The following is a 144,179-nucleotide window of genomic DNA, read 5'->3' as shown; positions in this document are numbered from 1 at the left end:
TACTGTGGAGCAGCACACTTTCCCCACTGCTGGTGTGATGGTCTGGGGGACATTGCATACAACATTTGGTTGCCTCTAGTAGTGGTACGAGGGACAATGACAGCTCAGCGATATGTTCAGGATGCCCCCAGCCATATGAATTGCCTCTCATAGCAAGGCTTCCAAGAGGCATCTTTGACCAGGATAATGCTCAGCCACACCCATCAAGGGTGTCACAGGAATGCCTCCACAACATTGCCACCCTTCCGTGGCCTGCCCTTTGGGACACCAACTTCGACTGCTGCGAATTTGCACGATCTAGAAGCTCAGTTACAGCAAATGAGGAGTGATATGCCGCAGGAGACCATATGGAACCTGTATGCCTAACTTGCCTGCGTGTATCACATCTTACATCCTAGAGGCGGCCCAACAGGGTAGTAGAGCCTTTCTTCATGTGTTCCAATTTTCAAATACATTTTCATGTCACTATTACACACAAAATGTGAAACCACTGGGCAAAACTGACAAGGAAAAAAACTTGGGGATTTTATTTAGGTGTATACTTAACTGGAGCAACTAGTGTCAGGCAGCTGCTGCCAAGGCAAATAGGATCATGGGGTGCATCAAAAGAGGTCTAAAGGCACATGATGATAACATTGTTCTTCATCTTTACAAGTCACTGGTCAGACCACACATGGGATATTGTGTATCGTTTTGGAAACTGGTACTCAAGAAGGACATATCAGAGCTTGAGCAGGTTTAAACACAGCAACTAAGTTAATAAATGGAATGGGTGGACTACAATACCCAGAGAGGTTATCAAAATTGGGGTTGTTTAGTTTAGAAAAAAAGGCAGTTGAGAGGCGACCTAAAAACTATGTATAAATATATCAGAAGACAATACAAGAATCTCTCCCATGATCTGTTTTTACCCAGGACTGTGACTGTAACAAGAGGGCATCCTCTACATCTAGAGGAAAGAAGGTTTATACATCAACATAGAAGGGGATTCTTTACTGTAAGAGTAGTCAGACTATGGAACTCTCTGCCTGAGGATGTGTTGATGGCGAATTGGCTAACAGAGTTCAAGAGGGGCCTGGAAGCCCCAGTGTTATAGTCACTGATTACTTCAGAACGGTTGTTAATCTAGGGAGTTATGCTAATTGTCAGATTTGGAGTTGAGAAGGATTTTTCCCCCAAAATGAGGAAAATTGGCTTCTACTTCATGAGGTTTTTTCTTTTCTCTGAATCAACATTACAAGATAATAGGCTGAACTGGATGGACATATGTCTTTATATGTCAATATTGGTCCATTGGGGACTTTTATTACATCTTGATCTGCACAACGGTGATAGTTACCTTCTAGTTGACCAAAATGGCACACATGAGCAGACTGAGGGTCCATTAACACACAAAGAGAATCGCTCAAAATTTGTCAGAACCTGACACCTTTGAGTGATCATTTTGCATAGGTACTATTGGTGTTAATTAGCTGCTAATGTCATTAGCAGCTAATTAACATCATTTGCATGTTAATCAGTTGCCAGGATATGTATTTACAGAACAGTAGGGGATCTGTTCTTTAAATACCTGTCCATTGTTCTGCCAAAGGGGATAACTCTCTCTTATCAGGGACGATGGCTTTTATGCTGAGCTGAACTCAGTGATGGACGAAGAATGCACGGTAAGTGCACGATGGGCACACATTTACACACAACGGCTATCGCTCAAAAGCCGTTGTTTGGACGAATTTTGAGCGATAATCGTTGTGTGTAAATCAGCCTTGAGCCTTTACTAGTGATTGTAGATTACAGACAATTATGCTTCCAGCATTAACTGGAAAAAGACTGCTAGTCAGTCGAAACGTTGTCTGCTTGCACACTTTCAATAAGGATGGAGCACTCAATTATGTGAGTACTACGCTGTTGGAATCCCTGATGCAGCTCAAATACAGAAAGGACTATGTTAGACAATTATGCTACCAATACATTTTTTTATCGTCACAATATAAATGTGGACAAACATGGCAAAATGGTTTTATCAATTGTTAGCTGATAACTAACAGAAAATCTGTTTCATTGTTGTTCTGCCATTTTGAATTATTTTAGCCGCTTCTGAGTCGCAACCTGAATTTTATGGTACAGTCGGCTAATTTACTTTTCTCCTTCTTTTTCACCCTGCTGGATCCGGTGATTTCCAAGGGTGCGTGGTTGTAAACGTATATAATGCTATTAGCTAAAGGAACAGCTGGACGACAATTCAGCTGTGTTTCTGATGGCTGGTTTGATTCTCGTGTGTACAGCCAGCTAAAGAAATAATAGTCTATTTGAAATATCAGTAAAAAAAAATGTTTTTTTTATAGGGTCGGATCCCTTGTATTCTCCTGGACATTTTCATTGTTGTGCTTTGAATAAGAATCTAGTTCTTTTCATTTTTTTTTTGTCCTATTTCAATCAATTCATCCATCTTTAGATAACAAAGGTCTCTTCATTTCAATGCTTTTTAGATGAAAAAATGCATTAGCATAATAGTCAAACCATACAAAAACCAGCAGCTTGGCATTCTATTCTATTTCCAGCTTTCGCTCCCCTACTCTATGCTATAACCCTTGCCATGTTCTAAGGGCAGATTTGGGAAGATGCTGTCCAAAGAAATATGACCACTCTGAAGAGAATGTATCAACTATATTTTTTTACTAATTAAAACCAGATAGTGAAACATGCTTTTCTAATTTTTCTCTTAACCCGTTCCTGGCCACATAGTGTAAATATATGTCATTCAGTCACGAAGGGTATATCCAGTAGGCTAGGGAGCCGAGTCGGATCCATACCCAGTAAGTGTCAGTTGTTTTAAACCAGCTGAAAGCTGCCAGCAATAGCCACGATCAGATTAGTTCTAATCAAGGTCGTTAACTACTTAGATGTAGCAGTTATTACTGACTGATGCATCTAAGGAGTAGATGGGGGGCCCTTCTTTGCCCTATCGGTCCCTCCATGACCCTATTGGAAGGTTCCACTGGGTTGGCCTCGCAGCCCAGTGTTACCATGTGGCAGTTGCGGGTCCTCCCGGGGCGGCAGGGCGCTGGGTCCCGCGGTTGGTTGTCTGGCTGCCGGGGGTGCGGTTGACTGGTCGGCGCGGTGCACGCGCTCGTGGCTCCGGGAGGCAATGTGCAAGTGCCCGCACCTGTGAGTGCAGCTCCATGCACGAGCCTCTGTTTATGGGATTCTGCTGGGAGGTAGTCGCCTCCCTCTCTCCGCGGGCGGAGGCTTCTGTTTATAAGGCTGGCAGTGAGGTCCATTCACTGCCAGTTATTGGTTTCTGTTCAGTGTGCTAGCATCCTGCCTCTGTCAGTCTCCTGTGTTCAGCTTGTTTGCTATATCTGACAGGTTATCCCATCTGCCTCAGTCTGCTGCTATTTTCTGTTGGTTTATTCACCTACCCCTCCTGTCGGTATTTTACCCTGTTCCATCTTAGTACGCCAGCGTCCCTCCTCGGTCCCTAGCGAGAGTAGGGACCGCCGCCCAGTTGCCCGCCTGGGGTTAGCCAGGAGTGAGGCAAGTAGGCAGGGACAGGGGTTGTGGGTACGTTCTAGGGCAATCCGGGCTGGCGTATCATCGGGTAGATTACCGTAACACCCAATGCCTAGTAAAGGCTCCTTGGGCTGCTATGCATATATGGCTGTGACAGGGCTTAATAGCCAAAATAAGAAGTACTATATACTGCTACGTTAAAGGAATTACGGTACATGATACAAGCAATGGTGAGTGCAAGTTCCCTCTGGGGACAAAATTTAAAAAAAGGTTTAAAAAATTTGTTTAAAATATTTTTCAAAATTAAGTTGAAAAAACACATTTTCCAATTTCAATAAACATTTATGTTTGTAAAGTAGTACAGCATACCAAAATAATATTTTGCATCGTCGTAATTGCACTGACTTACAGAATAAAGTGAATGTCATTTTTACCACATCGTGAATATCGTAAAAACGAACTCCAAAAAATGGCACAATTGCAGTTTTCTTTTCATTTCCCCTACTTAATTTTTTTTAAAACTTTTTAAATACATTTTTTTGGTATATTCAATAGTGGCAATAAAAAACACAACTTATCCCACAAAAAATAAGAACTCGTACAGCTATGTCAATGGAAGAATAAAAAAGTTATGGCTCTTAGAGGGCGGGGATGAAAAAAACAAAAATGGAAAACTAAAAAGTCTATGGTCTTGTAAGGATTACATGACTATAGGGGCTGCTATCTTGCCTGAGCAGCAGCTGACAGCATTTAGGGATACGCTTTAGAGCAGCGTCATATGCCATAGACACAACGGGCAGGAAAGGTCCATTTGACTTGTATTGAAGACTGTTGTGGGCGTGCTCTGTGATTTGTGCAGAGGTCATTGTGCAGGAAGGGGGAGGAGGTGAGCTGTGATCATTACCTATTGTGATGATAGATAGATATTATATATAAATAGGTGTCACCTTTTCATTGTAATCCTGCCTGTGATGATATTGAGATGACTACTGAAAAGTACTCTGTAGTGTCAGACTATTATTAGGTTTAGTGGTCAATGTGAACATTTCAGGATTTTAGGATTTAATATAAAACATGAATCATAATATTGAGAATGAAAAAAAATCACCGAAAATTTAAAATTCTTTTAACATATGTTTAACCTAAAAAAATTGATTTATATAATAGGCATTTCCTGATGACAATGTTTCCTTAAATTGACCACATTTTATAACACTAGCCCTATGATTTTTGTAATATTTAAAGGCAATAAATTTTTACGTTTTCTATAGATTTTCTTGCTAGAACGACATCACACTGCTCCTCCCAACTCAAACATTGAGCTGGTATATATGTTTATATAGGAATGTAGACAAATAAATAAGAAACCGTATGGTAGATGTGCTGTAATTTAATTAGAGTCATTTGATTTATAAAAGTTTGGGCATAAATATGTGGGAGTGTGACAAGGTGGGTGCAGACATTCATCTACCCCTCAGCAGCTGCTGCTGCAAATGTTATTACAATTTATTTCTTGACATTAACTTTACTCCATCTTCGCTGCCGGTGGAGGGCGTTTACTACCCAATATGTATTAGACATATCTCAGAAAATGAAAACCATGCACAGATACTGCAGATCTATGGATACATGGGAGGACAAACATAGCTGGCACAGGATTTGTTTGGTAACATACTGTATAACTGGCTTTATTACATCAAATGTCACAAAAATATTGGGGCATGATTACGTAGAGTAACGTAAAGTGTGCGCCCAGCTAACAGCGACCAGCCTCCTAATACATTTGTCTCATTTAGCGGCACCTCCATGCGCCAGATGAGAACCTACACCAAGTAGAAGCTGGAGTAGGTTTATGCTATAATCGATGCCGGTTTCTGGTGTACATTATAGTAAATATGATGGTTGCAGACAGCCACACCCCTTAAAGTTAGACCTTCCCATTTTATGAAAGTGATGTGAAAGTCTAAGACACACAACTTCAGATTCAGGTAAATAATCTACAAGGTAAGCTGCATCATAGAATTATAGAATGCTAGAATGGTAGAGTTGGAAGGGACCTCCAGGGTCATCGGGTCCAACCCCCTGCTCAGTGCAGGATTCACTAAATCATCCCAGATATTTTTCCAGCTTTTGTTTGAACACTTCCATTGAAGGAGAACTCACCACCTCCTGTGGTAACCTGTTCCACTCATTGATCACCCTCACTGTTAGACAATGTTTTCTAATATCTAATCTGTCTCCTCCCTTTCAGTTTCATCCCATTGCTTCTAGTCTTTCCTTGTGCAGATGAGAATAGGGCTGATCCCTCTGCACTGTGACAGCCCTTCAGATATTTGTAAACAGTTATTAAGTCTCCTCTCAGCCTTCTTTCTTACAAGCTAAACGTTCCCAAATTCTTTAACCGCTTCTCATAGGTCATTGTTTGAAACCACTCACCATCCTGGTAAGGCTTCATGATACGCTGTTCATACGCAATACATTGTGTATGGGCACCATTTTCATACGCACCCCTGCTCTGAAACAAAGAGGGGAATTAGGAAAAAAAATGTCACACTGAGCATGTCCATGTGATACATGGGCATGCAGAGTACAATACAAAGCTATATAGGTCTCCGCCGGCAGAATGGTTGAACAATGAGTAAAATGCTGCGAGGAGACACGTAGCGTTTTACGTATACGCCCATGGGAATGAGCCCTTACTCTTCTCTGAACTTGCTCGAGTTTGTCAATGGCTTACTGGACACAGTATTCCACAAGAGGTCTGACCAAGGAAGAATAGAGGGGAATAGTTACCTCACGTGATCTGGAGTTTGTGCTTCTCTTAATACATCCTAGAATTGTGTTTACCTGCTTTGTTGCTGCATCACACTGTTGTCTCATGTTCAGTTTGTGATCTATTAGTATACCCAAGTCTTTTTCACATGTGCTGCTAAGCTCAATTCCTCCCATTCTGTGTGTGCTTTTTTCATTTTCTTGCCAAGATGTAGGACTTTTCATTTATCCCTGTTGAATACCATTCTGTTAGTTGCTGCCTAATGTTCAAGCTTGTCTAGATCTTTTTTAATCCTCTCTCTTTCTTCTCTAGCGTTAGCTATCCCTCCTAGCTTTGTGTTGTTGGCAAATTTGATCAGTCTCCCATCAATTCCCTTCTCCAGATCATTTATAAAAAATTTAAATAACACTACCCAACTTACAGTTCGATGTGCAGCCTTTTCCGACCACTCTTTGAGTACAATCACTTAAGGTCCATTCACACGGGTCAACTGTCGGGCAAGCACTGCCCTGCCCCCCTGCTGGCCACTCTGTAAACCAGCCAACTCTGCCAGCTCCCGTATGACAGCATGGGAGCGTAGATAAAAAGGGACGAGTGTCGGGCATCGCTTGCCCGACAGTCGTCCCGTGTAAATGGATCTTTAGATAGTTGTGAACACACCTAACAGTTGCCTTGTTGATCCCATACTTGGTCATTTTTTCAATAAGAATAGTATGAGATACTTTGTCAAATGCTTTACTAAAGTCAAGATATACTATATCCACTGCATTTCCCTGATCAACCCAGTTTGTGATTCTGTCATAGAAGGAAATTAGATTCGTCTGGCATGACTTGTTTGTTACAAACCCATGCTGGCTCTGGTTAATTGCTCCATTCTCATCCAAGTACTTGCATACATGCTGTTTAATAATTTGTTCAAAGATCTTTCCCGGTATAGAAGTCAGGCTCACAGGCCTGTATTTTCCTGGGTCCAACTTCTTCCCTTTTTTGAAGATAGGGACAGCATTTGCCCTTTTCCAATCCTCTGGGACTTCTCCTGTTCTCCAGAAATTTTCAAAGAATACAGCGAGTGGTTCAGCAATTCCTAGGAAGTAATTCATCTGGACCTGGAGACTTGAATTCATGTAGGTTACCTAAGTGATTCCCTCCCCTGCTATTAGGATTCAATGGCATCAGCTGACCAAAAATAAAACATAATCAGTATACTGATGCATTTTGTTGATTGTGTTTTTCTCTTTCCTCATCTTGCATCAGCGGTTGTCTCTCTCTTTCAATTGCCACAGCAGCAATTGTCTCTTTGTCTGTTGCTTATCTTCCCCATGATTGCCAAATCAGGGATTGTTTCTTTCTCTTTCTTGCTCCTCTTCCCTGCAATTGCCACATCAGCAATTGTCTCTATCATTATTTAAAATATAAATAGACATTACACTTATTTGCATTTCAAAAACATTCAGTGGTTGCCTTTTTACATGGAAATTCTTGTTACAGCTGCTTATATTTTAGATAATGTTTATATTTTAAGAAATGCAAATTCATGTTAAAAGTTGCTGTAATACAACGTGTATACCTAAACTTTGAGCACAAGCCTATGGAGCAAATGCTTCTAGCTTAATCTAAAACATACCATATATACTAGTTTTTCAGCACATTTTTTATGCTGAAAAAGCCCCCCTCGGCTTATACTTGAGAGAGGTAAAAAAAACAACAAAAAACCCGCAATACTCACCTCCCAGCCAACGTCTGTGTTCCCGGCCTGATGGTCTCCCCAGCAGTGCTGCAATCTGTTTGAGATGTCTCCCCGCTGTCCTCTCCCTGCTCAGCTTTGAATTCCCCTGCCATCAGCGCTGTGTAGATAAGCGCTGTGATTGGATCAAGCACAGCCAATCACAGCCGATGCTTGATCATTCACAGCCATTCGGTGGATGACATCACTGAATGGCTGTGATTGGTTTATAGAGCGCCAGCTGTGATTAGCTGGTGCTCAATCCAATCACAGCGCTTACTTACACGGCTCTGATGGTGGGGGAATTCAAAGCCGAGCAGGGAGATGACAGCGGGGAGAATTCTCAAGCAGCTTGCCGCACCGCCGGGGACACAGACGGAGGATGGGAGGTGAGTATTGCATTTTTTCTTTACCTAGTATATACTCGAGTATAGCTCGGCTTATACTCGAGTCAATATGTTTTACCAGTTTTTTGTGGTAAAATTAATTGACTCGACTTATACTCGGGTCAGCTAATACTCGAGTATATACGGTAAATGGCTGTATTTTAGATACTGCAATAGGCTACTACTCGACTGACAACCACTCAACTTTTTGGGAAATCTTCATGTATGTTTTGGAAATGCAAATTCATGTTACTTCTGCTTTTATTTCAGATAATGCTATTGGCAATTGTAAATTGGCAATCGCTTTACTCTTTGCACAGCACCTTTGCTGTGCCAGGGATAGAAATCTACCACAGGGTACCTCATTATGTATTTCCAGTGGGGGCGTTTCATTTTCATAGTCATGGCATTTGGATTGGATGGAAGATATTTAGTCTCAACAATGGTTACACTGATCTATATCAGGGCAGCATGTGCCACGTATAGCTTATTAATGATGTCGCATAACACCCCAGATGGCTTCCTCTGATTTCACACTGGCAATTTGTCATCTCAGTATATAAAAGTACTGCTAACTGGACTGCAGCTATCATCACTATCATATACTACAGTGGAATCAGAGTAAGCTAATCATGTGTGTAGTGTGAAAAGCTAGAAAACAATGCCTTGCTGACCCCTATCCACTGCCTACAATGGGCATGTGAGCCTCAGAACTGGACCATGGAGTAATGGAAGAGGTGGTCTGGTCTGACGAATCACATATTCTTGTACATCATGTGGACAAATCAGTACATGTGCATCGCTTTGTTGGGTAAGAGTTGCCACCAGGATGCACATTGCGGAGGCAATGTGATGCTCTGGACAATCTTCTGCTGGGAAACTTGGGTGCTGGCATTCATATGACTATTACTTTGACATGTACCACCTAGTTAAACAATATTACAGACCAAGCACACCTCTTCATGACATTGGTATTCCCTAATGGCAGAGGCCTCTTTCAGTCAGATAATGTGCCCTGCTGTTGTTGTTGTTGTTTATTCATTCAGTCGCTTCCAACACTTCGTGACCTCGTGGACTAGCCCACACCAGAGCTTCCTGTCGGCTGTCGTCACCCCCAACTCCAAGGTCCAGTCTGTCACCTGAGGGATATCATCCATCCATCTTGCCCTTGGTCAGCCCCTCTTCTTTTTGCCTTCCACTTTCCCCAACATCAGCATCTTCTCCAAGGTGTCCTGTCTTCTCATTATGTAGCCAAAGTACTTCAGTTTTGCCTTTACTATCCTTCCCTCCAGTGAGCAGTCTGGCTTTATTTCCTGGAGTATGGACTGGTTTGATCTTCTTGCGGTCCAAGGCACTCTCAGCATTTTCCTTCAACACCACAGTTCAACAATTGCCCATGAATGAACTAAGAACCATGACTAACAGCTCAATATTCCCAGCCCTAGTTCTTCAGCCAATTGAGCTTATGTGGGATGAGTCGGAAAAAAAAGTCAGATCCATAGACACCCCACCGTACAACTTAAATGGATAAGCCATGTGGAGCCAAGATGACTATGCTGAATGCATTTACAAATGCACACCAAGAAATCATGATGGACCCCATTGACGAATACAGCGGTCCGTCAGGCTTCCATCTGGGTCCCAGTATTTCCGACAGTGTTTTAGACTGTACTATTCTTTTTGTAAAAAGTATTGGAAGTTCCCTTCTGAGCAGATTATTATACAGGTCTCACTTCTCTGCTTGTTCAATGGTATTCTACTAAGTGGAAGCATCTAATGATATGTGTATATACTGTGTTTAATTTACCATGAAACATCTGCCAATGCCTTAAATCTTGTTGACACCCAAATCCTAACTCTGAACATTTGCATTTTTTATTGTTTGGAAATGTTAATTTACAGAGGTGAGCATAATTAAGACGCATTTCTACCTCACATGTAGGATTTATTGCCTGCACAGATCCAACATTACTGCTGCCTGTTTTCTGAAACAAATCATTTATGTTTTGAGAAGATAGATTGAAATGTCGCATATGTAATTATCTTTATGTGCATTTATTTGTGGAAATGGAGTTTTCAGATGAAAGAACAATTTTTCATAAAGTAGTCATAAAGTAGTCATCACTCTGATACAAAAGAGCATCTTCCCTTTCCTATGATGTTTGCCCCTACTACACCCCAATGGTCATTTTAATACCACTGCTGGGTCGTAGTAGATCAGGGATGGAGCCAGACTGGACTTGTATTTATCCTTCTCCCATCCTCATTATGTATCAGTGTTATTGCAACTATGAATACATCTCGCATCCTCGGTGATTTCACATGGATGGCGAGGGCGAGATTGGGCCGTGATTCATGGCCCGATATCGCCCTCGCCCGTGTAAAGTTAGCCTTAGTCCAATGTCACACTTGAATGTGAGCATGGTTGCAAGTTTTTTGTGTGTGCCAATGCGGACTATTTGAGGATGCAAATAAAGAATTATTCCATAGTCACAGTTGAATCTAACATCAATTTGATTACATTACAGTTGAATCTGACACAAATTTTGATTACATTACTGAATTTTTATGTTTGCACCACAGTTGGGGGTATCTCCCAATCCCGGATGTGTAACCCTTTAGATTGACGGTCAGTAGCTGCTGCTATGACCTATGAGTATCCTCCTATCAGCATCTCATCAACTAAACTGCAGGGCGTCAAAGGGTTTCCATGGCAGTAAATGTGTGTTGCCAGAGTCAAACAAAAGCCCCCGGGCTGCCATCACTAAGATTCTATTAGGTTGTTTTGCAGGTGATTTGCCAGCACAGTAGGACAGGTCCTCAATATGAATGGGAATGCTTAAGATGCAATATGCTATTAAGACACACTACAGGAAATTTAGAAAAGACGGGTGTTCTTAAGTCCGTCTTTAGTAGCACTGCACTGGAGTGATGCACCCAATTTAGTAGGAGGTGCATGCCTTTGGACACTCCATGCCCCAAAAAGAAAAATCTATACCAGTTATGGCCTAGTGGAGATTTGTACTACAATTTATGCCAGTTTGGCCACACTGTTACCCGCTAAGCTCTTCCCATGTCTCACAAAAGTGCGCTTGCACTGAAATTTGCAACTTTTTTCAGCCAGAATTGTGACACAAATGTGTAGATAAATCGGAGGGTGTTGATTTTTCTATACATTTGTGTCAGAATTCTGCATTCGCTCTGCATTAGAGATGAGCGAGCGTACGGGCTAAGGCAAACTACTCGAGCGAGTAGTGCCTTATGCAAGTACCTGCCCGCTTGTCTCAAAAGATTCGGGTGCCGGCGGGGGAGAGCGGTGAGTTGCGGGAGTGAGCAGAGGGGAGCGGGGGGGGGGGGGGGGGGGCGGGGATAGAGAGATCTTCCCCCCCGTTGCTCCCCGCCCCCTGCCGTCACCCGAATCTTTTGAGACAAGCGGGCAGGTACTCACATAAGGCACTACTCTCTCGAGTAGTTTGCCTTAGCGAGTATGCTTGCTCATCTCTACTCTGCATCATAACTTGAACTTTATCGGGCCTTCATACTTAAAGGGCTTATCTGTTTTTTAAAAAATCTTGCACTTTTACCTGCAAAAGATATCATTTTGCTAAACAGCTAATCCTCACCCTCTAACTGCATGCTGCACCAGCGCTGCTGGTCTATGGGCTCTCAAAAGGAAATGAGAACAAACCCATTAAAATTAATACGTTCTATTCTCTGCGTATTGCATGCGCAAATTTTGTGCACACAAATACACCCGTGTGAAGGAGCCCTTTAAAAATGTACTGAATTTCAGAAGTCACTAAGCATTTAGATTTATTCGTCATTCTCCAGCTCTTAGGGGAAACGTCCTTGAGAGCTTATATTTCACGATGTATAGCAGTGTGGCTCCTCTCAGTGGTATACCAGTCAATGTGCATCTACAGTGCTGACGTCAAGTATGGCAATGAGATATATTGTGCAGAACTCTTTTACTGCTACACAAATCCACAGATTGTCAAAACCAATCCCTCCCCTAGAAGAAGTTGTTGGAATCGAATGAGACTTTCTCTGTGTGATTGTAACGTTGATGTAAGTAAGTGGTTACAATATCAGAGCAAACGCATCATCCCTATTGGTAGAAAACTGACCCCTTGAAGGGAGGCTCTAGTACCCTGTTTTACCGCCTCTAGTTTGGATACAAGATGTGATACAGGCGGGCATGGAGGCTCTAGTACCCTGTTGTACCCCCGCTAGCTTGGATACAAGATGTGATACAGGCAGGCATGGAGGCTCTAGTACCCTGTTTTACCGCCTCTAGTTTGGAAACAAGATGTGATACAGGCGGGCATGAAGGCTCTAGTACCCTGTTGTACCCCCGCTAGCTTGAATACAAGATGATACAAGAGCATGGAGGCTCTAGTACACTGTTGTACCGCCTCTAGCTTGGATACAAGAAGTGTTACAAGTAGGCATGGAGGCTCTAGTACCCTGTTATACCACCTCTAGCTTGGATATAAGATGTAATACAGGTGGGCATGGAGGCTCTGGTATCCTGTTGGGCCGCCTCTAGCCTGGATGCAAGATGTGATACAGGTGGACATAGAGACGTACAGGTTCTGTATAGTATCCTGCAGCATATCAGTCCACATTTGCTGTAACTGAGCCTCTAAATCATGCAAACTTGTAGGTTGTTGAAGTTGGTGTCCCAGATGGTCCCATACATGTTTCATTGGCGATAAATCTGGTGACCTGGCAGCCACAGAAGTGTGACAATATTGTGGGGGCTCCTGTGACCCCCTTTGTGTGTGTGGCTGAGGATTATCCTGCTGGACAATGCCTCTTAGAAGCTGCCATGAGAGGAACACATGTGGCTGCAGGATGTCCTGAACATATGGCTGAGCTGTCATTGTCCCTCGTACCACTACTAGGGGTGACAGACTGTCGTATCCAATGGCCACCCAGACCATCACACCAGCAGTAAGGGCAGTGTGTCGCTCCTCAGCAAGGGCAGGATTGAGGCGCCGATTGTAACTGTAAGGGTATATTCACACGTGTATAATTACACTGTGTATAATGCGCGTATTTTTTGCATGTATAATACTCCGTGAACAGAACCACTGATTTTAATGGGTTCGTTCACTGGAGCGTATTTTTCCATGCGATCTACGATCGAGTGAAAAATATGCAACATGTCCTATCTTGGTGTGTATTATGCACTGTAGAAGCTCACTTAAATCAACGGGCTTGCGTAAATAAGCACAAAATACACCAGAAGCCTGCATATTTGCTGCGTATTCAAGTACAAGCCTCTTGCGCATGGTGGATAGCAAGATTGCCGCTACAACATTGCAGCGATATCGCAGCTTTGTCCCTGTGATTTTGTAGCGACAGCAATGCGTTTTCCTGTGGAAATTTACGCATCGCTGCTGCCCCCGATGAAATCACGCGATGAACCAATGCGATGGCTGTGATTGGTTCATCTAGCACTGATGAACTAATCAGAGCCGTTGCTTCCTGGAGGCAGGATTTATGAATCCTGCAACCAAGAAGTAATCTTCTGTGAGCGAACGAGGACTGCAGGACACCGGCAGAGCTCCAGAGAACAGCAGGAGGACCCGAACTGAGCCTGCTAGGTAAGTATTCCCTTTTTTTTTTGGAGTGCAGCTAGGGCTTATTTTCAAGTTAGGGCTTAAGTCGCATTGCATGAAAACCGCGATTTTGTGCGATATGATGCAACAAAAATGAAGCCTCCATAGGGAAACATGGACTACAAAAAGAAAATCGCGGCAATATAGAGCATGTCGCGATTTTTTTTCCTCGCAGGATAGCATCAGAGGGAACAGCGCTAATGTAAAGTAACTCATTGGAAAGCATGGACTTCACATACATGCATTTTCTAGCACTATCGCATCACAGCAAAATCGTGCAAATTTGCCGCTCGTGTGAAGCAGCCTAAAAAGACTGCCGACAGACAGAAAAATGCAGGTCAACACTATTTCGGTCTATGAATAAGCAGCATATTCACAGCCCAAAATATACATACACCCGTGTGAATGCACCCTTGGACTGTATAGTAAGTATCCCCAGTAATAATAGTGACTCTCATAGTGGTCCTAGTAGTAAAAGTGCTGCCATAGAGGCCCCGATAGTAATAGTGGTCCCCATAGTGGCCCCAGTAGTAATTGTGGCTCCCATGGTGACCCCAGTAGTAATTGGGGCTCCCATGGTAAACCTAGTAGTAATAGTTGCCCCCATGGTGATGCCAGTAATAATAGTCACCCCCATAGTCCCCAGTAGTAATAGTGACCCCCGTAGTGCCCAGAGCGATAATATCCCTCCAGTAGCTGCAGTGGTAATAGTGTCCCTATATTGACCCTGGTAGTAATAATTGGCCTCCACCATGGGGAGAAGTGAATATATGACTTTGTTATTTTATGGCAAGGGGAGCTGGGTTTCACAGGCAAAAAAAAACATCTTGGACAAACCCTATATACTGGAACATTCTGTCTATCTTTGCACAGCAATAAGAGCAGCCCTTATTTTATCATTTAGCTTTTGCATACACCAGATGCCCTTTCCTGTGGTTGCCTACCCTGAGGAGGTGGCTTGCCTGTCTCTCCCAACACTGTTGCTCTTGATTGATCAGAGTTGCAAAAAGGGATGATTATTGACTTTCAGGCCAAGAGTGGCAGTATTTCTCAAACAAAGCAGTTTGTGAATTGTTTGCATGCTGCTACGGTGAAAGTGTATCAAGAGTGGAGAAATGGCACCATTGGGAATAACCAACGTGGAAATTGCTGAGCACCATATGCCATTGATGTGAGAGGTGAACGTTGACTACGAAGGTGCGTGAGGACCGACCAATATGCTACTGTGGTGAAGCTCACTATGAAAATGAATTAGGAGGCTACGAGATGTGTGTCTAAAACAACAGTTTAGCAAACCCTACTGCGTATGGGGCTTCAATGCAAAGGATGGTCACTAGATGTATGCTAACAAAGGTGCGTCAAAGGAAAAGGCTTTAATTTGCATGCCAGTATCAGAATTGAACCACCACTTACTGCAAAGCATTGGCTTCCCCTATGAGTCACGTTTTCTGCTTTATCAAAAGGATGGACGTTGACATGTAAGGTAAGAAACATCGTCGAACAAACACCCTGCAGCCATTGCAGGAAGAACACAAGCCGTTAACGGCAGCGTTATAGTCTGAAGAATTTTTCGTGGCATTCTCTGGGCCGCTCATCCATGTGGGAGGTACTCTGAACCGATTTGGTTATGAATCCATCATTGCAGATGACGTACACCAATACATGCTGTTTGTCTTCCCTGGGGCAGATCGGATCTTCCAGCAAGACAATATGACATGTCACAAGACTAGAAAGTCCAACAGTGGTTGGAAGGGCACGACCAAGACTTCCAAGTACTTCCCTGGCCCCCTAATTCCACAGACTTGAACCCAATTGAGCACCATTCTATGATCTGTGGTACCACCTAGATTGTCGTGTTCACTCTATGGATCCTCCCCATGCACCCTCCAGCCACTGGGGGGTGCAGTCAGCATGGCTCCAGATACCGGAGACAATCTACCAGCACCTTACCGAATCACTCCCAGTCCACCTAGCTGCTGTCCATGTACCACACGGTGATTACTCTGGATATTAGTTGGTGGTCATAATAACGTGAGTCAATTCTGTATGAATGACACATAATAGGTGGGGAGATCTGTTACAGATTTTTATTTCTTTTTATTGATTTCCGGTGTAGTAGTGCCTTCCCTCTGTCCGATCTTTAGTGCTTCTCACTTACTTATAGTCCGTTGTCAAGATATTTATTACGGCAGGATATAATGAAATGAGAAAAGTATTCTAATACCAATTTTAATATCTTGGAAGGGTCATAAACATCTTAACCCTTAACATTTAATATCTAATTGTGGACTAAAAACCCTCAACTCTCATCTAGACATGGGTAGAATCGAAATTAGAAGTAGAGATATAGGAAAAATAAAATGGTTCAAAAAGTCATTTCATGAACTGAACACCGCGTTCACTGCCTTTATTTGGTCCAATAAACGCCCACGCATTGCTTTGAAAAAGCTTGCACTTCCAAAAAATAAGGGCGGGCTAAATTTCCCAGATGTACGCGCTTACAATGTGGCTAGTCTTATGCGACACTCATTGGACTGGCTACAGAGGTCTAGCCATTATTCAAATTATGACCTAGAATCGAGCTTGCTGCACCCCTGGAATCTTAACACCCTCCTGCACACAGGATTCGCTAACCTCCCATCAGGGGCTAAATACTCCATTATGGCAAGGGATACTATTGCAGCTTGGAAAATTACCCGCAAAGCTTACAGATTACCATTTAAAGTATCAAAACATATGGATTTATGGGGGCATCCGGAGTTTAAGGAGGGGCGAGAAAATAAAATGTTTGAGTTATGGCGTAAAAAGGGTATTGAGAAGGTCCAACATCTCCTTCATGAGGAGGAACCCAGATATAGAACTTTTGAGGAAATGCGTGAGATATATAACTTACCTGCATCACAATTTTTGTCATACGCACAAATACGGAGCTTTTTGAGCACTAGACTGGTTGATGTCTCTAAGGAGGCAATACTTAATCCTACTGATTTATTAATATGTGCACATACGCAAAGGCTCTCTATATCTGATTTGTATAGTCGCTTTAGGGACGGATGGACAGTACAGGATGATGCTTCCTTGTTCAGAAAATGGGCACGAGAACTTCACGACCCCGAGATACCCCAAAAACTGATAGAGGGATGGACCTCTGTAAGAAAAGCCATAACCAATGAAAGATGGCGAGAAACCTATTTCAAAGTTATACATGGGGCGATATACGGTTTCGATATTCCCCCACACCCTGGTAATCCAGACAGATTGCTGGCATGCCCTAGATGCTGTCAATCAAAATCCGATTTCATACATGGCATTTGGAATTGCCCCAAAATCAAATCATTCTGGGCAGAGGTCCAGTCCTTGATACATGAGATTGGAGAATCGCTCGTACCTTTAACTCCACAAACCTACGTGTTTCACAATATCCCTAGCCAATCGATAAACACTAATATTATACATACTATTCTTATAATAAGCAAAAGATGTCTGCTATCAAAATGGCTACAAGCCAAGCCCCCGACATCATCCGAAATATTGCAACAGCTAAAATACAACCTAAAAATGGAACAGCTGGAGATAGAAAAATGCGCGGAATCCCAAGCATCGAAATTTTTCAATAAATGGAAGGTTTTCATGGAAAAGTTTCTAGATCCAAACGAGATTGCTGAATGTATGCGTCCATTTAGCAATACAACATGGTATTATACCCAATTGGATGCAAATCGCTTGGGGAAACTAAAGATCACGGTTTAAAAATTAAAGATAATATAAAGCAACATTTATTGGATACAATAGGAGAAATTATACAAAGACGAGAACTATAGCTGATCATAATACAAATTCTAAATGGGGGTAACACTGTACTAATACTGAGCTGGGGGGAGGAGGAGAAGAAGAAGGAAAAAAAGGAGGGGAAAGAAAAGTAAGAGTGAAAAATTTAAGAAGATACATCTTTCTTGCTTTCCACCTGTGTATATATATACTCGCTAATTTAGTGGTTTTAGTGATAATATTGTTAGGTTATAAGTTAACAGACATAATAAAGGAAAGTAGAACAGATGATATATGTTCTTGAAGAATAGCCACTATGTGTGTCATGATGCTTTCAGTTATGTGTTCAACTCTGTTACATACATACAGAAAGAGCATGTTGTATATGTGAAGACGTATAACTTGTGGAAAACAATATGTACTTGGTAAGTAAGTAAGACACCACGCAGATATAATAAGTTATGCTGTTTATATTGAGGATATTTTCATATGTATGACACATGGCAGCCATTTATGTCAAAGGTATTATGTCACACATCCGCTGTACTGTTCTGTGATTCTTTCTTTGAAATATGAAAATGCAATAAAAAAAAAGTTTAAAAAAAAGAAAAAAAAAAAAAAGAAAAGTCATTTCATGGTGGGGTGAACGTCTATTTTTAATTTCCCTATCTGACCTGCATTTTCCGAAGTGAGGTACCAAGTAGTACGACTAAAGGGAGATATGTATGCATTGGACGGTTAATCCTCCATACTTTATATATAAGGGTTCCAATCTCTGCCCAATATGGTTGGAGTTTAGGACGTGACAGTAAGCTGATCCAAAATTGAGAATATTTAGGATAGGCGTATAGGCCATCTGGGTTATTGGGATGGGCGGGGATATTAAAGCCATATATAGCTTCATGCATTCATTTAAGATGTGATTCTCTCCACTTTTCATTAGCAATGACTTTCCACACTGAAGCTCACCCCTTAAGTATTTTGTCACTAATTTCAGGGTCTTCCAATTCTCGTGTCCATCTCTAAAACAGGGAGTGGTAACTTTTATCCACATAGATTTTCCTGATGTGGAAATATACGGTGGAGATTGAGTATCTCTTAGGAGCGGAGCTTATGAAGAAGTCTACTGAGTTAGTAGCATGCTCCTTGGTTATATCAGTTAACCTATTTTTCAAAAATCGCTGAAGTTGACCATATAGGAAAAAGTGAGATGGACAGATATCATAGAGCACCTGAAGTTCTGTAAAAGACGTGTACCTAATTTCTTAGGGCTCATGTCCACGGGCAAAATGACATTTAAAATCCGCAGCGGATCTCCCGCGCGCGGATCCGCACCCCATAGGGATGCATTGACCACCCGCGGGTACATAAATACCCGCGGATCGTCAATAAAAGTGATTTTAAAAAAAATGGAGCATGAAAAAATCTGGACCATGCTCCATTTTCATGCGGGTCTCCCGCGGGGACGGCTCCCGCGGGCTTCTATTGAAGCCTATGCAAGCCGTCCGGATCCGCGGGAGACCTAAAATAGGAATTTAAAGCATTTACTCACCCGCAGCGGGCCGCGAAGCTCTGCTCTTCCTCACGGCTGCATCTCCCTTGCTTCGGCTCGGCGGATGTGCCCGGCGCATGCGCGCGGCACGTCGACGACGTGCCGGCGATGTGCCGCCGGCGTCAGGAATTCATCCGCCGGCCGAAAATGAAGATCCGGCCGTGAGGAACAGCTGATCTTCGCCGTCCGCTACGGAAAGGTAAATGCTTTTAAATAGCTATTTTCAGTGCTCATGTCCGCGGGGCAGGAGGGACCCGCTGCAGATTCTACATGTAGAATCTGCAGCGGATCTGATTTTCCCCGTGGACATGAGGCCTTAGGGATGTGGTAGTTGTGATCCCTTCTCAACTTTTTTATTCAACCAGAATGCAAAAAGTTTGTTTTCACGACCTGCAGTAAACTCAGGAGGATTCCACATGGTCATAAGTTTTGCCAATTGAAAAGATAACCAGTATGCTTTCCACAATATCTTCCATGTAGCAATGGTATCTCAAACCAGAAGTGATCTTCTGACTATTAAGGGGAGTTTAGAGAAGCCTGTATGTAATATGGCATTCAGATTCAAAGGATGTAAAAGATTGGTTTCTAAATTGTGCTAGTGGTAGAGAAGTAGTTTGTGCCTTATAGCCAGTCCTATGAATAGCGGAAAAGACTTGCTAAATTATAACTACAGATATCTGGGAAATTTATTCCACCTCTATTCTTGGGAAGCATAAGTTTGTTCAAAGAAATACATGGGCGCTTGTTCTTCCAGATAAAGGTTGAGAAGGCCGATTGAAGTGTCTCTACATCTTTCCGTTTTAGTAACAGTGGTATAGTTTGCAGTGGATGAGGAAGTCTTGGGAAACTAAGCATTTTTATTAGGGGACACCTTCCTAAAAGGGACAGGGGAAGATTCATCCATATGTGGAGCTCTGATAAAATGTTATCAGGGGGAAACAATTAACCCCTTAAAGGGGTTGTCCCGCGAAACAAAGTTGGGGTATACACTTCTGTATGGCCATATTAATGCACTTTGTAATGTACATTGTGCATTAATTATGAGCCATACAGAAGTTATTCACTTACCTGTTCCGTTGCTAGCGTCCTCGTCTCCATGGTGCCGTCTAATTTTCAGCGTCTAATCGCCCGATTAGACGCGCTTGCGCAGTCCGGTCTTCTCCCTTCTGAATGGGGCCGCTCGTGCCAGAGAGCTGCTCCTCGTAGCTCCGCCCCGTCACGTGTGCCGATTCCAGCCAATCAGGAGGCTGGAATCGGCAATGGACCGCACAGAAGACCTGCGGTCCACCGAGGGTGAAGATCCCGGCGGCCATCTTCGCAAGGTAAGTAAGAAGTCACCGGAGCGCGGGGATTCGGGTAAGTACTATCCGTTTTGTTTTTTTTTAAACCCCTGCATCGGGTTTGTCTCACGCCGAACGGGGGGGCTATTGAAAAAAACAAAAACCCGTTTCGGCGCGGGACAACCCCTTTAAGGACATGGCCTATTTTGGACTTAAGGACGCAAAGATTTTTGGCGGATTTTCATCTCCATTTTTCAAAAGTCATAACTTTTTTATTTTTCCGTCGATGCGGCCGTATAAGGGCTTGCTTTTTGCGTGGTGAACTTTAGTTTTTGATGGTGCCATTTTTGGGTACATTGACTATATTGTGAAACTTTTATTATTTTTTTTTTATAACAGTGAGAAAAAACGCATCAATTCTGGCATAGATTTTTGGGGTTTTTTTTACAGCGTTAATTATGCAGCATAAATGTGGGCTGCTACGATTACAACGATACCAAAATTCTTACTTTTTTTTAGGTTTTTCCACTTTTCTGCAAAAAAACCCCTTTTTTTAGAAAATTTTTTTTCTAAATCGCTGCATTCAAAGTCCTGTAACTTTTTTATTTTTCTATGTACGGAGCTCTCTAAGCACTTATTTTTTGCGAGACGAGCTGTAGTTTTTATCTGTACCATTTTGGGGTACATACAGCTTTTTTGATCACTTTTATTGCGTTTTTAGGGAGACAAAACGCTAAAAATTAGCATTTTGCCTCAGTTTTTTAGTGTTTTTTTGATGCTTTTTTCTGTGCAGAGTCAAAAGCATGTGCAACTTATTGTACGCGGCGTTACGGACGCGGCAATACCAAATATGTGGGACTTTAATTTTTTCTTACCTTTTTTTATGCTAATATGACAAAAAGCACAAAAAAGGTTTTTTTTTACATTTTTCTTTTTTGTACATTTTTATTTTTTTTTACACTATTTGTGTCCCTCTGGGGGACTTAAGACACAGCACTGATGATCGCTGTGATAAGGCATGGCAGGACAGAAGTCCTGCCATGCCTTATCACTTACACAGCAATTACAGGCTATAGCAATACAAGATGCCAGTATCTGACGTCCTGTTGCCATGGCAACAAGCCAGGCTCTCTGCGATTGTATCGCGAGAGCCCGGCAACTTCACAGAAGGAGCGCGCTCCCTCTGTGAACCCTTCTCATGCCGTAATCTACATAAATCGCGACAGGTGAGGAGTTAACAGCAGAGGGTGCATTTCCGATGCACCCCCGTTGTTGCAGCGGGAGGCCGGCTATGACTGACAGCCGACTCCTGCTGCGGGATAGCGCGAGATCTCTTATGATCTCGCGCTATCCCCAGGAAGCAAGTTTACGCCCTGTTGCGGGAAGTACCACGCTGCCAGGACGTAAACTTACACCCTGGAGCGGGAAGGGGCTAAAGGGGTTTTCTAGGGAAATACTATTGATGACCTATCATCAGGATAGGTCATTAATAGTTGATCGACCGGGTTCCGTGGCTTGGGATCCTAAACGATCAGCTGAGCAGGCGCATGCTGTCAGCGCCACAATAACAGAGAGGTCAGAGCGTTGGAGCTGGGAACAGTTTAGGCCACAGAATGGGAGGAGTAGTAGGGGAGAGGGTAGTAAAAAAAAAAGGTCCTTCATTGAGAAGAGGGTGACGAAGGAGAGCCTCGGGGGAAGTCGGTCCCAAGGGTGGTCTGGTGGTTCCTGGGCAGATGTCCTTGGCATTTTGGAACCGGTTCGACAGGATGGAACCCGGTCCTTGTCCATCTGTGCCTGACGGGAAAATAAGCGGAGAAGCCGGTCACACCAAGAGTCTGCTTGCGCCCTACCAGAAGGTGTCTCTGTAAGACCCGGCCCCGTGCTCTCGGAACAGCAAGACCTATGTAGCGTGAGTGGCTTGTAACCCTGTCTTCAAGAAGTCCATGTTCTTCCACCAAGCTTTGGTAGTTGTCCCTACACAAGTAAGCGTTATGAGCAAGGTTCAGATAACTTTGACTGACGAGTGTGGCTGTGTGATCAAGCCAAGGAAAAGTAGACTGCGAAAAGGGAAAGTTACAGCAATAAGGACTGTTGCTAAAAATGCTGAGAAAACAACTGCTGGATACTGCCATGTAAAGAACTGTTTCTGTGGATGTTATCCTATGCAATTTGCAAGTTACAGTAAAACTGTGTACCTCTGCTTTTGCACACACTGACTTGGTTTGGACTCTTTTATTTCCTAACAAGATTACTCTTAGAGGTACTGGCGTCACGTGACTATTGCTCTAACCCCTTTGTTGAATGATCAGTTGGCTGCGAGAGCCATTGTGGATGGTTGGGCGGCCACCACTGTGACACGTTTCCAAATTTCCCCACTCGGGGTATCCCTGCCGTCCTCAGGCCACAGCAGCACTATGGCAATGTTAAAAGGGAGTGGTGAATGAGGGCATCCCTGTCTAGTTCCCTTCTGTAATAAAATTTGGTCATAAGAAAAGCCAGATTTTGCATTTGGGCTGAGAAGCTTCAGGTTACACTTTGCATCTTGAAAGCTACATCTTAAGATACATGTGTCAAACTCAAGGCCCACGGATCGAATCTGGCCCTCATAATCTTTTTATGTGGCTCGCGATGAGGCCCAGAGACAGAAGGACCTGCTCTCCTCTTTCCCTGGAGGATGCAGTGCTTGGCAGAAGGGGTGGTGCCAGCTCAGAGAGCTGGTGGCATCTTGGATTCTGAGCCCCGGTGCACACCTCCCCACTACTCTGTTCAGCAACTCAGAGATAGCGGCACAGCTCTCACAGCCCTACCCTGGCACCCTAGCCACCCTCCAATGTAGGAGGCTCTGTGCTAAAGAGGTGGAAGGGGAGAAACACCATCATAGTGCGTAGAGATCCATAGCCACGTTAAGTTACATTTAGGGCTCATTTACACAAGCGTATGCAGTCTCAGTCTGTGAAATACGCAGCATTTTTGGACCATATTCCTTTTCTTTTGCAAACATATGCACTGCGTTTTCCCGTGTGTAAAAAAAAAATGCAAGAAGGTCTCATAGATTATATCAGCATTCATGCGTAAATATGGATGTGTCATGAGTATTCACTGGGTATTTACGCAATATCCTTAACTTTAATGGGCAGAATAGGACATGCTGCAATTTTTTTCACGCACGTAAAAAACGCATGCCTGAATAACCCAATCCAAATCAGTGGTTTTTAAGCCATCCATATAACATGCATAAAAAATATGCATGTAAAACTGTACATATACTCCCCAGATGATCTGTCTGTTTGAACAGATTCATGCCTATAGGAATGATATTAAAGGGGTTGTCCCGCGGCAGCAAGTGGGTCTATACACTTCTGTATGGCCATAATAATGCACTTTGTAATATACATTGTGCATTAATTATGAGCCATACAGAAGTTATAAAAAGTTTTATACTTACCTGCTCCGTTGCTGGCGTCCTCGTCTCCATGGTGCCGACTAATTTTCGCCCTCCGATGGCCAAATTAGCCGCGCTTGCGCAGTCCGGGTCTTCTGCAGTCTTCTATGGAGCCGCTCGTGCAGAATGCAGGCTCCGTGTAGCTCCGCCCCGTCACATGCCGATTCCAGCCAATCAGGAGGCTGGAATCGGCAATGGACCGCACAGAAGAGCTGCGGTCCACGGAGACAGAGGATCCCGGCGGCCATCTTCAGCGGTAAGTATTGAAGTCACCGGAGCGCGGGGATTAAGGTAAGCGCTCCGGTAAGCTTTCTTTACCTCCCTGCATCGGGGTTGTCTCGCGCCGACCAGGGGGGGGGTTGAAAAAAAAAAAACCCGTTTCGCGCGGGACAACCCCTTTAAGAATGGTTTTCTTGATATGTGGGATCCATGGATAAAATACAACTACCTAGTGCTATAATAAGGAGTAAAAGAGAGAAGACGAATGGGTGAGACATTAATCAGTTGGGTCAGTTAATATATGTCTAAAAAGATAATAATCTTTTGGCATTAAATTAAATAATATCTTTGGAAATTGGATCTTACTTCCTCCCCCCCATCCAAATTGTTTTCCCTTCTTTCCCTTTACAATCTCTACCCCCTCTTTCTTTTCATCCTCACCCTCTAAAGGCCCTTTTACACACAATGATTATCACTCAAAAGCCATCTTTTGAGTGCTAATTATCATTGTGTATAAATGTGCGCCCATCGTGCACTTACCTTGCATTTTTCCTCCATCGCTGACTTCAGGTCCGCATGAAATCCTCGACCCTCAGGACAATAAGATAAGATGGACCACATGCTGAGTTCTCTGCAGGCAGCGCTGAGAACAGATGATAACATTCTTTAACAGCTGTTAACAGCCTCTGTCCCGCTGGAGAACAATAGGGATGAATTTAGAGAACAGACCACCCACTGTTCTCTAAATACATGCAATAAAGTACTAAAGGACTGATTTAGCCCTTTAGTACCTATGCAAAATGATCGCTCAGAACTGTCAACTCTGAGGAATTTTGAGCGATCATCTGTGTGTGTAAATGCACCTTTATTTCTTAGTTTATGTTTACTCTAAAAGTTTTAGAGATAAGGGACCAAACAGGGCTAATTTACATCTATACAAATATGAAGTTTTCATTTGCATCATACATTAAAAAGATGTATACACCATATATACTCGAGTATAAGCCGAGTTTTTCAGCAATTTTTTTATGCTGAAAAAGCCCCCCACGGCTTATACTCGAGTGAGGTATAAAAAACAAACAAAAAAACCCCGCAATACTCACCTCTCAGCCGGCGTCTGTGTCCCCAGCCTGATGGTCTTCCCGGCGGAGCGGCAAGCTGCTTGAAAATTCTCCCCGCTGTCATGTTCCTGCTCGGCTTTGAATTCCCCCGCCGTCAGCGCTGTGTAATTAAGTGCTGTGGTTAGTTTGAGCGCCAGCCGACACTCGATCATTCACAGCCATTCAGTGAATGACATTACTAAATGGCTGTGATTGGTTTATCGAGCGCCGGCTGTGATTGGCTGGCGCTCGATCCAATCACAGCGCTTACTTGCTGACAGCGGGGAGAATTCTCAAGCAGCTTGCCCCACCGCCAGGGAGACCATTGCGCCGGGGACACAGACGCCAGCTGGGAGGTGAGTATTGCGGATTTTTTTTACCTAGTATATACTCGAGTATAGCTAGGCTTATACTCGAGTCAATAAGTCTTACCATTTTTTTGTGGTAAAACTTATTGACTTGGCTTATACTCGGGTTGGCTAATACTTGAGTATATAGGGTAAGTGATAATTGTTTTGTGAAATGCCTTTGTTTCCTCCATAAAAATCAATGAAGTTAAAAAATACGCATCTAATACAAATCGCACGTATGCCTGTGTGGACGAGCCCTGGAAAATGGCTCTTTGAAGGCAACGATAATGCTAATGTGGTCTCTGTAAAAATGAGTTTGACACCCCTGTCTTAAGAGAACCATTAACCCAAGGATGTTAATTCATGTCCTTGCTTCCATAGCTGTGAGTAAGCCGCTAAATCAGTTTTCCTCTTTTCTTATGGCTTGAATGCACCACTAAGCCAAAAATGATTCATCCTCACTTGACATCACTTGACAAATTACTTACCCCTGTTCCCTTCCCCTCTTCTTCATGGTGCTTTGCTGTAAAGCCCAGAGGAAATTGAAATAAAACTCAGTTTTGTAAAAGTTAACCCATAAATCACTTGTGTAGCTTAGGGAAACGCCTGACCCAGTTTCCCTTTCTAAAGTAGGAGTGCAGAGTAGACAGTAGGACTGCACACACTACATTGCAGGTGCTCGGGAAGCCCGGCCATGACCTCAATATGTTATGCACTGTCAGGAGACCTCTCTGAAAGCATCTCATAGTCTGATTTACAGAGCTAAAATTCCAATCAACCTAATACCACTGGTAAAGTTTAAGAAGATACAGTATGTCAGATCAGGGGAGGACCTGTGATTTATCAAGCCTTCGTAGAAACACTATATATCCCAAGCCTTTTCTGCTAATTAATGGCCTAAAGGACACCAAATGAAGTTTAGGGGATGATGTAGTCAATGCGCTGACTTGAACTTGATGAAGAATCAGTGGTAGAACCTTTCTTAACCGAATAAAGTACTCCAATATGGATGGGTTAAGGGCTCCTATCCATGGGCGATAGGTCATTGCGTTATCCACGGCGATTATCCAGCCGCAGGTAAGGCAGTGAACGCTTTCCATAGCGATATTCTATCACAGCTGTGGACAGGGGGCCTTAATGGAACTTCTCATATTGTACAAGCAGTCCAATCTGCAGGCATGATGTTATAGAGCCGGAGGAGCTGAGCAGAGTGATATATAGTTTTGTGGGAAAGATTCAGTAGAACTTGTATGTTATTCATTTAAATCTCTATTCATTCTGGGTTTAGGAGTCCAGTGGACGTTCCTAGCAGCTATTTCTGGGCTAAGGGGTCCAATTGGCAGTTCTGTCAGTGATTGTGCAGTGTCCCGTAGAGTGGCCCCAGAACAAGGAACACATTGAGGAGCTGGGAGGGTAAAGTGGTCACTTGTCACAGCAGCACTTACCAGGCTCCCTCCCGGAGGGGCACACGTAGCCTCAGCCAGAGCAGCGCTGGGCCTCTTCCGGACACCCTAAGGTTTATTATGCCTAATAAACTGGAGAACAGGGATAGCAGATATCTGGGTGACACCACCATTCTGTTACCCACTGATATGACCCTCAAATCCCTGGGAATGGTCAGGACCTGGCAAAACTTTACTAAGAAGAAGTTCCAGCTGATGGTACAATTTACACAATATAGGCAGTGCAGCTAAAGAAGCAGACTTGAGAGCACCTCCACCCAGTGATCCCAGACTTCAGGACGGCCGGGTGTGAAAAATAAATGGGTGTACCTCTGCGCGGTGATCCCCTAGACCAGGACCGCCACATAGGAAAAATAGTCAGTGAGTACCTCTGCACTAGACCGTATGCACCTTCTCTTACTCACACTCTCTCTTTCTCTCTTCTCTCAAGGGACTCACTCTGACACGGCTGCTGTCACACAGGTAGTCAGGAACCGCTCTTCTTCCTCCATTCTTCATCATGTGAGGGTTGAAGGTTCCCCCATGTGCCCGGACCTCTTTCTCAGGGAACCAGAAGAAATGAACTCTCTCAATCACACCCAAGGCACTCATACTTATAATCTCTCACATACTACACGACAGGACATAAATTGATAGACAGAATACACATGACAGAATGACAAGACACTTTTGCACAGCACACCAACACAAGACACTACATGTATGACTTTTATGGAGGGGGCCAGGATAGCATGTACTGAGCCACTACAGTTTACATTCTGAGATAACTGTTTGGTTACTGAGAGGACCGCCCACTGGACTCCTAAGACTGCAAAGAGCAGGAAATTAAATGAATAAATATAATTAAGGCTGAATATTTCCCCAGAAAACCATATATCAATCTATTGAGCCAATCCTGCTCTCTAACACGCCGCTGGTAGATTAGACAACATTTTCATGTTGACAGGTTCTCGATACTCCAATACTATACAAATCACAACCCCTCCACTGCATAAAAACAATCTTTGGTTATGCAAAAGCATTTAGTTGCAACCGCTGCTGGCATAGAAGGCACCTACTAAGTTTATGGGGTAATAATTTTTTCACATGGGTGATATTTAGACACATTTAGACACAACGATTATTGCTCAAAATTGGCTTTTGAGCGATAACCGTTGCATCTAAATGCGCTGCCATCGTGCACTTTTCGTGCACTATTCGTTCATCGCTGATTTTTAGCAAGCTAAAAGTCAGTGATGAGCCTTATTAGTGACGCACACTGGGCTCTCAGCGGGATACCAGCTGATAGCATTCATTCACTTGGTATTCCGCATGGAGCTCTGGGCGGGATACCAGCTGATTGCATTCTTTTAGCTGGTATCCCTCTTGGACCTCTCAGCAGGATACCAGCTGAGAGCTCCAAGAACAAAGCAGCTGTTTGCATATACAAAGCAGCTGCTGTTCTCGGAGCTGTCAGTGGTGTCCCACTACGCCTTCATCAAACTCTTAAGTAGCTAATTAGCTACTTAAGAGTTATGCAAAGATGATCCCTAAAAACTGTTACTCAAACTGTCGTTGAGCGATTTTGAGCGATCATCTTTCAGTGTAAATGGGGCTTTACCTATTAGGTCTGAATGCTATAGAGATTGTAGCAGCAATGAATTGGGAAACAGTAGTCATATGACCCTTTTTCTTTTGATATATAAAGGTCCTAGAGGTGGAGCCCGCACCTATCAGGCACTTATGGCATATCCTGTGGATATAACATAAATGTTTACGACAGGAATACCCCTTAATGCTCCATGATGTATACTTATATACTGCAGGAGTCATCAAACGATGGCAAGTTCAAGTGCCCAATGAGGACTAAAAAGAATGTCAAAATATTTTAAATAAAAGGTAATAAAAAAAAACCTTTCCTCATATTTTACTCTACTTAGTTTTCCAGTACATTATATGGTACATTACATAGCACCATTAAGGAATACAACTCATTCCACCTTAGATATGATGAAATTGTGGACTGCCATTGACTGCACCATGACTTCATTATTTATTATGGGAAATAACATTACAATTGACCTTGTGGCCATCGCAAGAAATCCAACCAATATTTTCTTGTGGGAAATATTGATGTTCCATTAACCCTGGGATTTTACAAACACACTAAAATGACGAATGCTCAAATACAGAAGAAGTCAGGAAGAAGGTGAATACTTTTTCATGGCACTGGATGTTAACTGAGATACGTTATTAGAATTGCATAGATTTTGGATATTACCTACTAATCACCTGGAGGTGGCACTGTTGCTGCCTACACGTATGTCTAGTCTATGACATATAGATTAATGTTATAAGGTACGTAGCTGTACAATCCATCTGTAGGCAATACTCACATCTGCTGTGTGTAAAGTTTATGCAGAGAGATTGCATGACAACTACACAAAGAAAGAGAGATAAACTGGTTATTCTGTCACATTAGTACCGGAAGTCAATGGGGGGAAATAGAATAGTATAGTAGTTATGTATTAAAAATGTCACCTAATAGTCATGAAGCTTTTACTAGAAATGTCAGGTATTATGCCGGTAGAACATTGCTTCCCCTCACAGGTACATGGGAAGAAAAGTGACACCCTTTCTAAGGCCATCTTCAGTGCCCACTTCATAGAACGTGGATCGTCCAATACTAGATTAAAGTTAGAAAAGAATGAAAAGACCATAAAAGTATTGCTTACTTTTACTGCACCTTCCTATTCAGAGGCATGCCCCAAAAATATAGATAACTATGACAGCTAATACTACGGTAATAGAATTATCCGGCTACGCATGGGTCTATTTCGTGTACAGGCTAATGCCCATGGCCAGATTTCTGACGGAAATCTGCAGCGTTGCCCCACAGCGATTAGGTTCTATTGAACCTAATAGCTCAATGCTTACGCTGCGGAATTCTAGCGCTGAATTCCGCAGTGTGAAAGAAACAGCGGCATGCTCTACTTGCCTCGGGAATACGCGCAGCCGGCTTCCATTGTAGTCAATGGAAGCTGGCCGTCACGCTATACTTCCGCTGTAGCCAGCGCGTCACGCACTGTACTGCACATGCGCACCGGCTCACCAGGCGGGACACGCAAAGCGGATCTGGAGAGGTGAGTATTGGGTCTTTGCGGGCGCCGTGACGGACTCCGCTGCGATATTCCGCTGGCGGAGTCCGTCACGGCCGTGGGCATGAGGCCTAACTGTTTGTTGTTTGCATGTGTGGTCAAAAACTTTGTTTGGTACTGATATGCAACCAAAATAATAAACATAAAAAGTACAGTACGTTTACGGCAAATAAAGAACAATTGAACTATACTTACCCCTCTGTGGCCCTCGGAATCCAGTGCTGCAGCCCTGCTGTAGTCCTGGTGATTGCTGTGACAGATGATGTCACAAGAAATCATGGGAACACTGCAGCCAATGAGAAGCTGCTGCCGACACCTGATTTCCTGTGACATCATCTGTCACAACAATCACCGGGACCACAGCGGGGCTGCTCTGCTGGATCCCGGTAGCCATCGAGGGGTAAGTACAGTTCACTTTATTATTTTAATATAGGGGGTCCTATTGAAGCGGGGTTGTCCAGTAAGCGGACAACTCTTTAATATTTGTGTTTGTATTCTGATTATTTGGCGAATATGGCAAGAACAGTAGGTCTTAGAGAGCTCAAACCTGGTTTAAAACATTCTGAAGTGTCTGATTTACCTGTAAGGCAAATTTGGTGCAGATTGGTCCAGTCGTGCATAAAGAACAGACAACAGCAATTCATTTTATATATATAAAGAAATGGCAAGCTTTTGTTTCTGACCTTTTTTCCCAATTGTTCTACATTTAAAGGGCTATCTTAAAGAGACTTTGTTGGCTGCTTTGAGCCCTATAAGCTAAGCTGGAGATGTAAGTTTTATACTTACCTTCCCCGTCGTTTCTTCCGTGTCAGCGTTGAAGGACGCCTCTCAGTTCTAAGTAGTCATCCCATTCTTGCCGCTCAGAGGTGTAACTATAAGGGATGCAGGGGATGCAGTTGCACCCAGGCCCCAAAGCCTTAGGGGGCCCATAAGGCCTCTCTTCTTCATATAAGAAGCCTAGTACTATGAATAAAGCATTATAGTTGGGGGCCCTGTTACAGACTTTGCATTCGGGCACAGGAGCTTCAAGTTACGCCTCCGGTGCCGCTCAATGCACTGCAGCAGCAGGTTTGAGCATTGGCACTGCTGGAATGGAGGGGAAGGCAAGTATAACACATGGCCGGACTCAGCGGGACACCTACTTTCAGCCAATAAGCTTAGCTTACATTGTTCAATGAGTTTCTTTAACCATTTATACTGTATCTGCAAGATATGTATCAAATGCTTAAAGGGAAGCTGTCACCTTATATAATTAAGCTCCATAAACTAAGTCTGAGTCCGGGGATGTAATTTTAATAGTTGCCGGGCTCACCGTTCCTACGCTGTCGCCCCGGGTATCAGCACTCTGTTTATCAGTATGACTCCTCTTCATTCCTTACAGACACAGGAGCTCCACTGTTCTCTATGCACCTATTGGGCATTTATGTTATATCTTGTGCATATGAGGATGCTGCTTTTTAAGTCTGTGATGTGACTCTCATCTGGGGATGGAAACCTTTGTACATTGCAAGATGCACAAATCGCACGCGAATACGAACCCCCGCTTTTTTTAATGGGGTCATATACACAAGCAGCATGTCCTGTCTCTTCACATTCCTTGGAACACATCGCCCATTGATTTCAATGGGAGCTTTAATGCATTGCAAGGTTCTCGCATGCCACGCAATGTGCATGCAAGTGCAATGTGAGATTTCCCATTGAAATCAATGGAAAATGCTTCCAATCCTCTATCGCGTGTGAAACTCGCACAAAAGGATTGGAATTTCACAGATGTGATGCAAGGCATTTTTGCCTGAAAAATGCCTCACGTCCGTGAGTAAATCACACGTTCACAAGCGCGATACTGGGCATAGGTTCACGGCCCAATATCGTTCTTACCTGTGCGTAGGAAGCCTTAGATGACAGTTGTCAATTATATTGGAAAGCTGTCCCTTTAAGAAGAAATTGACTTATCTTAAACTTTTTACTTTCTTTAAAGCCTACATCTCCTATTGTTTCTTATGTCAAAATCATTGGAAGGCCTGATCGAAAAAATGAAACAAAGTGTCATTCAGTATGGGGTGTCATTATGTCATAGTGACTCTGTGAGAGACTTTATCATGTCAAATTGATAAAAAATGTATTACATGGTTTTAGCCTAAATGGATACATTTGCATTCACGTTCCTCATTTTTTCATTTTTGCTCACATCCATTATTCATTATGTCACTGTGTCCCTATGACTGATAGCATTAATGCATTTCGCTCTGGTGACCTCATAGCTTAAGAGAGTCTATGCTGAAAGCACCAATAAAATGCCATTTAGTGACACTCTGAAACACCATAGATTCTAAACAAGTATTATAAGTAGTCCGGGCAAGGGGAGGAGGAGAACAGATAATGGCTCAGCTATACAGACCCACATAAATGTGATAAATACGATGACTATAAAGAAAGAAGAAACCGACAATAGATGCAGTGTATTGCTACAGGACTTACATTCCCCAGCAACATAAACAGTTATGGTGCTGTTAAGGGATGTGACAGGGAGACGGGTGATGTATTTTTTATTCTCACTCCAATGCTGCCGCCCTCCAAAATCGTGCGGCACTGGAAGATCTGACTCTTTTCAGAGTCCTGTGCACATGCTCTCCTATGCAAGTCTATGGGAGTCGCTCGCACATGGGACTCACAATCTTCGAATGGGGACAGCACTGGATCGTGGGAGCAAGTAAGTATAAAAATATATCACCTGGCTCCCTGTCACGTCCCCTAACAGCACCATAACGATGCCTGACACTCATCCCTGTGTGTCCTCACTCCCTTGTTGTTACACAGGAGCGAGTATTGCTGGCTCTCTGAGATTTCACTACTCGCTCTCCCCCGCCCATCTCCATTCACTTAACACAGCGGCCGTTCAGTACTGAACGGCTGCTATTTACACTGAACGATCATTGTTCAGGATCATCGCTCATCGTTTAGACTGCATAAAATTCTGTACGATGATCGTTCAGTATTAACAGCAGCCGTTCAGTACTAAATGGCCGCTATGTCAAGTGAATGGGGCAGCGATATTCGCTCCTGTGCAATAGCATGGGAGCGAGTTCACGCAGGCCCAAGTGTCGGGTATCGTTTGCCCGACATTCGTCCCGTGTAAATGAGGCTTAACCCATCTGTAGCTTTGCAGCAATGGCCATGCAAACTCTGTTGTACCTCCTCTTTTCTTTGTATATCCTTCCGTTTCCCCACACCAATCTGTTAGATTCAAAGCAACCAGAAGCCGAATCTATCAAGTGAGTGGTCTCTTCCGCTCACTGTCAATGGGTGATGTCAGGTTTCTCTGCCCATGGACATCACCCATTGACAGTAAGAGGAGGTGATGGCCCACTTAGCAAATTCAAAACACAGAGAATCACATCTAATGGAGGTCAGGTAAAAAGTGGGTTGTACAAAAAAAGAAGAAGGTGCAAATGAATACTCTTGCAAAAACAAATAAACAATTAAACGGTTACCATAGAATGACCTCTTTCTAGCTACAGCTAACTAAATCATAGTTAAATCAAGTCAAGCACTCGGGAATCTTTGGTGCTATCATTGAAATTGAAGCACAGTGCACCTGCTCAACTTATGCTTCCTGCACTGCCGGACCTGCATTTTCTTCATTCAGGGACCAACCGGGCTCCCCTTCTCATGATCAGTGGGGGTCCCAGTAATCAGAACCCCATGGATCAGCTAGTTATCCCTTACCCCGTGGATAGGGAATAATTTGTAATAATAATAGGGATTACTGAGGCTGGCCTTACTTACACATTCCTGCCAATTAACTTCACAAAGTTCTCCTAGGTCTTGATGCTTCGCTCTTCAGTCTTTCTGGTCTTATGTAGCATCTGTGCCTAGGTCCCACTGCTCACCTGGCCAGTCCAGCAAGTTCTTTAAACAACCACCTTGGAAGACTCTAGCAGTCTGCAGGCTATCACACTTTTCCAGCAGCCGGGTGCACCTTAGCATTCAGTAGTACTTCAGCTATTACAGGAGTCCCCGCACTCTGATCGCTCTAGTAAATTCTTTTATAGGGTGCCTGAGGAGCCAAAAAGATGTGGGCTCTTCCAGGTGCCGGAGTTTACTTTAGAGCTTACAAGGCTGCAAATCTTCTGGCACTTCATGCACCTAGCATTACTGCCATGCCCTTCATTTGGTGCACATTCCTCTCTTCCTCTGCTCCCCATTGCCTTGTCTAATATGTATTCGGAGCTTGGCACAGCTGAAGTGGCCAGGTATAGTAAGAAGGAAGAGCAGAGCTGTATGCACAGTTCCTCCGCTATTTATTTTGATGAACTTACACAGTGGGGAAGCCAGGCATGTGTGGTTTCCCCTGCTTCGTTGCAGAACAACCTTGTACAGAGAAGACCTCAGCACTTCATTGCTTTTGTAAAGCTGGAGTGCTGTTCCACTCTACAGTGTGGCGTGCAACCGCTCTCACTCCCCACTCCTGGCTGGGTCATCCCCTCCAGTCCATGACCCAGCCAGGAGTGGGAGTGGGGACTGAGAGGAAGGACCGGCCAAGAGCCTGTGATAAAACAGTAGCTGTGATCTGGCTAAGGAAGAGTTAATAAAAGTAAAATTGCGGATGCCATAAAATGGAGGATGGAAGTATGCCTATTTAAGGGCAAGGAAATTACTCTTCTGAATCTGTATCGGTACAAATAAAGAAGTTATTTTTACTGAAGAAACTGCCTTGGTGTCTTGGAATCTCCCTACTATGTGGGGTGCACTGAGGCGCCAGAGGTGTCAGCGCTGCAGCACTGTTTACCTGAGATCCCCTCCAATGGCCAGAATCATGACCGGGTAGGGGAGAAGAAAGCTGTGATAGGCATAGTTGGTGCCATTTTGTTGTAGCCTCTATGAAAGTGTGTGGGCCAGGGTTCCACCTCATAGTGACGCGGGTGGTGACGCAAATAACACATCACCACTCAGAAGAGACAGCCCCCTGATAGGGACATTCAATACATCCCACCTAGGCCCCTCCAACTGATAATGCAGCCAGTGGTGGCCATCTCATCTCTCTAAATAGTAGCTGTGTCACAAGTGCATAGAGTGGTAGCAGCATCACTGCGTCAGTGGGTGGCGTTTGCGCTGTCCCCATGCTAGGGAAGCAGTGCCACAGGAATAGCATTGCACCGAAAAGGCCCGATAACTTGATCCTGAAGAAGATGACGGCAGTATGGACACGCTAGCGATAAAGCAGACAGAACTATTAGACCGATGCAATGACTGTTAGTGTGCTCACACTATAGAGGCTGTGACGGACAAGTTCAGACTGGGTGAATATATTGTCGAAGCAAGAGAAATCAAGTAATCTTGTAGATATGATACCTTTTAATGGCTAACAAAAATACATGATGTTATAGCGAGCTTTCAAACCATCCCACCTCCATTGATGGCCAAATCACCAGAGCCACCAGGATACCCAGAAATCAATTACTCCGATACAGAAAGAAGGAAGGAAACGGTTGTGTACCTCTAGTAGTAACCTGCAATTCACAGCTAGAGGTACTAAGGAAAACCCCAAAGAAACTCCACCATAACCTACACAAGGATGACCGTCTGAAAACCATATTCCCGGACCCTCCGCTTCTGTGTTACAGGCAACCTACAGATTATAGGAACTTTATAATCAGGAGTGCATTGTCCTCCGACACACAAAAAGGAGCTTATCCCTGTAATGTAAGGAACTGCAAGACCTGCTCACATGTACTGACTGCGGACAGGATACAAATCCCCAACACACAGCAGGACTATAAGATCCCTGGGACATTCACATGTTCCATGTCTGATGTTGTGTACCTGATTATGTGCAGTAAATGTCCTGTTGGGGGGCTTTATGTTGGAGAAACAGGACAAAAACTTAAAGTGAGGATGAGATCTCATTGCCACACAATTAATGTGAGAAAAAGGGAATTACCTGTGGCCAAGCACTTTTCTAGTCACATAGAACATATGAAAGTTGCCATATTAAAAGGCAATTTCAAATCACAAAGCCTTAGAAGAAATTGGGAGTACAAATTTATAACAACATTTCACACTTCAATAGAGGCCTTAATTCTTCAAGATGATTCAAGCATGACCGGGAAGTATGAGAAATCTATAGCACAGGTGTGATTGTTCCCAATCACATTTTGCTCTACTGGCTAACACGGTACCAATCTTTTCTCATTATAGCACAGATAACACTCTGGCCTGGTGACCCCCTAACACTAATTCAGAGACCATAAAACCTTCACATTCCTATCAATGGACTATTTAAGTATTTATTTATTTCTCTACTCATTTGGTTCTGGTATTTTTTTAAGTGTAAATTAATCACATCATGTCTGTGCCTTGTCATAAGTATATATATATATATATATATATATATATATATATATATATATATATTATATTCACATATACACACGTGCCTCTTTGGATCTACTTCATTATGCCTGAGGAAGAAACCTAAGTAGGTTCTCTATAACATCGTGTAATTTTGTAAGGAAAGTGTACAGTTGTCAAACTCTAAAAAGCCCCAGTGCTCCAGGAGATAAGCCAATATGTAGAAATGTAAATGTGGGACTTACTTTGCAGGGGTGTCTCAGTAATCATATTAATGCCACAGTAATAATATTAACCCCTTCAGTAATATTAACCCCACAGAAATAATATTAATCCCCTCAGTAATATTAACCCCACAGTAATAATATTAACCCCTTCAGTAATATTAACCCCAGAGTAATAATGTTAGCCCCCTCAGTAATATTAACCCCACAGTAAAAATATTAACCCCCACAGCAATAATATTAACATTTTCTGTAATATTAACCCCAGAGTAATAATATTAACCCCACAGTAATAATATTAACCCCAGAGTAATAATATTAACCCCACAGTAATAATATTAACCCCACATCAGTAATATTAACCCCTTTAGTAATATTAACCTCAGAGTAATGATATTAACCCCCTTAAAGGGGTTGTCCCGCGAAAGCAAGGGGGGTTAAGCACTTCTGTATGGCCATATTAATGCACTTTGTAATATACATCGTGCATTAAATATTGGCCATACAGAAGTTATATACTTACCCCCTCCGCAGAAGCCCTGTGCGGCGCGAGCACGCCGGAGCGGCCCCATTCAATGGGACAGAAGAGCAGACTGCGCAAGCGCGTCTAATAGAGGGATAAGAAGGCTGCGGTCAGAGCAATGGAGACCGGGACGCCAACACCGGAGGGGGTAAGTGTATAACTTCTGTATGACCAATATTTAATGCACGATGTATATTACAAAGTGCATTAATATGGCCATACAGAAGTGCTTAACCCCACTTGCTTTCGCGGGACAACCCCTTTAATATTATTTACCCCACAGTAATAATATTAACCCCCTCAGTAATATTAACCCCAAAGTAGCCACAGTAATAATAGCCCCACAACCCATATACTTACCTTCTCCTTGTAGTCAGTGCTGCTCTTCCTCTGCTTAGCGCAGCTCCTGGGTGCACACTGATGTCAGTGTGTGAGCCTGGAACACTTCCTCCCTTGTCCTCTCCTGTGGAACTAAGGAGGAGAGGACTCAGAGGAGGAGGGTACACTGACGTTGGTGTGTGCATTGGGATCAGCGTCGCAGTAGGATTACCGGTGGAGAGCTGCGGCACCCCACCAGTAATCACTACAGTGGTGAGCGACCATCAGCATGTGTGCCATAGGTTTGTGGGCCACATAAAATGAGGTGGCTGGATTCAGTCCATGGGTCTTCTTGTGTTTGACATGTGTAACCTAGCCAGTCTGAGGAGGCTCATAAGGCCATGCAATGCTTCTCTGAAGCATGAGGAAGAGGAGCATGCAGGCTTTATAAGTCTCCACACCTCTACTAGGTGCTCTCCACAAGGAGAAACTATTACCCTCTAGAGCTTAATATGTAGTGGCCCAGAGTTAATGGGGTCCCTCCATAATGTTAAATGTTTGTCTTGTGCAATGGTATTGTCAGTGCCTTTTATGTTGTATGCATTTGATGTGCATTGCACCTCTGCAGCACTGAATAGGTTAAAATCTGGGTTATGTCTGGGAAATGTATCTTGTTGTATGTCATGTGACTACGTTTTTTATATATATATATATATAAGTTGGTGAGGATTTTAGAGAGAGAAGAGGGAGGGTTTTTCCCATGAGCAAGTGAGTGAGTGACACAGACACTGTTTGGTCTGTGTGGTCCAGAATGGAAGAGGCCGAGCGATGGCCTGAAGCCCGTCCTGGGCCTACACTACCAGGATGTGCCAGTGTGTGCCAGTGGAGCTACATGCACTATGAGTGAGAGAGAAGGAGAAGGACACCAGAAGAGTGAGTGAGGACTGATAGAGAGTAAGAAAGGAAGAGAGAGTTTGCCGGGAGAAGGGTCTCACAGATAACTGGGACTGTGGATTGTCTGGATTACCCTGAGAAATCCTTCCTGTCACACCACTTTCTGAGAATATGAAGTGTTTTCCGAACTGTTGCTGTTAATTGTTGGACCTTTATTTGAATTAAGTAAATGGGCATTACCAACCATTCCTGGTTTGCTCAGAAAGTTATCCCTATGTGTGGACTACTTTATTACAACCTCATGGATTCACCGCAGAGGATGGAATGGTGGCATCATGAGTGACAAAGGACTTTAAGGTAACCGCTAGTTACCCTTTTACTGTGACCTCCCCCAGTAGTAACTTGGACGGGTCCTGAGCTACCCTCAGAGGAGGAGATGATAGATCCCCTGTGACAGAAACCTTTATCTACCCCACCATCTCCTCAGCTGTGGGCCCACTCTTCGGACACTGCAAATATAATTATGCATATGGAAAACCTTATATGCACTGCTGCATGCTCATCCAAGCAGTTCCACCGAATATGGTTATACCTCATTGGAGTTTTTTGTCTTCCTCTAGTCTAGATCTACATTGGAGGGTAATAAGATGTACAAGATAGACATGTCTTTTTTCAGCCTAGCATACTGTGTTACTATAGTTCTACTGGTTAGAGTTCACTTTTCCCTTTGATACTTGGACTCTCTCAGTGGTGATTCTGTAGACTACCACTCGATGTAGAGGACCATTTGCCTATGTAATTTTTAATATATTTCCCTTTGTTTTTCTTCTGTTATTCCCTTCCTCTCTCTCTCTCTGGTATTTCTCTCCAGCCCCTCTCTTCATGTGTCTTCCCTATTTCATTTCTCACTCGCATGGGAGAATGTGGGCTATGTATTAGCAGTCCTGAAAGCTCATTGAATTACTATTCTTGACATCTTACACTCTTTGATTGAGCAAATAAAACCAGCTATTGACAATCACACGGAAAATTCATCATACATATTGCATGAATAATTCACCAAATGTTTAATATTTTTCTTTCCAATAATTTTAATATTTCATACACAAAACCATGTCACACCCCTAATGTTAAAAATTGGTTACAAACCCATATGCTACAACATGAAAGAATGTGCTCTTATAAAATAATAGATAAAAGTGCTATTGATGGTCCTCCATTGAAAAGACAGGTATAGATCGTGGGGGCCTTGCAGTATACTGATATCAAGGCAGAGTCAATATCGCAGTGCTACACCCACAACACGGAAGCAGATCCAGGCCAGCATCATGATGGCAGCCCGGCCCATCTGACAGTGGGTCTGACACATGTGCCCTGTTATTTGGTGTCGGATGCTGACCTGTATACATCCATCTAAATGGTATATGGCCTGATTGGTCGGCAGGGAGGTGTTGTTCCCAGCTACTCAATCAGCCACTGCTATAATATATTCTAGCCCCTCCTCTGAGAGGGCGCCAGTTATTTCTCTGTTGGTGGACTTCCAGTTCTGTCCATGGTCTCACCCTAAATTCAGATAAGTCACTGCTGTTCAAACTTGTAATTGAGGTGTTACATCTTCTTCCTTTACTGTTATGACTATTGCTATTTAACATCTGTCTATTGTCATTCCCTTATCTACCTAGGGTCAGTTAAGGAAGCTCTCAGGTTCTGGACATCAGCACAGACCTTACTTTACGAATGATTTTTCCTTATTAGTACATTAGGGGGAGATTTCCCTCTTCCCTTTGTTTAGTTCCTTTATTGGTTGTTTTGTTATTCGTGTTTTTACTAATGTGTACATCCCTCCTTTTGGACAATGATTACTTCTGATCCAAACAAGGTGTTTGTGGTGTCTAGCTTGGATGGAACAACTGGTTATTAAGGTACTTACAGAAAACTTGATATTGATGCTGCAGTTGTAGCAGGTTGTGAGACATTGCATGTGTCCGGAAATTGGCATGCCCGTATCAGACAATTAATATTTCATAGAGCTTCAGATTAATTAATTAATGCCTCTCTATGTTGATTAAAGTGTAATTAATACTCAGAGGATTGCCTTTGTGTATAGCGTGTTTTAATATTTACAGCAAATAAAGAGCTCGTTCTTCAATCCTTCGGTGGAGGATCCTTTCCCATTGCTACTATGAACTGGAGGGTGTAAGGTCCTTAAAGAGGTTTTCCGAGTACTTTTTTTCCCCGAGCCAACTGAAGACAAAGGCAGAAAAACACCATAGATTCTTTTTTCTAGCAATCAATGGAAGTTGCAGCACAAAACACCCTCCTCCCCCATCACAACTTCAGACATGTCTCTGTACAGGTAGTAAGGCTTAAGTTTTGCAACTACCATCTGATCCCGGTACAAATGATTCACTACCAGGTTCATAACAGGTTTACTTTTCAGAACCTCACCTACTGTATTCTTATTGCTATGGACTGTAATTGAGTACGCTGTCACCTTCACTCCCAATTATTCTAAAGCCCCGTGGCTCACTGGCAGCATGGTGACTCAGTGGTTAGTAGCAATGCAGCAGGGCCGGCCTAAGGCTAGATGTGTGCTGGTGCGCTGTATGAAAGTTTTTATTGGCGACCGCCTTCCCATCATATCAAAAAAACCTTGGATAGTATACTGGGTAGAATTTCCGAGGTCTAGTTCTAAGAATACAGGCTATTGAATGTGTTTTAGGCCAGTTTCACACAAGCATATTACAGACACAGACATGCATGTGATAAGCGCCTGACAAACTAGCCACATGGGGTTCATTTTTTCCATTTTGACCACTTGAATTTGCAGTCAGTTTATTCATTTACGCCTTCTAAGAACCATAACTTTTTATTTTTATTTTTTAGTTGTATGAGGGCTTATTTTTTTTATGGGACGAGTTACATTTTCTTAACCTCTTTCCACTGCAGCCCTTTTATGTTTTATCATTTTCACTTTTTCCTCCCCACTTTCAAAAGCATGAAACTTTTTTTTTTAATCATAATTTCTTTATTTTTCTGGTGACATAGCTACATGAGAGTTTTTTTTTGCGGGATGAATTGTATTTTTTAAAGGGACCATTTATATAACCATGAAATGCATTGGAAAACTTTTAAAAATTTCAAAGAAATGTAAAAAAAATGCAATTGTGCCATTATGGCTATATCAAATTTATATATATATATATATATATATATATATATATATATATATATATACACTACCGTTCAAAAGTTTGGGGTCACATTGAAATGTCCTTATTTTTGAAGGAAAAGCACTGTACTTTTCAATGAAGATAACTTTAAACTAGTCCTAACTTTAAACAAATGCACTCTATACATTGCTAATGTGGTAAATGACTATTCTAGCTGCAAATGTCTGTTTTTTTGTGCAAAATCTACAAAGGTGAATAGAGGCCCATTTCCAGCAACTATCACTCCAGTGTTCTAATGGTACAATGTGTTTGCTCATTGGCTCAGAAGGCTAATTGATGATTAGAAAACCCTTGTGCAATCATGTTCACACATCTGAAAACAGTCTAGCTCGTTACAGAAGCTACAAAACTGACCTTCCTGTGAGCAGATTGAGTTTCTGGAGCATCACATTTGTGGGGTCAATTAAACGCTCAAAATGGCCAGAAAAAGAGAACTTTCATCTGAAACTTGACAGTCTATTCTTGTTCTTAGAAATGAAGGCTATTCCATGTGAGAAATTGCTAAGAAATTGAAGATTTCCTACAACGGTGTGTACTACTCCCTTCAGAGGACAGCACAAACAGGCTCTAACCAGAGTAGAAAAAGAAGTGGTAGGCCGCGTTGCACAACTAAGCAAGAAGATAAGCACATTAGAGTCTCTAGTTTGAGAAACAGACGCCTCACAGGTACCCAACTGGCATCTTCATTAAATAGTACTCGCAAAACACCAGTGTCAACATCTACAGTGAAGAGGCGGCTGCGGGATTTTGGGCTTCAGGGCAGAGTGGCAAAGAAAAAGCCATATCTGAGACTGGCCAATAAAAGAAAAAGATTAAGATGGGCAAAAGAACACAGACATTGGACAGAGGAAGACTGGAAAAAAGTGTTGTGGACGGATGAATCCAAGTTTGAGGTGTTTGGATCACAAAGAAGAACGTTTGTGAGACGCAGAACAAATGAAAAGATGCTGGAAGAATGCCTGACGCCATCTGTTAAGCATGGTGGAGGTAATGTGATGGTCTGGGGTTGCTTTGGTGCTGGTAAGGTGGGAGATTTGTACAGGGTAAAAGGGATTCTGAATAAGGAAGGCTATCACTCCATTTTGCAACGCCATGCCATACCCAGTGGACAGCGCTTGATTGGAACCAATTTCATCCTACAACAGGACAATGACCCTAAACACACCTCCAAATTGTGCAAGAACTATTTACAGCAGAAGCAGGCAGCTGGTATTCTATCGGTAATGGAGTGGCCAGCGCAGTCACCAGATCTGAACCCCATTGAGCTGTTGTGGGAGCAGCTTGACCATATGGTATGCCAGAAGTGCCCATCCAACCAATCCAACTTGTGGGAGATGCTTCGAGAAGCGTGGGGTGCAATTTCACAAGCTTACCTCAACAAATTAACAGCTAGAATGTCAAAGGTGTGCAATGCTGGAATTGCTGCAAAAGGAGGATTCTTTGACGAAAGCAAAGTTTGATGTAAAAACAATGTTATTTCAAATACAAATCATTATTTCTAACCTTGTCAATGTCTTGACTCTATTTTCTATTCATTTCACAACGCATGGTGGTGAATAAGTGTGACTTTTCATGGAAAACACAAAATTGTTTGGGTGACCCCAAACTTTTGAACGGTAGTGTATATATATATATATATATATATATATATATATATATATATATATATATATATTTTATGTAGTACCTTTAAAAAAAAATTGTGTTGCATCTTTTGAGCCATATAACCTTTTTAATTTTCCTTCGATAGGGTTGTGTGAGGCTCATTTGTTGTAGGGTTAACTGTAGTTTTTATTGATATAATTTTGGAGGACAGAACTTTTCGATCCCTTTTTATTCACATTTTTCTGCATTTTTTGCTGACGATGCAGGATAAATAATGTGTTGTTTTGATAGATTAAACTTTTATGGATGTGGCAATACAAACTATGTTTTTTTCTGGTTTTGCTTTTTATTTTAAATAGAGGAAAAGGACGATAATATCCTTTCTTTTTGCAATATTAAAAGCGCCCTAACGTAACTTGAACTTGTGATCTTTCCATTTATTATACAATATACTGCAATACTTCAGTATTGCAGTATATGGCATTTCTGCAGGCAATCTATTGAGACAAGCCACAGGTACAACTCAATAGGCAGAAATAAATGGGGGCTGATAACTTAGTATGTTAGACTGAAGGGAGACAATGTCCATCTAGTTCAGCCTGTTCCCTCCCCCCTCCCCCTTCTTGATCCAGAGGAAGGCATGACATGACACTCGGATGGCACCCCACAATCTCATAGTCTTTTTATTCCACTTCTGGCTGTGGCTCAAAAAATTGTCTGAAAACCACCACAAAACCTTGAGTGTGAAACCACCCTAAGGCCTCCTTCCCACGAGCGTGACGGGCTCCACCGCGTAATATTACGCAGTGAAGCCCGTCAAGGCGCCCCCCAGAGCCCCTATACTTACCTGCGGGAGATAGCGTGAAATCGCTTCCCCGCCCACCGCCGCCGCGTCACCGCCCGTCACCGCCCACCGCCGCCGCGTCACCGGCCGTGTCACGTGCACGGCCGGCCGTGTCACGTGACGCGGCCGGCCACGTCATATGGCGTCATATGACGCGCGGCGGTGGGCGGGAAAGCGTTTTTTCACGCTATCTCCCGCTGGTTACAGCGGGAGATAGCGTGAACGGACGGCTTCCATTGACTGCAATGGAAGCCGTCAGCGCGTACAGCCCGTCCTCACCCGCAGAAAATAGAGCATGCTGCGGGTGAGGACGGGAGAAATCGCGGTGCGTAATTCCGCGGTGGAATTACGCATCGTGAGCATTGTGCTATTAGGTTCAATAGAACCTAATAGCAGGGTGCAACGCAGCGGATTTTTGCCGCGAATTTACGCGGCGTAAATCCGTTCGTGGGAAGGAGGCCTAAAGGTACATTCACATGTAGCGGATTTTGGTGTGGATCTGCATCATTTGTTGTAGATTTTGTCATGGTTTTGATATGGATTCATAGCAGATTTCACCTTTTAAACTGAAGGGATAAAGTTTACTGCATTTCTTGACATGGAAATTGATTCAAATTTTGGTGCAGATTTTCCACTGCAGAAAATCTGAACTAATTACACCACTTGTGAACATACCCTTAGGCCTTGTTCACAGGTTGCAAATTTGGTCAGTATTTTACATAAGTATTGTGAAGCCAACACCAGGACTGAATCCATAATGGAAAGATTTCTATGTCTTTGTGTCCACTTCTGATTTGGGTTTTAAAATATTGATGCAAAATACTGAGCAAATCTGCAATCTGTAAATCAGGCCTAAGGCTGAATGCAGATGGCTGGGTTGGATTTCGACAGTAATATCTCGCAGCGGAATCAGACCCTGTGCCCTGGCGGTGACTCCCGGCTAACCTGTCTGGCGTCTTCTCTCTTTGCTACAGATGTGCTGGCTGGCGCACCCTCGCGCGTGCAGAGCCGTTGCACCGGTGATAACGCGGATCCGCAGTGGCTCCCCTAGGGGCAGACAGCTTCAATTGACTGCAATAGAAGCCGTCCGTGCGAGCCTGTACGTGGCTCGCACTAGAATAGGACATGTTGCAATTTTCTTCCCTACGAGCGGAAAAGCGCTGTTGATTTCTGCTCGTGGGCAAGGAAAAGCGTTTTGCTTAGCATGTCCTATGGGCAGTATTTGCTATGGGATCTGGAGGCGAACACTCACTCTGGATCCCGCAGTGCAAATATACCCATGTGCATTGGGCCTTAATATGAAGAAAAACAAGGCGGGCACTAAATATGCTATATATATATATATATATATATATATATATATATATATATAAAGTGACCTCCCCCTAAATATCTTATTATTTACAAACCAGGAAAAAAAGCATGATTTAAAGACAATTAAAAATACAAAAAACAATCTAGGGCCAGCATATTTTGATCAGAGCACTTGTAGCAGCATAAAGATGGTAATTAGAGATGAGCGAGTATACTCGCTAAAGGCAATTGCTCGAGCGAGCATTGCCTTTAGCGAGTATCTCCCCGCTCGAGACTGAAAGTTCGGGTGCCGGCAGCGGGCAGGGCGCTGCGGGGGAGAGCAGGGCGGAACGGAGGGGAGATCTCTCTCTCCCTCTCTCCCCCCCGCTCCCTCCTGCTGACTGCCGCTACTCACCGCTCCCCCGTGCCGGCACCCGAACCTTTCATCTCGAGCGGGGAGATACTCGCTAAAGGCAATGCTCGATCGAGCAATTGCCTTTAGTGAGTATACTCGCTCATCTCTAATGGTAATACATCCTATATAATAAGTAAAGAGTAGCCAGTATACTTGAGTATGATAATTAAGTGCGTAAGTCATAGTCTATAATATAATAGTAATAATCTTTATTTATATACTGCCAACATATTCCACAGTGCTTACAAAACAGGGGAGAACAGATACAAAAAGCAAAGAATACAAAAACCACGGTTACAGGTAGTAATCAGTTGATGGAAACAGTAGGGGTGAGGGTCCTGCTCCAACGAGCTTACATACTACAAGTAATGGGGTGATACAGAAGGTAAAGGGGCTGGAGATGTGCGCAGTATGGCGAGGTGGAGAGTGAGAGATGCTATACACACAGCATTTGATATTTTAATGTCAAGTTGGACAGTTTTGGAAAGTGATGAAAGAAGAATAGAAGGCTTGACAATGTACTCAGTTTCTAAATAGCATTTGTATAATATCCATGTCATGTTCATTTCAGGCCTGTCGACAATACCACCAAACAGACACAAAGACAATGTGTAAGGACACCGTGATGTGTAAGACCCAGAAGAAAACAGGAAAGTATAACAGACAATGGAAAACAAAAACAGAAGTTCTTCCCCAATATCTTCCCTTACTGAACATGTCACAAAAACAGAGCACCTGCCCAGACAAGGGCGATCCCAAAGCTGGAACCTGGCTAGATTCCCTAACTGTCCCTTGGTGTAGTAACGTAAAAAGGCAGATATAAGGAAAGAGCAAGACAGAAGAAAGAAATAAGAGGAGACCAAGGACAGTGTGCAAAAGGAGCTAGAAAGGTACAGATGAACTTACAGTAGTAAAGCAAAATCCCAAATACTTAATGTAATGCCTATCAAATACAACTGAGCTTCAGGGCAAAGTCATGCCTATCATAGGACCAATAAACAAGGTAAAACTAAGACCATAACTGGCATCCTCTATTCAGAGGAGCCAGATTAAATGCCCACAGAGAGACACTGGTAGGCTGACTGAGTCAACTGACAGCTCAGCCAGCCAATCACTGCAGTGACAGGCGGGAGGTGTTACTCCCTTGACATCCAGTGCCAAATGACACGGCGTACTGTATGTGCCGGCAGGCGCATCATGTGTTCCGGCGCTGACACAGTTACATCAGACCAGACCCGTGCCATAGTCAGTATTATAGTCACTGATTAATTCAGAAGGGTTGTTGATTTAGGGAGTTATTCTGATTACAGTATCTCTTACCCCTCTGACAAGGGATATAAAGGGAAGACAGGCCGTCCAATGATTCCTCCTAATTCACACTGTGCACAAAGCACTGCAGAATCGCTGAATAATTTGCCCAAGGGTCGATTTACAAGAATATACGGAAATTGGTCACCGAAAATTGACTTTCTTTCTCAGTCAAAGATTGTGGAAAAGAGATTGTATGAGAACAATGCTGACAGCGGTTTAGTCTAGAAGGCTATTCAAGACGCGATTTTAGAAGGAAGTGAGGAAAAAGAAAAAATAAGTAAAAATTTTACTAAGGACATTCGAAAATGGAAGATCAAATAAATGTCCCCTTTTTTATGTCATTTACTCGGGATTCGTAAATTATAAAAATTGACATATATTAAAACAGGATCCTGTTATAGGAAAATACCTTCCCAAGAAACCATTTATTGTACATCGTAGAGGTCCTAACATTAGGTCACAGTTCGGTTGCACCAAGAGATATTCAAAAATGAACAGAAAAGGTTTTTTTGCATGTTATAGATGTAAAGTTGTCAGTCCAGTCAAGTGAGGGGAATATTTGTGATATTGATGTTTTTTATGGTGCAAGTAACAATAAACCCTTTGATATTGAGTTTATTACATGCGATGGCACGGGGGTAATATCTACCATATTTCCCCGAAAATAGGTCCTACCCCAATAGTAAGAACTATCAGGTTTAGGGAGGAGGCTTGAAATATAAGGCCTCCCTCAAAAATAGGACCTAGCTCAGGTGTCCCAAAAATAAAAAAAATCAATACTCACATGGTCTGCGGCGTCCCGATGGTCTCCAGCAGCGCTGCGGCAAGTGTCTTCCCCGTCTGCCTGCTCAGCTTCTGCTGGTGATGGGGCTTTGAATACCCGCCTCCAGCAAAGCGAGCCCTGTGATTGGCTAATCTCAGCGCCATCTGCCAATCACAGCCAGCGCTTGGTGAGCCAATCACAACCATTCAATGGATGACATCAGTGAATGGCTGTGATTGGCTCATCGAGTGACAGCTGTGATTGGCTGCTGGTGCTGTGCTTAGCCAATCACAGCGCTCGCTTTGCTGGAGGCGGGGTATTCAAAGCCCCGTCGCTAGAAAGAAGCTGAGCAGGCAGAAGGGAGGACACTTGCTGCAGCGCCACCGGAGACCTTCGGGACGCCGCGGAACCAGATGAGTATAAGGCTCCCCCTCCCCCCTCAAAATAAGATACTGTGCCCTTTTTGGGGCAAAAAATAATATAAGACAGTGTCTTATTTTCGGGGAAACATGGTTATGTTGTAGAGCCCTTGTGAGTTGGGGTATGTTAGAAGGCCATGTGAGAAATTAAAGACACGTATCGTAGAGTGCTGCAACAGTATAAGAAAAGGCAAAGTAGATCATAGCATTGCGGCGCAGTTTTCGGAAAAACATAATAAAAGTCCAGGAGGTCCAAAATTTAGCGGTATAGAAGTGGTGACAAAACATTGGCGGGAGAGGATGATGGGAATAAAATAAGTGAACGTGAAGAGTATTGGATTTTTACTCAGAATAACTAAGCCCCGCAGGGTTAAATGTGGAGTTTGAAATAAAGGGATTTCTAAAATAAAACCTGTGTTTCAGTATTAGGGCGGTTTCACATGGGTGTATGGGCAAAAACGCACAACTTTTTTGTACAGTGAAGGTCGCGCTATTGCGCTCGTATCTGCGCATTCTACTGTATTTTTTTTTTGCGTGCATGACATTTTTTCCCGCAAAATCAAATGTGAGAATGAGGCCCTTGAAAACAATGGGTTCTATTCTTTATGCATTGCGCACGCAGACAACCCCGGGTGACTCCGCCCTTATATTGGATTAAAGGGTCCCATGTGTGAGCTCTCTGTTAATGGATAGATGATTGTGGTTTTTATTGGAGGATGTGTAACATGTGACCCGTCCGTTTTTATGAATGCAGATCTGTGTGTCTGGGGTTTGTGGTTTTTTATTGGAGGGTTTATTTTATGTGACCCATTCATTTTCATGAATGTGGATTCTTTCATGTGTCGTTTTGATTGATTAAAGTTAATTATTGGGTTGGAATATTTAAAATTCAAACTTTTAACTTGCTGTTTTTTTAATGTATTTCGATTGATATGTAATAGAGAAAGGTTTTTTATGTATATTTTATATGTTTATGGTTGATGATTTTACTATGTGTTTATGCATTTTAAGTGTGGAGTATTTAATGATCGTGGGATGTTGCTGGCACCATGTCCCGGAAGAAGCCTGTTGGTGAGACACTGGGTTGGGCGGTACTGGTGGCATGAAGCCTGTTTTTCTACAGTGCCTTTTAATTCGCATGCTTGTGGGTATGATTAATTCATTTGTGCCAAGGCAAGTTTGGAATATACTGCACTATGTGTGATCCTTTCATTTAGCATTTCATGCCGGTTGGAAATCTGCATCCTGCAGAGATTGGAACCACCAGCCGGAATCTATGCTAGCAACCTCATGGACGTGAATTAGGAGGGATCGTTGGATCGTCTGTTCTCTCTTTATATCCCAGAGTGGTCAGAGATATTGTAATCTGTTGCTGAGAATTTACCTCCGTTCTGTTAATCATCTGCTCTGTTCGAATTATTCACGCTATTTTTCCCCTGAGCTATTGTTTTGCCTGCCATCATCTATTTGTACCCAGAACTGTAACAAGGGGGCGCCCTCTACGTCTAGAGGAAAAAAAGGTTCCTACACCAACATAGAAGAGGGTTCTTTACTGTAAGAGCAGTAAGACTATCGAACTCTCTGCCTGAGGACATGGTGAGGGCGGACTCGATAAAAGAGTACAAGACGGGCCTGGATGTCTTTCTTGAGTGATACAATATTACTTATTATAGTCACTGATTACTTCAGAAGGGTCGGTGAATCAGGGATTATTCTGATTGCCAGATTGGAGTCGGGAAGGAATTTTTTTTCCCTAAAGTTTGGAAAATTGGCTTCTACCTCATTGTTTTTTTTGCCTTCCTCTGGATCAACATTGGAGGGTAATAGGCTGAATCAGATAGACATATGTCTTTTTTCAGCCTTACATACTATGTAACTATGAATAATTGCCAAGACCTTCCAGAATGTTCTAAGCATGTTTTGTTATAGTGATTTTTTTTTCTGACAGTAAATACTATTTCTATTAGCCGGCTGATATAGAAATGTCCTTGCTTTGTCCCAGTCCTCCCTATTGTGTGAACAAATTGTCGTTCTTTTTTTGTTGCTTACCTTTTGGTATCTAAACAACATGGAACCATTTAATAAGAGTATCCGGAATCAATAACATTTACAAGTCTGGAGAGCAACACACGCCTTGTGGACATAGAGAAAAGATACAATAAATAGCGCGCTAGTACGCAGGGTGCCATTGATTTACTGCCCTTTCATGCCGCTGTCCTTTTTTTTTTACTGCAGGAGCGGGAATGGGTATTTTGAAAGACATTACAGATAAATGATTTATAATTTAGATATCAAATGGATAAAAATGAAAGCAATTTGTGTTTTGCGTAAATTAGCACCCAAAGCACAATAACTATAGGAGAGTTAACTCTTCCGATTCCATCTATCAACATTACTGATACCACAAGCAACATTCTAAACCTGTCATTTATGGCTACCATCAAATGCTATGTCCCTATTAAATAAAGGGAACCTGTCACCTCTCTTGTCTTCCACAATGCTACTGTATTTGCACCCTGGAAATACAAGTTGGTCCTTATAATCAATCCTATATATCAATGAACAATACCTCTGCAATTACATCATGAAGATTGCCCATACTGTAAGAAAATGATGCATCAGGGGTGTTTCAGGGCCAAGAAGAGTCTATGTATTCATAAGCTTCTCCAGCCCAGTGGTTAATGCTAGAGGAAGGAAATGACACATCAAATACATTTTTCATTAAAGGACATGCATACATTTTTTTTATTGTTCATTTGTTTCCTAAATGCAAAATTAAGCATCTTAGTTAATAAATATGCTTTATTAAAATTTTTCCACTATTTTGCTGCTGTAGAGTCTGTGTAACTACTTCACCTAGCTGGGTGTCCTGCTGCTTCAGACATAGGACAAGACAGTAGACTACTCCAAGCTGTGTTGGATGTCTCTGCTCTACCCTTCCTTTATTATACACGGCATGTCAGAGCATGGAAAGGGGGATGAAGCATCCAATTATAAAGAAGGACAGATCACACAGGATATACTGTGTAAGGGTGCTTTCACACAGGTGATTGCAAGATGCACTAAAATAGAACCCATTATTTACAGTGGGTCTATTTACATGAGTGTTTTTTCTCTCACAACTATTTTTGGGGGGCGATATTGCCCACTATTATCTATGGGGTCATAAAAAAAATTACATCACACATGCATGCAGACGTGATTTTCATGCGAGTGCAATGCAGTTAATTTTTTTTATTATTATTTCCCATTCAAATAGCAGGTGCGTAAAAATCGCATATACCGCGATGCGATGAGTTTTTCTTGCACAACGCATAGAAAATCACAGGTTTAATGTTTCTTGGACTGATATTGCATTTGCCCATATTAAGAAAAATCGGTACCAGAATGAAACTAGGTTGGAATGTGACGCTCGAAAACACAGCAGCATCATAGAGTTACAGACCTCACACCCAGCATGTATTATTGGGAGGGAAGCGTCCAAATAAAAGAAGACTGAAACTAGAGGCAGGTCGCGAACTACTTCTCAGGGGGTCTGCAAATGAATGAAGAAATTAAGGCCTTAGTCACACGGGCGTTTTTTCACGCGATTTGCGCATCGCATGACGGATGCGCATGCGCAAATCGCGTGACCGGCGCCGAAAAATCGCCCGAAAATCTGCTCCTAGCCGCGTTTCATTAGAAACGGGCCGGAGCTGTCCAGCACATTGCATTCAATGGAGCCGGCCCGCATTGCATTCAATGGAGACTTGGCGCTGAGCCAATCAGAGGCAAGTCTCAGTCACACCCATTCATGAATTCATGAATGGGTGTGACTGAGATCAGCCTCTGATTGGCTCAGGCTGAGCCAATCAGGGGCAAGCCTGAGTCACACCCCCTTCACACCCACTGCAGGACGGCGCGGGGATCACAGGCTGCCGGGAGCAGGTGAGTACATCCTTTTTTTTTATTTTTTCACTTTTCAGGATGCATTGCAGGGAAGGGGTTATATATTTAACCCCTTCCCGACAATTCATCCCGCGCACGCCGGCAGCCCATTGCTTTCAATGGAGTCGGCTGTATTGCCGGCTCCATTGAATTCAATGGGCAAACATCGTTCTTCTCAGATCATTCAGCAGGCGGGGATTTTAAAGCCCCGCCGGCTGAATAGTGCCGAGAAGCAGTTCAGGAGAACTGACAGCGGCCGCGGCTGGACTCCGGCTGCAGCGGAAAGGTGAGTATACAATTTTTTTTTATTTTAACACATTTTAGGATGAATTGCAGGGAAGGGCTTATATATTTAACCCCTTCCCGACAATTCACCCCGCGCACGCCGGAAGCCCATTGCTTTCAATGGAGCGGCTGTATTGCCGGCTCCATTGAATTCAATGGGCAAACATCGTTCTTCTCTGCCACAGCTGTTCCAGCTGTGGCAGAGAAGAATGATTTGTCTTCTATATGTTCTCAATGGGGTCGGCGCTGCTGCCGCCGGCCCCATTGAGCGCATATAGAGAAGAGAACAGGAATCGCAGATCGCAGATAGGTGCGATCTGCGATTTCTGTTCTCTAATTTATCGGACGAGCGCATAAAAAGCGCTCATGTGTCCGATACCATTGCAAAGCAATGGTTTTAAAAAATCGCCGGACGCATGCGCATGCGCAAATCGCGGCAATAAACGCCCGTGTGACTGAGCCCTAAGATTGCAGTTAGCAGCAGCGCAACTTTTTTAACTCAGCGTAACGACCAACATTACTCCACGTCAAAGATATCTATAGCCATTTATAAGGTTTACTTTATTCGCCATCACTATGGCAACTAACAATATACACATTTTTGATATTATTTTTGAACATAACAACCTGTGCAGAATATGACCAAGTAATTTATGAACACCATCTAAAAGGCCATCTGTTAGATTTCCATTTCTTTCACGCTTTTTTTTAGCATTTCCACTATAATAGAAATATTGTAGAAATAAAAGAGTGCGGTGGAGATATGCGAAATACAAAGAAAACATAAAAGCTGGAATAAAAAGTAAAATAAATGTAAAAAAAACTCTGGTTCTTTGTCTCAAACTTAGTCTGGCCCTACAATAAATGCTGGTATATGATGGCAGAGTAAAAAAGTGGAAATGACAATCAACATGTGATTATCTGGGACCCAACCGTGACCGGGGACTGTGTAACAACCATTAACGGTCCCCAGCAGGAGGTTTTATAGCACTAATTTGGCAAGTATTTGTAGTCTTGCTGAAACATATAACTAACTCGTACTCCTGGAAATATCTATAAAGGGACCACAGTGAACATAAGAGCCGTTACAGATGCTACTATGGTCCAATCATTGCCTATGCGAGCAATGATTGGACCATAGCATAATACGATAATCTTATCTTCATATAGAGACACACTTTATTTGGAAGGAAAGGTGGAAATGTGTCCTTAGTGCTTTTCTATTAGGTGCCAAAGACTGATAGGGATGGAACTATATGAGAGGAAGAACAGAGAGGTCTCCGGCTCACACAATCCCTGCTCTGGTTTCGTCTTGGTTTTCTAAATAAGAGGCGGAAACCAGGACAAAACCAAGACTGGCTTTCAGAATGATATGATTGGGTCTGGTATTACCTCTAGTAATTTGATTAAGGATTAAGTAAGGATTTTGATTCGGTGCTTTTGGAGGTTACTGTCGTAGGTGAACTTGCATGTTTATTGTTGAATAAGGTGGTGGGTCCAGATGGCGCCCCTTCCCAGAGCTTGTAACCCGTTAAGGACACGGCCTATCTTGGTCCTAAGGATGCAACACATTTTTGGGGATTTTCATCTCCACTTTTCAAAAGCCATAGCATTTTTTTATTTTTACATCGACATGGTCGTATGAGGGCTTGTTTTTTGTGTGTGGAGCTGTAGTTTTTGTTGGTACCATTTTTGGGGACGTAAAATGTACTGTAAAACTTTTATTACGTTTTTTTGAAAGCAGAGAGAAAATATCAATTCTACCCCTTTTTTTTCTAATCATGCTGCACAAACGACATGATATATTTTTTCTGTGGGTCGGTACGATTATGGCGATACCAACATTATTTTTTTTAAGGTTCTTCCACTGTTGCACAATGGATTTTTTTTGTACATCGCTGCATTCAAAGTCCCATAATTTTTTTATTTTCAATGGACAGAGCTCTGTGGGGGCCGGTTTGTGTGTGACGAGCTTAATTTTTTTATTGGTAGCATTTTGGGTTGCATACCGCTTTTTTGATCAATTTTATAGCATTTTTAAGGAGACAAAACGAACAAGATAAGCATTTTGCCTCGTTTTTTAGTTTTCTTTTTTCATTGTTTTTGCTGTGCAGGATAAATAGTGTGCATAATTTATTATATAGCTTGTTACGGATACAATGATACCAAATCTGTGGAATATTTAGCATTTTTTCTTTTTTTATACAAGAAGGAAAAAGTGCGCAAAAAAAGTTTTTTGTTTTACATTTTTTATGTCCCAGTAGGAAACTATAAAAGCTATAGTCACTATGATAATTCATTGTAGAACTTCTGTATTGCAATACCTTATCGCTCACAATAGCGATCATAGGAAATGGCAAGCCGGGACACCTGTATTGAGAAAGTAGAACAAGTCCAAAGAAGGACTACAAAAATAGTGGAAAATCTGAAGGACAAAACTTATCAGTAAAGACTTACAGAACTTAGGTTGTATAGCCTGGAGGAGAGAAGGGCGAGAGGGAACACAGTCAAAACTTTTATATATCTTAAAGATATAAATAAGGTTCAGTGTATGATGGAAATAGTGAGGGCTTCTCTCGCTGTGCATGATGGGATTATTGGGGAAAGGCTCTGCTGGGTATGATGGGAGTAGTGAGGAAAGGCTCTGCTGAGTATAATGGGAGTAGTGAGGACAGGCTTTACTATGTATGATGGGAGTTGTGAGAGCAGGACCTGCTGTGTATGATTGAAGTAGTGAGGACAGGTCTTGCTATGTATGATGGGAGTAGCAAGGACAGGTCCTGCTGTGTATTATGGGAGTTTTGAGGGCAGGACCTGCTGGGTATGATGGTGTTAGGTCAGCTACACCGTCAGCGGACCGTATCATGACTGAGCGCTCTGGCCTGCCTTGTGGTGCGTTGCACCAGTGTCGCCAACTCCAGTGGGTGAGCCACCAAGTATACTAGGAATATTTCAGGAGGTAGCGGCCTGTTCGGTTTCCCGCTGCAAAGGCCAGATCCCTGTACAGGGGTTAAAGGGGTAATACCGAGGAGCCATCAGGATAGCTCCCTTAGGTCTCGCCCAAAGTCAAACCAGTTAATTGGCACAGTGGGTTCAGTGCACTTAGGCCATGGACCCCGCTGATCCCTCCTGCAGGGGAGTCCCAGAGATGCTTTAAGAGAGTTCAATAACGTGATTGCCAGGAACAAATTCTGGCGCATTTGTACAATGTGAACGCTCACCTAAACGCCATATCAACTACCACAGCAGCACTGCAACCTTCCCCAACAGCTGCAGTTCCATCTCTGCCCTCCCACACATAATGCTCCATGTCAAAATCTGCACCATGTGTGTGGATTTTTACATGATTTTCATGTGGACTTTGGTGCACAAAATCTGCACCATTTCTGCTATATGTGAGCGTACCCTAAGGGTTGTTCAAAGTAAACATTCTATGGCCACTGATTTCAGAAGGGGCTTTAAAGAGGGGGTCTTTATACATTGAACCCACTGAGGGATTTTCTGATTGATGACAGCTCAAGGTCTTCCTGCAATGACAGGAAGAAAGCAGGACATTGTCCGCCATTTGCAGGTTTGTATGAGTCTTTCACATTGAGAACTGCAGTCAATGGAAAGCTTACACAGGGGTGGACAAAAATATGGGAACACCATGCGAAATGCATGCCTTAAAATTGGTCTCGACATGTCTTATTAAAATATGAGTTAGAATGCCATGTAACTTAAGTGGAGGTAATATGACACAGATGCTGCCAGGAAGAAGTGAACATCTGCCCGAGCAACATTCCATTGGTCAGCGGTTTGAACCACTTAGCTGCTGTTACCAGCTGGCTCCCAAAATCAACCAGAGCAGGGCAAGAGGTGAAGTAAACACAAATTTGGTGGGAAAGCTCTCAGCCAAGCAGGAGTCAAAAGGGCAGCTCAGTGCTAATGAACAAAACCCCATGCATTTCGTACGGTGTTTCCATATTTTAATCCACCCCCTTCACTCCAAGTCATAAGTGGTAGAAGAGAGAGATAAAAACCTGTGTTACCTCTGGAACGAGCACAGAAATTCTAGAGAAGAAAACATTAAGGACATTTTTGGTGATAATCTTTCCTAATTTAATACAAAATATACTTTGCAGAAAAACCTACCCTATGTAATCCTGGAACTATTCTGCCCACTCTTTGCCATCACCAGATGCAGAATAACATGTTGTCATGCCACCCGTGACATTACACTCTATGGCTTCAGCTGAAGCATACAGAGCTATCCAGGGTGTAATCAAAAACACTGACCCAGCACTATATCTTAGTACTGGTGTCCTATATTGAAATAATAGCATACTTGAAGAGGAAGCCATAGATGGGCTACATAGTGGTATAGAGCATGGGCCCCTGAGAGCCACAGAACATGGATTTCAATTTTGTGTTGTGGCTTCTGTAAGAGAGTAAAACCCAATTTCAAAGTTGAAGAGTAGCATGTGAGAAGCAGAAATCCGCATTCTGAGTATCTCAGTGCCATGGGACCACTGCCATGACTAATATAAGGAAACGTAAATTCTGGTAGTACAGCTTATGCAAAAGCGTATTCGAAGGCAGCCCAACGCAGATTGGTATCTGAATCTCCTGCAGACGATGTTGGATGACTTACTGGATGATTTTTCAAAAAGAGGAGGAGTAGACGTATTACAGATAAGTCCTATATAAAGCAAACAAAAGTGACCGTGCGAAGAGTATTCTACGTGTACTGTATTCTTTAGTGTTCTGTTTCTTAAGTGTGTGACTTGGGATTAGGGACTTTGGAAGAGTATTTAATTACTGCTTATCTATTTGAGTTTTTGCATATATTTTACTTTTATCTAATCTATCTGTAGTGTTGAGGAGTTCTGGGATTGCTGCTTTGCTGATAGTCTGATGCAGGTTTTACAGGTGGTTCTCCATCTTCTGGCTCTGGTGGGTGTGGTATTAGGTGAGACGTGCTTAGCCGCATCTGTGGGTAATTGTCAGGGCTATTTAGCTTGGCCTGATGCTGAGATGAATTGCTGTTGAATCTTCAGTCTGGCTCTGACTGTGGTCGTAGTCAGAGCTTGGTCCTGGATCTCTCATTTGCCTGCTGCATCTCAAAACTAAGTCTGCAATTGTTTTCATTTCTATATTGTTTTTTATGTTATTCCCCTGTCCCACGTAGTGTTAACTAAGGGCCGAGGTGCGAGATCAGGTACGTCCTTGTCCCGACAAATTGCCTGCATTTAGTCGGGTTCCGTCCCTGTGTTTGTTTAGATAGGGATAGTGTTTGCATGTTTTAGTTTACTCTTATTTTGACACAGTTTGTGTGCATTTGTGTGAGATCTGCGGGTTACAGATCCAGCGCATCCTGGGTGGATGTGGCATGTATGATCCCCATTTAGAATGTGCTCCATGATTATAGTCCTTGATATGAGGTCCTTGAACAGCTGTTTGAGGGTGCATACTGTGAGTGTGTTGCACATTTGGAAGCCCAGATTCTGGATCTAAATGAGCAGCGTGCAACACTGAGATCCATTAGCAATATGGATAGGAGTTTGCTGCTCACTGAGCAGGCACTCACTGGGGCAAATGTGGTAGTAGGGGAGTGCTGGATGATCTGGTAGCTAGTTGGGTGACAGTTAGAAGAAGGGGTAGAGATAAGAGATCCAGGGAGGCTAGTCCTGAACTGGCACACCCCATCAAGTTTGAAAAGTTGGCAGATGAGGGGGATGCCATTGCAGGATTAGCACTGCTGTAGCAGAACATGCCCCCTGCTCTCCAGTAAGAAGGGGAACAGGAGCATTGAGCAGGCTAGACAGGTCCTGGTAGTGGGAGACTCATTTATTAGGGGGACAGACAGAGTAATCTGCCACAAAGACCGGTGTGTTGCCTTCCTGGCACTTCAGCTTGACGCATTGCGGATCAGGTTGACATATTACTGGGAGGAGGTAGTGAGGATCCAGCAGTCTTGGTACACATTGGCACCAATTACAAAGTTAGAGGTAGGTGGACGGTCCTTTAAAAGTGATTTCAGGCAACTAGGATGTAAGCTTAGAGCTAGAGCCTCCAAAGATGGCTAGATGGTTGGAGGAGCGTTTAAACTAGGGACTGGGGGAAGGGCAACCAGAGAGATAAGGGGGAAGATAGTGTAGACAGTGACTTGGGACTAAGTAATGGAAAGGTGGTGGAGCGGTGGGAGCGGTTAGTACAGTTAGAACTGGTAGAACAGTTAATAGGGATACATTTAATATAAAAAATAACTAAAACCTTCTAAACGTTACAGTGACTAATGCTAGAAGTCTGACTAAGGCCTCAGTCAGACGGGCGTTTTTAGCCGCGATTTGCGCATGCGCATGCGTCCGGCGATTTTATAAAACCATTGCTTTGCAATGGTATCGGACACATGAGCGCTTTTTATGCGCTCGTCCGATAAATTATAGAACAAAAAAATCGCAGATCGCACCTATCTGCGATCTGCGATTCCTGTTCTCTTCTCTATATGCGCTCAATGGGGCCGGCGGCAGCAGCGCCGACCCCATTGAGAACATATAGAAGACAAATCATTCTTCTCTGCCACAGCTGTAACAGCTGTGGCAGAGAAGAACGATGTTTGCCCATTGAATTCAATGGAGCCGGCAATACAGCCGCTCCATTGAAAGCAATGGGCTTCCGGCGTGCGCGGGGTGAATTGTCGGGAAGGGGTTAAATATATAAGCCCTTCCCTGCAATTCATCCTAAAATGTGTTAAAATAAAAAAAAATTGTATACTCACCTTTCCGCTGCAGCCGGAGTCCAGCCGCGGCCGCTGTCAGTTCTCCTGAACTGCTTCTCGGCACTATTCAGCCGGCGGGGCTTTAAAATCCCCGCCTGCTGAATGATCTGCCTCTGATTGGTCACAGCCCTGACCAATCAGAGGCCGGTTTCACTCACACACCCATTCATGAATTCATGAATGGGTGAGTGACTGCTGCCTCTCAGCGCTGAGCCAATCAGGGGAAGGTCTGACTCACATCCATTCATGAATTCATGAATGGGTGTGAGTGAGGCATGCCTCTGATTGGCTCAGCGCTGAGCCAATCAGGGGGCAGGTCTGACTCACACCCCCTTCACACCCACTGCAGGACGGCCGCGCGGAGCTCCGGCTGCCGGGAGAAGGTGAGTATACAATTTTTTTTTATTTTAACACATTTTAGGATGAATTGCAGGGAAGGGCTTATATATTTAAGCCCTTCCCGACAATTCATCCCGGGCTTGCCCGCAGCGCATTCCTTTAAATGGAGGCGGCTCTATTGCCGTCTCCATTGAATGCAATGCGCTGGACAGCTCCGGCCCGTTTCTAATGAAACGCGGCTAGGAGCAGATTTTCGGGCGATTTGCGGGCGACTTGCGCGCACCGGTCACGCGATTTGCGGATGCGCATCCGTCATGCGATCCGCAAATCGCGCGAAAAAACGGCCGTCTGACTAAGGCCTCATAAAGTAGACAAACTAGAAATAATAATGTCAGAGGAAAACTATGTCATAGCGGGAATAACTGACACCTAGTTGGACAAAAGCTATGATTGGGCAGTGAACTTGCAGGGTTAGTCTGTTCAGAGGGATCATATAAAATCCCAATTCCGGTTCTGGTCATGTGATCGGTTGCTATGCTGACCGCAGGTCCTGGACGTTCATATCCTCAGTACAAGCTGTCCGGAACTGGAGTAGAATGGGGATCAATGGCAGATTATGATTGGGTGACAGCTCCCAGCCTGAGAGTCCAAGGGGGCCTACGGCCGTCCCAATCGCCTCTATTGTAATCCGCACTGCTAAATCTCCAGCTTCAGGTAGAGGAAAGGGTTAAGCAACTTCCTATTCTTCCAGTCTTCTCACCGCCTGTGAGCTCCAATACAGCATAGACAGGGAAAGCTGTGTGTAGTAAGTAATTTAACCTCTACCTCTCCCTGCATCTAAAGAGCATAGCAGCAATGGGGGACCCCATCACTACTGGGGTCAATATAGGGGACACTTTTGTTGCGGTGGTTCTGGGATTGCCACCTTGCTGATAGTCTGGTGCTTGTTTTGGATGTGTTTCTACATCTTCTGGCTCAGTGGGTGTAGTATTAGGTGTAATGTGCTTGGTCGCACCTGTGGGTAATTCTAGGGTTATTTAACCTGGCCTGATACTGAGCTAAGCTGTGGTTGATTCTCAGTCTCTTCTTGACCGGGTTAGCAGTCAGTAGGTTCCTGCTGCTTTGTCTGTTACTTGCTGCATCTAAATCCAAATACTGCATTTGTTTCCTCTGTTATTTTGTTTTTCTGGTTTTGTTTCCTTTCCCCACGTATGGTCAACTAGGGGCCGAGGTACGCGGTTGGGGCCGTCCTTATTGGGGCAATCGCCCTGTTTTCAGGCAGGGCCCTTCTCAGTGTTTGTTTGCATAGGGACAGTGTTTCCCATATTTTTGTTCCATTCTTGTTTTGTTGTTTATTTGTATTTTTGGTAGATCTGCGAGTGACAGATCCAGCGCATCCAGGTTGGACGTCACATAATCAACCGCCATACTTACTCGGTGGGATACTTTCATTTATCTAATATGAATCTCATTGACGCTTTGTCAAACCAGCTGAGGGCGCTTGCACCTGAGGTTGCTGAGGTAATGCAGCAGCAACCCACCCTGGGGGCTTCATGTATGGAGCCGAAACTCAGACTAACTGATCGTTTCTCTGGAGACAGACAGAAATTTGTCTGCTTTAGAGAAGCTTGCAAGCTGTACTTCGTGTTACATCCTGTGTCCTCTGGTGACGAGTTACAGAGGGTTGGCATTGTCATTTCCAGACTCCAGGGGGCTCCACAGATGTGGGCTTTCTCCTTACCTCCCTCCTTTGAAGCTTTGTCCTCTGTGGATCATTTCTTCAATGCCTTAGGGATAATCTATGATGACTCCGATAGGGGGTCACTGGCAGAGGGAAACCTCAGAGCTTTACATTAGGTAGACTCATCCATTGAGGATTTCTGTGCCAAGTTCCGCCATTGGGTGACTGAGACTCAATGGAATGACCCTGCTTTGCGAAGCCAGTTCAAAATGTTATTTTATTATGGAGCTGGTATTAACCTAATCCATCTTGACATGGTCAATTGCTTGGGGTTGGAGGTTAAACCTCTGGATTTACCCATTCCTGTGTCTGCCATTGATGCCTCTCCATTATCACAGAAGTGCTTGAGATTTTGTGCTCTGGATATATGTCTAAAGATCGGATTATTCCATATCAAGAACTTCACTTGATATGTCATGGAATCCCTTCCAATGCATGTAGTCTTAGTCCTACCGTGGTTGCGTTTGCATAATCCTGTGGTGGATTGGGAGAAGGGAGACATCTCTAAATGGAGTCCATACTGTAATTCTGTTTGTATCTCTGTAAGGGTGTCTTCAGTGCAAGTTGAGGAATTACCGGAATATATTGCTGATTTCGCTGATGTTTGTGCTCTGGAGCGGGCAGATAAGTTACCACCTCACAGGGATAGGGGATTGTGCTATTGAACTTGTTCCACACTGCAAACTTCCAAAAAGCCATATGTTCTAACTATGCCCGAGAGACAGTCTATGAAAGTTTATATCCAGGACATTTTGAAAAAGGGGCACATACATCCCCCAAATTCCCCACGGGCCGACAGTTTTTTTTTTTGTCAAGACAAAAGATGGGGGTTTGCGGCCTTGCATTGATTTCAGAGAGCTAAACAAAGTCACCAAGTGTTATCCGTACCCATTGCCTCTCATTCCTGATCTGTTTTTACAGTTGAATGGTGCCTACGTGGGGCATATAATTTGATTTGGATTAAAAGGGGGACGAATGGAAAACCGCCTTTAACAACCCTGAAGAGCATTACGAGAACTTGGTGATGCCGTCTGGTTTAACAAACGCTCATGCGGTTTTCCAGTCCTTCATCAATGAGGTCCTCTATAAATTTATCGGCCGCTTTGTTCTGGTATGCCTTGACGATATTCTTATCTTTTCGTAGTATTTTGATTCACATATTTCTCATATTCGTCAGGTCTTCCAGGCATTGAGCGATAATAATTTGTTTGCAAAAAATGAAAAGTGTGTTTTTCTGTACAACAGATCACATTTCTGGGACACATTATTACCCCGAGGGGGTTCATGATGGATCCAGAGAAGGTCTGGGCAGTACGGGACTGGGTGCTACCAGAGAATGTGAAGGTGCTTCAGAGGTTTCTGGGGTTCGCCAATTATTATCGGAAATTAGGGGATTTTCGGTGGTGGTCAAACTTTTGACGAATATGACAAAGAAAGGTTGCTTCCCTTCTAAATGATCACCAAGGGCATTACAATCTTTTCATGCTTTGAAGAGATGTTTTGCAACGGCTTCGATCCTGGTGCAACCAGACTCCTCCATACCTTTTTCATGGTGGAGGTTCATGCCTCAGAAGTTGGGGCTGGGGCAGTGCTGTCTCAGGGAACTAGTATGTCACAAGACCTTCGTCCTTGTGCATTTTTCTCACGTACATTTTCTATTGCTGAGCAAAATTACAATATTGGTGACAGGGAGCTGTTGGCAATTAAGTGGGCTTTTGAGGAGTGGCGTCATAAGGTTGCGGGTTTTACAACCCACAAGAACCTGATCTACTTAGAGTCAGCTACAAGACTTAACCCAAAAGACTTAAAGGGGTTGTCTCGAGGAAGCAGTGAAATTTTTTTTTTGCCCAGTCCCCCTAATTAAGCATACATTACTAAGCCCCCCTGTAAATGACTTTTCTAGCTGGTTTGTACTTACAGTTCCAGCGTTTCAGCAACTTATAAAAAGTTTCCCCAAGATGGCTGCCGGCTCTTTTCCCGTCGCTTGCTGTAGCCCGACGTGCGCGCTCCCGAGACGCTACCAGCTGTGTCTCCCTGACAACCAGACGCCCCGCAGCCGCCGACCGGACCCCGGGATTGAACGCGGCCGACCAGTCACCCACCGCCAGGCAGCAGGTAACCGGCGCTAGGCCCCGGCTCCCCAGCGGTAGGCCCCGGGGCCCAGCGGTAGGCTCCGGGGCCACAGCGGTAGTCAGTCACGCGTCACCCCCGTCAGTCCGTCACCCATCACTTACCTGGGCGGTTGGGCTGGGCTGGGCGGCTCTGCTGGGCGGCTGGGCGGCTCTGCACCTTCATCTAAGAGAGGATGGTAGCAGAATGGCCGCTCCAGCGCGCTCCCGAGAAGATACAGCTCGTCTGCGCATGCGCAGAAGAGCTGTAGCGGCGAGCACACTGAAGCGGCTCGTGCTCAGAGCAGAAGACCGGACTGCGCAAGCGCGTCTAAGAAAGCAAGCCGCCAGCAAATTTAGATGGAACCATGGAGATGAGGACGCTAGCAACGGAGCAGGTAAGTGGAATAACTTCTGTATGGCTCATATTCAATGCACGATGTATATTACAAAGTGCATTAATATGGCCATACAGAAGTGCTTAACCCCACTTGATTACGCGAGACGACCCCTTTAACCCAAGACAGGTGCAGTGGTCACTGGTTTTTTTCGCGTTTCGACTTTATGGTTACATATCGTCCTGACAGTAAAAATGTTAAGGGCGATGTGCTTTCCAGGAGCTTTGTCCTGGTGGTTTCAGATGAACCTCCTGCATCCACTCTGGTGGAGTTGTAGTGTCAGCAGTTTCACCAGATTTGGAGGAGCATGTCCGTAAGGCACAGGATTTAGCCCCAGCGAGCCTTCCGATGGGAAAGCTTTTTGTCCCTGTTCATTTGAGGCTGCAGGTGCTGACTGAAGTGTTAGCCAGTCATCCGGGGATTAATGATACTCGAAAATTACTCACAAGAACTTTTTGGTGGCCGTCATTACGAGAAGATGTTTTCAGTGTTGTCTCTTCTTATTAAGTTTTGTGCCATAACAAAATCGCCTTGTAATTCCCCTGCCGGGAGGTTGATGCCTTTGCCAATACCACTGAGACCTTGGACTCATTTGTCTATGGACTTTATTACAGATTTGCTGCTTTCTGATGGTAATACTGTCATCTGGGTTGTGATACATAATTTTAGTAAGATCATTTTGTGGCTCTTCCCGGTCTTCCCAATGCTAAAACCTTGTCCAGATTGTTCACTACTTATCTTGTGAGATTGCACGGGTTACCAGCAAATATTGTCTCCGATTGTGGGGTCGAGGTTTGTTTTGAGTTTCTAGCGTTTTGTTTGTTCTCGGTTGGGAATTCAGCTCTCTTTTTTCTCGACATATCACCTAGAAGACTAATGGGAAAACTGAGAGATGTAACCAGAGTCTGGAACAATACTTGCGGTGTTATGTCTCAGAGAATCAGGAGGATTGGTCAGGGTTTTGCCTTTAGCTGAATTCACACTTAACAATAGATCGTTGAAATCTACAGAGATGTCGCCTTTCTTTTATAATTATGGGTTCCATCCATGCTTGGTATGTTTTCTAAGGAGGTGTCAGAGGTACCTGAGGAGAATGAGTTCTTCTCTAACATTGAGGCGGTGTGGGAGGATATTCAGAAGAATCTTCAAACAATGGTTACAAATTTTAAGCAGGTGGCGGATAATAGACATTCTGAGGGGACTAACTTCTTGGTCGGAGACTGGTAGTGGTTGTCAAACAACAGTCTTTTAAGCTAGGTCCATGTTTTATCAGCCCATTCAAAATCATTGGAAAAATTAACCCTGTGTCTTTTCATTTGGAGATTCCTAGTTCGATGAGAATAAATAATGTGCTTCACAAATCTCTGTTAAAGAAGTTTGTTAGCTGATTTGTTGAATGGTTCATCTGTCAGCCCCGGTTGTGGTTGATGGGGATATTTATTTTGAGATAAGTTGCATAGTGGACTCTCGCCTGGTTAGGAGAGCACTACAGTATTTAGTGCATTGGCATGGCTATGGTCCTGAGGAGAGGACATGGGTACCGTCGGCAGATGTCCATGCGGAATGGCTTATGAAACATTTTCACAGACTAACTCCGAATCAACCTGGTCATAAGGATTCTGGGGCCCCTTTTGAAAAGGGAGGTACTGTTGCGGTGGTTCTGGAATTGCCACCTTGCTGATAGTCCCTTGCTGGTTTTGGAGATGTTTCTACATCTTCTGGCTCAGTGCGTGTGGTATTAGGTGTGACGTGCTTGGTCACACCTGTGGGTAATTCTAGGGTTATTTAACCTGGCCTGATACTGAGCTAAACTGCGGTTGATTCTCAGTCTCTCCCTGACTGGGCTAGCAGTTAGTAGGTTCCTGCTGAATCATCTGTTACTTGCTGCAGCTAAAGCTAAGTACTGTATTTGCTTGCTTTGTTATTTTGGTTTTCTGGTTTTGTTACTAGAGATGAGCGAACGTACTCGTCCGAGCTTGATGCTCGGGCGAATATTAGGGTGTTCGGGATGCTCGTTACTCGTAACGAGCACCACGCGATGTTCGGGTTACTTTCACTTTCATCTCTGAGACGTTAGCGCGCTTTTCTGGCCAATTGAAAGACAGGGAAGGCATTACAACTTCCCCCTGTGATGTTCCAGCCCTATACCACCCCCCTGCTGTGAGTGGCTGGGGAGATCAGATGTCACCCGAGTATAAAAGTCGGCCCCTCCCGCGGCTCGCCTCAGATGCGTTGTGAGATAGCTGAGGGACAGTGCTATAGTGTTGGAGCTGCTGTAGGGAGAGCGTTAGGAGTTAGTGTAGGCTTCAAGAACCCCAACGGTCCTTCTTAGGGCCACATTTAACAGTGTGCAGTACTGTGGAGGCTGCTGTTAGCAGTGTTGCACTTTTTTTTTTTTTCCAAATCGGCCGTGCAGAGCATTGCGCCCTGCAGTAATACTCCAGGGACAGAATTGTGTAGGCAGGGCCAGAAGACATATTTTATTGATTGAATATACGCAGTGGGCCTTTCCTTTAAAAAAAAAGGGCAAAAATTCTATTTGGCCTGCAGGCTTGCGCCAATTTATTTCCTGGCTGGGAAATCACCGCTCTGCTGCAGTTAATAACACTGCAGTTCTGTGACACACAGCGGGGCCACACAACACATTTATTAATTGATTGAATATAGTCAGTGGGCCTTTCCTTTTAAAAAAAAAAAGGGCAAAAATTCTATTTGGCCTGCCTCTGACAGTCCTCAGCGTTCTGGGTACGTGTGTGCTGGTTGGAGAAGGTAAAAAAAATCATACGCAGCCAGCTAAGTTTAACAGCAGGCTTGCGCCAATTTATTTCCTGGCTGGGAAATCACCGCTCTGCTGCAGTTAATAGCACTGCAGTTCTGTGACACACAGCAGGGCCACAACACATTATTGATTGAATATAGTCAGTGGGCCTTTCCTTTTAAAAAAAAAAGGGCAAAAAAAATTCTATTTGGCCTGCCTCTGACAGTCCTCAGCGTTCTGGGTACGTGTGTGCTGGGTGGAGAAGGTAAAAAAAATCATACGCAGCCAGCTAAGTTTAACAGCAGGCTTGCGCCAATTTATTTCCTGGCTGGGAAATCACCGCTCTGCTGCAGTTAATAGCACTGCAGTTCTGTGACACACAGCAGGGCCACAACACATTATTGATTGAATATAGTCAGTGGGCCTTTCCTTTTAAAAAAAAAGGGCAAAAATTCTATTTGGCCTGCAGGTTTGCGCCAATTTCTTTCCTGGCTGGGAAATCAAATCACTGGTAATACAGCATGCTGAGGGGTAGGGGTAGGCCTAGAGGACGTTTAAAAAAAAAAAGGGCAAAAATTCTATTTGGCCTGCCTCTGACAGTCCTCAGCGTTCTGGGTACGTGTGTGCTGGGTGGAGAAGGTAAAAAAAATCATACGCAGCCAGCTAAGTTTAACAGCAGGCTTGCGCCAATTTATTTCCTGGCTGGGAAATCACCGCTCTGCTGCAGTTAATAACACTGCAGTTCTGTGACACACAGCGGGGCCACACAACACATTTATTAATTGATTGAATATAGTCAGTGGGCCTTTCCTTTTAAAAAAAAAAAGGGCAAAAATTCTATTTGGCCTGCCTCTGACAGTCCTCAGCGTTCTGGGTACGTGTGTGCTGGTTGGAGAAGGTAAAAAAAATCATACGCAGCCAGCTAAGTTTAACAGCAGGCTTGCGCCAATTTATTTCCTGGCTGGGAAATCACCGCTCTGCTGCAGTTAATAGCACTGCAGTTCTGTGACACACAGCAGGGCCACAACACATTATTGATTGAATATAGTCAGTGGGCCTTTCCTTTTAAAAAAAAAAGGGCAAAAAAAATTCTATTTGGCCTGCCTCTGACAGTCCTCAGCGTTCTGGGTACGTGTGTGCTGGGTGGAGAAGGTAAAAAAAATCATACGCAGCCAGCTAAGTTTAACAGCAGGCTTGCGCCAATTTATTTCCTGGCTGGGAAATCACCGCTCTGCTGCAGTTAATAGCACTGCAGTTCTGTGACACACAGCAGGGCCACAACACATTATTGATTGAATATAGTCAGTGGGCCTTTCCTTTTAAAAAAAAAGGGCAAAAATTCTATTTGGCCTGCAGGTTTGCGCCAATTTCTTTCCTGGCTGGGAAATCAAATCACTGGTAATACAGCATGCTGAGGGGTAGGGGTAGGCCTAGAGGACGTGGACGCGGCCGAGGACGCGTAGGCCCAAGTGAGGGTGTGGGCACAGGCCGAGCTCCTGATCCAGGTGTATCGCAGCCGACTGCTGCGCGATTAGGAGAGAGGCACGTTTCTGGCGTCCCCACATTCATCGCACAATTAATGGGTCCACGCGGGAGACCTTTATTAGAAAATGAGCAGTGTGAGCAGGTCCTGTCGTGGATGGCAGAAAGTGCTTCAAGCAACCTATCATCCACCCACAGTTCTGCGCCGTCCAGTGCTGCAAATCCGAATCCTCTGGCTGCTGCTCCTCCTTCCTCCAGCCTCCTCACTCCACTACAATGACACATGCTCAGGAGCAGGAAGACTCCCAGGAACTGTTCTCGGGCCCCTGCTCAGATTGGGCAGCAGTGGTTCCTCTCCCACCAGAGGAGTTTATCGTCAATGATGCCCAACCATTGGAAAGTTCCCGGGGTCCGGGGGATGAGGCTGGAGACTTCCGGCAACTGTCTCAAGACCTTTCAGTGGGTGAGGAGGACGATGACGATGAGACACAGTTGTCTATCGGTGAGGTAGTAGTAAGGGCAGTAAGTCCGAGGGAGGAGCGCATAGAGGATTCGGAGGAAGAGCAGCAGGACGATGTGGTGACTGACCCCACCTGGTTTGCAACACCTACTCAGGACAGGTCTTCAGAGAGGGAGGCAAGGGCAGCAGCAGGGCAGGTTGCAAGAGGCAGTGTGGTGTCCAGGGGTAGAGGCAGGGCCAGACCGAATAATCCACCAACTGTTTCCCAAAGCGCACCCTCGCACCATGCCACCCTGCAGAGGCCGAGGTGCTCTAAGGTCTGGCAGTTTTTCACAGAGACGCCTGACGACCGACGAACAGTGGTGTGCAAGGTTTGTCGCGCCAAGATCAGCCAGGGAGCAACCACCACCAGCCTCACCACCACCAGCATGTGCAGGCATATGATGGCCAAGCACCCCACAAGGTGGGACGAAGGCCGTTCACCGCCTCCGGTTTGCACCACTGCCTCTCCCCCTGTGCCCCAACCTGCCACTGAGATCCAACCCCCCTCTCAGGACACAGGCACGACCGTCTCCCGGCCTGCACCCACACGCTCACCTCCGCTGTCCTCGGCCCCATCCAGCAATGTCTCTCAGCGCAGCGTCCAGCCGTCGCTAGCGCAACTGTTTGAGTGCAAGCGCAAGTACGCCGCCACGCACCCGCACGCTCAAGCGTTAAACGTGCACATAGCCAAATTGATCAGCCTGGAGATGCTGCCGTATAGGCTTGTGGAAACGGAGGCTTTCAAAAACATGATGGCGGCGGCTGCCCTGCGCTACTCTGTTCCCAGTTGCCACTACTTTTCCCGATGTGCCGTCCCAGCCCTGCATGACCACGTCTCCCGCAACATTGTACGCGCCCTCACCAACGCGGTCACTGGCAAGGTCCACTTAACAACGGTCACGTGGACAAGCACAGGCGGGCAGGGTCACTACATCTCCCTGACGGCACATTGGGTGAATTTAGTGGAGGCTGGGACCGAGTCAGAGCCTGGGACCGCTCACGTCCTACCCACCCCCAGAATTGCGGGCCCCAGCTCGGTGCTGGTATCTGCAGCGGTGAATGCTTCCTCCACTAAACCACCCTCCTCCTCCTCCTCCTACGCAACCTCTGTCTCTCAATCAAGAGGTGTCAGCAGCAGCACGTCGCCAGCAGTCGGTGATGCTGCAATCATTAGCGTCACCATTCCTCTGCTATGCCTCTTGAGAAGTTCCCTGCAAAGCATAAAGGCAGACGCTTTGTGCTCGGAAACGGAGGCGGGGGAAGACAGTATGTCGCTGGATAGTCAGAGCACCCTCATGTCTATATCTCAGCGCGTTTTGGAGGAGGAGGAGGGGGAGGAGCATGAGGAGGAGGGGGAAGAGACAGCTTCGCCCACTGCTGAGGGTACCCATGCTGCTTGCCTGTCATCCATTCAGCGTGTATGGCCTGAGGAGCAGGAGGAGGATCCTGAAAGTGATTTTCCTAGTGAGGACAGCCATGTGTTGCGTACAGGTACCCTGGAACACATGGCTGACTTCATGTTAGGATGCCTTTCTCGTGACCCTCACGTTACACGCATTCTGGCCACTACGGATTACTGGGTGTACACACTGCTCGACCCACGGTATAAGGAGAACCTTTCCACTCTCATACCCGAAGAGGAAAGGGGTTCGAGAGTGATGCTATACCACAGGACCCTGGCGGACAAACTGATCGTAAAATTCCCATCTGACAGCGCTAGTGGCAGAAGGCGCAGTTCCGAGGGCCAGGTAGCAGGGGAGGCGCGGAGATGAGGTAGCATGTACAGCGCAGGCAGGGGAACACTCTTCAAGGCCTTTGACAGCTTTATGGCTCCCCAGCAAGACTGTGTCACCGCTCCCCAGTCAAGGCTGAGTCGGCGGGAGCACTGTAAAAGGATGGTGAGGGAGTACGTAGCCGATCACACGACCGTCCTCCGTGACGCCTCTGCTCCCTACAACTACTGGGTGTCGAAGCTGGACACGTGGCCTGAACTCGCGCTGTATGCCCTGGAGGTGCTTGCTTGTCCTGCGGCTAGCGTCTTGTCAGAGAGGGTGTTTAGTGCGGCTGGGGGAATCATCACGGATAAGCGTACCCGCCTGTCAACTGACAGTGCCGACAGGCTTACACTCATAAAGATGAACAAAGCCTGGATTTCCCCAGACTTCTCTTCTCCACCAGCGGACAGCAGCGGTACCTAAATAATACGTAGTCTGCACCCGCGGATGGAAGCATTGTTCTCTATCACCATAAAAAACGGGGACCTTTTTGCTTCATCAATCTGTGTATAATATTCATCCTCCTCCTCCTGCTCCTCCTCCTGAAACCTCACGTAATCACGCCGAACGGGCAATTTTTCTTAGGCCCACAAGGCTCAGTCATATTACTTTTGTAAACAATGTTTTTACGTTTCAATTCTCATAAAAGCGTTGAAACTTGCACCTGAACCAATTTTTATTTTAACTGGGCTGCCTCCAGGCCTAGTTACAAATTAAGCCACAGTAACCAAAGCGATTAATGGGTTTCACCTGCCCTCTTGGTTGGGCATGGGCAATTTTTCTACAGTGTAATCCTAGTAATTTTTATGGGCTTCGCCTGCACTCATGGTACAGCAAGGTGTGTGGGGTTGGCTTACACTTTTGCTACATAAATGTAACTGGGGCCTTGTCTATACTGCAACTACTGAAATGTGAAAGAGACTGTTATCTCCCTAAACTGCTCCAACGGAAATGTTACTGTGGCCTGTCTTGACTGCTACTACTACTGAAATGGAACTAAGACTGTGCTCCCCCTATACTGCTGCTTCGGAATTGTTACTGGGGCCTGTCTTGACTGCTACTATTACTGAAATGGAACTAATACTGTGCTCCCCCTATACTGCTGCTAGTGATATGTTACTGGGGCCTGTCATGACTGCTACTACTACTCAAATGGAACTAATACTGTGCTCCCCCTATACTGCTGCTTCGGAATTGTTACTGGGGCCTGTCCAGACTGCTACTACTACTGAAATGAAACTAATACTGTGCTCCCCCTATACTGCTGCTAGTGATATGTTACTGGGGCCTGTCCAGACTGCTACTATTACTGAAATGGAACTAATACTGTGCTCCCCCTATACTGCTGCTAGTGATATGTTACTGGGGCCTGTCTCTAATGCTACCGCTGAAATGTTACTAATTCTGGGCTCTGCCTATACCGCTGCTAATGCTATGTCAGTGGGGTGTGGAAACGAAGGCTTCCCAAAGACATGATGGCGGCGAGGCCATTTCCCACCAACGCGGTTACTGTTAAGGTGCATATAACCACGGACACGTGGAGACGACACGTAGTGCCTCAAAAACATCCCCCTCCTCCTCCAACAATGAAAACATTCTTGGCAAATACCTTTGCATTGGTCTGTCTGGTGGCAGTCCAAGAATTTCACCTTTAACGACACAACAAGAGAGCCCCCCCACCATCCCCTTGCCACAGCCCACTTAATCCTGGTCACATTCCGAAAACCAACTAAATAAAACCGCGCTACTAGGTCCGCAGTCGCGACCACATTCCCACTAACGCGGTTACTGTTAAGGTACATATTACCAGTCTGACTGGGGCATGCACTGTGGGCCGAAGCCCACCTGTATTGTATCTGACGTTAGCTCTGCTGAGCAGGGCACTGCAATGGGATACATTTATGTACCGCCGATGGGTTCCAGGGAGCCACCCATGCTGTGGGTCCACAAGGACTTCACATTACGGATTTGTACCTGCCTGTGTCTATGTATTAAAAACCCCAGTGAGACTGGGGCATGCAGTGTGGGCCGAAGACCACCTGCATTTAATCTGACGTTACCTCAGCTGTGCTGGGCACTGCAATGGGATTTGTTTATGTACCGCCGGTGGGTTCCAGGGAGCCATCCATGCTTTGGGTCCACACGGACTTCACATTAGGGAGTTGTACCTGCCTGTGTCTACTTATAAAAAAAAAACCAGTCTGACTGGGGCATGCAGTGTGGGCCGAAGCCCACCCGCGTTTAATCTGACGTTACCTCAGCCGTGCTGGGCAATGCAATGGGATTTATTTATGTAACGCCGGTGGCTTCCTGGGACCCACCCATGCTGTCGGTCCACACGGAGTTGTACCTGCCTGTGTCTACTTATAAAGAACCCCAGTCTGACTGGGGCATGCAGTGTGGGCCGAAGCCCACCTGTATTTAATCTGACGTTGGCTCTACTATCCGGGGCACTGCATTGGAACAAACTACAGGAGCAATACAGCGGTAATGAGACGTGCACAGCTACGCTAGCATTGGAGTCCGCTGTAGGCCCACGATTGCTGAGGGTTTGTGCAGAGGCCTATGTCCTGGGTGCAGTGAAAGTCCGCTTCCAGCCTAGGATTGCTGAATCTGTGGGCCGAGGCCTATGTCGTGGGCGCGGTGCAAGTCTGCCATGTTTGGCCGCTCAGATCAATTTTTTGTTCATGTCTTGGGTTTCCTAGGACCCACCTATGCTGTTGGTGCAAACTTAGTTCCCATTGCGGTGTTTGACCTGTCTGGCACAAAGGCACTGACTGACTTTGGTAGGGGGCAGAGCGCTCACGGCTTTCCCCTTGCAGTGTGGATTGAGCTATGCGACACCTTGACAGAATGAATAGTGTGTGGCACATAGGTTCCCCATTGCTATGCCCACGTTTGCAGCTCCTGACGGAGGTGGCACAGGATTGGAGTTCTCATTGCTTCTGTACAGCATTGTGGGCTATCGCCCCGCCCCTTTTAAAGAGGGTCGCTGCCTTGCCCTGCCAGCCCTCTGCAGTGTGTGCCTCCGGTTCCTCCTCATGGCAGACGCACTTATAAATAGACATGAGGGTGGTGTGGCTATGAGGCCAGCGTGTGGCATGAGGGCAGCTGAAGGCTGCGCAGGGACACTTTGGTGTGCGCTGTGGACACTGGGTCGTGCGGGGGAGTTGGGCAGCATGTAACCCAGGAGAATTGGCAGCGGAGTGTCATGCAGGCAGTGATTGTGCTTTGTTGTAGCTAGTGTGGTGCTTAGCTAAGGTATGCGTTGCTAATGAGGGTTTTTCAGAAGTAAAAGTTGGGGGGGGGGGGCACTCTTGCCGCTATTGTGGCTTAATAGTGGGACCTGTGAACTTGAGATGCAGCCCAACATGTAGCCCCTCGCCTGCCCTATCCGTTGCTGTGTCGTTCCCATCACTTTCTTGAATTGCCCAGATTTTCACACAAGGAAACCTTAGCGAGCATCGGCGATATACAAAAATGCTCGAGTCGCCCATTGACTTCAATGGGGTTCGTTACTTGAAACGAACCCTCGAGCATCACGGGAAGTTCGACTCGAGTAACGAGCACCCGAGCATTTTGGTGCTCGCTCATCTCTAGTCTAGGGACACATGGCAAGAACATTGTTCTTCTTCTTAACAAGTCACTGGTCAGACCACACATAGAATATTGTGTACAAAATGGTGGTTGAGGGGCGACCTAATAACTATGTGTGTGTATATATATATATATATATATATATATATATATATATCAGGGGACAATGCAGAGATCTCTCCCATCATCTAGTTAAACCCAGGACTGTGACTGTAACAAGGGGGCGCCCTCTACATTTAGAGGAAAGAAGGTTTCTACACCAACATAGAAGGGGGTTCTTTACTGTAAGAGCAGTGAGACTATGGAGCTCTTTGCCTGAGGACTAGGTGATGGCGAATTCAATAAATGTAAGAGGGCCTGGATGACTTTCTTGAGCGTTACAATATTACATGTTATAGTCACTAATGTCTTCAGAATGCAGGAGAAAACAAAAAAACTCAAAAGCAGATCCGTGCTCTTATTGCAATAGAATGGTGTAGAGTGAACGTATTAAAGTCACTTACATCTGAGAGAGCCTTCTCCGTGAAGACTCCCAAATACGTCCAGAAAGCCTTTAGTCAAATTCCACCTTGGCAGAGGGATCCATGAAAAATCCAGGGGTGAGGACATATAGTAATGTATTAAACATAAAATATATAACAAAACAACATGTATGCTGGGAGTAGTAGTGTTGTCCCCCTGTCACATGTATGGTACATCATAATGCTGGGAGTAGTAGTACTGTCCTTCTATCACATGAATGCTACATCAGTATGCTGGGAGTAGTAGTACTGTCCCCCTGTCACATGCATGCTACATAAGTATAATGGGACTAGTAGTACTGTCCCCCTGTCACGTGTATGGTACATCAGTATGCTGGTAGTAGTAGTACTGTCCTCCTGTGACATGTATTGTACATCAGTATGCTGGGAGTAGTAGTACTGTCTCCCTGTCACATGTATGGTACATCAGTATAATGGGAGTAGTAGTGCTGTCCTCATGTGAAATGTATAGTACAACAGTATGCTGGGAGTATTAGTGCTGTCTTCATGTGACATGTTGGGTACATCAGCATGCTGGGAGTAGTAGTACTGTCCCTGTGTCACATGTATAGTACATTAGTATACTGCGAGTAGTAGTGCTGTCCCCCTGTCATATTGTTCTCATGTTATACTTATGGTACATCAGTATGATGGGAGTAGTAGTGCTGTCCTCACGTGACATGTATGGTACATCAGTATGCTGGGAGTAGTAGCACTGTCCCCCTGTCACATGGTGTGCTCACACCTTCTTCCCCCTCCTCCTCCTCAGCTCCTCCCCCCATGGCACTGCCCACCGCCCTGCCGGCCTGCCTGCCTGTGGGAAGTGCAGCTATGCCCGGCATTGTCAGTGGGTTTGTGCATTGATGCCTTTGTGTCTGGCAGCAGTGGAGCAGCCGGCGGGCTCTTTTGTCTTCTTCCCAGTTTGGGGGTACCTGCTGCCCATCTTGTGCCCCTGCCTGGTTATGCCCACTGCCTGTGCCCAGACTGAACGGTACTAGAGGGGAGCTGGGAAGTTTCCTCGTCCTCTTGGCCCGGCAGGGATACAATGAAGGATCTGAAGAAGTATATGACAGAAGGTCTGCTGCAGTTCGCCATCCTGCTGAGCCTGGTCGGGGTGAGGGTGGATTTGGACTCTTACCTGCCGCCCATCAGGGAGATCATCCTGGGCACCAGCTCTGCCTACTCTCAAATCCCCTTTCACAGTTTGAGGGACACTTGGGAGGGGTCCAGTCTGCACCCCAAGAGTCCGGACCTGGACTCCTTCTTCACTGCCAGGAGGCTGCTGGACGAGGTGAGGGCGCTGGGGGACACACGAGTGCCCAGGACTGAGGTCAGTGCCTGGCTGGTACACACAGAACCTGCGGATGCTGCTGACACTGGCACGGTCAGTGCCCTGCACAGTGCAGGCTCCAATGAGGAGGGCACAGATACCCCAAGCAACAGTGAAGGCCCAAGCCAGCCACCTGCAAGGAGCAGCAGCCTACAGACAAGCCATGCCACCCCCTCCCAGCCACACATTGGCACAGGTGCCACCTCCACCCCTGGAGACTATACCAAAGAGGTAACTAAGGGCAGGAATCATTGATTTTTATGGATGGGTAAAAGATTAAGATGATATCTGGTCAACTCATATGTAGAAAGATTTGTCGCATGGCATCTGCCTAAGGTGCCATGTCCAGTACATGTGACTGTGCCAGGTTTTTTTCTTGATGTGATGCTTCTGTCATGTATGTGCACAAGGTCATGCAATGTGTGTCCACAAAACCCCAAATGCAGGTGGACAAGTAACCCCTGATGTGACCAGATAATGTATTGTCACTTGATGGAAGTTCTAAGTGGTTACATTGTATCATCTCATGTTTATTTAGTCACAGAACAAATATGGAGGCATCATGTGTGTTTCTGTTGCATCGAGCACCACGCCCTGCCCAGATTTTCTTTCTCTCTCCTTATTATAATATATGGAAGGAGCACAATACCTTCTCATCTTCCTCCTCTGACATATTATCCCCTTTGTGTTTAGAGCTGTTGATACAATAACATAATAATGGTGTTTGTAAATAGAACAGTGGATTGTTACATTGTAGCAGGGTGGTTTGTGGTTTGCACATCCTACCACTTTGGGTGTAGATCTTTATGTGAAGTAGAAGGTTCAGTTTTTCAAGTTGTTGCATCACTTGTCAAACTTTAAGATAACCTTTAGAAATCTTTGGCAGGATAATTAAGATTTCTGCTAGTGTCTTTCTGTTTTACAATAAGTCTGTCTGTGTCTATACTTGGGGGGGTGAATAAAGGGGTGCATTGCAGGTCTGTATACATGTACATGAGAGACACCTGAGAATTGTAACCTGCAAAGTCAATGATTATTAGAAATTTAGAGGAAAAAATGTGCAGGACATCCCAAAAAGAAAATCACCGACTCTGGTAGTGTTGTGGAGACCAGAGAGATAGAGAACATGGTATAGTAGGTGCTGCCGGCCTAGTATGCTGGTAGACCGTTGAGAAGCCCGGGTACACTATCAGCATGACCCAATAGTGAATAGCAATTCATGAAGGAGTGGATTTCCCAATGTATTTAGAAGTTTTATTAGAAACCAGCCAATAACGTGTTTTGAGGTTCGCAGACCTCTTCCTCAGATAGCTAGATGAACATATAAGGAGTATGTTTAGCATCTTGGTTCACAGGGAAGAAAAACTGCCTGTCTATTGCCTCTGCTTTGGGAACCACTTTATCTGACCTACCATGGTATCCACAGTTTTTCTTGTCTGTGGCCCTGAAATGCTGAACATATTCCTTTGATGTTCACTCAGCTATCTGATGAAGAGGTCTGCGAACCTCGAAACGCACTAAGCTGATTTCCAATAGCTTCTCTGGTTCTAAATATTTTGTGAAATACACTCCTTTGTGAATTACTGTCCACTAAAGGGTCGCGCCAGTGTTCCTAGCCTTTGTACCATCATTGGCATCAATGATTTATAGGAGACAGATGGCATATTAAAGATGCTCTAGGATTGTCCTGATCTGGTGGGTTCTGAGAATGCCCAGTCAACAGCCACCCAAGCCTGAATTCAGAGATGCTGTACACTGCATCCACTTACCACCTAAAATGCATAGTTTGGTAAGTAAGTACAGAAGAGTACAGTGCCACTTGGATATCTCAGCAGTCCCAATGAAAGTGAATGGAGTGCTGACTGCGCATGCTTGGAAAGCGCTCCATTCAGAGTGATATCACTGATGGCGAAAAAGTGACCCCAGCAGTTATAGGAGAATGGCACATGGGAGTCCTGTTATCAAGACCAGCGGGGGTCTCCGCAATAAGACCCCTACCAATCAGCAAGTTATTTGCTATCCTGTGGATATGGGATAATTTGTTATTCTGGTAAAACCCCTTTACTATGCACTTCACTGGAATAAGATGCACTGAATTTATTGAGAGCTGCACATCTCTTAAGAAATTTGGTACATCTTGGGTTGTCTGTGCACCAGAAAATGATTCCCATAATTTTCTTTGCCATTTTCTAGAGTAATACATAAAGGAGTTGTCCAGTTGTATACGGTTGGCAGAGTATCTGCAAGATAGCTCATCAATGGTAGATTGGCAGGTATCCACTACCCAGGACTTTCATTGATCAGCTGTTTTCTGGACTGGTGTGCTGAGCTGATCTCTACAGGAAGCAGACAGCTCTGTTCCTGCCGTAGTGACCAGGTTTGGTATTACAGGAAAAGTTCTTATTCAAGTGAATGGCATGTAATACCAAGCTTGGCTACTGCATTGATAAAGGAGCTGTTTGCTTCCTTCATATAGAAGCTCAGTGCAGCAGTCCAGAAAACCACTGATCAGAGGGGCTCTCAGGCAGCGAACTGCTTCTGATCTACTAAGGATAGGCCATCAATAGTTTACAGCTGGACAACTCCTTAAATAAATGTGCCTGTCTGATGATGGTCCTGCCCCTTCACGATGAACCTCCCTATTTTCTAACTAGGGAGAGTGCGGCAAAATGTGCAACTTTTTTGTTAGAAAACTGGCGCTACTCGCTTGATAAATCCCCCTATATGTGCTGTTTCCATATAGCAATGTATTATTTGCTACATATAATGTGTCTTGGGAAGAATACTTCTATAATACAATACACAATGGAACGTGCTACCGTTTATCTTCTTCAGAAGCATACACAGGTACAGTATGGCCCAATAGATTTCTATGGGTCTTCCATTACAGATCTTTAAAGGGGTTTTCCTGGATTACCTCTTATATTTTTATTAGTACTTCATTGCAAAGGTAGATTGCTTTGTAATTTACCTCCTCTACAAATTTTTTACCTTTCTGGTGCCCCTAAAGTGACCCCTTTTTCTGACTTGCTCTTTTGATGTAGATCATGTGCAGTTCATTGGACACATGATCTATGCTTGCCTGAATCCAGCCTAATGTACATGTCATCACTAATGACATCACATATGTAGGTTGGCTGTAGCTCTGCAGTTGCTTGCTGAATAGAGACCACATGAATGCTGTACCTATACCGGCATTAAGTAGCTTATGGGCAAGTACAACGAAGTCTGTAGAGCAGATTCAAGGCTTTGCGGGTAAGGTGGATCGGAGCGCACTACTGGAAGTCCGAGTAGATAGGCAGCAGCACCTGACAGGTGTATGGGGTGCATAAATGCCAAAGAAACACAGGAATTGTGAGTCACATATCTTTTCTTACATGGCTTCACTTTTTATACTCCCGGGCAACCCCTTTACGGTACTGTTGTACCTTGACACCACCGGAAGCTAGGGCTTTGACAGGAGGAACACCCCTGTCACGCCCCTAGCTCCCGATTGGTAGATTTCTCAACGCTGCTAGCAGCAGCGTGGCATTGATTTTTGCCTGGCCTGGAGGGTTAGGGCAAGGGTTCGTTTTCGTGTTAGGCTTACATTATATGTAAGCTTAACAGGAAAAGTCACCGTAACCCACCAGGGCGTGCAAAATTGAATGCAGGCGCTGCTGCTATGACCTGTGGCTCTCCTGCTGCCGGATCTCCTCCTGCCACCGTGTCTTGTCCAGTCGCCAATGCTGGCTGTGCTCCTGCCGCAGCCTGTCCTCATGCCGCCAACGGTGCTGCCTCTCCTCCTGCTGCCGCCTCTCCTCATGCCACACACGTCCCCAGCCAATCAGAAGCTGGGGGCATGACTGCATCTCTATAGTGGTGTATTATGTCTCCATCCATAATACAGCACTTCCAGTGGTGACATAATACAACATTACCCCCCTTTACTAAGGCTTGAGGCTTTACCGTAAGCGACAATGAAGAGCTACAACATAGATCCACTCATGGTCTGCAGGACTCAATAGACATGAAAATCTTCCCCTGACATTAAACTCATCAGCAGGGCACCCTTTCAACAAAAAGGGGTAGTCCAAATTGAACTACTCTTGCACCATGGACCATTTTGTCTTCTGTGATATTGTGCAGGCCCAACCCCCATGATGGAAGTAGGCAGTTCATGGCAGTTCTTCCAGTGTTTTTTTTTCTAAGATGCTGGAGCCAGATATTAGCATAGAGAATTTAATGGGACTAGAGGACCATTTATACGTATCGATTGTTGCGCAAAATTCATTCAAACGAACTAAAATGTGTGATAATCGTTACATCTACATAGAAAAGCCATCGTATGCTATTCATTTACTTTTCATTTGTCGCTCAGTTTCAACCAGCATAAATGCAGCAAGCTCTGTCCACCCAAAAATGGGAAGATGTGCAGCCGACCAATGATAGTTGTACCCCCATACTTCAGGTAGTCTGCCAGTGTAGACAGAAGGAATGAACACTGATCAATGTGCTTATTTTCAGTCAGAAACGCTCTTTTCTCCTTAGGGAGAGCAACTATATACTATAAACTAAGTGAGGAGACTCAAATGGCCACGCACGCTCCTCTGGGTAATATGCAAATAAGGGAGATGGAATAAATCCTCCACAGTGCCACCTATTGAAAGGCAGCATTCCTTCGAGTCAAAGTGGGACTTTTTATACAAGTCTTGCTACAATGACTGGGAATCAAAAGCAAAGCCAGACTCCATGTACATACAGCTGTTTCCGGGTTATTGCCCATCATCAGTGTACAGTAGGAGTCATTGTAGCAAGACTTGTATAAAAAGTCCCACTTTGACTCGAAGGAATGCTGCCTTTCAATAGGTGGCACTGTGGAGGATTTATTCCATCTCCCTTATTTGCATATTACCCAGAGGAGCGTGCGTGGCCATTTGAGTCTCCTCACTTAGTTTATAGTATATAGTTGCTCTCCCTAAGGAGAAAAGAGCGTTTCTGACCCCTGTCCCAGGCCTCTCACTAGCAAAAGCCAGACTCCTACTGTACACTGATGATGGGCAATAACCCGGAAACAGCTGTATGTACATGGAGTCTGGCTTTGCTTTTGATTCCCAGTCATTGTAGCAAGACTTGTATAAAAAGTCCCACTTTGACTTGAAGGAATGCTGCCTTTCAATAGGGGGCACTGTGGAGGATTTATTCCATCTCCCTTATTTGCATATTTTCAGTCAGCGCTGCTAAGATTGCGCGCGTGAAACCCTCTTAAACTGCGGCCAAATTCCTCTGGTAGTAGTTTATGTCCACTGAGAATAAAAAGATCAGGCATACTGAAATCCAGCAGTCTGATCCTTAGTATCCTAGCATCTTCTTTCGGAGAGAGTCGGGACCCCACCATACGCCAGTCTCACCAAATCAGCGTGTCCGGTCTACATTAATATAATTTGTATAGCCACCTTTTATTCTTATGTCTTTCCCATGTTGCAGCATGGACCATAAAAATGTAGCATTCCAAGCGCTATACCAGTGTACCAATACCAATGCCATGTAAGGATTGGTAAGTATGAATCCGTCTTTCCCTGTGTTTCTCATAAGCCGTTTGAAGAAGTGCCTCCATGGTAATAGTGTGGCTTCCATTGCTTTTTTCCCTGTTCTATTGGTAAAAAATACAACATTACAGCAAAACATTTTGGCCCGTATCCTAGAATTTGTGCACTCTCATGAATGGGATTGTAAGAGCCTAGTTGGCTTGGATTATATTTTCAGTGATGACATGTCAGAGTGGACAGTGGCAGAATGTGCAGGAACGCATCCCATTAATGAGGGGAATGCTAACACCCAGTTGTCAACTTCTTCATACATTTACTTGATGAATAGCAGAGGAACGGCATGATGTAGAGTTCTAAGAGGCTCTAGAATGGTTCTTTTATAGGTAAAGGCCCATTTAGACACAACGATTATCGCTCAAAATTCGCTCAAAAGCCGTCGTTGCGTGTAAATGTGACCGTCTTTCAGTTTTCTGCTGAACAATGGATTTCAGTTCAGCATGAAATCCATCGTTCAGCAGAACAGCTGATAAGACGGACCATGCTGTGTTCTGCCCGGGGAGTGCTGAGAACAGCTGATTGCATTGTCTCAGCTGTAATCAGCGTGGCAGAACAAAGGGGGATGTATTCAGTGAACAGTGGTCTGTTCTCTGACTGCAGCTCACACGCTACTAATTGGTACTAATAGACATTAGTACCAAGTAGTAGTTTATGCAAAAAGCCATCTTTTGAGTATCATCTTTGTGTCTAAATGGGCCTTTAAGCACAGATTGGAGAGCTGATCATTGTCCCAGCAGTTCTAAAACTTCCCTAAATGTTTGGAATTCCAAGGCATGAGATCTACCAGGTACGGTGGTACTTATTGGAACCGTCTCTGTGCTTACTTGGAAGTGTAACTTCAGCCAAGGGAATTTCCACAAAAGGTAATTTGGTTTCCCTTTCAGTTAGGAAAGTGTAATAGTGAAAGTTATGGCAAGTCTGCAATTTGCTTTCTGATTGACCTAACTAAACAATCCCAAGGCTACATTCACACTGGCGAGTACATTATCAGGCAGAGAAACTCAGACCGATATCATACTTGGCGATGTGCAGCGTTTTGCGTTCCGTACGTTTCATACGCGTGAAAGGATTGCAAGTGTTTCCTATTGTTTTCAATGGGAAACATCACATCGCACTTGCACATCACATGGCAAGCTAGTGCCATGCAATAGCTGTTTAGGTCCGACTGATTATTGTTCACTCCTTTGAATGATTTTTGAACGACAGTCGTTCCGTCTAAAAGTACCCTAAGGCCGGCTTCAAACGTGCGAGAAAATCGCGCAAGATTTGTGCGTTGTGAAACACATAAATCTTGCACTAATAAGAACCCCATTCTTTTGAATAGGGTCATACACATGAGCGATTTTTCTCCTGCATGGCACCACAATGCGGGAAACAAATCGCGGTATGTCCTATCATGCTTCATGCTCTCACGTCGCAGCCCCATTTCTTCCAATGGAGCCGGCGGCAGCATCGCCCCACATGCAGAGTGCATGTGCTGCAAGATCTCACATTGAAAACAACTGCCTTCTTCCGAAGTGATGCAGGGCTGTTTTCCCATGAAGATGCCTCACATCCCCGGGGATTTCACATGGACAGCGAGTGCAATATGGGGGCAGGATTCACAGCCCATGCCGCGCTCACCCCTGTGAAGCTGACCTAAAGGTGGCTCTACACATTAGATACAAGTAAGCTGATGGTGAAACAAACATCTTTCTGGGAACATTCTTTCAAAGAAAGTTCTATTGTCTGACAGTCGGAGAAAAATTTCCAACTTGGCAGACTTCTGTCCAGACGATGACTGCCGGTCACTGATTGGCTAAAATGATCGTTCATTGTTACAGTTCACCTGACCAGCAATCGTTTTGGCTGAAATCATTAATTTTTATCAACTTGAAGGCTCATTTACATGAACCAAACATTGGCCCACTATATTGATCACCGAAAGACAAAGTACGTCGATTGGCATTCTTTCGCTACTCTTTAGACATAGCAGAAAGCAGGCTCTATGGGGATGAACCATTGTTAATACAGTCATTCTATCCCCATAGAGCTGTCATTGGCCGGGTCTACATCTGCCTGTTTACACAGAGAGATATACAGCTGACCAGTATTTTTATGCACTTATCAAACAGCAGATCAGTTGTTTGCTCGTACGTCCACTGATCTTTTGCACATTTACATGGACCAACTATTGGGACAATAAGTGTTGCAAAAACTGGTTTATTGGCTTTTACCTTTCTTAAAGGGCTCTTACACTTTTCTGCATCTCCCCTTGTAGCTATACTATTCGGTCTCCTCTGGGTGTAGCCTGCACACCAGTGACTATACCTCTACATGAAGTATAGCAACATTTGTGTAGTGCTATAATCTCTGCTAATATATGGATGTAGTTACATAAGATGTATCCAATATAAACCAAATTTCTAATATCTGAGAGTCCACAAAGATCCATACACAATGGTCTCTAACTTAAAGGGCCAGTCTGGGGAAAACACATTATTTTTTCATCTCTGCACCTCTCACCAGATAGCTTGTCACACTCTGGATATCTCCTGTGTTTATTGCAGTCACTTCCAAGCAGTGCAGCCTCCTGTCTGATACTTATCAGGCACCATCGTTATGCTGAGATTTCTACTATAGCTATTCTATGCTATCAATCCCATGATGCATCAGCACAGCATTAGATGAAGAACTGGAGACTGTACAATCGGTGCTGCAGGGAAAACACTGCCGTTACCTTCTGTATTTACCTCAATAAAATACAGAGCACAGGTATGCAGTAAGGAGGATGAGCTGTGATCTCCTCTATTATAACTGTGTGACGAGAGCTGTGTAATCATCAGTAACTCTGATAAGACGGTCTGCATCCCCCTCTAAGCACTTTTTGTGGTAAGGACCATCACACATATTATGCTGACTGAGAAACTGACTAGTTTGAGAACACATAAACCCAAGTAAATCTGATCAGAATTGAGATCACATGACCACCTGAGTAAAAGGAGGCCAGGAGTTACAGATAGGAATAACTAGCCAAGGTAATACTAGCCAACTGATCTATACTGGGGGATGGCTACATAATGAGTGAAAAAAAAATTATCAAAGTGGCCCTTTAACTTCTGAACCTTTTTGTATGCCTCATGAGACAACAGGAGTGTCTGGATCTACCAATGTATTCAATGCAGAGGATAGTTGTGCACTGCAAAGTGGTAAAAAAACTTTGGTTATTGATATGGCTTAGAAGCACAGATTGCATTGGGGATATATAGAAAGTACAGTATTGGTGAAACTTAGTAATTAATGCTATATATACTTGAATCATGTGCATAGTTTGATATTTTTCTGTAATTTTTGTGGTGCTGCAAGTTCAGAGCTCAGTGTTTCAGGACTCATGTTCAGAGCTTAGTGGAAGTGGTTTCCTGTTAAGTATATATTCTCTCCTCTTCCCTTCTGTTAAAGGTGTATTCTCATCTTATGGCATAGCCACAGGATATCCCATTCACTTCTATCGGAATTAGCCAAGCGCACATTCTTGAATGTTTCCATGGCTGCCATAGAATGGAATAGAGAGCTCCACACACATGCATGGCTACCTCTCTATTTACTCTTCACCTAGCAAGAATACCCCTTTAATACCCTAGCATGTGCCCCCAACCTCACTGTCAAGGCCGAGTAAGCTTTGAGTTCTGTGAGAAAATGCAGCTCCATAGTCTCCTTAGGGATATCTAACGTGTTTGGAGTGAATAACTCTGACTTGTATTGACTACAGATGTCTCTACAGTGTGTAGGAACAGGTTAGCAAGAAGTAATACCTGACTGGAGAATTGGACTACAGCAGCTGTACTGACCTCTATATAAGTATGCATAGGAGCTGTACACACAGAATGAACTGATATTTTTATATTAAGACCTTTTGCAAAGTGTCCTTCAATTTCTTTCAACATTCTTGCTTGCCAGGCCTGGATTCATAGGAAGTTTGCAATGTCTAAAGTCCAGGGCAGTATAAATCCAAGTCAACTTGTCCTTCTGACCCACTTTAGTGGATGTGGACCTGCTGTGTTACACACTGGTTTGACATTGGGCCACATCCCAAAGAGATACCTGAGGAAGACCTGTCTTCACCCATTCACCCCAACAGTCGGGACCTGGACTTCCCTGCGGGGTCCCTAGGTTGTTACACTGGAAGAGGTCCCAGTTATGTTGCAGCTAACGCTACAGTAGACCAGGGTACGACACCGGAGCATGTGAACGGAGGCATAGTCAGGGAAATATGGATCAAGGCAGGCAGCATAACTTCAGAACAAAGGACAGGTCAGAGGTCAGGGTACACAGAGCGGGTTCAACATGGTACAACGGCCAGGAGTTGGGGCAGACAGAAGAATGGTCAGTAAAGTAAGCCGAGGTCTGGATTCGAGAATGCAGAGAAGTTATGTAGAGCTAGAATCGGTAACGAGAAAGTCAGTACAAATGAATAACACATTCAGCTGGACCAAAAACATCAAAAGCTTAGACACCTTCCAGAGCTTCTCCTTGATTGGCAGGGGACAAAATAGCAGGGTACGTATTGGCCCCAGGGTACATATTGGCCCTTTAAGACTGCAGGCGTGTGTGTGACCTTCTGGCAGCAGAAAGGGACAGGCAGGAGGCTGGAGCCGTACACCTGCCGTGGACATGGGCCGTCATAGTAGAAAAGTGAGGCTACAGCTTGTAACAATATTGTGTTTGTGATGCGTATACACCATATACTGCATCCACGTTTACTGCTCCAGACACATTGTATACTATGAGTAGTTATCCTGATTGTGAACCTACTCCATAGTGGGGGGGCGCGCACAACTGTCCTGATGCAAATCTCAGTCTTAGTTATATTAAAAGTTCTGGTGTTTCAGTATTTAGTTGTGAGCACTATTAATAGTTGTTTCTATAAAGCAATTTGCATTTTCCAGCAGGCTTATTGATTGTGTACAGTTCACAGAGGGCTGATGAAAATGGCTTGTCCCCGATGACTTGTCTCATGATGAAGACCTATATTAGTAGCACAGCAATCTCTAATATTGTGTATAGGAGACAATGTGGAGAACATTAGATATTACACAATTACTTGGATACAGGATGTGTGGTATATATATATATATATATATATATATATATATATATATATATATATGACAAAGTCTGCGTGGGGGATGGAGATCAGCGACAATACAGCGGCTCACTTAGTCTATGTAAAAAGTCCGAATAACTTTATTTTCTTGAATATTCACAGATAACAGAAAGCCTAGTGGAAAGCGATCGCCATTGGCAATCAACAAAATAAACACTTTCCCGTCAAGGCGCTAACTAAACAGCAGTACTCTCACTTACTACTAATGCGCAGCAATGGTCAGCAAACAGCGGAAGTCCATCATGGTCAATGTGCTCTCTCCAAGCTCTGACCCATCTTTCAGCTTGGCTCTCAGTAAGGGACTGAATATGCCTGGAGATTTTAGCTCCTCCAGACACACCCACACTGCTGTCCCTGCTGATTAGCACACCTTCCAGTACACAGATAGCCTCTTTGCAGCCCCCTGCAGGTCATTCTGTGCACCACCTTGCCAGAATATATATATATATATATATATATATATATATATATATTTTTTTTTTTTTTTTAATTTATTTATGGTTCTAAAAAGGTAATAATGGTGCAGATTTCTTTTCCTTGGTGCATTTCAAGGCAGTTTCATAAAAGTTTATAAAAATAAACAGTAAAAGCGAAGATAAGAAGCTTTGCAATATATCTTATTGCAGTAAAATGTCTCTGTCACCACTGAGGGTGGCTTCACACTGGCAAGGGAATCACACGATTTCCCAGCACTGTGAGGCTGCGAGAAATCGCTAAATTATAAAGCCAATGGCTCCATGCACATTTGCGATGTTTTAACGCTTGCGATGCAACGTTGAAATAAAATCGTGGCATGTCCATTATTTTTGCGATCTCGCCCATTGTTTCCAATGGGGCCGGTGGCAGCAGTGCCAGCCCCATTGAAGACAATGGGAGATGCTGGGGACTCTCCGCGACAAGGAGGGGGGGGCTTGAAATATAAGTCCCCCACTCGATAATAATAAAAAACTGTAGAAAAATAAAAATAAAAAAGAATACATCACCTTAGTAGCGCTTATTCATCTCCGACGCATCTGCAGGTCCCGCCACTCTTCTGCTTCTCTTCCTGGACGGCAATTGAAAATTCCCGCCTCCTGAAGGCACTGCCTCTGATTGGCTGAGTGCTGTAACCAATCAGAGGCAGCACACAGCCGTCAGTGAATACCCAGTAATACCTTGTAGATGCAATATTATATTTACTAATAACTTCTTTCCATTCCTGCGACATTTGAGATTTTCATATGGAATTTATGCAAAATTGTAGTTCTTCTATGCACCAATTTTGCGTATTTCCTGCACATCTCATATATGTTGCACATTTTTAACACCAGGACAATGAACATTTTGTAGATGTGTTGTATAGACTTTTTGAGTTGCTTGGGTCCTTTGACAGATAATTTATGTTTTTAGTTATTTGTTTCTATTTCAGTAATGCAGACGTTACGCTACAAAGGACGATTTCCTGGAAGGAAATGAACATTCTTGTTTTGCCTTAGGAAAAAAAATGTCACATAGCATGCATAGAAAAGTTCTTTCTTTTTTTTTGAAAACCACTGTCATTCTTCTGAGTATAATGTACAAATAGCATTGTTCTGTTTATACAAACTAAGAGTACATTATAGTATCCTGAGCCACACTGGAGGCAGCCATCTTGTATTGATGAACCTTTAAAAGGGTATCTCCATATTGGATATTTCTGGTATAGCCACAGGATATGCCATAAATGGCGGATAGATGTGGATCCTGTTACCATGCGGTGGTTGCGGCTCCTTCCGGGGCGGCGGGGTGCTGGGTCCCATGATCCCGGCTTGTGGTCCGGCTGCCGAGGGCGCGGGTGCCTGGCCGGCGGTGTGCTGGTGGCTTGCGGCACTGTGTGCGCATCGGTGAGTGCAGCTGCCGTGCATGAGCTCCCTTTTTATGTGCTGTTGGGAGTTGGCTGCCTCCCTCTCTCCGACCTCTGGGCGGAGTCTTTGGTTTATAAGTCTGGCAGGGACGGCAATCACTGCCAGTTATTGGTTTCCTTCAGAGAGTTAGCTAGTCTGCATCTGTAGGTCTGCTGCCTTTATCAGCCAGGTTTTTCCATCTGCCTCAGTATTATGAGTGTTGTTTCGTGTTGGTATTATCATCTGCCTTTCCTGTCGGTATCCTACCTATTCCACCCAGGTACGCCAGCGTCCCTTCCTTGGTCCCTAGATAAAGTAGGGACTGCCGCCCAGTTGCCCGCCTGGGGTTAGCCAGGAGTGGAGGCAAGTAGGCACAGGGGTGGTGGGTAAGATTCAGGGCAACCCGGGCTGGCGTATCCAGGGTAGTATACTGTAACAGATCCTATCTCTGAGACCTACATCTTGTCTTAGAACAAGGAACCTCTAACCCGGCCTTTCTCACCTTGTCCACATCCAGGCTCCTAGAGATGGCCGGGACAAACAAATCTAAACTGTAAAGTTTCGGTCCTCACAATGGTACCTCTCCATCATGACTATAGTCAGTTTTTGTTAACACAGTATCCAGCTATCTTCTTTGAACATTCCATGATAACCAGCGGCAAGCGTATTTGAAAACGGCCCGTTTATGGGGACCGAAACGCTACAACTTGGACTTCCTGTCTGATAAAGACATCATATGGGCATCACGTTATTGGAGTGGAATGGGACTCGTACTTTAGCATCCAGAGGACCACGTTGTGCACCAAATTACAAGATGGCACCCACTGACTTACGAATGAAGGCTGTCGGTTGCATTGTCTACCATTGTGATAGGGAGAATAGATCTGCATGCAGTATTACGGTATTTCTCCCATCAAATCTTGACAGACGTTACGACACATGCTCCAAACTGAACCTTCAACGCAAATGTGCACAGCGTGTTAAGGTAGATCTGCACTATGGATGTCCCTCCTAATCAATGAATTTAGTTGATTCAGCCGCACTTCTTGGAAATAAATGCAAGTATTATCAATCATACAGCCAAGGTCAACTGTAAGTGCTATGACTGTGAAGTGAAAGCTACAAGGCAATAGACAGCACAAACAGAACGGGGCTGCTGATTGCTGTAGTGCATAAAAATTACATTTGGCTTTCTGTTTGCATCCATTTTCCATTGACAGCAATGTTAAAAAAACGGAAATAGGCCAGTATCGGCAGAACCCTCCTGATCAGCATAATTATGAGGCCCTTCATTGTTTACGCAGGCAGAGCGCCACACATATGAGTGGTGCTGTGCCTGGTACTGCAGCTCAAGACATAGCTGCCTATATGGACGAGCTGCTCTTCCTGTGTAGCCAATGAATGAGCTATGGTCCCTTCATTGTGTTGATTGGTCAGAGTTCTAGGGGGTAGACCCTACAGGTCACCCATTGACGGTCTACTCTGAGGTGAAGGGCATCAGATATTAACAAAACCTCAGAGGCGCTGCATTCTCAGGTATTCTGCAATATTCAATAATCATAGAGAAGTACACTATTTATCAAAAAAAATCACGCCCCTAGAAGAAGTTGTCATTTTGCTGCAAAACTCGTCATGCAGTTACATCTCAGGCAGATCTACAAATGATTAGAGTTGTGGTGGGATTAGATGAACAGTCTTACCACCTGAGGCCCTGAAAGTAGTTCCACCCTCAGCCTATAAGAAGCTCTCGGAGGCCCCTTGTGTGTAGTGACCTCTTCTTCCGCTTGTGTAGAGCTTGTTGACCACTAGACGTCTCTACGACGCAGAGCAGAGATTTCACCCCGTTACCAGAGTCTGAGAGGGGCGCATTATTGGGATGTGAAAAGCTGGATGATCATATCAATAAATTGCTGCCAACTGGGCCGTTCTGACCAGACTGTTGGGACCAGTGGATGTGTGAGGGCACACAAGGCATCTGGGCGCAGGACGCCCTTGACAGACCACCAATAGAAAGGATCATCTGACAAGCCCAAGCAGCTCTAACTGTTTCGTTGTCTACCATCCAGTAACAGTTGGCGCCATCGTTACAGGTCCCTGTGTCTATTGGAACCATTTCCAGGCACTTGGCTCAAGAACATTTGATCTCACAACACCCATTACTATTACTGCATTTGACACTCATCCACTGTCGCCTTCTTTTGCAGTGGTGCTGTGAATGACAAAACTGCAGTGGAACCGGGTTGTTGTCTGCGATGTATCCAGGTTTAGTTTGGGCACTGATGACAGCCGTGTTCACGTCTGGGGACCTAGGTGGGAGCGCCTCAATCCTGCCTTTGCTGTGGAGTGGCACGCTGCCCCCACTGCTGTGTGATGGTCTCAGGGGCCATCACATATGACAGTCGATCACCCCTAGTAGTGGTACGAGGCACAGTGGCAGCTCAACGATATGTTCAGTACATCCTGCAGCCACATGGGTTGTCTCTAATGCAGGGCAATTTTCATCAGGATGACGCTCGGCCGCACACACAAATGTGTCGGACAAATGCCTCCACAACATTAGTGCTGTCCGTATTGCAGCAGCCCAGTTTAGTGCTGCAGGCACAGCACCAATTAAATCCAATGGGAGCTGTACCTCTAGAAACAAAACAGGCTGCTACAATGTTGACAGCACTTTCTGCTTTCAGCATTGTTGGCACTGACAATAGGCTTGGAGGTCAGCTAATTGTCAGGCCCCAACAATCAACTATATTAATGACCTGTTCTAAGGTTGGATCACCAATAGTAAAAGTCCAAGGCAACCCATTTAACTTAAAGGCCCATTTACACAGAATGATTATCGCTCAAAATTTGTTCAAACGATGTCTGTTGAGCGATAATCATTGCGTGTAAATGCTACCATAGTTAGCTTTTCGTCCGAACAATGATTTTTTTAGTTCAGCATAAAAACCATTGTTCAGCTGGCCAGCTGATAGCAGGGAGCGCACACTGCGATTCTCCATGGGAGCATTGATAGTATTGTATTCAGCTCATTCTCCCAGGAGAGAACAATAGAGCTGTATGCAGATAACAGACCACCTACTGTTATCTGCATACAGTGAAGGGAGGCTCATTTACATGCAAATAACGCTAATGAGCTACTTATGGGCATTAGTGCCTGTTAGTATTTTATGCATAATGATCGCTTAAATTGTTATTCAAGCTATCTTTTGAACAAAGTTTGAGCGATCATCTTTGCATGTAAATGGGGCTTTAGTTAGCCTGCTAGACACTACTAACATACGATACCATGAGCTTAGCATTACAGACATTCTCATGGAAACCAAGGTCATAAAAGATATTTACAAGCCTTCACTGGTTTACACATAAAATCATCCCAGGGCTTCAAAATGAAATCTTTAACCCTTAAGGGACCAGGCTGTTTTGTACCTTAAGGACCAGACACTTTTTAGAGATTTTAACCATGTGGTGATTTTACTGTCCGATTTTGTTTCTTTTAGCTACCAAAATAATTAATTGGTAAATAAGTTTTCTGAATCTCAGTAGATTTTATAAATTGCTAAATACTATAAGTCTAGTTGCTGGAGCGCATTGGCCTTTAAACTTCCTTTAAGGCTATCTCTTCCACGTAGTTAGATTTACAGAACCCAACTATTCACCCCTGGGGTCTATATATAAAGCCATTAGATATGTGCCTGGAAGGATATGCAAAATGTAATGTAAATTATTTAGTGTTTAGATGCTGCTCTAGACCTGGAAAGCAGATCGCCCTGGAACGCCGCGGTATAAAGGGGTTGTCTCATGAAGACAATGCCAGTCGATATCTTTTCATTAAGGCATATTGACATCATAGAGGGGATCTGTTATGGTGACCCCCTTCCAGGTTTAGTGCTGTGTTTGAGTGCCATTGGGTGACTAAGTCACAGTGGCCTCCCTTGGTCATTTACAGATCCTTCTGTGCCCCCTGAGTCATTTATAGGCCCTACTATGCCGTAGCAATAAAATAACAAACTTACTCGGCCACCATCCTCTGCCTCTGGCCTCTTCTGGCCAAGATCGTGCGGGATGGCACAGGTATGTAATGATATCATCACGCCGTCTGTGTGGCAGAGAAGATTGTGGATGGCAGAGGGGGAGGCGCTCGGTGATAGTACATTTTAACTATGTCTTTAAAATGAAGATACAATGGATCTCAAATAATGAAGACCAGACTGGACCCATCATTAAGTGAGTCCCCTGTAGGCTCAGTGGACCCCGACACATGCCTGGGTCTGCCAGGTACTGATGCCGACTCAGCCCGCTTCTATGAGCCTGAAAGCCTCATCTGGCCATCTATTCATTACATGCATTTGAATAGCTGCCATGTATGGATTCTGGCTTTCAACTCCCAGTCATTGTTATGAGGCTTGTATAAAGAGTCTAACATTGATTTGCAGGAAAGCTGCCTCCAAATAGGTGGTGCAGCAGAGGTATTGTTCCATTTCCCTATTTGCATATTACCCAGAAGAGCTTGTCTCCTCACTCACTCACCTTCTAGGCGCTCTCCCCAAGGAGAAAAGATAGCAATCCTGAATAGCTGCCATGTAATCTACATTTCCAATGTAGCGGCCACTGCTTGGGAAAAGAGTGGCCAGACACAACTTCATCTGGCAATAATTGCCGATTCCCGAGGGGTGGAGCTTCATATAATATTTACATTTTTTGGAAAAATGAGTCCCCCATCCCCTATTAAAAAAAAGGACAGGTCTAGGACGTAAAAGGAACTTGTCATGAGATCTATGTTGTCCGAACCACGAGCATCATGAAATCCCAACCGGCACCCTCATTACAGACAGATATGTTTAGCCCATTGTCACACGGATGTAAGCGTATTTACATGCATATCTGTTCAATGAGTTTTGCGTATTTTGCGTGGTTTAAATCGGTGTGTTTGTGTCCTGAGCGCAAAAGAGAACAAACTGCGGTCATAAGTACAGTAAAACGCGCCAACATGCGCAAAAAAGCATCATTCATAATGCAAAAAAGTTGTGTGACTCCGGCCTTTGGGTGCCCACCCACTAGCGTTTTTTTACTGCGAAATTCGCAGCGTTTTTTTTTTTCTGCAGGGGTCTTTGGGCTATGGGACATGCAAAGCTAAAATCGCGATATTGCGGTAAATCGCGATTTTGCGCGATCGCGATTTTTACATTACAAGTCCCATAGACCCCCTGCAGAAAAAAAAAACCTGCGAATTTCGCAGTGAAAAAAAACGCCAGTGGGTGGGCGCCCTTACTCTCAAACTCTGTGGCCATCCGAGACAAAAAGTTAAAAAAGGAAGAGAAGTCATCATGGCGGCTCCCCGTTGGCTAGATAGTCTCCCTATTTCTGCCACAGCGCTTCAGAGTAAGCAATACCCCGATATGTGAGATCCGGGTATTGGATGGGCCCAGCAGGGTTGGCACACTTACACTGTGTCACGAAAGCTGCAAGAGATCCTGCAATTGGATATCATCACATTCTGCAACGGCTTCCTCAGCTGCTGCAGCACCTCTTTATGAAATCAGAATATCTCACCTCTTGCCCAGTTGTTGGGTCTGCGCCAATGCATACGAGTCTTTTGCAGTCATCCAGCTGATGATTAGGGTGCACTCCGCACGGACGTATGAGTATTCGGGTCTGTGACTACACAGCGTATTTACGGGCCGAAAAATTCTGCGTTTTTCTTACATGCTTGTAAGTATGTTGCGTATTTACGTGTAAAAAAAAGATGACACGGTCGCATTTTGTGCGTAAATATGCAACCTGTACGCAAGTTTCCTGCAGATTTTGCGTGTATTTACGTATGCCCATTAATTTCTGTGGGCTTCTAAGCTGTGTAATACGCACCAGGATAGGACACGCCACGTATTTAATCGCACATTGCGTGAAACAATACGTACAAGAGAACGAACCCAGTGAAATCAACGGGTTCTGTTCACTGTGTATTACATGTGCAAATATTGCGAGTGTAATTCGCTGCACAAATACATTTTACATCTATGTGATTGCATTCATCGGGCTCTCTCACACGAGCGTTGTTTTAATGCTTAGATAGCCATGTGGCTTTAGCGTGGTTATCTGAGTGTTAAATCCGGTATACGAATAGCAGCCACGATCATGTCACAGCTGCCATTAGCGAGTAGGCAGCTCCCCCCCTTCCCCGCCCCCTCTCTTTGCCATCCAGCTCCCATAGGAGTCAATGGGAGCTGCCGCTACGGTTCCATCAAAAGATAAGATACGTCCTATCCTTTGACGGAGAGAAATCGGCGCACCAAAAAATCGTTCATCTGAAAAAAACAGGAAACCACAGGTTGTTTTAGATGCGATTTTTCATTTTTTTTTACACGGATTTTAAAAAGAACCCAAAAAGAGCCTTTTGGGACCCTTCACACAAGCGTACAACTTTTTTGCGAACGTATCGGCGTGTTTTACCTTACTTTTTCCACCTGTATGATCTTTTGCGTGCGGCAAACAGACGCACCACTTGAAATGGCTTATTCGCCTGCTTTTTACCGGTAGTACATGAGTGTTTCTGGCGAGGAGAAGGTTTTGTTTCCGCCATGTAGTGTAACGCAGCTGATGGGTCTGTGGTCTAACAATCACGATATCTCCCACTATCTCCCATTATATACAGCCGGCAGTTCCCCATTCTTCAGAGCAGTAAGGGATATGTATGTAGCAATCTTCCATAGCAGCTTGCAACACTCTAACTGAATGCAAGAGGGCCTTACATGGGACTGCTGTCCCCCAAATACTTACTCAACGGAGCGAATGTAAGTGGCGGTCGTTCTATGTAAACATGGCCACCAACCGGTGATGAGTGAGAATTCATACACTAGCCATTAGCCTCTTCGTGTCAGCTCACCTAAAAGTAGTCACTGGTTGGTTATCTTCTGGTGTAAACAGGTACAGTAGATATAAAAAGTCCACACACCCCTGTTAAAATGCCAGGTTTTTGCCATGTTAAAAAATCAGACAAAGATGAATCATTTGAGATTTATTTCCACTTTCGATGTGACCTGTTATGTGAAATAAAATGTGATTGTTCTCAGCAAGAGAAACCAAGTAATCTTGTAGATATGATAGCTTTTAATGGCTAACAAAAATACATGATGTTAATGCCAGCTTCCGAACCAACGCAGGGTTCTGCTTCAGGCTTAAATGAAATAGATCCAAAGAGGCATGCATATATATACACACATACATAAGACAAGGCACAGACATGGATGTGCATAATTTGTACTTAAAGGAATACTACCACAGAAACATCTTTAAATAGTCACTGATAAGGGAATGAAGGTTTCATGGTCCCTGAATTAGTGTTAGGGGGTCACCAGGCCAGCAGTGTTATCTGTGCTACAGATTTCTCATACTTCCCAGTCACGCATGAATCCTTGTGAAGAATTTAGCCTTCTATTGAAAGTTTCAAACGTTGTTATACATTTGTATTCCCAAATTCTTCTATAGCTTTGTGACTTGAAACTGCCTTTCAGTATCATAACGTTCATATCTTCTATGTTGTGTCCGTGACTAGAAAACTGTTCCGCCACAAGGAATACTGTCTTTCTCTGTTTAATTGTGTGGCGATGAGATCTCAGGCTCACTATAAGTTTTTGTCCTGTTTCCCCAACATAAAGACCCCCAACAGGACATTTACTGCACAGGATCAGGTACACCACATCAGACGTAGAACATGTGAATGTCCCCGGGATCTTCTAGTCCTGCTGTGTGTTGGGGATCCGTATCCTGTCCGCAGTCAGTACATGTAAGCAGGTCTTGCAGCTCCTTTCGTTACAGGGATGAGTTCCTTTTTGTGTGTCGGAGGACAATTCACTCCTGATTGTAAAGTTCCTATAATCCGTAGGTTGCCTGTAACACAGAAGCGGAGGGTCCGGGAATATGGTTGTCAGACGCTCATCCTTGTGTAGGGTATGATGGAGTTTCTTTACGGTTTTCCTTAGTACCTCTAGCTGTGAATTGTAAGTCCCTACTAGAGGCACACGATTGTTTCCTTCCTTCTCTATGTATTGGAGTAGTTGATTTCTGGGTATATATTTGCCTACTCTTCCTTGTTAAAGTGCTCCAAATCTGTCCTATTGCGGGGCATCTCGTATGTAGCACCTTCTTCAGGTCAACCCACAGATTTTCAATGTGATCCAGCTCTGGGCTCTGGCTGGGCCATTCCAAAACTTTCATCTTCTGTGGATTTGGAGGTCTGCTTTGGGTCGTTGTCGTGCTGAAAGGTGAATAAACATACTACAAACATTCCCCCGGACTCCCAGAAATTGCTCTCTTTTTTTCCTTTTAGCTACTAAACAAACCATCGCGGAATCGTAGCAAAAAGCCTTGTTAGGATCCTTTTAGACGAGCCGATTCTCATTTGAACGAGTGAGTGACGCCACCGCTAGCCCGTTCGCTCTTATACAGCCTGTTTAGACAGGCACAGGTATCATCGGCTCACTCAAACGAGAAATAGTTCAGTCTTTCACATTCTCTGTATAAGTGAATGAGAACGACTGAATAATTGCTGTTTAAACAGAATGATAAGTGAATGAGCCAACGATGATTTTTATGCCTGCAGAAAATGAAGAGTGAATGGTTATCCTTTGTCGTTGGGTTCGCATTCAGACCCAACAAATATCGTTAATTTTCACTAGTTTGAATCATTTTTTTGAACGATCATTGTTCCATCTGAACGCGCCTTTAGGCCGCCCGCACACAGGCGGGTCGGAATCCGTATGCGGAATCCCGCAGTGGAATCCAGCCTTGGGTGCAGCGGCATCCGCGCATACATGCTTTGTTCTATCTTCATCTGTATTGCGGGTGGTCTGCTCAGCACGCCGTAGGACATGCACAGTACAGATTTTTTTTTAACCCCTGCTTTTCATGCGCCATTGACTAGCGATGATGTGGAATTCGCGACCTTTCCAAAATGTCAATTGCAGAACGGCGGTGAATCGGACAGCTTCCATTGACTTCAATGGAAGCCGTCCATGTGGAATCCGCAAAAAAATAGAGCACGCTGCAATTTTTCCTCCGCGAGCGGAAACCGTAATTGGTTTCCAATCATGTGCAGGAAGAATCACTTTTCAATAGCACGCTTTGGACGGTATTTGCTGTGGAACCTGGGGGTGGATGCCTGCCCCGGATTCCGCAATGCCTGAAGGAGACTGATGTTTTAGAATGTACAAGTAAAATAGATTATTTTTTTAATACATGAATTCCGGTTTTCTTTGGGCACCCATTGTATAGGCCATAATACATAGGAGTCTAGTTTACAATTTCTAATCTTGACCCAAAGAATTCTGCTATAGAATGAATAGAAAGATGCAAATGGTTTATATCCAGTAGTTTGTATATTTACAGCCCCATTTTCCATTGCAAATGAAATAAACAGCCTTATCTCACCGGGATGCACACAGGTAGACCGCCACTGTCATAGTGAGATTTTCTTGCATTTAGTAGGATTGGGCAGGGGGTTGGACCAGATGGCCAACATGGGGTTGAAGCAGATGACCCTGGAGGTCCCTTTCCACTCTACTCTTCTATGAGGATAGTACAAGAACACCTGTCCTATCGCTGGGGAGCCCAAAGGGTTCATTTTGGGTTGCATATATACAACCCCTTCAAGATAAAGTTATCCAAGATTTTATCTTTCCTGTCCTCGAGTTACAAGATTACGGATCAGAGTCTACTCACTAACATATTCCGTAATAGGTCGCATTATACGCAAAAACCCATGGGACGCCTTACGGAATAAACGTCATGCTAAAAAAATCGGACAAAGATGAATCATTCCAGATTTATCAGTGTGACCCGTTATCTGTATAATTCCACTGAAAAACAAACTGAAATCTTTTTGGGTGGAAAAACCAAAAAAATTAAAAACTAAAATAATGTGGTTGCATGAATATGCCCACCCTAAAACTAATACCTTGTTAATGTCCCCAGCATTCAGTCATTTTGGGTAGGGGGTCTATCAGCAGGCACATCTTGACTTGGCAATCTTTGCCCACTCTTCCTTACAAAAGTGCTCCAAATCTGTCTGATTGCGGGGGCATCTTGTGTGTAGCGCCCTCTTTAGGTCAACCCACAGATCTTCATTGGGATTCAGGTCGGGGCTGTTCCAAAACGTTCATCTTCTTATGTGGCTTTGGGTCGTTGTCATGCTGAAGGGTGAATAAACGGACTACAAACATTTCTCTTTTTTTCTAGCTACTAGAAAAACCATCGCCCAATCGTGGCGAAAAGCCTCGTTAGACTCCGAAGCCAAGAGACAAATGAACTGGTATCTAATCAATGAGAAATCAACAGCAATAGGTTTTGACGAACAGGAGGTATTTCTGAGAGTCTGGACCCTACAGGTGCACTACACCCTCCACTCTCAAAATAACAGACCTTGGTTCTCCCTATAATTAATGTGTCTCTGCAGAAAGTCTAGCAGGGAATTACAAGTAATAGTTTATTAGGGAAGTTTCTAGAAAAATGACTCCTTTTTCCTCACTCGCACACATACTGTAGTTGCTACTTTTTAAGAAGGCGCATCAAGGAGATTCCGAAGAGGGAAGCAAACACACAATGTATGTATGCCCCCCATTTATATAGGACTCCCACCAACCTACAGCACAAAGAGTACACCGAACCCCCTTCAGTACATCCCAATGTGAATACAAACCACACACTAGACCCCTAAATATAGATGTCTGACTCCTCATATACAGACCCACTAAACAAATATGGGCCTCAGACCAGATATGCAGATTCTCACCATTCCTTATTTCTGCAGTCCTCTTTACTGGAAGGTACTGCTGCAGGTTACATCCTGACATTGGCTTGCTGTAATGGAGAGAAGTGCAAGAAAGTGATAGTAAAGGAGGTCTGTTTGGCGCCATCCAGGGCCGAAATATACCGTATTTGGCACTTCTGTTTTACCGCTGCTGTGAAAAACTGCAGCATGTTCTATCGTAGTGCTTATTATACATGCCAAGATTAGTGCATGACTATTGGCGGCAAGTATGTAGTGTCATTGGGTATTTGCAGTGTGTCTTTTGCGGTTGGCACATAGCGAGTTCCACTAGTGTGAGCCCGGCCTTAATTAGGTTTTAATGCAGAATTATAAAGGAGAACTTTAAGCTACTAACCGGGAAGCTGTATTTTTAGGGGGACCATTTTTGGCAAAATGTAAGGATACCTTATGCCACTTGGTTCAATAATCCCCACATATTATAGCGCGGCCTCTAAATATGGTCACCAGGCGACCCGTGTCCCCTTTGTGTTATCTAATGCCAGTCGTCACCCATTCGTAGCGAAGTCTGTTTTGCACCCCCATTCTGGACACTGTTTTATGTAATTTGTTCTCCATAGTAGGAATGGGGCCGAGTATTTGTATAAGGCTTCGTCCAAGAAAGTTGACGATGTTGCGTTAGCAATTAGCAGCCCCGTCAGTGTCACCTGATTGATAGTCTCATCCAGAGTGACCGTATTTATTATTTGCTCGGACTAAAATTTCAAGGATCAGTATTGAGTTGTGTTGATAATTTAATATACGGACATAATAAGATCATTGGTTGGTATTTAGCCCGGCGAGTAGGTCAGCGGATGACATCTGCGGGGAGTTGTTTGTTGCTGCGTACCGTTTGCAGGAAATTACATTTTGAAGGCCGTCAGTTTTAGGCCGGTGCCTGCACTTACGCCGTGTGAAGGAGCACTAACTGTGGAGTTTTGCAACGCGAGCTCACCACATGGATACGCTTCCCGCCGGATGCAAGGACCGCTGCAGGTATACTGTGAACAGCAATAGAGACAAAACTCCGGCACTTCCATGGATTCCAGAATAAAAACATTGTTTTATTTACATTTCATGGATAAAAAACATCTTCCAAAACTGCGCCTACATGTTTCGAGCAGAGCATGCTATGAATAAGAACTGTGCTCGAAACATGTAGGTGCAGTTTTGGAAGATGTTTTTTATTCATGAAATTTAAATAAAATGCTGTTTTGATGAGGAATTACCAGCAGGATTCTGACTATTTCATTTCCATATCAAAAAGCGCACTTTAGCAGTGTAGATGTTAGTGCTGAATAGTCTGTTGCGCAATATTCCATCCCCTAGAAAAAATACCCCTACCTTAACTTCCCATCTACCTAGTCTGAAGCGTCCTGCAGCCCTTCTCCTCAGATGGTCAGTGATCTCATTCTGAGATTTACTTGGCTTTTTGTTCCTCTCAAAAAAAGTCAGTTTTTGAGTCAGCATAATTCCTGTTTGATGGACCCTACCACACCAACTGTTTAGACAGGGGCACCGAAATACTTATCACAGGTACTGCTGATGATTGGAGTCTCCTGTCACTCAGCTATAGTGAAGGAGATGATAGCTCATTTAGGTAAATATAGAATATGAAGGGTAATGGTACTGTCCTCCCTGCAAGCAGAGATGGTACTCGCTCTAGCTATTCATGTGATGCTCTGCTGATGTATCATGGGACTGATCGCACAAAATAGTGAAAGAGAAAGCATGGGTAAGCCTCAGCATCAAGATGATGCCTCATAAGCATCAGACAAGAGGCTGCATTGCATGGATGCGCTCAGAAAATGCAGCAATGGGAATGGCCACATTGAAATCAATGGGTTCTATTCTCTGTGTATTGTGCGCATAAATGTTGCGTGGGCAAATACGCCCGTATGAATCTGGCCTTAGGCTACATTCACACATAGCTGACTGACCAGCTGGAAAAAAAACACAGGTAATCTGCACCAAAATTATGCTGATTTGCTGTTTTGGTTTTTTTGCTGTTGACCCTGCACACAAATGACTACATTTTTAGTGATTTTTGTCTTTTTCTGTAATATTGCAGATTTTAGGCCGGATCTCCAATGCAATCCTTAGTTATTACAAATCGGAAGGCAAAAAAATGTAACGATCTTAAGAAGCAGCCAGGACCTTTCTAGATGATCATTACCCCATGATGACTATTTGCTCCCAGATGTCTGTGTAATTTCTAGTGAGTCCATAATTACCGCAGGCAGGCGTGTTTTATCTATTATGACTCCGCTGCCTTGTAATTACCCATCTCGCTGCTGTGAAACTTCCCATTGTCCTCTAAGGTCTGCTGTGTTTTTACGTTCCTCCCTTCTGAGCTTTGGATGTTTGTTAGAACCAGTTTTTGACCCCTTAATAGATTTGGATCCTTGGGTGCACAATGTTACTGGGCCCCTACCCACCTGACAGCCGCTTTCACACGGCCGAGAAAATTGCGCTATATTTGTGCGTTGCAAGGCGCACAAATATGAGCCCTTATCATTCGAATGGAGTCATATACATGAGCGATGTGGCCCGCTCTATCTTTGCATGTTCCTCGGAACGCATCACCCATTGATTTCAATTGGACTTTGATTGCATTGCATGGCTCTTGCGTGCCATGCATTGAGAGGTTTACCATTGCAATCAATAGGAAACACTTCCGGTCCCCTATGGCACGTGAAACTCGTGCAAGAGGATCGGAACTTCACAGATATGAGGCGATGCGTCTTTGCCAGAAAATTGCCCGATATCGCGCCCGCCCATTTCTGGGTAGCCTAAGCAACTTCAGACTTAATTCAGTTTGTTTCTGAAGTCTTGAAGGACAGAGTTACATCGGAGCCAGAAGCTCTCTGGATGGCGTACATCCTTCCAATCTCTTTTATGAGACGCAAACTTTGTGTTGTTGAAGTTTCTTCATAAAAAAGTTTCTCTGCCCTAATAAGACAGGAAGCGGGCGAGAGGGACAGCTGCCTCGCTGCCGGGAGCAGCTGCTGCAGAATACTGAAGAACAATAGGCTTAGAGGGCAGCTTAGCATCTGCTGTGCGCCGGGCATGGGGGCTCGTGTTCTGCAATCTTTCCCCTGCCCTTAGAGATTAAGTTACCTGTAACACGGAAGGGGAGACTGTGATGATCTTCTGATCTCATGAGTCATTTCGCTGGTGTGTCTAATAATGCACCTTTTCAGTTCAGGGGTTGTATGTTCAAAATTAGTATATTTAGTGCTACTTGGGAATTTACCTGTCATTATCTACATTTACTTGGGCCGGTACTATGAGAAACTACTTAAATGGGTTGTTCCAACTCAATTAAAGCTATTTCATTGGCCCTATTAGAGTATATGGGCATCATGGTGGGGAGGGGAGAAGGGTCTGTGCCCCTTTTTATGAGCCTGGAGCAGAACCAAACACATTGGTTCTGGTGTTACCGGTTCCGTGGGTAGCCATTCATGTCTGAGGCGGAATGGGATAGTACTTATCTACCGTAGCGACCGAGAGGGATCATATATTAAAGGGGTTGGTTGTGATTAGATCTTACTATTAAAGGGGTGATCCGATCAAGAACATATATCACCTGATCATAGGATAGGTGATTCAGGAGGAGAATAGTTTCTCTTTGTGGAGACCACCTAGAAAGACATTGATAGAGCCATGCATGCTCTTCTGGGCAATTTAGCATGCAAATGGGAGATGATACAGAGCCTCTAAGGCGTCACCTATTGGAAGGCAGCATTCGTGCAAGTCTACATCTAACCTTTAAACAAGCCTAAGGGGGGTCTCACACCGGGCATTGGAATGCGGGCATTGGAAGTCATTGACTTTCGACGGTTCGCTGACACTTGCGGGTAGGAATTGAGTATTCCGTAAGTGGAAGAAATATTGCAGCATGCTTTATTTTACCACAGATTCCACGCGTATGAGCTCCACTGATTTCGATGCATGCGTTTGATCTGCAGTGCATATGCAATTAACATTGCGTATGGGCATGGATTCGTACGTACGTTGCGAGAGACCAGATACAGATTAAATAAAGAAAGCAGGAATTTGTGGGCAGACAATGCAGGATAAGTCTGGGGAGCAACACCCGTTCAGACTGCTGTCTGCAACCTCCGCTTGTTCTTCTGGGCTCTTCCTCCACAAGAAGTGTTTCTAAAGTACTTTTAACTACTTTCAAAGAAAGTAGTATAAACCAGCCATGCCTAGAGAGCAGGATCCCGTTCTGAAGGCTCTGAACATCTCACAACGACCACACAAGAGATTGTCGCCTGGGCGATGGAACGGTGTTTCCAGGGGGTTGGGCAACTTTCTGATGTCATTCCCTGCATGTGATCTTTCTTTCTCGCGGATATGCTGTCCATATGCAGTACATCCGCACAGAAAACTGCACACATATGTGACCATTGGGAATTTCTTTCCACGATCATTCACTGGTCTTCCGCTGTGGATATCCGCACATGGAGTCCGACCCACTCATGTAAGCCTAGCCCAAGCCAGAGTCTGCTCCAGTAGGAAAAGATAAACCATGTACAGACAGGTGGCGCCCTAAGACAATGTACCGTCTCACATTTGCATACTACATTTCCCAGAGGAGCATGCATGACCTTAAGTCTCCTCACGTGTGTTCTCCACAAGGAGAAACTGTACTCCTCCTAATGCACTTCACAGGTCTCTCATCCAGCCAGCCCACAACCTACTGGACACAGAGGGGCAAAACCCCCCAAAACCGTCTGTCTGTCCATGGTTATCTTCTCCCAGTTATGTTACTGTTACGGCACTCTGCCCCCCGAGCGCCAGTTGGGGTGCCCTGATCTCCCGCACCCCCACTGTCCCTGCCTACTTGCCTCGGCCCTGGCTAACCCCAGGCGGACAACTGGACGGCGGTCCCTGCCCTGGCTAGGGACCTGGCGACTGACAAGCAGGAACCTACCTAATGGGGGGGAACAGAGTGCCGACAGAGGAGGCAGATGAATCAGACCAACAAAACTGACAAGGCTGGAGATGGGACTCACAGGCAAACTGGCAGGGTGCTGGATAGCAACTAGTGCTGACTGGGCCAGACTAGATTAGAGGCTAGCAGAACCAACACAAACAGACAGAGTAATAGGGGACCAGAGGGAGCTGACCGACAACTAGGGACTGGCTGAGGAGAACCGCAGACAGACTGGCTAGGTGCATGCAGAACCAATAACTGGCAATGAGCTCAGTTCACTGCCAGTCTTTTAACCACAAGGTTCCGCCCAGGGGCGGAGAGTGGGAGGAGGCAACTCCACCCACTGCTGTATAAGAAGCACAGAGGAGTGCGGGCGGCACCCTACGGGCGGGCACGCCCACGCCGCCGCCCACTGGCCAACCCAAGCTGCTGGGATGACCTCGACACAGGGCTCCAGGCTGCTGGAGCCGACGCCGGAGCGACGCGCGCCGACCGCGGGACCCCATGCCGCACTGTATGGTAACAGTTACAAGGCCTGTTAGATGGTTTGACGTTGACACACAGGATTGCTAACTTAGGCCAGGTTCACATGGCCATAAGGGTAAAACGCTGCAGGAGTCTCGCAGATTTTACAGCGTTTTTACAGCTGTGGAGTCAGTGGTGACCCTGTGCACCGCCGCGTATGGTGGCACAATTGTATTGCACATGACTGCTTACGCACACAGGCAGTCATGCACAGTACACATTACTTTGTTTATATTTCCTGCGCTGTCACTTAATGATGACACGTATACTCACCGCACATATGCAATGTAATTCACGACATGCCGCTTGCGAGAAACACGCATGAGCACGCAGCAAGTAAGGACTTACCTTGGTGTGTTTGCGTACATAATACCCACCAAGATCCAAATAAGGGAGATGGAATAATACCTCCACAGCGCCACCTATTGGAAGGTAGCATTCCTTCAAGCCAAAGTTAGGTTCTTTATACAAGCCTTGTAACAATGACTGGGAATTAAAAGACAAGCTAGACTCCATGTACAGACAGCTGTTTCAGGGTATTACCCTTCCTCAGTGTACAGTAGGAGTCTGACTTTGCTATTGAGAGGCCTGGGATGGGGGTCAGAAATACTATCTTTTCTCCTTAGAGAGAAAATCATCTTTAATTCCCAATCATTGTTACAAGGCTTGTATAAAGAGTTTAACTTTGGTTTGAAGGAATGCTGCCTTCCAATAGGTGGCACTGTGGAGGTATTATTCCATCTCCCTTATTTGCATATTACCCAGAGGAGCATGAGTGGCCTTTTGAGTCTCCTCACTCACCGTTAGGTGCTCTTCCAAAGGAGAAAAGATTGTGTTTCTGACCCACGAAGATAGAACATGCTCTGATTTTTTTTTATTGCTTGCATAGAGTGTACACTTTGTATAAATGTCAACATGGGAGCCTATGGGAGATTGGTTTAGCCTATTACATGTGCAAAACCTGGGTGCCTAATACGCTGTGACTGTAGGTGGCATTGAACCATCTCCATTTGCATACAGGATAGGTGATAAATATTTGATCACTGGGTCTGATCACAAGAATGATACACTCCCAAGTCCCCTAAGAGGTTGGAGTAACGCTGGTGCATGTGTGATCACCACTCCATTCACTTCTACTGGACTCTGAGAGATAGCTGAATCCCATAGAAGTGAATGAAGTGGTGGTCATGCATACACACCACCGCTCCAATCTCCTAGCAAATTTGGGGGTGCACCATTCTCGTGATCCTTTAGCGGTCACACATTTATTAACTATCCAATGTTTTTGCTGGGATAAAGGTGCTTTCACACCTGCTCTGGGGATTCAGCTTTCCTGTTCTGTTAAGTGGAATCCCCATAGCTGAATGACTTTTTAGATGGAACTGACCCCATAGACTATAATGGGGTCTGCCCGCTTTCCACCCGGTTTTGGGACGGAATAAAAAACACTGGATGTAGTGCTTCTTCTTCCAGTATTAGCAGCCGGAACTGCGTCCAGCTGCAGATGTGAAACCGGCCTAACCCCTTTAATACCTGAAACCCAATAATGACTGCTGGAACAATGCAGACTTGCATTAAAAAGCAGTTCAATGTTATTTTTGGATAACAGGAAACAGGGAGACAAAAGATTTTGTTCAAGGTCACAAAGGGCAAACGCTGCAACAGAGACTCATTCACATCATTGTTTTCCATACCTATGGTTATAAAAACATATGATCCATCAATGGTGCAAAAATGCTGCCGTAACCTTCATTATTTTCTTTTTTATTTAGTTTTTTTCATGTCACTTAGTCGAACAATGGAAAACAATGGACTGAAACACTTTCAATGCTGTTTTCAAAACTTGTGATGGGAAAGAAACAATGTTTCAAAATATGGACTGCAAATAGATTACACCTGAACAGACAGCAATGAGTGTAAGAAATAGAGAATTCCATACAAAAATATACCTTAAATCCCGGCTGTGAATCCCGGCACTTTGTGTTGTTGCATGTATAGCAGTTTAGGTAATTGGTAGGTTGGCAGGAGAACACATAGAGAAGGGCGGTTCAGGATTTGATAACTGGTGGAAAGGAGAACAAATGTTAAAGCCTATAAGCTGCTGGGGGAAGGGATCCATCTGTTGAAGATTTGGCTACTCAGACTGACCCCTCCGTGCCACCTCCCTCCCGTCCTGCATTCTGCTCCTGGTTCCATACCTTATTTGACTGACAGGTTATATTGGTTGAAGACGACCCTTTTACTTAGTACACAGGAACTTTAAGCAAAGGTACAAAAGGTTTTACCACTTTTTCAGTATAGCCATGAACAATGACTGCCGCAATGAACCTCTTCCAGAAGAATCCACGGTGTCTTTATAAATAAGGAGCCTGAAGTTGCCAGACGTCTTACCTGCTCTACTTCCTCCTTACATGTTAAAGCTTGTGGCTGCCAGTCATAGCAAAGCTCTAGGGCACCGGTGGGTAACTGCTTTTCTGGCATCCGACTCTAGCTTCTTCAGTCTGAGGCCGGGCTCACATGAGTATGTGTTCGCAGCATATTACACCTGTGCCAATTTTGCGAATAATACACTGTACCAGTCTACCATGTTGCTGTACACATGAATTGCGCAAACTACGCGTGCAAACAAAATTGTAGCATGTTCTGTCTTGGCGCATGCAATGCATGCATACATGCCAAGATAGTGCATAGTGATTGGTGCCATGCAGCAAGTACACCTGTCTCTCCTTACTGGCTGTGTGTTCACGCATGTCTCTAGCGAGTGGCACACCGTTAATTATGGCCGTCTGAGCCCGGCCTGACCTCTAAAGGTAGATACTAGAGATGAGCGAGCGTGCTCGTTTAGAGCAATTACTCGAACGAGCATCGCTTTTTTTAGAGTAACTGACTTCTCATCCGAAAAGATTTGAAGGGTGGCAGGGTGGGGCGAGAGGTAGCAGGGGAGAGAGGGAGATATCTTTCTCCCCCCTGCAACCACCCACTCACCCCCGCTACCCCCTGAATCTTTTCGGACGAGAAGGCAGTTACTCGAAAAAAGCGATGTTCGTTCGATTAATTGCTCAAAACGAGCATGCTCGCTCATCTCTAGTAGATACATTTGTGCAGCTTACGAACATATGACCAATAAGATATTTCCTTGAAACATTAAACCATGTAAGACCAACTACGTATATATTGCGGTGCTTGAAAGTTTGTGAACTCTTCAGAATTTTCATATTTCTGCTTATATATGACTTTAAACTCCATCAGATTTTCACACAATTCCTAAAAGTAGATAAAGAGAAACAATTCTGTCAAAAATATTAGACTTGGTAATTTATTTATTGAGGAAAATGATCCATTATCGCGTGTCTGCGAATGGCAAAAGTATGTGAACCTTTAAGATTAGCAGATAATTTGAGAGTGAAATTAGAGTCAGGTGTTATCAATCAATGAGATGACAGAGACGTGTGAGGGGGCAACCTGTTGTATTCAAAGAATAGGGATCTATGAAAGTCTGATCTTCACAACAAGTTATGTGTTAAGTGTATTATGGCTCGAACAAAGGAGATTTCTGGGGACCTCAGGAGAAGAGTTGTAGATTCTCTTCAGGATAGAAAAGATTAAAAAAACATCATTTAAGAGTTTGGACTTCACCAATTCACAGTCAGACAGAATGTGTACAAATGGAGGAAGTTCCAGACCATTCTTGTTTTTCTCAGGAGAGGTCAGCCAAGAAGGATCAGACAAAGAGCAAACCGCCTAATAGTTTGTGAAGTTACAATGGAACTCAAGGTATCCACTAATCAATTAAAGGCCTTCCTCACATAAGAGTCCACCATCAGGAGGACACTGGACAACAATGGTGTGCATGGCAGGATTGCAAGGAGAAAGTCGCTGCTCCACTAAAAAGAACATTGCTGCCCAACTGTAGTTTGCTTAAAAAAAACACCTGGAACAACATTTGTGGATGGATGAGATCAAAACAGAGCTTTTTGCCTTAAATGAGAAGTGTTATGTTTGGAGAGAAGAAATCAATGCATTACCGCAGAAAAACCCCATACTATTTGTGAAACGGGGTGGTGGGAGTATCATGGTTTGGGCCTGTTTGCTGCATCTAGGATAGGGTGGCTTGCCATCATTGATGTAACAATGAATTCTGAATTCAACCAGCAAATTCTAAATGAAATCTACAGGACATCTGTTTGGGGAGCTGAATCTCAAAGAACATGGGTCATGCAGCAAGACCACGACCCAAAGCACCCAGGTCATTCTACAAAAGAATGGCAAAAGAAGAAAAAAGTAAAGTTTTGCAATGGCCAAGTCAAAGTCCTGACCATAATCCTCTAGAAAAGTTGTGGAAGGTCAGGAAGCAAGGAGTTCTTGGAGGAAACCCATAACCATACCAGCGGAAGCTGTTTTGTACGGAGGAACGGGCTAACATTCCTCCGAGCCGATGCGCAGGACTAATCAACAATTACCACAAACCTTTAGATACAGATATTGCTGCACAAGGGGGTCACAGCAGATACTGAAAGCAAAGGTTCACATACTTATGCCACTCACAGACATGTTGTATTGAATGATTGTCCACAATAAATATATGACTAAGTCTTAATTTAATTTGGTTTCCTTTATCTACTTTTAAGACTGTGAAAATCTGCTGTAGCTTTATGCTTCCTGCACACGAGCAGAATCAGACCGCACATGCGGGATTCCCGCAGCGAAGTTCGACCTGATGTCCAACCAGTGACCCCAGCTTACCTGTCTGGCGGCTCCTGCACATGCTGCGGATGTACCGGCGCTGGGGGGTGATGCATATCCCGCGATCCTTACTGCCGCAGGACGGACGGATTCCATTGACTTCAATGGAAGCCGGACGTGCGTAACCCGCACAAAGTTGCAGTATGCTGTGATGTATTCTCAGCGAGTGGAAAATCGCAATCGATTTCCGCTCATGAAGATCAAATGGCATTTTGCCATTGAATGGGCTGTTTTTTCTGCGGAGTCCGGACGCCCACCGCAGACTCCGCAATGCAAATACGCCCATGTGCAGGAGGCCTTACGTCATATATAAGCAGAAATATTGAAAATTCAGAGGGGTTCACAAACTTAGATGCTCCACTGTACTAGGTCTTGTTCATTTCCACAGGGAAATTCCCTCCTCAGAGTCATATCCAGTATGTAATATCTTGGACGGGTCACAGAAGGACGTTGTCCAGACACCTGGAAACAGGGAAGGACATTTTCCCGTCTTGTCTTCTCTCTCTTTTCTTCTTCTGAACATCTAATATAATATTTGGGTACAATTCTCTTCCACTGTCATGAAGTTGTATCAAACTTATCAAATATTTAGCTTTATTTGCATATTCCTATCCTTTTTGGTAAAGGTTCTGTGTAGCATTTAATACCGCTTGTGTCTTTCCGCAGCGGCTCATATGAGATCTCGGGAAATTAGAGCTTCAGTCTAAACTATTAGAATCTAAGTGGATGGTCATGAATATTGATGCATTCTAGAATGGCCTGCGGTTGGGTCCGGCTTTTTAGTGTTAGCGTTAATGTGTATGTTTGGGTTGGGAGTTTCCAGCTACACAATGAATGAAAAAGAAACGAGGCTTGCTTCCATATGAATAGTGTTGTACGCTAATATAACAGGACACGTTTATCAGTGCAATTCCAGCGGTTTTCTGGCACAGTTGCATTGAAGAGAACAAGAACATGGCCTGAGTACCATATTTATTGAGCCCCACATGCAGGGGTGTCACTATAGAGGATGCAGGGGATGCGGTTGCACCCGGGCCCAGGAGCCTTAGGGGGCCCATAAGGCCTCTCCTCTCCATATAGGGAGCCCAGTACTATGAGTAAAGCATTATAGTTGGGGGCCCTGTTACAAGTTATGCATCAGGGCCCTGGAGTTTCAAGTTACGCCTCTGCCCACATGTATATATGTAGTGTATAGTATACAGCACTTCTTTTTTTTGGCTTAATCGTATAGAACAAGTACTTGTACCCCTTGTGTCACCCCTGTTACCTTATATTCTGTAAGCAGGAACCTCACCCCTATTATTCAAACAGTCTATTGATTTAAGGCCGGTCTCGCACAACCGGATTTGAATTGCAGATTCCGCCATCAGCGTTCACATGGACGATCCGCGGTAAAATGCAGGCATTGAAAGGCATGCATTTTCGAATTTTCCTTCACACTCGCAGATAAGCATTGACATCAACCTGCAGCCTATATGCAATTATCATTGCGTACGGGCTGCGGGTATCCGTGTCATCACTAAGCGACGGCGCGGAAAATACAAAATCCTGTACCGCGCATGACCGCCTGCGAGCCTCTGCGGTCATGTGCGATGCAATAAAGTTCTGTACGCAGGGTCACCTGCTGGCTTACAGACGGAATCCGCTGCGGGCCTCCCGGATGCGGATTCGACCTGGGCGTGTGAACATATGCATATTTCACCTGAAACGGAACTACTAGTTCTTGCTCAGTACCCTGTAGATGCCATGTTTACACGGGCCGACAGTCCTCTGTAATCACTCGTTTCAGCAATTATTTGGGCAACTATTGGCCCATGTAAAAGTTCCCTAACAAACTTTTTTTGTCTTTCTTCCAATAACCAGATTCAGGCTTTGACACCTGTACCATTCCTAAACTGCTTCATGCCCAAATGGTTAGCATTCAGGTCTGGATTATAGAGGGAGTGGGGTGCCCAAGTGCCCCCCGCTACCAGGGTCCTCAATCCTCAGGATGACTAGCACCTTAATAGCAGTCCCTGATGTTTCAGCACTGACAGGCGTTAATATATAAAGGGACTTGTTATTTGTATAGCGCCAACTTATTCCGCAGCGCTTTCAGGTAATTTATTTATTACCCCCCAGCAAGCTGGGTACTCATTTTACCAACCTCGGTAGGATGAGTCAACCTTGAGCTACCTGAACTGTGCGGGGATTGAACTCACAACCTTCAGGCTCAACACTCTTCGCCACACGAGGCCCACAAAGGCCCTTCAAGACACAACGAGAACTGCACATTTCTCGTTTGTCAGAGCGATTGAGCTGATGTCGTCATCCACAGCTCTTTCACGCTTGTGCAGGCTGTTTAGACAGGCAGATTATCGTTGAGAATCGTGGACTTCTCATTTAATGTTTCACATTTGTGTTCGAACAAAACAAGAAGCCAACGATGATTTTAATGCCTACATAAAATGAACTCCAAACAAAAAGCGAATGATTGTCGTTCGTCAGTCAATCGTTGGCTTGCGTTTAAACTGTACAATTATTGTTCACTTTCGGCCGATTGAACGATTTTTGCAACAATCAGCGTTCCATCACACTGCAGGCAACGGCTACTTCCGCACTGAATGGAAGGTCTATTGTTGTAAGTCTTGTAATTGTTCATATGTGACCTTTCACCTGTAGACTCTGTTTTGAAGATGACATCTTTTATTCTTAAAATGATGTGTTGGGTACGAGGCTCCCTGCTTAAAAGGGTTTTCTGGGACTAAGATATTCATGACTCATCCTCAGGATGTCCCATCAGTGGGGGTCCGCCGCTTGGGACCCCTGCTGATCAGTGCTTGAATGAGCGCCAGTCACAACCATTTCACAGCAAACCAGGCACAGCGCCATACGTTTCATAGAGGCTGTGCTTGGTACTGCAGCTCATTTGAATAGCACTGAGCTTCTCTTAGGATATTTTACTAATGAATGTGATGTCACAGGCGTGAGAAGAGGCTGCAGCCCCACCCAATTGTTGTAATGTCTTCAATGAGCTGTTCAGTAGGGGGTCTTGAGCGATGGAGCCCAACCAATCCAATATTGATGCCCTATCCTGAGGAAAAGACATTAATATCTTAGTCCTGGCAAATACCTTTAATACTGTATATGCCCAGGAGCACGTACCTTGATTTGACTCTGCAGGAGTTTGATCTGATATGTCATATCTCCAATGTTATACTTGAGGTGAGGAAAGTAATACAGAGGATCACAGCTATGTATAGGATGAATAGAGCTCTGTCTCCTTGTACTTTATAAGATATGTTTTCCATTCAGGATTCATTTTTGTGGCTAACACAATGATACGGTTGGTATTCTTTAATGCAACGTCAAAGGTTCATGAGATGCTGAAGTCCTTGCAAACTTGAGTATAATTGACTCAATCCTATGGTAATTCTCTTACTAAATTCAACCATTGTATAACAAGTGTTTTCCTTGATATTTCAGAAACAAGAAGATAAATTGGGATATAGCGAGGAATCCTACAGCTACAGCTACCTGCACAATGACAACGGGAAGGCAGGACTGGAGGAGGAGGTAACTCAACACAGTGAAGAAGATGCCCTGAGCAATACAGGTGCAGGCGACAGCATCGACATAAGAGCGGAGGTAAGACCAATATACAAAGCCTTTCACAGTGGTCTGCGGACTTGCTGTCTTTAGAATATGGCGATCTGTGCAGGTTGCTGCTCTATTGGGCCATAAAGACGATCTGTCGGTTGTCTCCCAAGTGATAATGGCCGCAGTGTATACCTTCACACTGGCATCTCACCGATTTCATCAGCTATGGTGTTTTCTTCTAGTGTACAAAGATGGCAGACCTGGCCACCATAAGAACCCATCGGCAGCCCATATGCACATTGTGGGGGTGCCAATGGGGGTGGCAGGTTGCCATAGGAGGTGGTGAGTTCTCCTTCAATGGAAATGTTCAAACAAAGGCTGGACAAATATCTGTCTGGGATGATTTAGTAAATCCTGCATTGAGCAGGGGGTTGGACCCGATGACCCTGGAGGTCCCTTCCAACTCTACCAGTCTAGGATTCATTATACTGACAAATTGAAATCTCAGTTGGTTCCAGATCAGCTTGGACTTTCACTGCCATCCTCCAGCAACCCATGACCCATTTGTTATAACGGACACTTTCTCCAATTTTGCAGATTGATCGAAACACGAGCTCTCTGTTCTTTGAAGAATTTATTCAGCTGCTGGCACAAACTGAAAATGCACTTGAGGTAAATCACTTTCAGTTGCTGGTAATGGGCCTTGTGATAAGTGAATTATTAGGCAGACAGTAGCTGGATTGTCAATATTATATATGGTACTAAAAATGGGTGTAAAGATGTTTTGCATTTATGGTTGCGTTATATAAACCACATTACGAGTGCTTGGTGTGTTAACGGGCATTGCTGTTGCAAAACTATATAGAGTGCATGGTACATATTTAGGCATTGCCATTGCAAAATTATATGGAGTGCATGGGGCATATTCAGGCATTGTCACTGCAAAACTATATGGAGTGCATGGTTGATATTCAGGCATTGCCATTGCAAGATTATATGGGGTGCATGGGACATATTCAGGCATTGTCACTGCAAAACTATATGGGGTGCATGGGCATATTCAGGCATTGCCATTACAAAATTACATAGAGTGAATGGGGCATATTCAGGCATTGCCATTGCAAAACTATATAAAGTGCATGGGACATATTCAGGCATTGCCATTGCAAAACTATATAAAGTGCATGGTGCATATTCAGGCATTGCCATTGCAAAACTATATGGAGTAAGAAGCCTTGACTAAGGCCTCTGTCTGGCATTACTACTGTCCCTGTGCGGCAATTACATAGACGCGTCACTGTCGGAGCGGATGCATGCTGTGCTCTGGGGTATTGTCACACAGTCATTTCTTCAGTGCTGTTCAGTAAATAGTAACTGTTCTTTGGTTCACATTGAAGACATCTAATTGATTTTTTCCAAGACTCTTTCAATTTGTAAAGCTCTGATTGTCACCAATACAGAACTCTTGATGCTGCCTAAGGAGTAAAGACAATACTGTATCTTGTCCTAAATCCTTAAAGGGGTTGTCCCGCGCCGAAACTGTTTTTTTTTTTTTTTTTAACCCCCCCCCCCCCCCCCGTTCGGCGCGAGACAACCCCGATGCAGGGGTTAAAAAAAACAAACGGAGAGTGCTTACCTGAATCCCGGCGGTCCGGCGTCTTCATACTTACCTGCTGAAGATGGCCGCCGGGGTCTGCTCCCTCCGTGGACCGCAGCTCTTCTGTGCGGTCCATTGCCGATTCCAGCCTCCTGATTGGCTAGAATCGGCACGTGACGGGGCGGAGCTACACGGAGCCGGCATTCTGCACGAGCGGCCCCATTGAAGACAGGAGAAGACCCGGACTGCGCAAGCGCGGCTAATTTGGCCATCGGAGGCCGAAAATTAGTCGGCTCCATGGAGACGAGGACGCTAGCAACGGAGCAGGTAAGTAAAAAACTTTTTATAACTTCTGTATGGCTCATAATTAATGCACAATGTACATTACAAAGTGCATTAATATGGCCATACAGAAGTGTATAGACCCACTTGCTGCCGCGGGACAACCCCTTTAAGCAAAGCTTGAAACAGGGGAAGTTATTAACTTAAAGTGAATCTCCGCCCCCGAAGTTATGTTTCAGGGGTCTTCAGAAAATGTAAATAAGCAACTTACAAGTTATGCATAAAATGGGAACCATTCAGCTTAAAGTTGAGCAGCAGGGAGTCGCTTCCTTGTAAAGCCACAAGCTCCTTATAACTATGTGCTTTAGAAGTAAGTGAAACCATAGGAGCTGTAGATTCTGTGCAGCTTATGGACCGCAAATTGTCCATTAGCAAAACCCAAGGAGGAGATCAGGGACATTAGTAGCATGGTAGGATTTGCAGGCCTTTTGAGCAGGGATAGGGTGAATTTCATGGCAGCTTGGGTTAGCCGGTTTTATGGCCAGACTTATCATTTCTTTTGATGAAGAACTTTAAGGCATGGGCTGAGAAAAGGAGTTTTTGACCTTTCTTAACCCTTTGCAATCCAATTTTGGATTCAGGGTTTCCTAGGGATTTTTCTCTTTCTGCCATTATACAATGGCGCCATCTGCTGACTAGAGCCAGTACTGCGGTATAGGACATGCTGGAGAGACCCCTGACAGAGCGGCCAGTAATATACAGTAGTAATACCCTGCCGGACGTCTTCCGACATCGGAGCTGCACAGGCTTTAATCAGAATGTCTTCAATCAGTGGATTGGAGAGGGTTAATTGGCTAATACTACTACTAGTATTCTGAGTGTGTCTTACATAATTAGCAACAACATGAAACTTTGTATCTTATGATTATTATATGTTGTTTGCCTTGAAGGGAAACTAACCCCTGCCTACAACACCATAAACTAACTTATGGTGCTGTTAGGCGAGGTGACAGGGAGCTGCTGATGTATTTTTCACATTCACCCGCTTCCTGGTTCCCGTGGTACTCGCCTCTGAAGTTCACACACCGGCCAAAAATCTGACTCTTTTCAGAGTCCTGGGTGTGCACTCTCCCATCAAACTACTAATGATTACTTGTCCATCCGTGCGTGAGTGAGTTACATGCTCGGCCCCTGATCACATGACGGTGATGTCATCAAAGGTCCTGGAAGCATACGGCTGCTGTCCGGCTAGGTGTTCATTAGTATTTCATAACAACTGAGGCTGCGGAGGTTTGTAGGGGATGCAGTACTAACTAACATGATGTTACCGTCATGTGATCAGTCACCTGTGTGGGAGCAGTCTGGGGTCACATGACATGGGGTGATCAGTGTGCGCAGGACTCTGCTGTGCTGGTTTTCATCCCTATTGTATGAAGAATGTATGTAGCAGAGCTGTATGTGATGTACATGTAGCAGTGCTGTGTGTGTGATGTACATGTAGCAGTGCTGTGTGTGTGACGTGCATGTAGCAGAGCTGTGTGGTGTATTGCGCCACCAGAAACAGTGGTACTGTATAATTTCCTAATAATTACTAGTAGGCTTATATAGGAGAGCATGTGTGCATGACTCTGAAGACTCAGCTTTCCCTTTAACACTGAAAATATAATTTAAAAAATGTGCAATTGGAAAATGACTTGTTAAGTTTTTATATTAAACATATGTGTATATATATAATTTTTTATTTTATTTTTTTAATTTTCATATCACTACCGTGTTTCCCCAAAAATAAGACACTGCCTTATATTATTTTTTGCCCCAAAAGAGGCACAGTGTCTTATTTTCGGGGGTGAGAGGGCTTATACTCACCTGGTTCACGGCGTCCCAATGGTCCCCGGTGGTGCTGCAGCAAACTTCAGAGTCCTCCCTGTCTGCCATTTCAGCTTTGCTGTTGAAGGGGCTTTAAATAACCCACCTCCAGCGAAGCGAACGCTGTGATTGGCTAATCGAGCGCCTGCAGCCAATCACAGCTGGCACTCGATAAGCCAATCTCAGCCACTCAGTGAATGACATCACTGAGTGGCTGTGATTGGCTCATCGAGCGCTGGCTGTGATTGGCTGCTGGCGCTCGATTAGCCAGTCACAGCGTTTGCTTTGCTAGAGGCGGGGTATTCAAAGTCCTGTCATCAGCAAAGCTGAGATGGCAGGCAGGGAGGACTCTGAAGTTTGCCGCAGCGCCGCCGGGGACTATCAGGACGCCGCAGACCAGGTGAGTATTGATTTTTTTTTTTGGGGGGGGGGGGGGGTGGGCATGTTAGGTAGGTCCTATTTTTGGGGGAGGCCTTATATTTCAAGCCTCCCACAAAAACCCGGTAGGTCTTACTATCGGGGTAAGGCCTACTTTTAGGGAAATACAGTATGTATATTTACAAGTTTCCTAAAAGGTTGTTGTTTTCATTCTGGCCACTAAGCCTACTTCTGTTCTGTAGAGAAAACCTCTCAGTAGTCCTCTCATTATCTTTGTCACACGCAGGACTATAATGAAAGGTGACACCTATACAGAGTAGCCAATTTATTCCGGACATCCATCTATTAGCATGTTGGACCTCTTTTGAACCACAGTAATTCATCATGGCGTCCTTCCATAGGTATCAGAGGGCTCAATGTGTGCTAAGAATACATTCCGCACACCAATTCGTTTGAGCACCAGCCTTGTATTCAGCAGCAATTTGCTTGACTGCGCACTGTCCGTTTGTCAGTATGATTTTTGACATCCTCCTTTGACCCCTTTCATCAACAAGTTATTTACTTGCATAGGACTCTCTGTCAGTGGATGTTTTTCATCGATCACATAATTCTCAATATACTCTCAACACTGTTGCACTAGAAAACCCACAAGGTCAATTTTAAAATACCGGCACCAACTAGTCAACTACTATGACCATGCCTCATTCACAGTTCCTCGGCTCAGATCGCTTGATTCTAACATTCTAATGGTCATTTGTCTAATTTGCAAACAGGGAAGCTCCAATCATGAAAGGGTGGGTGTCACTTTAAAAGTGGCCAATCAGTGTGTATATATAGATGACACAGGATCACACCATTCACAATAGGTGATGGTCACAGTTCACCTCTTCCCCCGTCCTGCATAATAACCTCTAAGCATGTCACAGAGCATGTCCATAACACCCTCTCATAAAAAGTCTCTGCTAATTAGTCTCCTCCAAGCCATTGTGCATAAGGCTTTTAGGCTGCTGTACATAACAGGAATTGTCAGCCTATTAGTAGTAAAAACTGGAGGATATAAGAATTTTTTGTAAATATATGTAGTGACATGGAAAATTAATACTATAAAATCGTCGAAAAAATGTAAAAAAAATGTTTAATGTAAAAACCTCGTTTTCTGATTACATGTTCCCTATAACGATATATTTTGCTTGTTTTTCTCTTAAAGGGCACAAGTGAAAATTCTTTTCAAAGTGTACCACCCTCCTCCAGACCTGGGAACACAGTAGGAGAATTGTGGCAAGACTTTCTTTCTCTGCCTGATTTAAATGTAAGATTATGTCATTTTTCTTACTGGTTTCAGTACATCAGTGTGAAAGTTTAGCATAAGCAGAACTTAGGTTACCATAAACTCTAGTATTGCAAAGCAGTGCAAGGTGTTCCTAAAAGCAGGAGGTATCTGCAAAGCCTAAATTCGTTCTTACTGAAGACAACTTCTGTCCATATGTCCTATTAAGGCACTTAGATGTCATATCGGAGGGCTCCCGGATTATCTGTGCTTTGGATGAAAAGCCATGTAATACTCCATATGCCCTGCAGCTGCCAATGCAGAGAAGATGTCTGGGCAGACATGTCTTTTCCTAGGAATAGCAGCTGATCGTAGGGAGTTAGAGAAGCCGGACCCACAGAGACCACAGGTGCCTGCTTTCATTTTGAGACAATGCCTTCAGTCTCATCATGCAGCTAAAAAGAAGGCTGTTAAAGGGATTTTCCAAGCAAGGATAGGTCGTCAGTTGTTGACCCGCCACTCAAGATCCCCAACAATCAGCTGATCACCCAGCCCGTTGCCAGTGCTGTGGGGTTGGATCATTGGAGTCGGAGGTGGAAGCATCATAGAGAGTTTCACTTCCATTGAAATCCTCCTATTATACTTCTGGTACTCCTGGCTCTGACGCCAGGGTAAAGCAGTGCTCCCTCTGATTTCAATGTGAGTGAAGCCATCTATGACAATTCTGCCTCCAATCCCAATGATGACTTCTGGCCTCGCTGAACTAATAGTAGACCGGGTAATCAGGTGATCGCCAGCGATCGTGAGCAGTGGGTCCCCAGTGATCAGCTATTGATGACCTGCCCTGAGGATAGGTCATCAATAGTATTTGCCCGGAAAACCCCTTTAATCCTCATAAAGGATAGTGGGTAGAGATGAGCGAGTATACTCGCTAAGGCACATTACTCGAGCGAGTAGTGCCTTAGCCGAGTATCTCCCCGCTCGTCTCTAAAGATTCGGGGGCCGGCGCGGGTGACAGGTGAGTTGCAGCGGGGAGCGGGGGGGAGAGAGGGAGAGAGAGATCTCCCCTCCGTTCCTCCCCGCTCTCCCCTGCTGCTCCCCGCCCCCCCCTCCCGCCGGCCCCCCGAATCTGTAGAGACGAGCGGGGAGATACTCGGCTAAGGCACTACTCGCTCGAGTAATGTGCCTTAGCGAGTATACTTGCTCATCTCTAATAGTGGGTGTAGTGCTCCTCACATGCTCCTTGCTTGTATTGTCAATGTCATTCTGAACATTGGTAAATTTGAAAAGTGTAATTGTATGGTTAAATAGCTATGGAAATAGTAAAAAAGTGTATCTTACTGTTTTCTTATTTTACTACTTTAGATTACATTGGAAGACATTCAGTCCATTTCTAATACCAACAATGCCGTCAGCACTCCAGTACCATTCAATGTGCATCTACCAGAGGCAATAAGCCAAAATATAAGTCTACAGGAAGCCATGTTTGCATCAAGTCCTACCAACGGGTCTAGTGAGGACCACACACCAGAGAACTTACTACAGTTAAATTCAAGTGCTATTCCTGGAGATCCCTTAAGTGCCACAAATCTGACCAACCTGTTTCCAACAACTGACAATAATTCAAGAAACTCAACTAATCAAGATCTTCTTTCTGGTCTTGATGAGAATGTATTTGATGAAATCAATTTAATGTCTCTAGCCCTGGAAGAAGGGTTTGATCCTTTGGAAGTCTCTCAGTTATTTGAAGAACCAGACTCTGATTCTGGACTATCCTTAAATTCAAGCCATAGCCCAACATCTGCAAGCATATCTGACACTTCATCTATAACTTTTGGGGAAGAAGAAGGTGCTGCTGGCTACAGCAGTGACTCTGAATCCACCTCATATGATGGTTTAGAGGGAGCGGTAGGTGGGAGTGGTTCAGAAATCAACAAATTTGGTCAGCTGGATGATTCAAACAATTATGATGAGATGTCTTTACACAATGTTCACCATAACCATACATATAATCAGCTGCCTACTCAAGTGGAGCCTAGTCCAGAACATCATTATAGCTGGTCAATGAAATCTAACAAAATAAGGAGCCCATGTGTCAACGCAATGGACAAAAGCCTCAGTCGAGATGAACGGAGAGCAAAATCCTTAAGAATACCATTCACGGTCGATGAAATTGTGAGTATGCCTGTAGAGATGTTTAATAGTATGTTGTCCAAGCATTATCTGACAGAGACCCAAGTGTCTGTCATACGAGATATTCGACGTCGAGGTAAGAACAAGGTGGCTGCTCAGAACTGTCGTAAGCGTAAGTTGGATGTCATTTTGAACTTGGAGGATGATGTAAACCAGCTGAAAGTTCAGAAAGAAAAGCTACTGAAAGAGCAAGCACAGTGTAGTAAGTCAATGAGCCACATGAAGCAGAAGCTAAACGATCTCTACCGCGATGTATTCAACCGTCTACGAGATGAGCAGGGCCGACCTGTGAATCCAAACCACTACACCTTGCACTGTAATAGCGATGGCAGCATTATGGTTGTCCCAAGGAGACTGTTCAAATCGGAGCAAAACAAAGACACACAGAAGGACAAGAAACAAAAATGAACATTGACTAAAGACAAACCATCCAAAATTAGTGGTGGCATGAACTCAAAATGCCGTAAATTGGGAGAGGTTGAAAAACTGGACCAGACTTTGGCAATACCTGTTGTTCAGGTGGCAGTTGAACATTATTGCTGGTCCTATCAAGAACACAGAAGACACTCGAAGAAGCTGCTTTTGCCCTCCTAAACTGGCGCCAAACTTGTACAGACCTCCTGTAATGCCACAATGAATATCTGCATGGTCGTACAATATTACCCGTTATATGCAGCTTCCTTTCCTTCATAAGTATAGATTTAACTTACGATAAGACCTTTTAATGAAAGAATCGATCGTTACGTTAAAATGGGGCCAATTTTCTGGTAAAATTGGATTTTTAATATACAGTATATAATATGGACATTTGGCATATCAAAAAAAAAAGACCTTGCCACCAGAAAAGTTGTTAAAATACAAAGTGACCTTAGATTTAGTCTGTCGCACTGGAGCACATTGTTCATGTAAAGTTCTGGCTTAACATTTTTATTACGTTATGTATGTTTTTATTTATACCTTTGGTGTGTTAACGAGCTGTAAATTATGATTTGTACTTTTTTTACACTTTGGTTCTTGTTCTACTCTGTCTTTTTTTCAAGAGGTCCTGGTGGCTGATCATGTTTTTGTTTTTTTGTCATGTGTTTAAGACTATCATTTCTAGCAAGCTGGAGTTGCTTATTTTGTATTGTTTTCTATGTGATTTCTCCAGTGTACTTGTTGGCTGACAGAATATTTTTTGTACCATGAGAATATTTGCTAAAGAAATTTTAATTTACGATAATGTTATTTTGCATTTATACTACAGGGATATACACACAAAAATGTGTTCCAGAAATTCACTTTTGAACCCCCTTTATCCCGCTTCTCCTTTTTTTCCCCAGTTTGTCTTACTGGTTCTGAATCCCAATAATTTTGTAAGCCGGACGAGAGCAACTCTTGACTTCTCATTGGGTGAAAAGCGATTGGGTTGGGGACTTACGGTTTAGTGAAGGGAGGGTTATTCATCAATTAACAACTCCTTTAAGTAAGAGATTTCCAGTTTTACATGGAATGATTACTGTTCAAATATCATTGACTCAAGTTGAAGGCTAATAGTTGAGTGTAAACTTGGCCAACGATTGAACGACAATTCGTTCGCTTATCGTTTGTAGCTCATTTTATGCAGGCATAAAAAAATCATCATTCGTCGTTGCCAGTCGTTCCGTGTAAAAGGCGATAGTTCCGTCATTTTCAAACCAATCCCAGATTTCCCTGGCAGATCAACGACGGACTGAATGAGCGAAAAATGTAAACGATTATCTGCGTGTGTAAATGGACGTCATTTTAAAGCAAACGACTTGTTTGCGCGTTCCGACCATTTTTTGCCCCGTGTAAAAGGAGCTTAACTTTTGCAGTGCCAGGAACTATTTCTTAGACTAGGTTAGGACTTAACAAAGAGACGTATATCACTGCAATATGTCAAAGCACGTAGATATGCAATGAATGTTCATGCCATTTAATTGTAAACTAGTTTCACTACATTATGATAGCCTTATATTGGAGTGGAATATAACAAGCACAGGTAATGTACGGGATTTTATGATTGGACTTCTGTACTCATAGCCCATCTAATAACATGCTCAGAAATCGTATATCTCTAATGGCTACCCAAGATCCTTCACACTGTAGTATCGGTTTGCATGAGTAAGGCTGCTTGCACAAACCTGTCGGGGGTTCCGTTTTGCTGTTCCATTCAGGAAACAGGAAATCCCCCGGCCAAATGGTTCCGTCTTATGGCAGAACCAAACAGCGCCGGACAGACCCCATCGACTATCATAGGGTCCATTCCCTTCCCACTCAGCTGCTCAGCATCCACCAGAAAAAAAGTGCCGCTTGCAGCGCTATTTCTTCTGGTATTCTGTGCCGGATTTACGATGGAACCTCCGAATGGCGCATGTGTGAACCCGGCCTAAGTGAGGATGTTACATTTTGTGACTTACTGAATTCTTACATGCCCTTGCATGTCGGAATCAACATACAGCCCAGGTCTAAGTAGTATCTAGTCAATGCCCACAGAACTTTATGAGAACATATATATCTCTTGGTATACCAAAAAGACACTAACAGAGCATATTCTCAGAATCCAATATATCAGCCATTGTTGTGTGCTAGTCATTTGCCTTTTCTGTATTATTCTGGAATTGTACCCAAGCATTTTCGCCAAAGTATGAACATTTCACTTCCGATTGTGAAGCTAAAAGTGCCCTTGTATTTCTGCATAAACGTCTGCCGGTAGATCTATCGTATGACAGCTACTCATACAGCATTGAAATGATCTTAAATGTTTGTTTTTTATGGTTCGGAACCATGGTGCTACGTGTCCAAGCTCTTCTACCAGGGCTAGCAGATATCCCTTCTTTCGAAAGTTACATTTTTGTGACCAGCTATACTTTGAGACAATAATTAGTGCAGAGGGCATTAATGAGCACTTCTAACAAAAGTTCTTGACAGCACAGCTCAAAATAAAAGTTGGCCGGGATCGGCTGAGGATCTCATCTGTGTGGGGGCCTCCTCATTGTGTCCCAGTTGACTGGAGATAAGTCATTGCCAGAGGTCCTACTGTTGTCGAAAGTGCATCTTTGTGGTAGAGTTGGGAGATAGAGCTGTTGACTAAACAAGTGTGTTAAGTGTATGACTGGCTTGAGTCTCTGGGTGATGTAAATGATTCTTCCACCACCACTGTTGGCACCACCTGCGCAGTATGGATAAACGGGTAGATGTCTCACAGAAGTCTGGCCTTGTGGTCAGATTTAGAGTACTTTTACACAGTCCGATAATTGCCCAATTAATTGCTTTAAAAAAGTGATTACAGGTGACTATCGTCCCATGAAAACACAAGACCCAACTATTTAACGCCCAAGACCCCAGGGCAAGTGAGTGAGATTCACTCGGGCTTTAGCTCACCTAAAAACTAAGTGACTATCCGCCTGTTTAAACAGTCATTCATCTTTGAATGGCTACAAGTTTATTCTAAAAGAAAGCAGGTGGCCGGAAGAGACCCCCATGGCTGTTGGGTGCTTGAGCACCCAACTGTTGCCCCGTGTAAAAGTACCCTTAGGGTGTGCCCACACTGGGTGGATTTGCTGTGAAGTGTCCGCGATGGGCATTCTGCAGCAGAAATTTTTTGGTGCGGAATTCAGCTTCTCCTTTGAAGAGGTGGATTCTTCATCGAAAATCTAGTGCTACAATATGATATGTTTCGGATTTAAATTCCGCATCGCCTGTCTATTTTCGCAGCTAATTTTTATCGCCGCGTGAGAACAACATTTTTAAAATCTCAATCACTTTCTTGCAACTGTAAACGCTGCGGATTTTCAGTGCAGAGAGTCTACACAGAAAATCTGCCTCATGTGGACATGTCCTTAGTCTCTAAGTGCTACAGATGGTACTCGGAGCATTTTTTAACTGCCCCCAAATCATTGCCGATTGCTGTGTTCTCTTGGACCTAAGATTACTAATAATCCCTCTCATCAATAGGATTGAATTAGAAATACCAAATCGCAATATAATAAGTATGGAATGGGCATTGTACAGCGTTTGAAACACTAATTGCAGTATTGCTATATACATGACATTGCAGATGATACAAGCATAGCTCATTGGATACTAGCGTTAGATTTGCCTACATATAAGTATTCCAAGGTACCTTGTGCCTTTAATTAGGAAAACAAAATCGTTAATATAATTGAATAGAACCTAAAAACTAGAAATGGAAGTTAACCCTTTGCAATCCAATTTTGGATTCAGGGTTTCCTAGGGGGCTTTCTCTTTCTGCCATTATACAATGGCGCCATCTGCTGGCTAGATCCAGTATAGGACATGCCGGAGAGGCCCCCGATAACAGAGCGGCCAGTAATATACAGTAAGAATACCCTGCCGGACGTCTTCCAACATCAGAGCTGAACAGCCTTCAATCAGAATGTCTTTAGACATCAGACAGTGGATTGGAAAGAGTTAAATTTATCCTGTAAGATTAACCCTTTCCAATCCACTGTCTGACATCTGAAGACATTCTGATTGAAGGCTGTACGGCTTCCGATGTCAGAAGACATCCAGCAGGGTACTCTTACTGTATATTACTGGATGTTCTATTGTCAGAGGCCTCTCCAGCATGTCCAATACCGCAGTACTGGCTCTAGCCAGCAGGTGGTGACATAGTATAATGGCAGAAAGAGAAAAACCCACAGGAAACCCTGAATCCAAAATTGGATTGCAAAGGGTTAAACAATGGGGGCATTTAGAAATGATATTTATAGCATAGTCTCTATAGGCTGACTAAACATATATAACTGTGCTGAGCCTATATACATTCTCATTGCATGCTTTTGTGTGGGGTGATGGATGTCTCTGCTCTATACAATTAATCCCAGATGACACACAGTTGACAAGAGCCATCTATATTCTAAGGGATATATCCTGTAATTCATCACAAATATCGCTACCTGGACAAGCAGGCTGGTACGTAACTTACAGTAAATAGATCCAAAATATACCTTGTTATGTGGTAGAATTAGGAAAGTGAAGAAATGTGATCGCCACAGTAACAATACCAAAAAATAGAACTTAGAAGGTGACATTTTTTATTGTTTTTTTTTTTTTATTTCTCATATAGTGCCTCTAAATGTCATATGTTATCCTTGAACAGATCGATAACCTTAAAGATAAGCTTTTATTTACCTAAGCATCAAAAAGACTTGAAAGCAGTTACTAGAGATGACTAGCTCTGAAGACTTGAATGGGGCTGAGCTGCAATACCAGACACAGAGGATGGACAGGAGAGGCGCTGTTTCTGGGAAAAAATAAACCTACTAATTCCATTGCATCTCCTCATTTGCAATGAAAAAGTCCAGGATTAAGCCAGGAGGATTAGGGTGGTTTCACATCTATGTTAAAACCTCCGATGTAGATCCGGCACAACATACCGGAAGAAGAAAACGCAACATGCAGCACCTTTTCTTCTGGCTAAAAGCCGGACAGCTGAACGGAAAGCGAACAGACCCCATTATAGTCAATGGGGCCTGTTCGGTTCAGTCATAAGACGGAGCCGTTCGGCCATGGGGATCCCCATTGTCTGCTCTCCGAACAGAGCAGGAAATTGTACGCCCTCCGCAGATGTGAAAGCTGGCTATAGACAGGATTTGGGAAGTTGCTGTCGGATAGTCTTACGAAATTGCACACGATTCTATGTTACTGCCTACAATTATGTCCATGAAGAGCTTTCCATAGACATTCCTTGTACGCTCACTCCCATTTACTCCTGAATATATCTTAGGGAATACTTGCCAACTTTTGTAAACTGCCTTCAGTGAAACCTTTAGAGAATGGCGCAAGTAGCGTGCCGCAAAAAAACTTTGGGCATAGCTCATGCCCCATTTCACAAGCCATAAAACCCTTTCTACATGCCTCAGTAATAAATCCTCTTTTGTGCCCCCCCCCCCAAGAAATGATGTTCCTTGGTGCCCCCCTGGTAGTTAGCTCCCTTTGCTCGGAAGGGGTTGTCCAGTGGCATTAAATACTATATGTTTTAATAATTGCCTGACTGCTGTAAAGTAAAGTTAACTGTACTCGCCATTTTCATTCTCGGTCACTTGGCATCTGAGTACATGACTACTGCCAGATCCTGACCTGATTGATTATACCGGTCGGTGTAGATCGGTGATTGACTTGCAGTGGGTAACTGCTGAGACGGCACATGATTACTCTTCTCAGAATGAGTGGAGACCAAAGTGGCGGAGGGGAGCAACATTGGTGGGAATAGTGTAATTTTTTATTTTACAGCATTTAGGCACTTTTATAACAAAAATATTAAAAGCTACGATGACTCTCCCCTTTGCCCCCTTCTCCCCCTGCCCAGGAGATTGGCCTTTTCCTGGAGAGTTGACAAGCATGTCTTACGGTGGTCTAGATTTCCTTCAGCCCACCATGAAAATAGCTTTGTTCCTTTTAGCTTCTAGTAACACCACCGAGGGCCTTCAGCTGGATATTTAAGCCTAGTTAGTGTATGAACTACACTGACACATAGATGGTATTCAGTATACATAGAGATGACCTACGCCAACCTGACTCCCACCACGTTGGAGAAGTTTGCCTCTCTATCCATCTCTTTTGGGGTGCTTTCACACAGGCCAAAATTCGCTCAAACTACTCACCAAAACCCACAGCTTATTCTGCCTTTACGGAACTCCACCCCACAATCTGAAGGTCTAACTGTGGATTTTGATACGGAATTGCAGGCAGATCTATATAGGTCATTTTCAATTCTGTATCAAAGTCTTGCAAGTAGTCCTGTAGATTTTGGAATTTACCGTAGCTTGCGTGCGTCTTAATTCCATCTGGGTGAAATTACCCTTACGAGAATAAGCTGTCTGAACTTTTTATTTACAAACCTTGTGGTGCTCAAGTCCTGCGCAGGTACCTACCACCTGCTGAGAACGGATATGTGGGCACCCCTCACCCTGGGCACCATGGTACTGACACCTTTGATAGTATATGGATGATTAGATTATTGGTGAAGATACTGGACATTTAACCCCAATTCCCTTACGCTAAACTTTTACGATAGTTAAAGAAGTGGGATGCTGGGAAAAAAAACCTTAGAGATATCATCTTTATTGATGGTGAGGGATTATTTTGGGGTTACTGTTGGCCTAAACGGATGCAATTTTGCATGGAAACTCCCACTGATTGATGGACATTGCTGCACTAAAATTAGAAGATTGCATTGGGGGAATCTTGACCTGATTTATTATGGATCATGTAAAGATCAGGTATCAAATATCCAATTCTGGATTTTTTTTGTTTGTCTGCACTACTGTCTCTGACACACCCGCATCCACTCACTAACACACGATAGCTGGCGTCACCATGAGAATTATACCCTAATGTGTCAATGCTATCTACCGTTAGTGAAAGCCTATAGTGCTGTGCGTTTAGAGACATGGTTACTTGACTGCTACTGTAAACTCTTGGTGTACTACTTTAAGGGTATGTTAAAAGAAAAAGGTAACCAATAAACTGCTTCTTTGGACATCTTGGGTTTTGAGTCTTCATTTCATTGTGTAAAGTATCATACAAATAATTTTCTTTTTGTATGGTGTAGCTTCACCAACGAAGAGTTGAGTAAGGGCTTGTCCACGTCTACTACAGGCTTGCTGGTGGCTCTTGAGTCTAATTCGGGACAGGCAGATCCGGCCCCACTGGAGGGGAAAGTTTGGCCTGAATTCAATGCTATACTCTCCTGGATCTTTCTCTTTGAGAGCAAACCCGCGAGGGTCCTCAAAAACATAAGCATCTTGATACATGATGTACCTCCAAAGTCAGAGGCTAGAGTAGACCATGGGTTGTGATCAAGATGACAGGCTTCAAGGGACTTGTTCGGAGAATCCTTGTCCCTCTTTTTGGGTGCCAGCCTATGTCGGTGACTGGTTCTGAGCTCGCCCTACAGCACTATCCTGGGCAAATAGTGATTCTCCATCTTGGAAATATATCCTACCCAATGAAATTGTGTAGCATATCTTACAAATATTTCACTCTTCTACAGTGTAAGGGTATATTCACACATAGAAAATATGCAACATGTATGCTGACGTGGATTTGTGTATGGAAAATGTGGATGAATTTCAAGAAGTCTCATCCACCTGATGTGCAATTAAGCTGCAGAGTAAATTGAACGGTAGTGTGGATTTTAACCCTTCGCAGTCCAGTGTCGAAGCTCATCCGATATTCAGATTTCCCTGTATAGTTCTGATGTCAAGGGAGGTCTGAGATGTTTCCAACACTATGCAGGACAGTGCAGCTCCCATGTCGAGGCTGTTTTGCATATGTATATTACACTATGCAGGACAGCACAGCTCCCATGTTGGAGGCTGTTTTGCATATGTATATTGCACTATGCAGGACAGTGCAGCTCCCATGTTGGAGGCTGTTTTGCATATGTATATTGCACTATGCAGGACAGCCCAGGTCCCATGTTGGAGGCTGTTTTACATATGTATATTACACTATGCAGGACAGTGCAGCTCCCATGTTGGAGGCTGTTTTACATATGTATATTACACTATGCAGGACAGTGCAGCTCCCATGTTGCAGACTGTTTTGCATATGTATATTACACTATGCAGGACAGTGCAGCTCCCATGTTGCAGACTGTTTTGCATATGTATATTACACTATGCAGGACAGTGCAGCTCCCATGTTGCAGACTGTTTTGCATATGTATATTACACTATGCAGGACAGTGCAGCTCCCATGTTGGAGGCTGTTTTGCATATGTATATTGCACTATGCAGGACAGTGCAACTCCCATGTTGGAGGCTGTTTTGCATATGTCTATTGAGCGATGCAGGACAATGCAGCTCCCATGTTGGAGGCTGTTTTGCATATGTATATTGCACTATGCAGAACAGCACAGCTCCCATGTTGGAGGCTGTTTTGCATATGTATATTGCGCAATGTAGGACAATGCAGCTCCCATGTTGGAGGCTGTTTTGCATATGTATATTACACTATGCAGGACAATGCAGCTCCCATGTTGCAGGCTGTTTTGCATACGTATATTACACTATGCAGGACAGTGCAGCTCCCATGTTGGAGGCTGTTTTGCATATGTATATTGCGCTATGCAGGACAGTGCAGCTCCCATGTTGGAGGCTGTTTTGCATATGTATATTACACTATGCAGGACAGTGCAGCTCCCATGTTGGAGGCTGTTTTGCATATGTATATTACGCTATGCAGGACAGCCCAGCTCCCATGTTGCAGGCTGTTTTGCATATCTATATTACACTATGCAGGACAGTGCAGCTCCCATGTTGGAGGCTGTTTTGCATATGTATATTACACTATGCAGGACAGTGCAGCTCCCATGTTGGAGGCTGTTTTGCATATGTACACTACCGTTCAAAAGTTTGGGGTCACCCAAACAATTTTGTGTTTTCCATGAAAAGTCACACTTATTCACCACCATGCGTTGTGAAATGAATAGAAAATAGAGTGAAGACATTGACAAGGTTAGAAATAATGATTTGTATTTGAAATAACATTGTTTTTACATCAAACTTTGCTTTCGTCAAAGAATCCTCCTTTTGCAGCAATTCCAGCATTGCACACCTTTGACATTCTAGCTGTTAATTTGTTGAGGTAAGCTTGTGAAATTGCACCCCACGCTTCTAGAAGCATCTCCCACAAGTTGGATTGGTTGGATGGGCACTTCTGGCGTACCATACGGTCAAGCTGCTCCCACAACAGCTCAATGGGGTTCAGATCTGGTGACTGCGCTGGCCACTCCATTACCGATAGAATACCAGCTGCCTGCTTCTGCTGTAAATAGTTCTTGCACAATTTGGAGGTGTGTTTAGGGTCATTGTCCTGTTGTAGGATGAAATTGGTTCCAATCAAGCGCTGTCCACTGGGTATGGCATGGCGTTGCAAAATGGAGTGATAGCCTTCCTTATTCAGAATCCCTTTTACCCTGTACAAATCTCCCACCTTACCAGCACCAAAGCAACCCCAGACCATCACATTACCTCCACCATGCTTAACAGATGGCGTCAGGCATTCTTCCAGCATATTTTCATTTGTTCTGCGTCTCACAAACGTTCTTCTTTGTGATCCAAACACCTCAAACTTGGATTCATCCGTCCACAACACTTTTTTCCAGTCTTCCTCTGTCCAATGTCTGTGTTCTTTTGCCCATCTTAATCTTTTTCTTTTATTGGCCAGTCTCAGATATGGCTTTTTCTTTGCCACTCTGCCCTGAAGCCCAAAATCCCGCAGCCGCCTCTTCACTGTAGATGTTGACACTGGTGTTTTGCGGGTACTATTTAATGAAGATGCCAGTTGGGTACCTGTGAGGCGTCTGTTTCTCAAACTAGAGACTCTAATGTGCTTATCTTCTTGCTTAGTTGTGCAACGCGGCCTCCCACTTCTTTTTCTACTCTGATTAGAGCCTGTTTGTGCTGTCCTCTGAAGGGAGTAGTACACACCGTTGTAGGAAATCTTCAATTTCTTAGCAATTTCTCGCATGGAATAGCCTTCATTTCTAAGAACAAGAATAGACTGTCGAGTTTCAGATGAAAGTTCTCTTTTTCTGGCCATTTTGAGCGTTTAATTGACCCCACAAATGTGATGCTCCAGAAACTCAATCTGCTCACAGGAAGGTCAGTTTTGTAGCTTCTGTAACGAGCTAGACTGTTTTCAGATGTGTGAATATGATTGCACAAGGGTTTTCTAATCATCAATTAGCCTTCTGAGCCAATGAGCAAACACATTGTACCATTAGAACACTGGAGTGATAGTTGCTGGAAATGGGCCTCTATTCACCTTTGTAGATTTTGCACAAAAAAACAGGCATTTGCAGCTAGAATAGTCATTTACCACATTAGCAATGTGTAGAGTGCATTTGTTTAAAGTTAGGACTAGTTTAAAGTTATCTTCATTGAAAAGTACAGTGCTTTTCCTTCAAAAATAAGGACATTTCAATGTGACCCCAAACTTTTGAACGGTAGTGTATATTGCGCTATGCAGCTCTGCATCCCTGTCTTGCATAGTGTAATACAGCGATGCAGAACAGCCGCCAACAACGGAGCTGCAGTGTCCTGCATATTCCATTTATTTCTAATTTCTCTATCAGAGAAATTAAAAATGGCTAGAGTCTGAGACTATAAATGCTCGTTATGTCAATATACATATATTTACAGATTTACAAATGATCTTCCGGATGTGAAACTCAGAACTCACGCCTAATTTAAAAAAAATGGTTTAAAAATAAATGACAGGTCATTTTTATGTGTTTCTGTTGAGTAATTCCACAATGCGCTTTTCACCCAGTAATACCTCTTGAGGCTTTGCGCCAACATATGGCATCAGACATATCATTGGACAGAGCTGCAAGAGACTGTATAAGCATATAGCCCCAATAAGACCTTTTATAAGGATTAGTTAGGAAATGGGGTTTAAAAAAAAAAAAAAAAAAAGGCCGCCGTCCGTGCAGCCTGTGAGAAACCCATCCTAGAATGTAACTAGGACAGATTGATAAGACCTGAGAGAGGAAGGACCCGAAATACCATTTGGGTTTCTCACAGCGGCCATTTTTGCCAGGTGGATTGATTTCAACATGCTAAGACTTTTTCTTCGTGAGAGGCATCTGGCAATGTCCAAGGACTAGTTCACACTACAGTAGGACTATGGCTTCTATTCTTCTGCTCCATTACGGTCATATGATGAAATTCGGTTTCTGGCCATCCTGTATTTTAATAGAATTCAGTTGAGGTGAAAAGGACCTCATTATGCCCTTATTATTGAGCAGCTGTTTTATAGAGGACCTGCCATGTGGCTGTGGCAGCAGAGCTGGCGGCATAGCTATCCTGCAGTCTCTTCTCCCGTTCCCCTATAAAGGCTCTTCTTACTGCGTTTTCATCATTGCACTTGAAGCATGGAAAACAGAAAGCAGGACCGTAGAGTGAGAGTGATTCTCCAACCCAGCCGTCATGGCAGAGCACTAGTTTTGGCTTCTGTGCTCTCCACATTCAGCGTGCAATGCTGAATATGCTGTTACATTCACAGCTTTGGGAGCGGAACCTGTCGATCAAGTATATCACCCATTGACCATGACTTGTAGAGACCACCCACTTGATAGTTTCAGTTCCCAAAGCTGTGAATGTAAGAGCATTTATGGGATTTCACAGCAGATTCTCACTAAGCTTTTGGGTGAACTCCAGCCTTATTTAATGTAGCCTATATACACACTATGGAAGCTTACATTACAAAACAAAAATGTAACCGGCTGGGCATGGGAAAGACAGCTCACCCGTCTGCAGGCCCCCGCAACACAGCTGAGGGTCTCCGTTCAGCCACCAGAAGTCAGGTGATCCAGGCCCCAGCGTCACCATCACATTCTCTGCTAAGGCCCAATGTCCACCTGCGAATACGATTTATTAAATCCACGTAGATCTCCTACACAGGAGATGCGCAGCTCTAGCCGCCCACAGGAAACAATGGGGCGTCCGCAACTGAATTAAACCCTGCGGATTAGATCTTTAGGTGCCCTGCCCAGTTTTAAAAATCGCAGCATGCTCCATTTTATCGCGGATGTGGCTCCAATCATCTCTATAGGAGATGAACACAATCCATAAATCACCCGCAAGCCATTAAAAAAAAAAAAATCATTTTAAAGATGATCCGCACTTGCTGTGGACATTGGGACTAAGAGTTCATGTAGTGACCCCCAGCAGCTGTCCATGCTCAGGCTGAGGGAGCTGCTCAGCTATGGCCCAAGGTGCAGAAGACAGGTGAGTAGGTTGTTTTTTTTTTTTTATCTCATTAGGAGAGAATACAGAAATCCGTAGGGTGGGACCACTTACCTGCAACAGGAATGTTTTACAGGCAAGGTTAGAAGCAGTTAAATCTATAGCGGCAGAAGTAGTGAGATGACTGAGTGCCGTACAAATTCTTCTGGGGGTGTGAACGCTCTGGTGGGGGGGCTGCCACTTCTACAGGGCTTGGGTCCCCCAATAACTCATAAGCCGCGCTGGATGGCTGTTTGATGCACCAAGATACAGTACTCAGCGCTTACTTGCACTTCTACCCCTTGTTAGGTCAGCAAACCACGGAAGCGTAGGAGTTTTCTCTTTTATGTCTACAGGTTGCCCATGATGGGGCCCTCCCTCCTGGTGCCATGATGGCTGTTAATAAAAATATCAAACACTTCTGCATGTATTTCCCATACACACCTGCCTGACAAGAGGATGTTTCAAATCCTTCTCTGCCTAAGATATTAATGAAAACGGACTAAAAAGGAAGCACTAGATTCTGTCCTGCAATGCCTTAGCACTGGTTGTAGCAATCATAGGCAATGGCAAGGCAGGACGCCTGTATCTGGCATCCTGTTGCCATTGCAACACATCGGCCCATATTGCGGGGGTCCGATGACGTTAGAGGGATGCTCCCTCTGTGAACCCTTTATGTGACCCAATCTATTTAGATCGTGGCATGTAAGGTGTTAACAGCAGGGGTCACTGTCCGGATGCGCCCCTACTGTTGTAGCAGGAGGTCAGCTAACAGTCGCGTCCAGCTGCCAGATGGCACGGGATCTCTTCAGATCCCATGAGATCCACATAACATAAAAAATTTCAAAGTGCATTTTTGTTGTCCCGTGTAATAGACATCCCCACAAACCTTCCAATAACCACACAAGTTTGCCAAATTTGAGCAAAATGTTTTTATAAAAATGTGCCCCATATAGACGAGTGCTATACACAGGCTCAGCCAATCTTTCACAGGTTTTTTTCCCCCATTGTGTCTGGGGGTTTGACAATAAAAAGTAAAAAGAACACAAGAATCCCCATCTAGTTTCACTAGTACAGTGTTTTCCCCAAAATAAAGACAGTCTTATATTAATTTTGCCTCAAAAGAGGCAGTGTCTTATTTTCAGGGGGTGTCTAATACCTAACCACCGACATTCCAGTCCTCGCGCTGCTGCAGGCTGCCGCATCCTCCTTTGCGCCAACAGAGCAGTTCTTCCTGGACGTGGGGCTTAAATAACCCACCTCCAGGAAGCTAATGCCCCGCCTGATCAATCAAGTGTCGCATCAGCCAATGAGAGCTGGCGCTCAATTAGCCAATCACAGCCAAAGACATAACTGAATAGCTGTGATTGGTTAATCCAGTGCCGTGTTAGCCAATCACAGCTATTCAATTAGGTCATTGAATGGCTGTGATTGGCTAATTGAGCGCCAGCTCTCATTGGCTGACGCGGCGCTTGATGAACCAGTGAAAGTCGGCGCTGGATTAACCAGAGCATTAGCTTCCTGGAGGCGGTGTATTAAAAGCCCCACTTCCAGGAAGAACTGCTGTCAGCTTGAAGGAGGACGCAGCAGCCTGCAGCAGCAACGGAGACCAGCGAGAAGACCGGAATGCCGGCGGTAGGAGAGTTGTTTTTACATGTAGCCTAGCTAGGGCTTATTTTTCAAGCCTCCACTGAAAATCAGGGGTAGGTCTTACTATCAGGAAATTACTGTAGAAACAAGCCAATTGAGATGTATGGAAGAGATTCTAAGTCACAGAACCTTCTGCAACACATCTGCTATGTATGAACAATCACATCAATGCATCATACATAGCTAGAAGTTCAGCAGTTGGAACAACCCTTTGAGTCCAACGTAAAGTATTAAGACTGTATTTGTCCCAAAGCTCACACTTAGCAATTCAGACCTAGAGAAAAGCTTCTGCTGTTGGCCATTTATCAACAGTTCAGTTCTGATTTTGCACATTTCCTCTCATTAAGAGGCTTGTCCATAACTAAGTAGTATCTGCAGTGTTTACAGAACAGTGCCACATCTGTATCTGGTATTGCATCTCATCCCTATCCTCGAGTGAGTAAACTAAACGGTCTAGTTCGGGACAAACCCTTCAAGCCAGACTGTAAAGTGGTCCTGGACCTGTCAAACAACTTCTGCTTATGGGATGGACTAAAGGAGAATTAGTGTAAAATTACAATTTATCTAAAATGACTTTGGGCTCCTGTCCACGAACGATCTTGCATTGCATTACTAGTGGGCGATAATCCGGCTGCAAGGAACGCAGAACTGAGCAGTGTTTCATAGACAGATATCGCACTCGCCTGTGTGAAATTAGCCTCATGCAGAAACATCGCTGTGAGATGCTGCCTCTTGGACTCCTGTGCAGTTTGCCATCTACTGCCTGGGGCATCGCTTGACACTTCAAGTTAAGGCCCTTTTACATGGGCCGATAGTCTTTTGGATAACTGCACGAGTGCCGAGACCACCACCAAGGTGGTCAGCGCTCATGCAGAGCATTTAAATGGAAAGTCCTGCTGCCGGCTTCTCATCTGCTTCTCGCTTAGAATGTGCTGAGCTTGGAACATTTACACGGAACGACAATTCAGCGAGGTCTTTAAGCGGACAGTCAGCTTAAACAGCTGCTAGCTACAAGTGAGCGATTTTTTTTCGCCTTGACACTGAACGATTATCACTCGTTTGAACGAATTTTGAGCGATAATAGTTACATGTAAATGGGCCTTAACTCAAGTCAGAACAGAAGTGAAGGAGGGCGATGACTCGCACTCCCCATACACACAGAAACCAAGGACACAGACAGGCTGCTGAAGCAAATGGCAAATTTTCTCCCCATCACATCTACACTGCACAGCATTTTGGTGCCCTCTATATTAACGTTATTTGTGCTACAGTAAAGCAGCAGAAGCTGCCGTTTTCTCCATGTCTAGTGTATAGAAGACATAGCAGCTAATCTTCACCCCCAGCTCAGTGACAGATAATTAGATATACAAAATCGGCAGGGATAAAAAAAAAAAAAAACAAACTAAAATCTGGTGAAACATGCCAGATACAAGTTACACATCAACTAGAAAGTGTTATTCTTCATATATACACACAGCCGCTTTCTCTGGAGTTAGGTACACTTTATTCTGTTCATTACAGCATCAGGGCTTATTTACATGTCCGTATATTGGCCGGGTTTTCACGCCCCGGCCAATGTACATTGTCCCTTTCTGCAGGCCGCGGGCCAGGTGCAGTGCACTGAGCTCCCTCTCCACTGTTTGAAATTGAAGGGGCGGGGCCAAGTTGAGCCCTTGTCCCATTGTCCGTTTACTGAGCTGAAAACCCGGCCGATATACGGACATGTGAATAAGCCCTCAAGGTGAGAGGGAGAAAAAAAAGTGTTTTGTGGATTAGAAAACCATTTAAGACTCCAGAGCTCCCTTGGCATTGTAAGGTTGCTAGGCAGCCTGACTAGACCAGGGGGAGCTTAGAATTGATTCTGAATAGATATGCATAACTAATGAGTCACTAAATTTGTAAGATCATACAATAAAAATAAGATTCTTTATTTAAAAAAGTTTGGTCATATAAAAAGTTATTTACAAAAAAGTTTTTAAAAAAGCCAAAATTTTCCAAAAATGCAGTTATTTTCTTATAGATGGGCTCCAAAAGCACTCCAGTAAGTTATTAAAATGCAGCTTTCAAATCTTCAGAGTAACCTGCTCTGGAAATACCTGTCAGATAAAAACATAAAATTGCATCACTGTTATATTAGCAGTCTTGGGAGTCACAAGTAACATCCCACCCAGATCTTTCACAACGCTACAATAAACTCTCCATGGCCTGGACCTTGGTAAACTCATCTTGTAGAATGCTCTACTACTGCAAGGTCAGCAGGCAATGTGACTACTGCACCTCAACTGTCTTCATGGGAAAGTTTATAAGAGTACTGGGGTGTTAAGAAAGGTGTTCTTATACCCAAAATAAGCTGAACTGGAATGAAATGCATCTAAAATTTAAGAGCCTCACACAATTAGGCGCATCTCGATCCGCCTCATGTGCCAATCAAATCCACTTTGTTTTGGCACAGAAGTGGAATTTGCACAAGTTAACCTGAAGATTGTAAAATAAAAATTGCAATCTTGATTTGCTACAGAAAGTCGCAGTATAAGCCCTAGCCCAAAACTGGGTTCATACGGGATGGATTTGCCATGTAGACCCTCCGCATGGTAATCCAGTGGCATTTACAGTAGCAGCAAAGTGGATAAGATTTTGAATCTCTTGTCCACTAGCTGCAGAAATAATCCACACAATACCAGTGTGGAAATGGACATGCAAACATGAATTAACTTCTCCTGAATGAAGGGGTGAATTAAACAATAAAACCAGCACCAATTGATGTGAGGTTTCAGGCAGGCTTTACTCATCTGCAGCAGAATGTCCATTGCAGTTCAACCCCCGTGTGGACCCAGCTTAAATCATGGTACTTGCAGAAATTTACCTGAAATCATGCATAGCATGAACTTTAATGGGGTTTTGTTATTAGAAAACAAAAATTCTATACCTTCCCCGTCAGTCTACTTACCGCATCTTCTCTTGGCTCCTGTAGACCACTGGGTCACCTCACAGCAATGACGAAGTGTCCATTCTCTGCAGTCTTCTTCCTGCAGGGCAATATATGCTATGTCCCTAGGGACATAGCATTCATAACCTAGCAGGGAGAGCTGAGCTATTGCCGTGTCTGCGAATGCGCGCTGTCTTTCCAATAGTATATGGACTCAAGGCGAGACAGTGCACATGTTCAGCCTCCGCAATAGATAGGCATCCCTTCCTAGGCAGTGAGCATAACCTACACTGACTTGCCGGCAGAATGCACGCATCATAACCAGTAGAAAAGGATCCAGCCGACTTGCGGTGAGGTGACCCAGGCGACCGGAGAAGATGCTTGAAGTAGGCTGCCTAGGGAGGAAGCATTGATTTTTTTTAATTGACAAAACCCCTTTAAGGTGTTGGTCAGATTCAATGCCAGACAGCCCAGCTTGCTACTAAAGCTGCAGTTTTTAACAAGGTATTAGAAATGCTGCCAAGTCAATATTTACCTGCAATATCCAGTAAGCGTTCCTGAAGTTAGGATCACATTCCTACACACAGCATGTCACTGCTTGATACGTAGCTCAGTCTGAGTCAGACTGCTTGTCCATTTTCAAGCCACGGCTAGAATTCCAGGAGAAAAAGCGTACTAAGTATTTTGCAGATGTTATGCTAATAGATCATTTTAAAAAAAGTGAGAAATTACGGTTAAAAAAAAAACAAACACTAAAGAGTTAACTAAACTGTGAACTCATTCATCTGTTTTAAATGAAAGAAAATAAGATCTTACCTACAGAGGTTTAACTGAAGCTTAGCACTACTTTGCTCTACCCCCTCAGCTTTCGTAGACATCCTTAATCTAGTGTAGCACAAACTTTTTCCAGAACTTTAGCTCAGTGTTAAAAGACTGAACTTAGAAGTCGCTCTCAAGGCTTCTCTTGTACTAGACCTGTGTCCCTGGGTTGAGTAACTCGCTGGAAATATCGCCTTTTACTTGCCATGGAAGAAGCAGCTGCATCTAAAAGATCTAAACAGGAGCTTCTCTTTGCAGAGATCCCCTTTGTTATCTAAATACTTTTCTCCTTATAACTTGCAAAACACACGACACTTAAGGGACCTTTCACGAGGGAAGGAATAAGCCACATGATGCACCGCAAGCAGCGGCCAATTCCTCACCAAAAACCACAGACTACAGTGGAATTTGATGCGGAGTTGAAAATGGCGTAAAACTTAACTGTGGATTTTGATGCGGAATTGCAGGCAAGTCAGCGGAGTTTAGTGTGGAATTCCACAGCTGTGGATTTGGTTGTGCCCTGTGGCATAATTCCATCCCAAGTAAGAGGTCCCCAACAGAATGGTAACACGATACTCATTGCTATTCCCTTCCTTGTTGCATGACAAAAGGCATACACCTAGAGACAAGATTTCCTTTCGAATTATTTTATTAAATGAAAGTGTACAACAGCTTAACTATACACACACTGAAATTTAAAAGGAAAAATAAAAAAACTCTCATATTACACCATGATCCTGGCTAGTTTTTAACTGTTCAGAACTCTTAGAAAAAGTTTCACATTACCTGCAACTTAAAAATTGAACATTATCAAAAAGGAATGCTGCTGCACTCTTTTTTACAAAGACCACTACAAACAAACAATTAAAAACCTATTAAACTGTCTCAAAGGCATATTTTACAGTCCTTCCTCCATTGTAAGGTAAAGTACTTAAATATATTCCAATCCATACACAAAATGGCTCTCTGCATCTGCTCTGGTGTCTTCTGTCATATCACTGCATGTTCTATGCATGACTGAGATAATGACTCCTTAACTTTGTAATCTCGATAACCTGCCGCTGTGTTACCTCTGGGCTCTCATCCTCTCCTATTTATACAGTGAAGCCTGTTTCAACAGAAGTAAAGAGTAAAAAGAATAGGTTATGATATAATCCATCTAGCCAGTTTAAAGACAATACTATCCTGATAAGCTTAGCCTGTAGCTAACTGAATGTGTTTATATGAGGGGAAAAAAACAAAAAACAAAAAGATATTACAGCTACAGCACCCACTCAGAAAGTTCACTTACCCAGAAGGAACCATCTAGAAATTAGTATCGACTTCTCCCTCCATATCCACCGCTGCTGCCTCCGCTGCCGCTTCCAGGACCATAGTTTCCTGGAATGTTAAGTTTAAAACATACTCAAATTCATACATGAAAGAAAAAGGGCCAAGTTACTGTTAGAGGATAAGAGAATATGTCTGTCTGTACAGAAACGTACAGTTTTAAAAAATTTGCCCAACGATCCACTCCTTTTGTGAATGAAGGCGACTCAGAAGTCAGCTAAAGTGGGTTCTTTAAGAGGGGTGTGTGTGTGTGTGTGTGTGTGGGAGAAGGGGGGGGGGGGGGGGGGAACCATGCCGTGGAATTTCCACCTGTGTGCATTCGGCCTAAGTCATACTCCTCTAATTGTTACATTGGGAAGTAGAGAGCAGTGGAGAGTTAGGCGAGGACTGCATGACGTTCGTGTTTTTATACTGACTGTGCTGAGCAGATTTAGTTTTCTTCCCCTGGACTACCCTTTAACCCCAACAGGAAGTTGTGCCTGAAAATGAACTGCCATTCATGTAATATATTCAAAAACTCTTGCCATAAGCATTAACTAGGAACTGGTTCTCTTTAAAATATAATTAATATAGATGTCTATGGATATAGTTCTATTTTCATGTATTATTCAGCAGGTCAGTACTGGAGTGGATGATCAGATGGTCAAAATATAAAATTGGGTATGTGTTCTCCATAGTGACCAACAACAAATAAATTCTCCTTGCAGGGAGGTACAGGGCACTGTCTATAGCATCTGACTAATGATCTGATCATCAGAACCTGCTACACCATCCTCCAGCATTTATCATGAAGCGAAACTGCACGACTGCCTAGCTATGTTCTGAGAAACAGCAATGCCCCAAATGGTTAATAGCATGGGACAGCAATGCCTGCAGTCCAATACTGATATTGAGAGGAAACAGAGCTCTTCCCACATGTTTCACCATCTAAGTGGCGTCTTCAGGGGAAAATAAAAGATGAGGGTTGAACATAATCTGCGAACAGTAAGCCGTTACTACAGAGCAGCTCTCTTTTCTGGATCATAGAAGAGGGTCTCAAGGAGGAGGGCAATTCACCCAAGAGCATATAGACAAGGACTGGGTCAGTTTCTATCATATCATTTCCCTTAAAGCGACCTTCCGGTGCCAGGGACACATTCTTCCCTTGGCCCCTCTCTGGTGTATAAAAGTGAGCACAGCGTTTGTCACTACTCAATGGACACAACGCATAGGTAGTAAATTGACATGGATTCCTAGTTTGGCACATCAGAGTAGCATTTAATGTCTCAGACTACCAATACACCAAGAGTGCTCAGTGTGCATGGGGTTAGTGCATTGCTGTGACAATACTGGAAGAGGGGCCTCCAAGAACAAGCGCAATGGCCGCACAAAGTGATCTAAAACTCTTACCCCCCCCACCTCTATTCCACTTTATGGTCCATCACACACATGCCACAAGATATTTTTAATTCTAGAAAACACCTTCTTAAAAGGGGCTTTTCCCATTACTTAAAACTGCTCCACAGGCACTCTGTACTTCCTGGTTGTTACTGACCAGGACCTGTGACTGCTGCAGCCAATCACTGACTATAGAAGGTCACTGCGGTACTGTCGTATCTTGTCTACACTGGAAGTAGGGGTGTAGACATGGGTTGGCCGGGGACAGCAGTAGGGAAGGGCCAGGCTGACAGCTGTACACGCCCATTTGGCAAGTACGCTTCCTAGTGGCAGTTTCACAGCTGCCATGTCATCTGCTGGCAACCCTGTGACTCTCCCCCATTGGCGGTCTCAGACTTCTGTAGCTGCCGGCTCCTGCCGACCCTGTGTCCTGCGGCGGGGTGGCATCTCTGCTTACCACCTCCCTGTCACATTTGCAGAGGTCTCCCATGACGTCCTCCGTCCACGCTGAAGCCAGGTTCCCTCCCCCCCACCATCTCACATAGTCCCATGCAATCTGCGCCGAGCTGCCTCCGAACAGCGCTGTTCAGGGCCCGCCCTGCTTTCAGTGGCATGTGTGTGTGGGCCTAGGAGGAGGCAGGAGGTCTAGCTCAGGAGGGGAAAACCGGGGCAGCCAATCAGCCGCTGGGGGTTTGTCCTTCAAATCAGCACTGGCAAAGCAGGTCTTCACCCATTATTCTGGTGGAGACAAGATACAACAGTACCCGTCACTGCTATAGTCCGATTGGCTGCAACAGTCACAGGTCCCGCTCAGTAGCAACCAGAAAGTACAAAGTGACTGGAGTAGTTTCATGTAATGGGAAAAACCCTTTAAACAAGCATTGTCCTTAAATTCCAATTTATTTATTTATTTTTTAGAACCCAAGAAAACAGCCAAACATGTTTAACCCCTTTAGTGGCACACCCAGAAAATCTCCAGCGCTTGCTGCACTGACCATGCAGTTAAACCCTGGAAGATTTCCATGGACAGCTCTAGTGCTGATATGTGCAGAGCACTGAGCCGTCACCAGATATCTTCTGGGGTTTTTACTGCATACTCCGTGCAAGCAAGCCCTGCAGATTTCCCTGCCATGATACAAACTGTCAAAGTAGTACATTACTCAATAGTCAGGCATGTGTTCGGGAGAAAAAAAAAAAATTTAAATTGGTCTCCGCCGCATGCTATGTGACTCGCGAGAGCTGCTCGGGCCCCATTGAAATCAATGGGCAATGATAGTTATCCGATGTCACAGCAGTGGCAGAGGATTCCTTCACCCCTGTGGGGAGTCCCCTCATCGCTGAACAATGACAGTGCTGTTGAAATAGAAGCCCTACCCCGAAAATCATCCTAAACATGAGTAAAAAAATAATCTCCTCACCTCTCCACTGCTGTTTGGGTCCAGCAGGCCTTGCCGCTCGGCATCACAGCTATGTACTGAAGCGCTGTGTCTGATTGGCCGAGCGCTCAGCCATTCATTGAATGACAGCTGAGCACTGTCTGTGATTGAATTCAATAAATTACTGAGTGCTGTGACCAATCACAGGCAGCGCTCAGCTGTCATTCAATGAATGGCTAAGCGCTCAGCCAATCAGACAGCGCTTTCACCAGCGGGGAAGATCTTTAGAGCAGTGCAGGGAGACAGGCGGCAAGACCCACCAGACCCCGACAGCAGCAGTGAATATTTAGATTTTTTACACAAGCTAGGGATGATTTTCAGGGAAGGGCTTATATTTCCCCAAAAATCACTGCTGGGGTTGCCTGCAACTCCATTGCCTTCAATGGGGCCGGTGGCTGTAGCATTATATCTCAAAACTATACAAAATATTTTTTAAAACATTACACTCCCAAATTAAGAAAAAAAAGTTAGAGAATTTAAAATTGCCAACAAAAAAGTGACATTTTAACCCGTAAAAAAACATCACTTAAGTGGTTAAATTGCATTGTTAACCCGCTTAAAAAGCCTGCCCTGTGAGGCATGGCATGGTAATAATAAACCTGCTACTGAAGGGGTTAAAGATTACTTACCGCCACCACCATATGGTCCTCCCATGCTCCTGCTGCCACCTCCGAAGTTACCACCACTCTTCATTGGACCATAATTCGAAGACTGTTGGTTGTAGTTCCCAAACTCATTGTAGTTTCCACCACCGCCGTAGTTGCCTAACAAATTGTAAGCACAAACTTAAGTGGATCTGTCATTCCTCCAGACACGTCTATCTTAGCAAGTACTTGTATACCCCAAGAAATATATCTGGAACATCTTCGATCTGTTGGGCGGTTCAGGTTAATCTTGAAGAGATTAATGAACAGAACTAAGGGTTCCCATTTCCATCATCAAAATGAGCATGTATGTTCCTAATGCAGTCGGATACTGTCAGCACCAATTGGGCGGTTCCGGTTATTCCTCATGTTACTGTTTAGAGTTCTAAGATCCTCCATAGGTACGTTGTGTTGAATAATCTTAG

General features: G+C 44.2%; 2 protein-coding genes across 4 annotated transcripts in view; one reads left to right on the top strand and one right to left on the bottom strand.

Annotated features, from left to right (window-relative positions):
* The first annotated feature begins 75,539 nt into the window (after positions 1-75,539).
* Positions 75,540-122,031, top strand: NFE2L3 (NFE2 like bZIP transcription factor 3). The gene is made up of 5 exons (XM_066585711.1): positions 75,540-76,277; positions 113,113-113,274; positions 113,824-113,898; positions 118,557-118,658; positions 119,982-122,031. The coding sequence occupies exons 1-5, from the start codon at positions 75,762-75,764 to the stop codon at positions 121,215-121,217; spliced, it is 2,091 nt and encodes a 696-aa protein (XP_066441808.1). The 5' UTR covers positions 75,540-75,761; the 3' UTR covers positions 121,218-122,031.
* A 15,099-nt stretch (positions 122,032-137,130) lies between these two features.
* Positions 137,131-144,179, bottom strand: part of HNRNPA2B1 (heterogeneous nuclear ribonucleoprotein A2/B1) — a 13,254-nt gene continuing 6,205 nt past the window's right edge. For all 3 annotated transcript variants that reach the window (XM_066585195.1, XM_066585196.1, XM_066585198.1), the window contains exons 9-12: positions 143,740-143,874; positions 140,260-140,348; positions 138,685-140,076; positions 137,131-137,319 (exon numbers count right to left, since the gene is read on the bottom strand). In XM_066585195.1, the coding sequence (XP_066441292.1) occupies positions 140,281-140,348; positions 143,740-143,874 (203 nt within the window). In that variant the 3' untranslated portion in view covers positions 137,131-137,319; positions 138,685-140,076; positions 140,260-140,280. The remainder of the gene's footprint in view (positions 137,320-138,684; positions 140,077-140,259; positions 140,349-143,739; positions 143,875-144,179) is intronic.

The sequence above is a fragment of the Eleutherodactylus coqui genome, chromosome 12 (assembly GCF_035609145.1).
Source record: "Eleutherodactylus coqui strain aEleCoq1 chromosome 12, aEleCoq1.hap1, whole genome shotgun sequence".
NCBI classification, from domain to species: domain Eukaryota; kingdom Metazoa; phylum Chordata; class Amphibia; order Anura; family Eleutherodactylidae; genus Eleutherodactylus; species Eleutherodactylus coqui.
This window is presented reverse-complemented; position numbering and strand designations above follow the sequence as displayed.

What these genes read in the sequence shown, in the direction of transcription:
- NFE2L3 (XM_066585711.1), top strand. Translation starts at nt 75,762, where the DNA reads ATGAAGGATCTGAAGAAGTATATGACAGAAGGTCTGCTGCAGTTCGCC. An exon ending in CTGGAGACTATACCAAAGAG is followed by an intron (nt 76,278 to 113,112) that starts GTAACTAAGGGC and finishes TTGATATTTCAG; the next exon opens with AAACAAGAAGATAAATTGGG. An exon ending in GCATCGACATAAGAGCGGAG is followed by an intron (nt 113,275 to 113,823) that starts GTAAGACCAATA and finishes CCAATTTTGCAG; the next exon opens with ATTGATCGAAACACGAGCTC.